The sequence below is a fragment of the Ostrinia nubilalis genome, chromosome 11 (genome assembly GCF_963855985.1).
Source record: "Ostrinia nubilalis chromosome 11, ilOstNubi1.1, whole genome shotgun sequence".
In the NCBI taxonomy this organism is placed as follows: domain Eukaryota; kingdom Metazoa; phylum Arthropoda; class Insecta; order Lepidoptera; family Crambidae; genus Ostrinia; species Ostrinia nubilalis.
The window spans coordinates 15,912,746-16,056,924 of NC_087098.1; the positions used below are offsets into that span (position 1 = coordinate 15,912,746).

Sequence of the window (144,179 nt, forward strand, 5' to 3'; positions counted from 1 at the left end):
TATTGTTATAGGTATCGATCTTGTATGTGCCTCAATTATTTCTAGAGATCAATCGAAATCTACACTGTGAGCATCACTGAGAAATATTAGTGACTTATAAAGAAAACTTATCAACGCCCACTGCTGGATACCTCATAAATCGTGCTTATGAGTAATGGTAAGGTCGTCCCCCAAAAGCTCATCATCCTTCCAACTAAGGTTATGAATTTACACATGTCAGAAAAAGAGGTTTATACGAGCTGAACTCATGAAAATAGAGGACTGTTTGTCGATTTAACGAATAAATTCCCAGAGTAGCTTTTACAATACTTTTACGTTTTATTACTATTACTTTTTATCTAGTCAAATACCTACATAGTTAGACTGGATAAGGTGCAACTAAAGTGCAGCTATTAATGACATAGTAACCGATATATTATTATACGCGAGTAGATCCGCGGGAAAAAGCTAGAGGTACCCATTATTTGGCGAAAGAAACGAGAAACAATTGTGTCTTAAGTGGAAAAAAGAATGTCCTTTGTAAGTTACTCGTCTGTTCATTCTTTCGTTATTTTGATATTTTCTGCCTCAATTGAACGCTGAAATTGACTGAAAACATCACATTTTACAACGAACGAAGAATGGGCGAACTGTCGACATTTTTTCTGAAGACTGCCAGATATTTTTCCAATCTCAGAATATTTCGTCTGAGATATCGACATTCCTATTGTGATAAAAATATCTTCGATAAAATTGGAATATGTATCTGGATACTTTTATGTGATAAGGTATTATCAGTAAAAAGTTTTTTTACACCTTTCAAGAAATGAAATAAAGGCAAAATCATTTTCAAGCTCTTGTAAGGGTTTCATTTTGCGTTGTGGGAACGAAAAAACACATTAGGCTGCTTTTCATCACAATCGTGACCTTTCTAAAAATACGGGCGATTCATTGACCACCGCTAATAGACATACAGTGTGAGTCACGTTAAAGTGTACATATGAAAATAGATGAAACAAGACCTATTTTTATCGACAAAAAAGAGGTCAAAAATTTTTTGAGATTTTTTTTTAATTTTTTATAGATTTTTTTTTCTTCCAATTACTTATTGTAAAGAAAACGTAATAACTTTTAAGCTAAAAGGTATATCTTGATAAAATAAAAACAGTAATAATGCTAAATAATAGACGATACTAAAAAAATACATAAAATATCCTGAATATGCCAACAAATAATAAAAAATAATACTTTTTGAAAAAAATCTGCTTTTAAATTCGTGTTTTTTTGGTTATTTGATAAATTTCTCCAAAAAATGCCCCTATAACAGGTGGTTTTTATTACTTTGTATTATTCTCTATCATATTACCTTCGTAAAACCAAAAATCGCATGTCTCTATCCCTATCACAACGTTTGCAATGATCGTTTGAACTAAGCCTCTCCGGGCGCGCCATTCAACGCTTCGTTAACAACGAAACTGAAAATGGCTCTAGATTTGTAATTTTGATAAAGACAAGTTAGATTTCAAATAAAAACAAAAGATTTCGAAGTAAAATAAGCATTTTAGTTAAAATTAAAATTGTCCCTACCTGTAGCGGAGAATAATGTTGTGGCAGGCCTTTGTTCAAACGATCATAGCAAACGTTGTGATAGAGATAGAGACATGCGATTTTTGGTTTTACAAAGGTAATACGATAGAGAATCATACAAAGTAATAAAAACCACCTGTTATAGGGGCATTTTTTGGAGAAATTTATCAAATAACCAAAAAAACACGAATTTAAAAGCAGATTTTTTTCAAAAAGTATTATTTTTTATTACTTGTTGGCATATTCAGGGTATTTTATGTATTTTTTTAGTATTGTCTATTATTTAGCATTATTACTGTTTTTATTTTATCAAGATATACCTTTTAGTTTAAAAGTTATTACGTTTTCTTTACAATAAGGAATTGGAAGAAAAAAAAATCTATAAAAAATTAAAAAAAAATCTCAAAAAATTTTTGACCTCTTTTTTGTCGATAAAAATAGGTCTAGTTTCATCTATTTTCATATGTACACTTTAACGTGACTCACACTGTATAATAGCCGACTGTAGAAATGTTTAGACATAGGTTTCAATGTGTAATAATAGATTCCATTAAACCATAATCAGTAAATCACATAGGTAATCTATGTAAGAGAACATTTTCATGGGATGCTTATTGTAATTGTCAACATCTTGTCCTAAAGTGCACTAAAAACAGGTTAAAATGGTCCATCTTGACCCATTCATAGAGGTTCACTCATCATTCCACTAAGACCCTGTTAAGGGCATAAATATCAACGCGGAACATAGGTCCAAGTATCTTACACAATAGGTCGGTGAAACGAGTCATGTCAATAGTACGGCATGTCCACGGTCTAAAAATGACGTCCATATCAAAGACCTTATTATGCTTTATGTGGACAGTGAATTTATGGGCATGAGTCACAGTGCACTGGAATAAGCAGTAGGTTTTCTCTCAGCGACAATTTCATCGTGTAAACGCGATTATATTAATGCTTATAAGTGGCTGTACGAAAAGAAACAAACAAGAGTAGTTTGACGCTTATAGAGGCTGATTTAATCTGACTAGTACATTCATATTTTAACTCTTATTGACGTTAAGGACTAGATTTGATTGGTCTAATAAACACTCAAATGATAAAAATAGTAAATACCTATTAAGGTTACTAGGAACTTTTAAGTTCCTAGTATTGCAAATAGCATGCATTTCCATGCTTCACGATCTAGACTTACTGCTTAGCCCTATACTAGAGCCTCAGGCGCAACTCAGTAATGCCGGCCTTCGTCAACAAGGGATAAGTTATAGTAAACAAGAGCCAAGTGTTGTGGCCCAGTTCTGTTGTTATAGTATAATATTTCATTTTAACGAATATTTTGGTCCAGTGTACTTAAGAGCGGAAAATTTTGGCGTGGTAGTATACAAAAAACTGTTTATGAATAATTGTTTTGAAGGATAAGAGTAGGTGTCTTCACTTCACATCACTTCAAATACGCCATTTGACCTTTACGCGCCATTATAAATTTATATGAAAACGCACTCGCCTACTACACGGAAACTCTGAAGAAAAACAAATTTAGAAAGCTATTTTCATTTCAGATCCGATCGGAGGCCATTTATATTTTGTCTATCTGTGGATTCAATCTAGAAAGTAATAAGTAATGCTGATTTCGGAGTTTTGGGCTGACACTGTGTAGGTTTGTTGTCGACACGAAAAGAAGAAGAAGAAGAAGTAATGCTGATGATTTGTGCAAAACTGTAGCTGTAAAAAGCAGGACACAAAATGGTACTAAAGCAAAATACTTTCCGCTTAATGACAATAATCTTTAGCGACGATTACAGCGTTCTTGAACATAGAGACCTCTTTGTCTGCGTTGTAATAAATGAGTGGAACAGAACGAAGTTTAGGCTGAGAAAAACAGGCTATACAGAGCTTACGGTAAGCTTTGGAGGGTAGAATTATTTAAGCTGGTCTGTTATTTATGGCTGAACAAGAAACTGTGGGATTAAAGAAAGATGTAGCATCAGAGCATCAGGTGATTGCTTTCACGTAGTGAGGTAACAGAAAAGTGGGCAAAATATCTCAGGGGTATAAGTGCTATATTTTTACTGCAAACCTTTTTTTGGCACATTTGATTTTCAAATCGTACATGATCTATGCGAATGAATGAGAATTCTAATGTCAATTGTTTCGATTGATTTGGTTATTGCGAATTCAAATGCTACGAAAATATGTTATCTTTTCAATATCTATGAGTATTACACGCGCAAATGCGCAATGACCGAGTATGATAGTCAAAAACTGTAATCATTGTAAGTGCTATTATTAATTTAATTGTTTAAGTGGTCGTTTGTTATGTGTATAATTTTTGTCTATTAAATTTTTTTAATAATTATAAATAGATTTACCTACCTTAAATATTAAGGCAAAGATGATCAATTACATTTATATGATTTGTATGGAAATCAAAAACCTATTAGGTATTCAGTGTTAACTTATTCATAGGTCTAAAGATAATAGAATGTGATTTGAGAAAGTGACAAAGATTTATGATGTACAAATAGTACCTATTATCCTGTCTTATGAAGAAAAATAAACTCTTTTCTTGCTAACACATTTAAACGACCTACAATAAAGGTAATGATCATAGCGGCTATAACACATAATGAACGAAAAAGACAGTAAACACACGAGAACCCAGCGATAAGGACTGAATCTCATAAATAATTCACATAAAATACATTTTCTACTGGAAGCAAGATTCAGAATAACGACTTCCAAGAAGTTACTTCTGAAACTGAATACCAATTTTCCATAAAATTTTAAACTTAAACTAGAGGTACAGTAAACAAAACAACTATGTTACACAGTTATTAAGAAAATGTACGTCACTTACCTCTATAATTGCCAGTATTATCATTAAAAGAGGTCAATAAAAAGTTCACATTCGAAAAAAAGCCGTTAAAAACGAATTTAAATGTCACATCACATCACCGGCCGGCGAGAATTTGGTGAGCAGTTCAAATGTTTGATCAAACGTTCGCACTGCATAGCCAACGAGCTTGCCTCGGCACAACGTATGCCACTCGATTGCTACTTCAATTTTCCCAGTAGCATTTTTCGGCGGTGTTTCGGGCGGGTATTCGTAGCGCCGTAGACGACCGTAGCGCGCGACGCCCGTAGCGGCACTGGCTCGTAGCTACGGCGTGAGTCTATCAGTACTTTTCATGGCGGCTTATCGGAAGGTTTTTTATAAACTTCTGCATTTTGATTGAAATGATAAACCACCTAAACATTTCAGTCATCTAGAACGGGTTCGCATTGACAATAATACGTAGTAACATCACCGTTATTACACCTAATATTTCACGACAAAATGATCACACAAATGGGTTTCTGTAACTCACCCATTGGCAATATCTGACATGACACAAACGATTACGAATTCAACCCAACCGCCTATTTTTAGCTTTGACATGAATAGAATAGTCCGTTATTATATCTAATAGGCTACTAAATATTAATCCGTTTGCGATGTCTTTTTGCGTCGTTTGAATGTTAGTTATGAGTTCGAGAAATGGCAGATGTATAATAGAAACTTATTTTTTGTTCATGGTAATAATTCAGTTAGCGTTTACTTACAATATGATAAAGTGGTGTACATTATCGGCTTCTAACTGATGCCCGCGCCCACGGCTGAAGGCTCAAGACAATTGGTTTTTATTGCCTCTTCAAGATAGCGACGTTTGATCCTATTACACTGCGTTTTAACTACAGCTGTGCTATGAGCTCATTTAGCTCATAGTAATTAAGAACAGAGGAAACTAGCAGGGTTACCCACTGGTAATATTAAATGCTAAATAGGCCATGGTATGTGCGTGGCGTATGACTTTTGGATATTGAAATGAAGACGTATTCCACTTTGAGCACCTGCGTAAATAGCACCTGCACGAATAGCACCTGGGCTATTCCACTTAGAGCACCTAAAGATGTTTTGGGCAGATGCTATTCATGGATTTTTTATATGGATAGGTGCTCTAAGTGGAATAGACCAGGTGCTATTCGAGCAGGTGCTATTTGGGCAGGTGCTCAAAGTGGAATACGTCAAAATGAAGCTTTCACCGGTTTATGTCTCATTTCAGACTCATGTGGAAATATCTAAACCGCTTTACGCCTAAAGGCTAATCAACCTTATTTTATAGCCCTGGCTTTCATGTGACCGAAGCTTTACAATGCATCGTGTGGACGCAGGTTAAGGAAATACATCGGTAGGTAGCGAATTCCACGTCCTTACTACATGTGAAAATAATTAGTTTCGCTTTACACATTGCCGGAATATCAACATACGGGAACATTGAGTGACAAATGGGGTCACGCATTCCCATCACATGTTTTCGTAAGTGATAAAACGGGAATTTATGTACGTTAAAATAGAATAACGGAGAGAAATAAAATAAGTATATTTTGAAAGCCATTATTGATGTTTATTCCACTTGCCTGGAGGAAGCGCCGATCCGTTTGAAATAGGAAATAGTGGGCGTTATTTCCTACTCGTTGACATTTAAGGTAAACATCCTATGGCATAACGGTAGTATAAACTTCCAATTTAAACGCTACTCACTTTAGAAATGCAATTAATTAAGAAAACAAATAGAAGCAACACAAAGATCACAATGTAGATACTGCATTAGTCTATTTGTATCATGTGATGTAACCAATTCAGTCGTAATAGATGTTACCTATTAGCCGTCATAGAAGCCAAACTGCTCCCTAAAGCTAGAAACGTTACGGACCCGCATTTTAGTAAAAGTACCCTACAATACCTAAAGTTAAAATATCCAATGATAAACGAGTGTGCATGATGGCTCTTAGCTACGTGCAGCTTCTACTTTCGTTTCATTTCTGCAACAATACGGGGAAAGCCATATATCTTGGCTAGTCTAGCACTAACCCCCAATGATAAGTGGCCGCCGTTTCTCCAAACTCCTGAGTTATTTGCAGTGAATTCACCTATTCCGTCGCCTTCTGAACCAACTCTCACATGTTCAGACTTTATACTGAATAGAGTCTATTAAGGTTCTATCCTCACCAATAGACTGAAGTAGTTTTATAAATAAAAATCTATGAAACAGACAGCTGTTTCCAGTGCGAAGATTTCGAATTATAGAGTGATTCCAATTCAATGATAATTCTTCCTATAAATCTTATAGATTGGTAAAGTACCTATAAATAAACCTTTCATCCACTAAGATAACTAAGTACTGACATTAGCTCGAATGAAATATTTTAATGAACAGGCTACAATAGGCTAGATGACAAGTTTTCAATGATTTGTCCGTCAGACAGATAATAAGAAAATATTAGACTCATGTTTTTTATTTTCTTTCATAATTAAATAATAATAGTGCTACATCGAGTTGAAATGGCGCGATACGTCACGCTTGAGTAGAATTTTTACTCAAAAGTTACGTCAGGCGACATTTCAACTCAATATACCTAATACTGTAATTATTCGATTATGGAAAAAACTAAAAAATATGAGTCTAATATTTTATAATTATCTGTCTGACGGACTTAATAGAATTTCGATTTTATTACCCAGTCATCATCCCTATTCACCAAAGATCTACAAAAGCTCCAACTCGGAACCAAGTTTACTCAAAGTTTACAATGCACATCATTACACCTAACTTTCAGAGCAAAAATATTTAAAATTAACTTATTTTTCCCAATCGCGGAGTTTCCAAATAATATTTTCGTTTATTTCACTGAACTTTGTAGAGCTCCGGTCTAGACGAGGTAATCTCTTATACAGTCAGCAACAATATTATTTGGATATCATTAAAACTTTTAAATCTTATCGGTGCGAGCTTTTCGCCAATTTATTGCCGTCTTCGGGCGATTTGGTAGCGTAAGTCAAAGTCAAATATTTCTTTACTTTTTTCGATTATTTTACGGCTAAGAAGTTGTATTGCCTTTAACCATTACGTGTCTCGGAAACTTTTTTCCTCAGCATTAAGCTGTCATTGCCTACTTATTACAAAGCTTTTTGTTTTAATCTGCCAATTTGTTATTAGTTTATTACACTGAAAGGGAGATATACCTAAGATAGATATTTGGTCTTGTTCTACCACAAAAAATAGAGATGTTATTAAAATTATGCTTAAGTTTTTTAATAGTTCAAAACTATTTTGCTGACTGTATTTAAATGTCGCAACAAAACTAACCATCTGCTCAGTTTAAAGGCTCATTCGTTGCAGTGACTAATTTAAAGCAGTATCGGAAATTGTATTTCAGACGAGATTTCAAACTTTAGCTATTTTAACTAAAGCTAGAATTGAATACTTAAAAGCAAAATAAGAAAACGATTTCTATTTAATTTCCCATAAATTTTTAGCGCAGTGCAGTGACGACTTTCGGAAATTCGCTGGTAGAAGTTGGATGTAACAAAGACGGGGTAAATATCGATATAAAATATTGGAGTAGACCTATGTCCAACAGTGATCTCTTATTGACCGATGATTATGATGATGATGATGATGATTTTATCTAGGTATTCAATTCCTATAGATATGAAAGCTGCGAGATAGGGCAGATTATTAATTATTAATTTGAAATGAATACCTACATAAAAATGTAATTTTAGGATATGGATGGTAGAAAATTTACAAAATAAAGCTGAGTTGCACCATCTTATTTTAACCGTAACAATTACAATAACCGGTGCTTTTTTATGAAGGTTGACTGATTTTTGACGCTTGTAAAAGTTAAAGTAAGATGGTGCAACCCAACCTAAGTATTTTGCGTCGAAAATAGATGTTCGCAATTGCCTACTAAGCAGTAAACTGAAAGTGTTTACGAAACAATATTTTAAATTAGCAACGCGTAAAGCCGCAGAAAGTAGCTCCCAACACGAAAATGATGTTTCCAAATCTATTTTGTATTCCTATCGCAAGACCCCCATTACGTTATCCTTGTACTTATAATAAGTACTTTCGTGCTGTGGATAAATTGGAAAAAAACCGTTTAAAAACATGAGAAGATGGATAGAGCTCCTCCAGGCCAATCCAAATTAATGTAGGTATAGTTTTACATTGAATTTACTTTTCCTATCCTGGAATAAAAAAGTAAAAGTGGAAGGTAGCACAATTTATTTAGAAAATGCTCGGCTAACCTCAACCAAACGCGCTCCACCAAAATCGAGGAGGCGTCAACTATTTATTTAAACACATGCCTTTGTGTGCTATTGAAAAACATTTTTAGAGAAAACACATACATTACACGAGAAAGGAATAGTATCGGCAAAAAGCGATGATCTTTCCCTTTTGATGTAAGATCCCGAGGTTTTCCCGGACATCGGTTCGAAATCCCGGCTTATCCTGTTTGATCCCGCGAATAGTAAGGCATATGGGAAAACATGAAGGAATTGCTTTTTTATCTGTTTTGCACATTATTATTGTGTGTATATTTTGTATCCCCTCAATATGCGCTTGGGAAATAAATTTGCCTAAACTGATGGCAGCGCTAAAACTTAGGTTGGTTTTACGATGGATTTTATGAGTTATAACAACCATTATCAAAACGTTCTCAACTCTGGTATCTGCCTTTAGGAAGCAGAAATGGCCCATACAGTAGGGTGTCCCGTCGTTGTATGGGAAAAAATTTTTTTTGAGCTACGGTTACGCAAGAGGTATCAAAAGTTGCGTTTTGACATATAGATTACGATTAACATTAAATTTTATTAGATATATGTCATCTTGAGGCCTCTACCTGTCCTTGAACAATTTTAAAATTGCTATTTTAGTAGTTCCTAACATAAACTATAAATAATACAAAAATAGCATTTTTATGAAATTTGAGGGTACACAATGAGTCACAGCAAGGTTTAAAATAGTTGAAAAACCAATAAATCCATAAATGCTTTAAAAACAGAATTGGCTTTTTGACCAGAATTAGGCATTTACGCGCAAGATTTTAATGTGTTCCTTATTAATCCATGGGTCCACCAAGATATCGATTTAATTTGGGGGTACTCAATTCCTTTCTCACAGCAGGTTAATAATTTTATCACGCTATTATAAAACAATGATTGGTATCTCTGAGTGGAAGCTAACAAAAATTGCAGTATATTTTAGAAAATCAACCATAACTTGAAAACCATTTGTCCGATTTGATTACTTTTTTATTTAAATCAAAGCTCTACGTGTGCGCTTGATATTTTGTGGTATGAATTGTATCGATAAATTCAACCTTTAGTTAGTAATTAAAGGAAAATTGATTTTTTTTACATTTTTGTGATACTACTTTTTAAATCATTTTTTTACAAAATGTCTTATATTCTACTAAAAGTTTTACACGAACCAAAGAAGTGTATTAAATTGCCTTTAATTTGGTATTTAACATGTATGCGTTTCATAACTAAAAATATATGTTTACTTCCGTTGAAGTTCACCATTGATAAAAAACTGCGTACAGAACAAAAACTTCAGCTAGAAAGTGTATGTAACGTTCTAAAATGTTATTTATATTTAATAGTATGCTAAAACTATTAAACATGTTAATTAGTATTCTGTTTAAATATAATATTTTAAAGATTTTTGGCTAGGTAGTTTTTACCTGAAAAAAATCAAAAAGTATATTACTACCATATATTTGGTAAATGTTTGTTAAATTTATGCTAAAAGTATGTAATATTATAACAAAAAAGTGCGGTGCAATACCTTACAGCAATAAAACCTCAACAGAAATAATACCAACAGCCTCGCCGAAGAAGTAGAAAATTTGAGAAAAACAAGTCAAAATATGAATTCTGCGAGTTCGAACCAAAGCTATTCCTCACTGGAAACAGTCTGTTATTGCCTGCAAATCATATCTTAGGGTTCCACTACCACTGTAATTACAAAATAAAATGAAATAATTGTGAAAAAAATATAATAGATGACAAACAGTGAAGGGCTGATTAAGTGATTTTTTTCAGACATAAAAATGCCGGTGGAGCCCTTGAGACATTATTTTATATTTTTTTAATTATTTTTACGCTAATTTACATCTTATTACGCAACTTTTGAGGGGTCTTGTGTAGCGAAAATATAAAAAAAGATATTTCGGGACACCCTACCGTACAGGCTTATCCTGAAAATGTTCTAACCAAACTTAAGTACACTAAAGTAGGTATCCAAATCCAAAATTGAAAATAATGTGGCAGGGCTGCCATGCCAAATATAAACTTCTGTTCCTGTCATGAGTGTCAAAACTTATACAAATCCAAAATAAACGCAACGTAACACTGGCGTGAATTAAGGAGAAATATTTTATCTCCTCGACTTAAGACTAAGTAAAGCAAGAAACTTAATAAAGGAAGATACCGGCACCTCGGCTCGTGAAATATGCAGACACATACGCCCCGAGCTTCTTATTTTATTTCTGCAAAATACATTTTGGATACGGGTTTCCGTAGGAAATGAAGCGACCGAAAGTTGTTTACACGGCTCCTTCTTGACGTATAATTATGAAAATGAATTTAAATGGGAACTGATCGATCACGCCTACATAAGCATTATCAGTAACTTAGCCTTAAAATATACAGAGCTTAGGGTAGAAGCACATTATTTTAGAACTACATAATTATATGTAAATGCTCATTCCTACTAATTACACTAGCACTTGCCCCCGACGGGACTCGAACTGACAAACACAACAGGGTAGAAATCCGTACGCATATTTTATACAGAACTCTACATATTTCAAAAATCTGGGATTGAGTTCCTTAAACAAAGCGAAATAAGGAAATAAGCAGATACAAATAAATAAACCAAAATAGCAAAAGATTATCTCTTTTCACACTGAACTCTTTTTTCATATTACATAATATTCAATTTGCTCGTTGCTTGCTCAAAGGCTTTATCAATAAATCAGGCCTTTAATACGCACGATTTTTATTTTATTACAAAAAATCGTTCTTTCGTTCACGAAAAGACTATTATAACTCAGATTATACGAAATGACAACGAAAATCGATCTAAGAATCAAATCAAATCTCGTTTCTTAGAAGGGGTTAAGAAGAGGATAATATTTGCGCAAACATTAACTAGAGGTCTAACCGAGATAATATAAGGATTTAGACTTCACTGGAGTTACTTAATAATAGAAAAACAACAAAAAGCTTTTCAAAACTCGTATAAACAAGACAAGTAGGTATTCTTAAAATCCGAAAATTGTTACGAATTTCAGAAATCACCATCGTTTATTCACGAAATGTGTCATAAGTAATACTAAGGGTCTTCCTAAATAAATTACTTAGGGTGTAGTACCTAGTCGACTGAAATATAAAGCAACTTCATGTTTCCCCAGTTTCAGAGAAATAGGGTAGCAATTACCATCTGCTGTGATTGGTCAAATTAAATGTTGACGGCCAATTCAAATTAAAAATCAACTCCAGCCTCGTTTTATTTACTTTACGACTGGGCTGTAACCATAGTACGGTCAACATCAAATGTTCATTAAAATGTTTAGTAGCCTTTACGCTGAAATACGCTTGCGCTTTAATTTAATGACTTAATTGAGTCTACGTACTTATACCTACATGAAAATAAAACTATTCTTGACTACGTTTTTGTTTAGAGAATTGAGTAGGTACACTAAACTCATATGGAAACCACAGTCTAAATACATTTCGTATAGTGAACTCGTTAGCTTGACAGAATCATTAATTACTGGATTTAATTGGCATAAAATATTGAAAACAGAATAAAGTTCGCGTAGGTATAGCTAAATTTATCAATTAAGTCTAATGGAAAGGTTAAGGGAATGATAAATTCATTCCCCTGGTTACATTGAACTTTTCGGTAACCTTGACTTTGCACGAATCCGTTTATTGTAACTCATTCTTAATTGGATCCGTGACTGAAAACCATATATTTTCGTAACTAATTAAAAGATTTAGTACTTAATATATTTATTTTATTGTTTTTATAACCTTTTTGTAAGGTTTTCTCAACCTTATAACATTTTACGAAAAAATATTTCGTCTTAAATATTGTACTTCTTCTAGCTAATGTATAAAACTAAGTCACTTTATCAATTTAACTTCAAATAGAATTATCAGTTTTATGAAAAAATAAGGCTGATTTAATTTGAATGTCTTTACATCACAAAGTCATACTCTACTGTTGATAGTTGGGTAGGTACGTCACAAAGATTATAAGTAATTTAGTCGTTCCTATCCTAAAATTATATAATTACTTTTCATTTATAATAAATAATAGGTAAATAATAGGTACAACAAAAACAATTGATACATTACGCCAAAAGTACTAATGAACTGTTTCTTACCAATAAATTCCAATGTTGAATGGTCCATAAAAAATACACAGTCAGAAAACTATGCAAGGTTTAGCTCCAGGTAGGTGCCACACTGTGCTATAAGTACATGGATCAAGCTAAATACAGTGGAATTATAGGGTAGTTGTAAATGTGCGCTTTTACAACGAAAGCGTATGTATTCTGTTGTGCTGTAGGTACTTACTTACCTACGGCTAAAGAAATTCTGCGGAAAGGACTCAATGAATTCGGGCAGAACTTTCAAGTGAATAAAGAAACTTCGCTTGTATTGTTTCGCCGGCCCGCGGCCTTTGATTCTTTTTGCTTTTAAACTAGTTGCCAAGTTGGACACAAACAGTCATGATCAGCCATATCAAAAGATACGAAACGTGAAGTAACAGAGGATTCTAAAAATAAGAAGAGCCAAACCGTCTATAATTCGAAAAAAAAATTAGGTTTCAGTATGCATGTAGCGTCATAAATGTCCCTTAATAACGATTGGTTTAAAGGAGTGTTTGGGTCGCGAGAGGTCATAAAAACTTCTTCAATAAAAAAAATCTTATAAAGACAGATAAATCCGAAATCTAATTATGCAAATGTTGTACGGATTGAAGTATTCGGTCCCTACAAACATCTTTGCAACATTATTAAATTCATGAAAAAAGCGAACGGTCGGGGGGTCGCCAAAATTTTTTTCATACTGTCGGGGGGTCGTGTCATGAAAAAGGTTGAAAACACTGGGAAACTCTTTAGTTTCCTAAGCATGCACTTCAAGGATGTACCTACTGTGTGAAATATCACCAACATTTGAGTGGAATAGACTGGCTGCTCTACCTGAACTGTGGCTCATACAAATTCAGCCCTGTCACGAGGGAAGCCGGAAAAAAATGCTTAGAAAACTTTCTTGCTTATTTCCTGGGTCCACTACGACCTTTGTCCTTAAAGAAATACCCACCTCCATTTGTGTAATGGAGGATTTCGAAATATTGTTCGAGTTTATACTCACAGAAATATCAAATTACTAACTGCTTACTATTCGCAACGCTTTCCTCGATAGAGAATACATTGCATTAGGCCTCCTTTTTGCATTAGGATTTACTTAATGCAATTTGTAATAATGGGCCGATGGGGCAGCGAGGTTCTGAAGTAGAGGCCTCTTACCGGAAAACGCAGCGTAGGACGTCCACCCACAAGGTGGACCGACGACCTCATAAAGGTAGCGGGAAGGCGCTGGATGCAGGCCATCAATCGGCCATTGTGGAAATCATTGGGGGAGGCCTATGTTCAGCTATGGACGTCCTATCGCTGAAAATGATGATGATGATGATGAATTTATAATACAATTATTGGCCAGGGTCAGTGAATGGGTTTGATTCGTAACGCGTATGTATATCTAACTTACAACATGATAGCTACTCGTAAGTAGCTGCATGTGTGCTAAATACCTACATGTTAATAACACGGTTCAATTACTTTTACACATCAAATTATAATTTGGACAGATTAAAATCTACTGACGGTAAGTACAAAATCATTTTGAATTAATATCAAACTAAAATCAAATTTCGGCATCGAAAAGCTTTTGAAAACGTGGCGAAATTGAATAAATCGAGGTAAACCCACATCACGCCTACAAGTATGATTGTGTTAGAATAAAGCAGCCAACGTGTTTAGGAGGGGTCTGGCAGGTTTACTACTTCTACTAAACTTATGATTTATTCTATTTGTTTGCTTTTGCTCTATCTGCTTTATTACTTAAATACCTACTGCAATCGTTTTTGGAGTTTCTAAAAATGTGTTCAGGTTTTCAATATTGGCACATTTATTTATTTGTCGGTGAAGTGTGTCATTTTAGGCCAGTAGAATTAAACACAAAAATTGATTAAATCGGAAATAATTCCTACAAAAGATTTTTTTGCTTTAATGGCTTCATTGGTTGCCCATTAAGACTCTCCTAAGTTTTCGACTTCGACGGAGTTGTGCTTAAGTGGTGGGGGCCCCCGAAAGGGGCGTTTTTTCGGTTTTCCTGTTATACCGCGTAAAGGACTTACCCTATCGAAAAGTGGTCTTCATGACGGTTAAAGGGCACTTAATCCTGCATTGAATAAGACCAAATTCATATGTTTTGGACAAACCGTTCTCGCGCTAAAGTTCGGCAACGTAGAAAATATACGTATAATTAATGACCCTCTCCACGTCCAATGGCTTGTTACCCACATGCTTCCAAGCCTTGTAAAGGGTCGCCTTAACCAGTGTAACCCTAACAAGGCTCACGAGTTTGATTCGCTTATCCTTGTTCGTCCCAGCCGTTCCTTAACTGCGGTTGCTGCACCTCTTCCTGGCACTCTCCTGAACGACTCTGTGTTACCTAATGTGGCTGCCCCTCTTCCTTGTACCCTCCTGTACGATTTCATTGCTTAGCCATATGCCTGGTCCAAGGTTCGACGCCACAAAATCAACTTCGTACGAGTGAAAATAGTTTAAATACTATTTCCCGTGCTTGCAACATTTTTCTTTACTGCTTCGCCTCTATTAGTCGTAGAGTGATTGTATATATCCTATAGCCTTCCTCAATGTATGAGCTATTCAACACAAAAATAATGATTTCAATCAAACTAGTAATTCTTAAGATTAGCGCGTTCAAACAAACAAACAAAAAACTCTTCAGCGTTTTAATATGAACTTGTTGTTGTTGATTTTTGGCGTCGAACCTTAGACCAGGCATACGGCTAGGCAGCGTAGTTATGCAGGAGGATTCAAGGAAGAGGGGCAGCCACAGTACGTAACACAGAGTCGTTCAGGTGAGTGCCAGGAAGAGGTGCAGCAACCGCAGTTAAGGAACGGCTGGGACGAACAAGGATAGGCGCATCAAGCTCGTAAGCCTTGATAGGGTTACACTGGTTGAGGTGGCCCTTTTCAAGACTTGGAAGCCTGTGGGTAACAAACCATTGGACGTGGAGAGGGTCATTAATTATACGTATATTTTCTACTTTGCCGAACTTTAGCGCGAGAACGGTTTGTCCAAAACATATGAATTTGGTCTTATTCAATGCAGGATTAAGTGCCCTTCAACCGTCATGAAGATCACTTTTTGATAGGGTAAGTCCTTTACGCGGTATAACCGGAAAACCGAAAAAATGCCCCTTTCGGGGGCCCCCACCACTTAAGCACAACTCCGTCAAAGTCGAAAACTTAGGAGAGTCTTAATGGGCAACGAATGAAGCCATTAAAACAATAAAATCTTTTGTAGGAATTATTTCCGATTTAAAAGCTAATTCTACTGGACTATTTAGTATGAATACAACTCACAAATATTAAAGAAACTTAAAATAATAGATGTGGACATCAAAAACATAACCCTCCTGGCGCAGTCGGGTAAAAAGAAATGTACCTACGTAAAGTATGTGAGTAGGTAGTATTTTACCATAATGTATTCAAATTAGGACGTGTTCCGTCTCACGTTTTCAGAAGTGGGTACAAAATGTCGCATTTGGAGTACAGTCGGTTTCAGTAATTTCACCTCACAGTTTGATCTCTAAGATTGAAGACGTAAGGTGAAAATTTACGTTTACTTTGTTGTAAATAGACGTTTAAAGTTTCAGGGTACCCTGAGGGGGGTACTTCGTCCCTAATTGGGATGATTATTGATAAGATTACGAAGTCTTCGCAATGTTGAAGTTAGAACAAGACTTAGGCCTCGTTAATTCGAGAGGGAATTGCAAGTTGCCTGTAAGGCGGCATTTACAGGGTACGTACAGGTACCTAGGTAGGTAGGTACTGTTTGTAAATCCATATGCACATAAGTAGGTATATCTTCAAATAACATTAAAATGTGTTGGTGGTAAAATTATTGTAATAAACTAAAATCAACTGCAGCGAAAATCTTTCAACCACTTACTAAACACTAAATATTTATTCAACGTTATAAAGTTAAAGCACTACTTAGTAGCAGCGTAGTACCTAGCTTATTAATAAAAGCCGTTCAATCGCCGGCCAATGTTGGGGCATTAATATCTGTTTTGATAATTAACGTGAGAAAACCATTTACTTGCACCAATACTTTTGTATTAAAGAAGGCAAAGCACATACACAATGTTATAGCTAATAATAAGTAAAACTTACCTGTGCTGCGATCGCCCCATGTAGAGTCCACTTCAGAAACCGAGTTACAGCAATTTGGCAAGTATACCCGTGGCTGCAGGCCCACGGGCGTATGATTAGTCCTGAAGACAATTGGATTACTTCATTTTAGTCAACCCGTGGGGACCACCATGACAAATTGGATCTATTCATGTCCTATTTATAACCAACTAGCGACCTGTCCCGGCTTTGCACGGGTGCTAATGCATAATAAACCTTCCTCTCGAATCACTCTATAAAAAAACGCATCAAAATCCGTTGCGTTAGTTTTAAAAGGGATAGACAGCGAAAAGTGACTTTGTTTCATACTAAGTATGTAATATAATAGTCATATTACGGAGGTTTTAATTAATAATTCATGCCGGGAACGTTGTTTAATTTTTTGAGGTTTAGTAAAAACAAGAAAAGGCAGGACGTGTGAAATAAATTAATCGATAACGTACCTGGAAAATCGACGTCCATTTCTCGATCACCGCTTAGCACTGTTTCAATCACCGTTGTGAAAAACATTTAAAAAATTTAAAGATGTAAAAAATTAACCTCTCACATGTTTGTAAAATAAACAAAAGAAAAGACTTTAAATAAAAAATATTATTCCCACCGCGCAAAGAGGCGCCAACAAATCCTATTGTTTTTTTTTGTGTTTTTTCCGGCTTTGAACATTCTATTATTTTGGAACGCAAGTTTTAAAACAATTTAGCTCACCAGATGTCGCTTTTGACTGGCAAGCAAAGATCATAAGCCATGCAGCCTATATGCTACTGACAGAAAAATGTTAAAATAAAGTAAAAATATGATTGACTAGCGGCCGCCCGCGACTTCGTACGCGTGGACCTCGTTTTACTCCATTAGGGGTGGAGTTTCGTAAAATCCGCTCTTAGCATCTATAGCGCATACATTTTAAATTTCAACTCTCTTACTTTAAACACATAGGATTTTCATAATATAAACTTCCAACCCTCCTGTTATCTCCAGTATATGTACCACCACCACCACCACCATTTCAGCCATAGGACGTCCACTGCTGAACATAGGCCTCCCCCAATGCTTTCCATGTTGATCGATTGGAAGCGGCTTGCGTCCAGCGCTTCCCTTTACGATGTCGTCGGTCCACCTTGTAGGTGGAAGTCCCACGCTACGTTTTCCGGTACGCGGCCTGGAGGAGGAATGGATTCCAGAACCATTCTGCGCCATCGGCCATCAGTTCTGCGTACTATGTGCCCTGCAAATTGCCACTTCAGCTTGCTAATCCGTCGGGCTATGTCAGCGACTTTGGTTCGTTTACGGATCTCCTCATTTCTGATTCGATCTCGCAAAGAAACACCAAGCATAGCCCTCTCCATAGCACGCTGTGCAGCTGAGCCTCTGTATAAGGCCTATAGTGAGAGGCCACGTTTCCGAGCCATAAGTTATCACTGGTAACACACATTGGTTATACACTCTAGTCTTCAGGAATTGAGGTATTTTGGACGAAAAGATGTTAAGTAGTTTCCCGAACGCTGCCCAGCCGAGTTGGATTCGACGATTGACCTTCTTCTCGAAATTGGACCTACCTAGCTGGATCGTTTGTCCGAGGTAAACATACCTACTTGTCGACAATCTCGAGAATTGAGTTTCCAACTGAAACTGGGTAGGGCACAACATGGATATTCGACATAAGCTTCGTTTTGTCCATGTTCATCCTTAAGCCTACCTGTTGGGAAAATCGATTAAGGTCTTCGAGCATTGTGCCAAGATCTACCAACGATTCTGGCATGACCACAATCGTCGGCAAACCGATGTGTACACAGTACCACAGTGTACTGAACAGTATATGTACACCTCCACAATATCTAGAGATCATAGTGAGCATACCTACATTTTAACTTTCAAGTCTCTTACTTTAAAAACCGAGGACTGCAATACAAACTTCTAACCCCCTTTTTAACTCCCATAAGGGTTGAATTTTGCAAAATTTCGTCTTATTGACTACCTACGTTCTAAAAGGAGGTGTATTCCACTTTGATCACCTGGCTGACCAAAGTGGACTTACAGCGACAATTTAGTGTCCTTTGAATTTGTTCTGTGCCTTTGATCACCCACGGATACGATGTCCTGGGTGTGCCAAGTAGACTCTAGTTAAATTATTATTTTAGTGTCCTTTGATCATCTACAAACAAATCACACCTCCTCTGAATAGTCACATGTCCCATTGTTGTACTACATAATATTTTGTTTTGTAACATTTTTGATATTTTTTAAAAACCGCAATAAACACGTATGTGACAAATCAGAGGTATGATTTATTTATAGGTGATCAAAGAACACTAAAAAAATCATTTAACTGGAGTCCACTTTGATCATCTTGGTGATCAAAGCCAAGTGATCAAAGTGGAATAGATAGACCATTAACCCCTATGAGAACTCTTTTGAGACTTGTAGTTTCCGAGACTTCGTGATGAGTGAGTGAGTCACTTAGTCATTCAATGACCTTTCTTTCTACTAAAATTATACGTACCTATAGTAATTATCATTAAAATCAAATAAGTAAGTACCTACCAACCTAAGTAATTAAAATAAAGACCCTATAAAAAAATTTACAAATTACATACAGAAAATAAAAACGAAGTAATTCTCAATCGCCCACGCGTCCATCCCATTTGTCCGCCGCTGAACCGTACCCTAATATTCATCTCGGTAGATGGCGGCACATAGTAAGAATTTGCAAGGAAGTTTGTAAAAAGTCACTAATTAACACTTTGATTTGCTCGTTTAAACACAGTGAATGATTCAAATAGGTACATACAGTGAATGGTTCAATTACATAAAATATCTTTATTTATTAAATTTTCTATATTATTTACGAACAGCGCTATTCATACATGTAATATTTAGTTACCAATTTACTAATGATGTCGATAGATGGCGTTTGACAGCTTTGCCTTCATGAATATTTACGTACCTCAAAAATTTTTGTCAGGCGCAAGAAGATTTTAACCAATGACGATAGATGGCGCTTTTCCACGTCCTATGAAAATCCTAAATATTTTACGGGACCCTATTTTTTTCCAAAATAAAATTTAGCCTATGTTACTCGTGAGTTATGTAGCTTTCGAATGGTGAAAGAATTTTTAAAATCGGTCCAGTAGTTTTTGAGCCTATCCATTACAACTAAACAAACAAACAAACAAACAAAGCTTTCCTCTTTATAATATTAGTGTAGATAATAGGTAATGATCCATCCGACCGATTTTGGCCATGGCGACCACTCCGACTCCTACTTAGCTGTCTTGGTGGCGCTGGTGTGATAAATAAAAATATAATGTGTATCGAATTCCAAACTCATGAATACCTAAATACCTTATTATATTCTACCTTACCGGAGGTACCTATTTACCTAATCTTTTTTGCACATTACTCAATATTAAGTTACACAATGTGTTTCTTTTGTTAAGGTTTTAAGGTTCAATTTTGAATGAATCATTCAGAATGATAGCCATTCAAATCGTAGGTATACTGTCAAGGGCTGACCCTCGTCAGATTTAACCAAGGTTCAGACGGCATGCTATCCGCCAAGGATTTACTCAATGTTTTATACGTTTGCACAGATTTGCACTATGGTTTGCACCTCCGATAAATGATACCTTTTTTATTCTTCTGCATCAACTTTGCGAGAGGTTTCTACGTTTTTAGTGACACTATGGTACTTATTTATAACTAGGTTTCCGCCCGCGTGGAATTTTGTCTGTCACAGAAAATCTTTATCGCGCGCGTCCCTGTTTCAAAAACCAGGATAAAAACTATCCTATGTCCTTTTCCGGGACTCAAACTATTTCTATGCCAAATTTCATGAAATTCGGTTCAGTGGTTTAGGTGTGCAAGCAAGACAGACAGACCGTTACTTTCGCATTTATAAATAGTATAGATAAACTTTTTCATAACACAAAACAGAAGCTAAACTTAGACTAAATTTAGGTGATATAAAAAGACACTAATTTTTATACGTTTTATTATACAAAAAATATTTACAAATGTATTTTGTATTCTAATTATAAATGTATATTTACAATTAATTGCCCGTAAATATAGTAATTATTGACGTTTTAAACTTTACTTGTGATTATAAAACTGTTTTTCAAACAACACTTATGTATAACTAGTTATAATCAGATTTTATTGTTAGGTAAATGGAAATTTGTATTGCATGTCGTTGCACTCAATTCCTTAAATTTTCAGTTTAACAATTTGCTTAAAATATTAACATGTTTAAATGCTTTAGCTATTACAAAATATATGGATGTTATTTTTAAATTAATAGACCTTAAGGTCACAAACAGCGTAAATGTTAATATTATGATTAATATAACATCACATCGGACATACAATGAGAAACATTTGTCACGCGCCATCTAGTACTAAATCAAGTATACTAATTTGCTTGAAATACTATAGCAACGCCATCTACATTTTAGCGCGTGACCTACAGCCAAAATTAAGTTTTTTTTAATAAAAATTCACTTCAGTCACATCAAGACACACCACGATACAAACAGTAAAAGTGGTTTGACCAGCCACTGTTACAAAAGCATGATGCATTCCAAGGCCCTAGTTCGGTATGGGCGAATATGAGTCGTCTGCTACATAGCATAAGCTTTACATTCCAAAGTAGCATGCAACTTCGTTTCTGTATTTACATTTCAACAGATTTCTAGCGAGTCCTATGCTAAGTTATAGTGATAAATATTGTATTGAATTATAAGAGGTTTTTAGTCCGAGTTGATCTCTTCGGCCACCTGCTGCCACTTGGCTACTAGGCTGGAGACCGATTTGTGCTTCATGCCGATGGATGACGATATCTTCACCTGCAATAAAGGAAAACATTTGTTATTAAATGAACTTAAACAGTGCAGGTCATTTTACTTATTACTTCTGTGACCAATTTATTCTTCCCATCTCTTCACTTCCCATCGTGACATTTATGCTGTACTGTACAGAATACTGTGTATTAAGATTTTCGCAAATAGTTTGTCAGGATAATTTAAAAATCAATACTCATAGCTCAACTCAGAGCAGCAAAATAACTTTGTCAAGTTAGTATTAGCAGGCCTGTTCATCTCCGCGAGTTTACATCGAAAACAAAACACGCACGATGGCCCACCTACAGGATACTATTCGACAAGGCCTCACATACGAGCGAGCATTGACTCACGCACGCGTATTCTTGTGTATGATGGAAGAAAATAAAGAAAATGGTGTACTAAATACTGTGCAGTATTTAACTGCCTAAATAATAATAAAAACACAGAATGTACTTTTTTAAGTTGCCTCAAGACACTGAGAGGTAAATAAGTAGTTAATACTATTCATGATAATTTATGCTAAATCATGTATTTCCTCCGCCATTTTCCGCAGTTTGGCACCTCACGTCACATCATTTTACGGAAGTAAGCCCTATAGCTTCGGCGCAGTGCCGATCACTGACGTTTGTCAACAAAATGGTGCTTGACTCTTGAGACAGGCTAAATTACACCATATTGTTAATGACATTGAGCATACATTTTTTTAAATACCTTCGCGAAGTAAAACTTCTGTACGTAGTACTTATTATTATTCTGTGGTATTAGTATAAGAATTATTATCAACATTCTATCTCTACTTCTCAATCGGTGAGGACTACAGCCACAACTCGGAATGATTGAAAAATACAAACGACATACCTTCGACTTTTTCTTCGTCTTGACTTCCTTTTCTTTCTCCTTCTCCTTCGGCTTTTCCGTTTCTCTCTTTCTCTCCTTGCCTTTTTCTCTATCCCTCTCTTTCTCCTTATGTTCTTTGGGCGGCGGCGGCGGGGAAGCGGGCGGCGAAGATTTTGGCGTGACGCTTTTCTCCAGCTCGGCGATATCCTTGTAGAAGGATTGAAGCTCATCGCCAATTTCGTGCTTCGGTGGTTCCTAATAAGACACAAAATGCTATTAGCTTTATACATTTACGGCAGGAATGTTTTCCACAACACCAAAGGTCTTTTTACAAAAAGTTAAGCACAGAATGGACACTGGTTTAAATGACATTTGTATACTACGGGACTATTCCCACCTCTCGTTCCCACCACTGCAACTCCTGTGTAGCCAGGATCTACAGCTTGACCGCCACAAAAACCCAACCAATGAAGGTCAAGTTTGTCCCGGGGGAAAGTTAAACTGTCATTGGACCCGCAACGAAATTAATCAGAAGAACATAGGAGGAGTTCGAAATTAAGGTTCGACTTCCCTCCATTGCAAAGCGGATGACAGGTGACAAACAAAGGTTTAAAACCTTTAAGAAAAGATTATGCACCACGTACAATAAATTAAATTAAGGGGGCCTATCTTATGAGCAATTAGCAACTACCTGCCAATAATATTTTTCACAAAATCGCTTAAAAGCACGGAAATTTTTCCTTGTCGCGACAAGATCGGTGTAATAAATTGCGGAAACAGATGTATGTTGTATTGAATTAAGCATTATATCACGTTCATGTTTCCAAAGATCACACTCCCACAAGATATGATGGGCAGACTGCTCATGACTGACATCATCAGTGGAACACTCGCAAAAAGAAGACGGAACTAGTTTGAATTCGTGAAGTTTATGTTTAAAGTTGCCATGTCCCGTGAGGAACTGCGACGAGCAATGGTCGATTTCTAACCATCGCCTAGTTAGACGTTCGCGTACATTCGGGAAGAATTTATATAAGTGACGTCCTTTGACTGACGTATCCCATCTTTTTTGCCATTCATTAAGTAAATCTTCTTCAACGACTTCTCGGGAATCAAATAATCGACTTATTATAGAACGATCGCTTATTATTATAGAAATCGGAGGTTATATTTTCCCTTGATGCGAAGTACATAGCCGCACGCTTTTGTACCTCTAAGTCGACCGGCAGTACACCAGCCAGGACTGGCAGAGCCTCCGTGCTCACAGTTCTGTAAGCTTTGCAAAGAAAAATCAATGCAAGGCGTTGACTTTGGAGTAGTTTCCGTCGAGCGGCTCCTATAGTAGCTCTGTCAGCCCAAACTGGTGCACCATAGCAAATGGAGCTTAAATAAGTGGCCGAATATATTACTCGGAGGATTTTAAACGTTAGACCCCACGTCGAGGTTGAAATGTGACTTAAGGCATAAAAGTTCTTTTGCCATATGACATTTGTATACTGTCAATTTAAACTAGAGTAACTAGAGTTTAACTTTTTGTAAAGACCATTGAACCAGTCCGCCTCAACGGGGACGTTTAAGAATCTTCAGTTCCGCGCCCTTTCTGCTGGACGATAATTTTCAGGGAGGCGTCATTCTGTCACTACGAGGTAGGTGCGGTCACATATTTATCAGAACTCAGTGCAGAAGACTTACTGGCGGCAGAGGCGGCAAAACCTGGTCGTAGTCCGGCGTCGTCAGGTCCAGCCACACCGGCGGCGGCGGCCGGCGTCAGGGTAACTAGACAATTCAACATTCGTTAATTGCCTCAACACGACTACGCAAATGCAAAATTCAGCACATGAAAATGCATGATACATAACGTCATCCAGTTTAGTAGATACATATACCTTGGAGCGTGGCGAGTAGATGAAGAGCTTTCAACGTAGTGATTGACAGCAGCAGGGGACTTACTTGTGGAATCAACTTACCAGATAACCTCATAACGGTTGCAGGAAGGCGCTGGATGCAGGCCCCTGCCAAACGGCCAATCAGGAAATCATTGGGGCTTATGTTCAGCAGTAGACTTCCTCTGGCTGAGATGATGATGTTGATGAAACTTACCAGAGTTAACGAAGACTTATGCCCACAGGCATGGCAGCGTAAGGCAGCAGGGTCTTGATCAGTAGAGTACATGCAGTCACTATCGCAGCGACAACAAACGCTCCCTATCTCCTGAAACGTCACTTATCGGTGGCGGCGTGTCGTCCTAGTTGGGGGAAGCCTATGTTCAGCAGTGGACGTACTCTAGCTGAGATGATGATAATGAAACTTACCAGAGTTAACGAAGACTTCTTGCCCACAGGCATGGCAGAGTAAGGCAGCAGGTCCTTGTTTCTGCTCTCAGGCATGGCAGCGGGGTTTTCAGCAGTAAAGAAGTAGAGTAGAGTCAAGTAGGGGTGAGAAACACAAACACTACCTATCTCCTGAAACGTCACATACCGGCGGCAGCGGCGGCGGGTCGTCCTAGTTGGGGGAATTCTATATTCAGCAGTCGACGTCCTCTGCCCAAGATGATGATGATGATGAAACTTACCAGAGTTAACGAAGACTTGTCCTCCCAAGCACTTCAGCAGAAAAAAGACCAGTAGAGGTACTGTTGCAACGATGACAAACACAAACGCTATCTATCCCCTGAAACATCACTTACCGACGGCAGCGGCGGCAGGTCGTCCCAGTTTGGAAAAGCCTATATATTCAACAGTAGACGTCCTCTGGCTGAGATGATGATGATAATGATGAAACTTACCAGAGTTCACGAAGACTTCTGCCTGCCTACCCTGCATTGCAGAGTAAGGCAGCAGGGTGTACCATGCCTGGGTAGTTTTGAGCAGTGGAGAAGAAAAAGTAGTCACGCAGGGATGAGAAACAAACGCTACCTATGAGAAACAAACGCTACCTAACCCCTGAAACGTCACTTACCGGCGGCAGCGGCGGCGCGATGTCGTCGCAGCCGGGCGGCGGCGGGTCGTCCCAGGCGGGCGGCGGCGGCGTGCGCGGCTTGGCCGGCGGCGGCGGCGGCGGCGGCGGCGCGGTCGGCGGCGATGGAGGCAGCGGTGGTAGGGTTTCCTCCTGTTGCACATAATGGAATTATTAACTCTACAACTTAATCCAATGAATTTGAATGTAATGGCAGGCCTGTTCATCTCCGCGAGTTTACATCGAAAACAAAACACGCATGATGGCCCACCTACAGGATACTATTCGACAAGGCCTCACATACGAGCGAACATTGACTCACGCACGCGTATTATTGTGTATAATGGAAGAAAATAAAGAAAATGGTGTACTAAATACTGTGCAGTATTTAACTGCCTAAATAATAATAAAAACACAGAATGTACTTTTTTAAGTTGCCTCAAGACACTGAGAGGTAAATAAGTAGTTAATATTATTCATGATAATTCATGCTAAATCATGTATTTCCTCCGCCATCTTCCGCAGTTTGGCACCTCACGTCACATCATTTTACCGAAGTCAGCCCTATAGCTTCGGCGCAGTGCCGATCACTGACGTTTGTCAACAAAATGGTGCTTGACTCTTGAGACAGGCTAAATTACACCATATTGTTAATGACATTGAGCATACATTTTTTTAAATACCTTCGCGAAGTAAAACTTCTGTGCGTAGTACTTATTATTATTCTGTGGTAATGGTGCGTCCACACTGGGCGAATGGGCTTGCGCGGCAAACTCGACATCTTGCTCACTCAAGAGCAGGGTGAGCAGGATGTCGAGTTTGCCGCGCGAGCCCGTTCGCCCAGTGTAGACGCACCATAAATTGTATCTTATTAATGTACATTAGTGTATATTAGTGCACAGTCATGTGCAAACGACTGGCTCTAAAAGTAAATTGCCACCTGAACGTGGCCTACTAAAGCAAATGACAGTAACTGCGGTACAACCTACGATTTCAAAGGTCGATCTTGGAAAGCACCTGGATGGGCAGGGAAAAAAACCAGGCCTTTGTCAAGCAGTGGACGGAATTATGTTAAAACCAACTACGTCGATTTTCAGTCTGATCCAAGCACTGGCATGTTGACAAAAGAACTGAACTGACCTTAGCTTCAACCCCAGGATGCGGCGGCGTCGTGCAGATGTCCATGTCGCAGTTGGTGGAAGCAGGATACTCCCACTGCATCAGGCCGTCTCTTAGACTTAGTCGTTTGGACCGAAGCTAGTTCGATCCTCGATAGATTTGGATTATTAAGCGCTTTGGAGGTTATTTCCACTAACCTTGGCTTCGACGCCAGGATGCGGTGGCGTCGTACAGATATCCATGTCGCAGTTGAAGCAGGATACTCCCACTGCATCAGCCCGTCGCTCTCTCGCTCGTAGAGCATACCAGATAAATCCTAAATCTGATATGTGATGGAAGTTGAGTATATCTAATCCAAGTGCCAAGTAGACCTATCACTGACCTTGGCTTCAACCCCAGGATGCGGCGGCGTCGTGCAGATATCCATGTCGCAGTTGAAGCAGGATACTCCCACTGCATCAGCCCGTACCTCTCTCGATCGTAGAGCATATCAGATAAATCCTAAATCTGATATGTGATGGAAGTTGAGTATATCTAATCCAAGTGCCAAGTAGACCTATCACTGACCTTGGCTTCAACCCCAGGATGCGGCGGCGTGGTACAGATATCCATGTCGCAGTTGAAGCAGGATACTCCCACTGCATCAGCCCGTCGCTCTCTCGCTCGTAGAGCAGATAAATCCTAAATCTGATATGTGATGGAAGTTGAGTATATCTAATCCAAGTGCCAAGTAGACCTATCACTGACCTTGGCTTCAACCCCAGGATGCGGTGGCGTAGTGCAGATATCCATGTCGCAGTTGGTAGAAGCAGGATACTCCCACTGCATCAGCCCGTCGCTCTCTCGCTCGTACCGGTAGCGCCCTTCCGACCTGCGGTACACAAAATCAACGGTTGAGGCACACGTAAGGAAGATACGTAGGGACGCCCGGTAGATTTAGATGTCGGGGAATCTTAAATCGGGGTATTTTATCAGTGTAGTTGGATGTTTCTTGGTAAGTTCGCATAAGCCTTGTTAATTTGTCATGTTTTCATAGAGCAATGGTTCCCAAACAACTGTAACCGAACAAATTCAACTTTGGTCAACGGCGCATTGTATGCGCGCCCGTAGTAAGGACGCGGAAAGTTATGGAGCACTTTGGTCGTTACTGAATAAAGGATTAAAAGCGGTAGAGGCTCTAAAAAGTTTGGGAGACACTGATCTAGATCTCAAATAGTTGACTGATGAAAAGTAAACAATTTTACAATATACTACAGATACTGCTCTAAGCAGTCACCTCAATTTGTAAGATAACGCTCACTCTGCGGCTAATTGAATAGATGTCTAGATGATCAAATAACAATTTAAAATTCCCATCAAACCATCTAAAGGTATAGGGCTGACTTACGTCACTAACTGAATTACATTTTATTGCATACTAAACCCTTTCTTATCCCTTTGTGTTTGCTTTCATTTTACTTTGAACGCAATTTACTAAGGACTTTTAAAACCAAACACAAACGTCGTCTCGAGCGATCAGTTTCATGCAGAATTGGAATTCTTTTGAAACCGATTCCATCTAAGTCTGGCCACCTGGAAAAGACCAAAGCGTATTATCTTGAAGTGTTAAAATTAAATGAATTGTGTTTTCTTACCAAATCCGCGGCGCGCAGAATCTTGTCCGGCTCGGCTGGTCGGCAGCTTTTTCTAATGTCTTCGTAGACTTCTCATTATAGTTAAATACCAAAATTATGCAATTAATTAATTACATTGCCAAAAATATTTCTATGGAATACGGATAGAGGTACTGGTAACAGAACTGTTTTTCATCGAAATTACTCTAATTATTCAACTGCAAATATATGAATGTTCAACGTGCAGAGAAAATAAGTATATCAAAAGCAACAGACAAATATTGTAGTAAGATTTTTTTCAATTACATATTACAGTAGAGACTCATATATTTGCTGTTGGATTTAAAATAATACCTAGCTAGGGCAATAATAACATAACAGTAAAAAACTCAATTAATTATGGCATTCTGTTTATTACGGTATGAAAATTGTGTAAATATAATTTCAATAAAAGTAACTTCATCACAGTTTTTCAGATCACAGATCAATCAGAAATATCACATGATATCAATATCAAGTGGGACAATATCATAAGCGAAAGAAGAAATCATAGAAACCACAACTAATTATTATTAAAAAAGACATAATTCAAATTCAAATTCAAAACGTTTATTGCATGTCACATTACAATTTCAACCGATGTCATAACATTTATTTATTATATTTCTTTAAGAAGCAACAAAATCGATTTCATAAATAACTAGCTGACCCGGCGAACTTTGTTCCGCCTTAATGGCAATAAATAAGCAGACTTTTTTTTTATTTCGAACGGGATAAAAAGTATCCTATGTCCTTCTCCTGGCTCTAAACTACCTCCCTGACAATTTTCAGCTAAATCGGTTCAGCCGTTCTTGAGTTATAAGTGGAGTAACTAACACGACTTTCTTTTATATATATAGATAACAAAATCATTTACTAAAACTTTTTAGCTAAATCTTCTAGTATTTTTTACTTTTTCTCAAAACCATAAATATGTCACTATTATAGGAACAAAGCCCGGTGATGCAAGTCAGTAATAGTCATTCTGGAGCATTCTTCTAGGATATTTTTTCATACTTCGCATCCTTGGTATCATATTTTGTATCCTCGTACATTTCCGTGTAATAAAGGCGATAGATTTTGTATTAGATTTTCAATCTCAACTGTCTCCAAGTCCGTTATTTTATCATTATCAACTGCCGCTTTTGGTTTGTACTAAACTGAACGGCTTGGACTGTTATTCGAGTTCAAGTGAAATAGTCAGCGTAAGTCTGACGAGGTCCACCCTTCCCATGTCAAATGTAACGACTTCTCATTTGAAAATAAAGTTTAACTCTTGGCACTTTCATTATCAAACTCGCGTTTCTATGTTTTTTTCGTTCACCGACAATGTAATTATATGTCACTTGATATTGAATTTAAAAACAGTCTTGTAACATTTGTAAATAAAATAACATTTACAATTTAAATAACAATCATAAAAAAATCCAAAATTCACAAATTAGATAACAATATAAATACCGACATGAATCACACAATAAATATCTGCCTCACAAGGAAATTATTCCTCTAAATACGAAAATAATAAAATAAACACGTTTTGTTACCTTGCTGTGAAACAAACACCCCAACAAGTATGACGATTGGTTAGAAACATGGCTTCGTGGTTAAAAGTCCAAATAAACTTTAGTGTCCAATAAAATGGTTTTTAACTCCCAAGCTTTCCTCGTGCCCCCACGGTTATGCTCCATTTTACGAGTCTAATATCTATGGTGAAATTTTGTAGAAATGATCAGTAAACTAATATTTTTTGCTTGACTCGGTTCAGTAAAAAAATATGATTGATGACGATAACGATTTGTAGTAAAGTTTTTCATGAGTGTAACGACTCTTTTGGTTTCAGGCGGGTAATGATAATGATTTTTAAAAATTATATGTCTATGCAATCGCGGGCTTATTTTTCACATTTAATTTTATGAATTACGCATCGCTGTGGATGCTTCTATCAAGTGAGTTTTCGTACGAGTTTACATGACTCCACAGGGAAGTGTACAATTCGTCAATTGACATACTTTTATGAGTTATCAAAACGCGATTTCCGATTATCCAACTGTCGCTAATCTATTCTGGCTGAAGTAGTAGGCTAGATGGCAAAATTTCAATTATTTGTCCGTAGACAGATAATTAGAAAATATTACTCATATTTTTTATTTTCTTTCATAATCAAATAATAACAGTGGTACATCGAGTTGAAATGGCGGGTTATGTCACGCTTGAGTAGATTTTTTACTCAAAAGTGACGTCACGCGACATTTCAACTCAATATAATGCTGTAATTATTCGATTATGAAAAAAAATCAAAAATATGTGTCCAAAATGTTTTTATCTGTCTGACGGGTTCAATACAGAGTAAATACAAATGAGTAGGTCATCTTCATAGAAACGCACTGAGCGCGGTTTGTATGTGAGCGCGCGCCAATACGTATGCGGCGCGCACGCACACACTGACAAAATTCAGCGCACCTTACCGCTAATCCACGCTAAATTTTTTCAGTGTGTGTGTGCGCGCCGCATACGTATACCTACTCCGCATACGTATACCTAGATGACCTACTCGTTTGTATTTACTCTGCTAAATAGAATTTCGATTTCAATAGCCAATCATCGCTATTCAAGGACACCGTTACATCGCTCAAGTGACGTGGCACAAGGGTGGGGGCAGCCCCGTGGCTGGCCGGCGCGCGTACCTCTGGAAGACGCAGCGCCAGCCCGGCGGCGCCGCGGCCGCCTCGTGCGTATGTGACGTCACAGTGAAGTGGTTAACGTTAAACGTGCCGCATGCGAGGTCTCATTTAAGCGGTCGTACTATAATAAACGTCGCGTTAAGACCGGTGTCTTACTACACTGGTCATCATAAAAATCGACCCACCCGCGACAAGCACTTTCAAACGTATGCATCCCCACTTCCCACCAATATTACTATACTATATTACCATTTAAAGGCTAGTTCTAAACTTCATTTCATTAAAGGAAAGGTTTTTACCCCAAAAATGTGTCTGTAGAAGAATCCAGAGTCACTTCTTCAAAAAATGGGTAGTTACGCTTGAGCCAACTTTTATGGCTATAAAACTGTTAAGTTGGGATTAATCGCTATCCATCTGTTAAAGAGGACACGTGAGATCATTATTTGGTTTTATAACCATAAAAATTGGTCTAATTGATCCCAGAGGTGAGTCCAAAGTGAGGTCTTTTTTCAAGTTTTTCAAGTCACATTTATTGTATATGTTAATCGTTTATTAGGAAACTAGCGGCCGCCCGCGACTTCGTACGCGTGGATGCCGTTTTACCCCCTTCATCTATCTTATGCGGTTTAGATTTTTTCATACAAAGGTTTTTTCCCGCTAAATTTTCATAATATCCTTTTGTAACTAAGCTTTAAGTTTACTAAGGTACCTGCATGCCAAATTTCAAGCGTCTAACTTAAGCGGTTTAGATTTTTCATACAAAAGGATTTTCCCACTAATTCCCGATCCCGTGGCAATTTCGGGAATTACTTGTTGTAACTAAGCTTTAAGTTTACTAAGGTACCTACATGCCAAATTTCAAGCGTCTAACTTAAGCGGTTTAGATTTTTCATACAAAAGGATTTTCCCGCTAATTCCTGTTCCCGTGGGAATTCCTAAGTATACTATAACCTGCCCAGGAGTATAAAGAATAATTGCACCAAGTTTCGTTAAAATCCGTCGAGTAGTTTTTGTTTCTATAAGGAACATACAGACGGACAGACAGACAGACAGACAGACAGACAGACAGACAGACAGACAGACAGACAGACAGACAAAAATTTTACTGATTGCATTTTTGGCATCAGTATCGATCACTAATCACCCCCTGATAGTTATTTTGAAAATATATTTCATGTACAGAATTGACCTCTCTACAGATTTATTATAAGTATAGATTAAATGTGTTTTTCTTAAAGGATATTTATTGGGCTTTCAAATAACACCAATATTGTTGGGGCACCATGATTGTGTCAGTAGAAACGAGTTTTCCTGTAAAACGTAGGTGGGCCGATTTTTGTGATGACCAGTGTATTTTAGTAGAAATCAGAAACCCTAGTCAAGTCGTTCAAGTGGGGTCGCACAACCGTGGGGGCAGCCCCGTGCGTGGCCGGCGCGCGTACCTCTGGAAGACGCAGCGCCAGCCCGGCGGCGCCGCGGCCGCCTCGTGAGCCGCCAGCGCCGCGCGCGCGCCGCTCACCCAGCGCCGCCAGTAACCGCCGCTTAATGCGCCCGCGCGGAATGCCAGCGCCAGCGTCTGATAACAAGATAAGGAATGGTTTAAGACATTTATGCCCGTTTTCACCATCAATCCCTAATTTTTAAGTGACCCCTATGGTGACAAATAACAGGCATTTTGTTTTCATTTCTTTCTTTCTTTTCAGCCAAATGACGTCCACTGCTGGACAAAGGCCTCCCCCAAGGTTTTCCACAATGAACGGTCCTGCGCAGCCCGCATCCAGGCTCTTCCCGCGACCTTTACCAGATCGTCGGTCCACCTAGTAGGCCTGCCCACGCTTCGTCTTCCAGCCCGTGGTCGCCACTCGAGAACTTTCCTGCCCCAACGGCCATCGTCTCTACGAGCTATGTGCCCCGCCCACTGCCACTTGATTTTAGCAATTCTGCAAGGATTCGATCACGCAGGGAAACTCCGAGCATAGCCCGCTCCATCGCCCTTTGGGTGACCTTGAGCCTTCTTATGAGGCGTGAGGCGTGATCGAATCAGAAATGAGGAGATCCGCAGGAGAACCAAAGTAACCGACATAGCTCGCAGAATTGCTAAAATCAAGTGGCAATGGGCGGGGCACATAGCTCGTAAAGACGTAAAAGAAATATAAAGTCAATTATATGTAGCACTTCTTTTCTCCAAAAACTGACTGTAATATGGAGAACAAACACTAAAAAATAATGCTTCAACCACACCAGTGCAGATCGCCATCGCCGGCGCGATTACGGCGCGATCATAGGGAAATGACAGGTCGCGTGAACTGGCTTACTCCACTATTCCCCATTGACAATCCCCGTCAACGGGGATTAGTGAACTTTTTGTTCACTATTCCCCGTTAACACCAATTGGAGTTTATAATGTTAAAAATAAAATCCTAATATAACGGGGAATAGTGAACAAAAAGTTCACTAATCCCCGTTGACGGGGATTGTCAACGGGGAATAGTGGAATAAGCCCCGTGAACTGTCATGGGTCGCGCGACCTTTCATTGACCCTTGATCGCGCCGGCATTGGCGATCTGCACGCGTTGATGTGGTTGAAGCTTTATAACTGTATGGAGAACAAACACTAAAAAGTAAGTAAGGGGTTCGGCTCAAATAAATGTACGTTCACCCAGGCCATAACAGCAAATTTATTGACTAATACCTTATTCATCAAGATCGTAGAATATTTAGCGATTTGTGCAGCGCAACAAGAATCTTTTGATTTTAGAATCATGCTAAATACATGATGATCTCTGCGCTAATTACATAATATTTCGGGAATTCTAAAATCAACTTTAGACATCCTGCAGACTATATAGACTTTTAGTCTAGTTTTAGTTTGACTCTCTCAATATTAAGAGTGAACCTTTGAAGGTTGAATTGAACTATCTGATATATAATATCTGACATACCTAAAGCCAACATCCATTATAAAGAAATAAACTGTGTCCTATTTCTTTATAATGGATATTTGACTTAACTTAAAACTATCAATAAATAATTCATACCTGCATCTGAATCATCATCTCTTGCACTGGAGACACGGGATTTGGCTGCAACTGATTCAAATATTTCAGCTTGGACTCCACCAGTTCCGACATGTCATCCAGATCTTCATCTTTCTTGTCCTCGTTCAAAATCTCTCCCTTCGTAAACATCAAACCATTGCCATAACTTATTGTGTTTGTTTTCTTTGTACTAGTATCAGCCTCAGTATCATCTTTACTGAAACCTAATCCGGTCCTTTCACTCGTGAAACCTTCAATAAACTGTGAATACTTCGTAGTATACGCTGGAGTCTCGACCTTCTTTGGTGGCAATACCGAATTCGATATTCTTAACTTCTTTCTGGAAGTATTTTCTATGTTTTCTCCAGCACCCATAAGGTACAAATTAGTACCTTTCTTTTCAGTGACAATTGGATTCTCTTTTACCTCTTTATCAATACCATTCTCTTGTATGTTTGCAGAGCTAGGAAATAATGAAGTTGTGGGCGCATCTACTATATTCTTACTACTAGGGAATAACGGTTTGATTTCATCTCCAGACGGTGACACATTTCCATTGCTACGAGGCGAATTTCTTGCACTATCACTTGTTTTAACTTCTTCACTGAATATGTCAATTTTATTTTTGACTTTAGGCAATTCTTTCTTTTCAATTTGTTCTAATAAATCATCAATATCTCCGATAGACCTGCTATCTGTTTCTGTATCATTTCCTTCATGAACTACTAGGGGAGAGGATGCTTTTGAATTTGTTTCCGATCGAATTATTTCTTGTAATTCTGCTGGTAGCTCACCACCAAGCTTTTCAAGGAGTTTAGCTTTGTCTTTCAGTTTTGTTAGCAATAACGATTCATCTTGACTGTCATCGTTTTCAGTCGGTGTTGGAGTGGATGTTGATGTCTGAAAGAATAAAAATAACATAATTTCTGCTGATAATTTCTTAAAGATCCTAAAATTCTAGTTCTATCAGATTGAAAACTTAACCATCACATTGCTAGATGACAAATCCAATAATTTTGAGAACAGTATTGATCTTACTAGGACTTCTGAAATAATTTGTTGTACAAATTATGGCAGAAATGCATGAATAAGATCACTAAGAAAGCCATGTGCAACCATTAGCATTTTGAGATAAATGAAATGATCACAAATGGTGGAGTAAATACTAAAGTAAATAAATCTTCACCTAGACACTCTCAAAAGAATTAGAATGTCATACTTTTAGCATTTTCAGGTGCAGAAACTCATCATAAGAAAGGAAACTTTAAAAAGAAAATAAATTAATCGTTAAAAAAATCTGAGTTATTTGTGCTACAAAAATCCAATTACCTCTTCTATAACGGGTGCAGGTGGCGTCTCTTTGACTTCTTTAGGTGTCTCTACTAAGAACTCAGGAGGAATCTCTGGTCCAATAGGGACTGTGTATTCCTGATTTGGTGGCAGAGCCGGTCCAAACTCTTTCGGTTGCGATTTGCTCTTTGACTTTTTAGTTTGAACCTTGGGCAGTTTAGGCGGCTTAGGAGTCGTAACCGGTGGTGGCTTGGGTGGAGATTTCACTGGACTCTCTTGCTCATCATTAGAATCAGAGTCCGAGTTGTGATATGATGTGATTAATTCTATTTTGCTGGAAATAAAATGGTTAAATATTAAAATTAATGTTAGAATATGAGGAAGTAGGTATAAAATAAACTGACGTAACATCGAAATTAATTACACATTCATTATCATTACTATTATAAACAACTGTATAAATATACTCACTCTTCATCCACATCACTAGCTCTCCGTTTGCTACCAGCTTTGGTAGGTTTGTCTGTGGGAGTAGTAGTTTTCTTAACAGGCTTGACAGCGGGAGGTTTCGATATCACTTTGGTCTGTGTATTCTGTTTCTCAGCTAAGGCTTGCTGGTACAACTGCCACTCTTCAGCTGATACTTCTGTAGCTCCTGAAATTATACAATAATGTGTGATAATTGTCTTAACAGTCACGCAAGATAAGCAGGCTAACAATTTAAAATTAGAAGCATTTCTTCAAAAGAATATTTATTGTGAAATAATCAATACCTAGAAACTAGAAGGAACTAATGGTTTGGGCTCGGTTTTGTTATTACCAACTTTCTCACTTATTTGATTGAGACCATATTGACACTGTGTGTGTATTTACTGCACCAAAACAAATGTATTCCAAAAATATCTTACCTGACGTATGTAACTGTTGCTGGGCCAGCTTCAAAGCTAGTAGATATTCAGGAGGAGCCTCCCAAGTCACTGCATTTGTAACTTGGTTCCAGTAATATGTGAAGCCACTGTTCTCATCATAGCATGCTGACCAGGCTGAAATTTGATAAGAATACATTAATTTCAAGTTCATTAGTTTAATAACTTGGCACAATAAATATAATTCAAAATACTACAGGCCCGTAGTCACAAATGTCTATAGAATCTTGAAGTGTCTGGCTAAGTTAGTATGCTTTGTTTTATTGTTAAATGAAAAATATAGACTTAAAAAAACAACACAACATACTCAAAAGTTTATTATTTGTATCAATGTGTCCACATTGTGGTATTATTAGCAGTCATGGTATTTTATTCTGTTGATGATCATTGAATAAAGCGAAATATTTATATTCACAAAGAAATACCAAAGGGGATTCCTACTAACATAGAATAATATTGTTATCAGTTATTAGAATCTGTTTACTAATCTGCATAATATTTATTCAATAATCAAAATATCAGATGCAACTTTGGAAGTTATTTCACAAACTTACGAAACAATGATTATAATGTGTCATTTATTAAAACGCATTTTGATGGTCATCTCGCGTTATTTGATGCGATTTAATCCTTGAAAACATTGAATAGTAACTTGCAATACATTTGTAGGTTATAATAATATGCAGTATTATTGACAAACAGAGATTTTACTCACGACAGTGTGGAATCGGAGCCGGATGGATAGCACCAGATTCTGCTGCGTATGCGGTCCCCGGGGGCGGTGGGCCAGCAAAGCATTGAGCACCAGGACCAGTTAAATTGCCTTTACTTTTCGTTTTTGAGTTATCTCCTCCGTCATCAGAATCATCATCTGAGTCACCGTAATTGCCAATTAAACCCGCTAGCGCATTAGCTTTACTCATTTTGTTAGATTCCAATCCAAAAAGATTATTAGGTCCGAGAACACAGCTCTAAAGCGACTTGACAAAAATAGCACAGTAGTTTAGGAATATTATCTTTAAAAAGTATTAAACGAACACTAGCACTTTTAATCAGTTGCACGACATTCTAGTTCTGGTTCTACTTTAAACACAGTTTCACTTCACTGTTGTTGCATTTTTGTCAAAATACTGAATGGTTTTTTGCTTTTTGGCATGAGTTCGCGTCAAAAACGTCGTGGTGATTGGTGAACCACAGACTAGATGACAGTGCGTGCTGTTTTTTTTAACATTATTATTACTCTGTAGTCTATGATTAATGGCCTATTCCCCTATTCCAAAGTCTTTGGCCAACCAACAACGAGTACGCAAACACGCCACGAGAGAGCGCTACTCGTATCAAAAGTAGAAGACGCGGGAACTACCAACGACATTCAAAGTAAATGGCGCGCGCGTGCGAGTGAAAAACCGCAACAATAGTGTCAAAACCCGTTGTTTTCACGAAAGATGTTGTGAATTGTGCAGCGTGTGTGCAACAAGATTCGTAAAGTCTATTGGATGTAAGTCCCGGCCGGACAAACTTCAAAACCAGGACTTGCAAATAAGTGTCGACCGGCAGCGTTGGCCAAGTAAGTTCCTCCAAAACTTCCTACCTGTAGCCATGCTCTATGCTTGTAGCGGGCCAGTCACCCCCCAGGTCCAACTTTCTTCAAATTAAAATACCTTTTACAGCCTTTTACTTATGTTAAAAGTTATCCGACGATGGTAAAATCAGCCCTAAAGCGTTCGTTCGTAGCGTTCTATTTCAAACAGCTTCATACCCTATTTAAATAAACACCTTGAACTTTAATATTTTGTACACAAATAAATAAGGTATTAAGTATTAACATTAAGTAGTTAAATAAAGAATAAAAATGCGATTTATTTTGTAAGTTTTATTATTATTATTATAGGCACATCGCAATGTAAACATATAAAATTTAATTAAGTACCTAATACATTGTTAAATATAATCTGAAGATAAATCTTTTACAAATAAGTAAGCATATTATTTTAATATTGTCTTACTTATTTCAATTCAAAATAATAATTACATTATATCACTTCTGTGATCAAATAAATTGCAGGTAAGTAAATACAGACACTTTTAATTCAGTAATTTTTATTCAAAAGGTAACTTTATTGAAAATGGCAAACTAATTTAATTGTTACATAAATATTAATGTATAATAAAGCTTGCCAGAGTTTGATGAAGCAGTGGAAGCTTTAAGGTTACATGGCATGTGCCCGGATGAGAGCTTACATTGATTTTTCAAATATAAATCTATAAAATAATCAGATAAAAACATGTAAATGGTACAAAATGCATTACAATTAAATAATCTTAATTAATCTATCATTTTAAAATTATTATACACATTTTGTTTCTATCGTATACTTAAAACTATCATTTTGTTGGTAGGTTACTTACATTTACTAAGCAACAACAGCTTTAGTTACTTTGTAAATTATGACTTATTTAAAAAATATGATATTTATGTTGCGTAGTACAGAAATGATGCTCTGACCGCTAAAATACAAAATGACTGAAGCATTTCTTACTGTGGCTTATGCTTACTTACGGTCTTATTCATAATAAAATGCTAATATAGGTTTAAAACCTACATTAGCTAAAACGTTTGATAGGCTTAAAACACTCTTATAAACCTCTGATAAAAAACGTTATTCATAATCGTTTATAAACCTTTGATAGCTAAAACAGAGTTTAATATTTTCTTTCCACAGACTATACAAAAAGAATGAACGAAAACAGCTTTTTTGGTGATTTAACTTGGTGGACCATGTAAAATCATAGACAAATCGCAGAAAAAAAAAACAAAAAATTGGCAGCTGTGACGTTTTACTTACTGACATTGACATTTGGCACGAAAATTTAATAAAGTTTTCGGTGAAAAAGCGCGGGAAACGGCGAACTGAGTAGGCGTCTTTTTTTGGCTTTTGTAAAATTAATTTGAATTAAGGATCAAATAAGTGGTGTATTGTATATATTTTGTTACTTTTTATCTGTATTTACGTAGTTTTTGTGTAATTTCATCAGTTATTCGGTAAGTCATTGCATTTTGATTTTTTCGTGATGTGTGAACCTGACGACCCTGGGGGAGGCGTAGTCCCCCAGGCGTCCAATTTTGTTACGATTTCTAATAATTTAACCGATATGGAAACCGATGGATCATTATTTGACACGGATGGGTCTGGAAAGAATGTAAATTCAAAGAATAAACGTAAACGTTCCTCTGTGCAAAAAGTTTGTAAACACTGCAACAAAAAACGGAGAAGGAATCGAAAATCTAATTTAGGCGGCACTGCTAGTGAATTTGAATGCCAATGTATTAATGAACTTACTACTCTAACGCAAACCGCTTCAACTCCTATTGATTCTTCACAAGTAGGTGATACACTTGTACCAGGTCAAAAGACTAGTGAAATTTTAGGTGCTAGTGAAACACGTACTCCTGTAGGAAGAGACCTTTATGTAGCTACTGACTTAGCCCCTTACACAGTTCATGTGCAAAAAGAACAATCCTCTCCAAACGAAAATTGCACCTTACACCCCGTATCATTTGGGCATTTTCTCAAAAGAAACAATATTAAAAACATTGTCAATGGCAGTCTTAAAAGGATAGGTAGGAACAGAATTTCAATTGCATTCTCTAAATTTGAGGATGCCAACGCTTTCCTTAACAGTAACTTGCTGAAATCAAATACTTACAAAGCATTCATACCCACATTTAATGTGACACGGATGGGAGTCATCAGAGGTGTACCTGTTAGCTGGAGTGATGAGGATATTATGAATAATATTAGTGTTCCTACAGGATGTGGAAATATAATCAAGGTAAGGCGCTTAAAGAAAAAGACAACTTCTATTGGCAAAACTGAATTTTTGCCAATTGAAACTGTCGTAGTGACATTTGATGGACAAATTTTGCCAAAAAGAATATTCCTTTGCTACAACTCTCTTCCTGTGGACCTGTATATTTACCCCACAATACAATGTTTTCAGTGCTGCCGATATGGACATGTTAGGAGTCAATGCCGTTCGTTAGCGAGGTGTTTTAAATGCGGAATGGGACACACTGGTGACACTTGTGATGTTGACGAAGAAAACATAACCTGCTTCTTGTGCTCTGGTCTTCATATGGCCACGAGCAGGAAATGTCCTGAATATGTTAGGCAAAGAAGTATCAAAGAATCCATGGCTAAAAGCTGCATAACTTATTCAGAGGCACTAAAATTACATCCTCCGATATCAAAGTCATTTGCTGATGTTTTGGTATCGGGGCGTTCTGGCCAACAAAATTCCTTGATTCCTCTCAGCCCACAGCAACCGCATACTAATAAACAAAACACTTTAAACTCCTCATATAAAAAAACAGTTCTCATAAAGCCTAGAACACCGCATAGGCCTGGTAAAGGTTATGATCGTCATGAACACGAAACACTAACTAAAGACTACAGTACTCCTATCTCCCCCAGTAGAAGCATTCTTAATAATGATAATGATTCAACTCATGATTCAAATAGTTCACTTTCTAACCTCTCTATTCGAGACCTTATCATTGCGCTTATCACATCTTTGACACATAACAACAACATATTACCGTCCAACGGTGCCATACCGAAAAACAACCGACCATCCCAATTAAACCGTGGTTTTTCAAATCCTATTTACCTAAAATTTCTACTACGATTCTTATTCGTATGAGACTGGGACATGTGTGTACACCTCAACATTTGGCACGAATTCACATTATCTCTGATGATACTTGTGAATGTGGAGATGAAGTGGGCGATCTAAATCATATCTTCTTTGCCTGCCAAAAATATGATTCCTCTTCCTTTATCCAGTCATTAATATCCCTCCGTGTCCAACTACCTACATCCATAATTTGTCTGTTATCCTCTAATGATGTAAATATATATAAATGTATTTCTATGTTTATTATTACTTATGATATTAAAATATAGCCTGATACGGCTATATTTTATCCTTTTTATGTCATAAACATATTTTCTGTCTAATGTACATAGTAATATGATTAGTTATTAAATATTATTATCCTGTAAACAATAACACCATTCCTGCCTGATCCTTCAAAATTTTCTCTCTTCCCGGGTATTTTCCTATAAAATCCGTTTCCCAACCTTTACACCTCGTCATTGGCAAATGCACAAGCCGTGCGTGCCAGAAAAAAAAAAAAAAAAAAAAAAAAAAAAAAAAAGTTTTCGGTTTTTTCGATCAACTCCCAAGTTTTATCAAACTTTTATAAAACTTGGGATTGTATGTTCTGGATTCTGTACCTCTTACCCTGTACTCTGCAATAAGCTCTTACGACGACCCGGCTAGTTACATCGGATACTAATTATGTCCATGACGAAGGAGAACAGACCGCCTAAAAGGCAACGATCAGAAAACTGGTTGGAGGAAGATAAGGTAGTACTTATTTTTAGCCTGATAAAGTGCCTACTAATTTTTGTAGCATGGTTTTATTTATGTTTGACGCCTAGTGTTTGCTTTTCAGTATTTGCTGAAAGAGTTGGTGAAAGAAAGAGTAAATGCAATCGAAAATAAAAATACAGACACTAACACGAATAAACGGAAGGTTGCGGCTTGGGCTGATTTACAAACAACGTTGGTACATCTTTTGATTTCTGCCTTCAATATAAAATTTTGCCTTTACCTGTAATTCAAAATCCTGTCATTTCTTTTTCAGGTTTAATTCAATGTGCGCTGGTATGAACCGCTCCATTACCCAGTTAAAATCGCAATGGAGCCTCATAAAAATCAGTGCGAAGAAAGACAAGACCATTGCTAGGCAGGCTCAAATTAAAACTGGCGGTGGTCCACCATTATCAGTGCCTGACGATAGGGCTGATGATATAGCATCTTGGTTGCCCAATGAATTTGTAGTCGATGTTAACAGATTTGACTCGGACTCAAATAAAAGTGAATTAATTAACATTCAAGAGGAGGAATCAACTCAAAATACGCAAGATCAGGAATTGATAAATAATGAAGAAATCCAATATGAATTGGTGGTACTTGATGAAGAAATAGAAGATACACATGCTTGTACTACTAGAGGCATATTGGAAGATAAAGAAAATAAAAAAGTAGAGGCAAAAGAAAATAAAGCAAAACCTAATTTTAAAGCACCAGCAATCAAAAAAAAAAGGAAACTGTTAAACAAAGAAGGCTTAATTGATTTAAGCAAAGTTAGGATTTCCGAAATTGCAGAAACAGAATCAAAATGCCGGATTGAACTGCATGAAGTTCAAATGGAAAACGAACGGAAGAAAGGGAGAAACTTGGATCTTGAGCATCAATTATTACAGGAAAAACTTAAATATTACACTCACATTAATAAAGAATAATAAGTCTTTTGATGTTAAAGTTTTTCAAGTACTAACAGATTCTAAATAATAAGTTAGTTCCTCCCTTACTTCTGTTTGTTTTTAATTTGTATTTTATGCAGTTCCAATCCGCATTTTGATTGTGTTTCTGCAATATATTTAGACGGCTATGAATATGTTTACTAGTCATAACTTAATAAGAGTTTGAGATTACTATTAACTAGCTGTTGCCCACGACTCCGCCTGCGTAGACTACTATTTCTGTAACCTACAGGATCTGTGCATTTTTCCAGGATAAAAAGAAGCCTATATGTTATTCGAGACTATATAATCTATCTGTTTTAGCAATTTATTTGTTTATAAGAATTGAACTGTGATTTTTAGTAAGTAAGTTTAATAATTGTACTTAAATTAGTGATATAAAGTAAATACACATATGCCTAGTCACAAACATTCGCCTTTATAATAATAGTGTAAATTATGGTTATTTTGTTTTAAATGTAGAAGGTTGATAACCTCCGAATAGAAACGTTTATACTTAAGCAATTTCTTTGTTTTAAAGAATTGAACTGTGATTTTTAATAAGTAAGTTTGTTGAAACTAATTGTACTTAAATTAGTGATATAAAGTAATTTGTTTTGAATTTTTGCAGAATAATTGCTTTTTTAAAGAGAACTACAGGTTTTGTTTTTGTGATAGTAACAAATTGGACTGAAAATTGAAATACAGGTATTTTTCAATCAAATATTCTTTTTATTTTCATTAAGATGCCAGGAACAGTATCTGAAAAATTAAAATACAACATTTTCATGAACTCAAATGACATTACATAAAAGTAAATCGTTGGAATTTATCAAAATGTATTTTAGTACCATTCAAAAATGTTGATTTATAAAATTTTGTAGTATCAACTGCGACCTACGCCTCAACAATGAAGGTCGGTTGTCGTGAACACTGTTCTCCGTCGAAAGTTGCGGAGTTACAGGGACCTGCTCCATATGTTGTTCTGAAAAATATTATGAATTTGTCAACATTTTGTCATAAAGATTTGTATTCCTTATGTACAGTCAAATTGATAACATTTACCTAACAATGTGTCATTCATATCAATGGCTATATTATGTAATACAGCCAATGCTATGATCACAGCTTTTCCATTTTGGAGGCTTACTGGTAAGCCATGGAGTAGGCATTGGAACCGCTGCTTCCACACCCCAAAACACCTTTCAACAGTGTTCCTAGTTGAGATGTGAGCATTATTGTATGCTTCTTCTTCTGGACGACTAGGCCTTAAAATAGGTGTAAATAGATATGGCAGAAGAGGGTAGCCCGAATCGCCAATAAGGCGTCCTCTAAACTGCCTATCCTCAAATCGTTGTTTTATATTGCTCTCCATAAAAATTCGACTGTCATGTGTACTGCCTCGCCATCTAGCCACTATATCCATTATTTTGAGGTCAGCATCACAGACAACCTAAAATAAAAAAAACAGTATCCTGTAGGTAATCCATCCAATAATATAGTGTTGAATGTTGCTAAAATTTAGATCATACAAAGTAAAAATTATAGACATTATTAAAACAAATCTTTCTCTGTTGTAAACTGTATAAAATCAAAATATATTTTACCTGAACATTCAGGGAATAATAGCCTTTTCTATTAATATAGTACTGGGCCATGTCACCTCCGGTTTTTTTAATTTTAATGTGGGTGCAATCTATGGCTCCTATCACCCCAGGAAAATTTTTAATTGCTCTAAATTTGGCACTAATTCTTTCCTGCTCTCCTATAGTGATAGGCATTTTGATGAAGGAATTTGCCTTATTCGCGATTGCATGCGCGACTCTGGCGCATATCCGGCTCACTGTCGGCTGACTTAGGCCATGGAGGTCACCAGCATCATCTTGTACCTGAAAATGTATGAAAATAATTATAGCAGCCACGACAAAGGGATAAAATAAAACACTTTTTTGTGCTTACCTCACGACGTCCCCAACATCTTATGGCCACTAAAACTTGCAGTTCAGGACACGTGCCACCACCTCTAGCGCTCTGAACCAGATCATCTTCCACCAAATCTATGATGGTGCGCACTGTGTCCTTATTGAACCTATATTTTATTTTAAAATTTAGGTCCCGCAAATCGAATGGGTTGCTTCGTTGGCGGTAGAGCTTTCTACGTCGCGCTGGGTCGGCATTATTGGCTAAATGCACAATTGCATTTATAGCATTCATTTTCACAAGCAAGGATAAGGATCACAGCAAGGATATTTTGAATAAATAAACCAACGAAGTGACATTCATATGAAATGACATTTATAAAAGTTAGGTTAAAATAGGTTTATTAGAGCTTTAAACAAGGCCCGAGCTCTCGATAACTTATCACACAGATAAAAGAGGATTTTAGCGCTAAATGACGATTATGAATAACAATTTTTATCAAACGTTTTATAAACCTCTAATAAGCATTTGATAAAATGTGAAAAATGATTATGAATAAGACCGTTAGTCTCTAGGTAGAGTCTGTGGATAAAGTGAGAAAAACAACGCTTTACCTAAGGAAGGGTTTAAAATAAATACTTAGTAAAAATCAACTATGCGTTAGCTAGTTAATACAGCATTATTTTTCCCTTTATCCACTGACTTTATTAGACTATTAATATTAACTTAATGTGTTTGGTAACTCATTATTAACTCATCAAAAGTCATGATCTTAAATATTATTTGTAAAGGTGGAACATTATCTATCATTCATTCTGGTTTTGGGAATAATTAAATAATTATTGTACTAATGAATTATGTAAATATTGTCCCTACTTACATACACGACATACATAAACCTATGGCTTTTGTGTTTGGATAAATAAAATTACATCTGCAAAAGCTTAGAAATAACTTACGTTAGAGTTGATATTCACAAGCTTATGATTTACTTATGTACAAAATAATAGAATTTGAAGTATATGGAAACAAAATAAATCACAAAGTACATAAGGATCGACGGTGACATTTAAATTTTTAATCCTGATGACGACAATTATGATAATTATCTAAGTAACAAATTAATTTATACCAATGAAAGTTAAATATACTTATCTAAATAGCCCCATATTTAGTCGGCATCACATTAACTTTAAATTAGTGGTTTTTCAGTGGGTTACCGATTCACAATGCAGGGTTCGCAGGTCCCAGGTTCCAAGTAGGCTGGGTGGCACTGGGGGCAAGCGGGGTTCTCCCCGTAGCTGGAGCGACCAGTCCTCGCAATTTTCACTTGGAAAGACGTCTGTGCATTCTCATCTTCATAACCTGGGTGCGGCTTATCAAGAGGAAACACGTAGTCGGGGACGAAATACGAACTTATGTTGTACTCCGTGTTGATGTTACTCGGAGTGGGGTCCACCGTGACCGGAGTAGGCCTAGTCACGTCGCTGAAAGGACTACGCCCTCTTACAGTCTTTCCTTGGACCTGTGTGTTGTTGACCGTAACGTTACTTTCTTTGGGCGGTTCCAGATCAAATGCGGGGACAGCCCATTTCCACTCGTAGTACACGGGTGGTCCCATAGTAGTCGACGGCTGCTCTGAAAAGTCTAACTTAGGCGGCAGTAGTATTCTATTTGGAGTAGGCACCGCCGGATTGTCTCGTACACTAACAGTCGGTTCCGTCGGCGTCGGCTTGGAATTAATGCTATCGAATCTAGTTCCTTCTGTCACACCTTTATCGTTATCCTTGTCTAATTTATTGAAGTTGCCAACGTCCTTATTCTTCCGCGGCGTTCTGTCTTCCTCCGAGCTGACTTGCCCTTCGGGAAGGTGCTTATTCAGATCGATGATTTCAGATCTAGACATGGCGGTCTTGATGGAGTCGGGCGAGCTCGGGTCGAATCGTTTGATGAAGTTGTAGACTGGATCGTCGGATTTGGTTCTAATGTCTATATCGGGGAATTCTGTTGTGGTGGTGTCTGGGATAGGAGGCTGGAAGTATTTTGAAGGGGTGGGGATTTTGTTGTTTTGGTTGTCGTCTTGTACTTCTGGGGTGGGTTGGAAGGTGGGGGTGAGTTCCTGGGAGGCGGCGCCCGCCAAGTGGTCCTGGTCGGTGGGGTCTCTCTTGAGCCCGAACTGGACGCCGGTGCCGGTGGACCAGCCGGTGGGCGGGCGGTAGTTCTGCTTGGCGCTGTCCAGCCCGTTGTTGTTGGAGCTCGAGATCGAGTCTGCAATGCCTACGATACTGTTGCCGGGATGTACGGGGTACTGTAACATTGAATTAACCATAATTAATATGACTATTATAAACGATACTATGATTAAGTTTCAATTTATCACTGGGTAGGCTTTGTATCAGACGTTCTTACCCTAGTTTCAGCTTCCCTGAGCCCGTCGTAGTAGTTGGCGTTGGGCGGCACGGACAGGATGTCGGGGCGCGGGGTCCTCTGCTTCATATCCTCTTCTGACACGAACGGCTTGTCTCTCTGACCTGAAACATTACGCAATATTCTGAATCTTTGTTCATTTATATTAAGTTCAATGTCAATCCATCGAAAACGAGGCTTTGGGATTAATAAGACCTCAGAAAAAGACGGTGAATTTCAAGAAAATCCCAACTAATATTATAAATGCGAAAGTAACTCTGTCTGTCTGTCTGTCTGTTACGCTTTCCCGCTTAAACCTCGCAACCGATTTTGATGAAATTTGGCATAGAGATAGTTTGAGTCCCGGGAAAGAACATAGGATAGTTTTTATCCCGGTTTTTGAAACAGGGACGCGCGCGATAAAGTTTTTCTGTGACAGACAAAATTCCACGCGGGCGAAGCCGCGGGCGGAAAGCTAGTCTTACATAAATAGAGAAAAGCATCTAGAAAAAAAAAGTGTTTAGAGTCGCATCTTGAACAAAATTTTAAATAAATTGATTTTACTAAGTTATTTTTTTAAACACTCAACATAATCAAGAATCTAAAATCTCTATCTATCTAAAGTCAGATTGTATCTTTAATTTTTAACAAATCTATCTCTTTGTCTGCAGAACAAAACTTGCAAACAAACGCATACATTTACTTACTTAACTGACCTGCCACAACACTAGATTTGCCTCGCTAGAATCACACGCATGACAAGAGACTGTATCGAATATCAATAATCGCACAGAGGCGTTACCGTGATCCTGTGGTTAAGGCACATTGTAACATTAGGCACACGCGTCGTGTTACATTTCTCACCTTGCTGTTACACGATACCTCATTACCAATGACAAGCTCTTGACCGTGAGGTGTAACAATAACATTATCAAACGGTGCATGAAATCATATGCATGCTATTATCTTTCTGGTTCCATTGACGCCTACTTGCTGTATAACTAATTTCAATAACCTTTATGTATATGAGACGAATATGATCAAATTTTGACTTGGCCATCGCATGAAAACACGTGTAAATTAAATTATTTAGTGCGATGGCCAAGTCAATAATTTATGTAAAACGTTAAAGATTTCCTGGCCTGGACTTGGTATTACATGGATCTCACAACTTTTCACCGTAGAACAACTGAGTTGCGAGACTTGGTTTTTTTGACAAGTATTGTTTTTGATGGGATCTCATTTCTTTTTGTATTTTGTAAACAGTTCTACTTTTTTCCTTTTCGGTACCTTCTACTTATTGTATGTATACCTATCTAACCAGCAACGAATTTTCTTAAAGTCGGACTCTCTCTGACTTATGAAATTTTCTTATTTTTGTAGGTAGCCTTCCGTTTTCTCTTTTCCGGTTGTACTTCTTGAGCTGAAAACTGGACGGAAATTAAAAAATGTTACTCGACTTGGCGGGGACACTACCGTGTGCCTTTATATTTAATTTTATATGATATTACAAACTTATTTAGGTAAGTAGTTAAATATTTATAAAACTGGACCGAAATTGAAAAATTTTGCTAGACTTAGCGGTTGCACTACCGTGCCCCCAAATATTTTAGTTTTTCCTTGATTCATACACCAAACACTACTTATATTCCAAATTTGAAGCTTCTAGGTCTGCTAGAAGTGCCTTAGAATTTTGATGATCGGTGAGTCAGTCAGTCAGTCAGGGAGTGACAAAATTAAGAAACTTTGACCCGTTATAATTCTTAAACTACTGGTTCAAATTGAATGAAATTTGAAATATACCGTGTCTTTACAATGCCTGCATGGATACTGAAAATTCAGTCTTCTAGTTTTATCCACAACGATGATACAGGGGATCGAAAATGGCCTGAATTGCTTCGAGAAAAGGATGATACGGCCGTGCCGCTTTTTTGCTCGACTTGGTGGGGGCACTGCCGTGCCCCCAGATAACCTTTATGTATATGAGACGAATATGATCTTTGCTTTATCATACTTTTTTGCAAGTATTTTTTGTATGTCAGTTTAATACATTTCCGTATTTCATAAGTTAGGTATTACTAGATTAGAATGTACGAAATAAAATTAGTAAAGTTCCTGTAAAGCTATACCAAAACCTAGTTACCTACATTTTCAAAATTATGTCAATTATTATTTCAGTGTGATGATCTTACCAGAAACTTCATCAGCAGTTGTAGTAGATATTGTTGTCCCACTCTCAGCTTTCGTAAATAAGAGTGTCATTTCTTCAATTTATTTGTTCCTCTATTTTGGTTTCAGCAAACGTGCCCCGGCTGAACTGACGCATCAAAACATAATGCTTCATGATTAAAAAAATATTACGTCAGTTACTGTTATTACACTGATTGTTATGGTTAATCGATTTGAAAAGGATTTTGTCGAATATTTAACTTTATCACGAAGTTTTTAGATGAACTCATCGAACTCACGAATTATGCTGTCATAACCTTCTTTGATTGAAAGGTTCGACAACACAAGGTAAGTTGAAAAAACCTTTAGGTAACCTATACAAAAATGTTGTAAAAAATGTAAAGCCTAAGCTGAGAGCCTAAGATAGATCTCAGAGCAGACTTTGTGTGGAGTAATTCCTAAAGCTCTATTAGATCTGTTTCATAATATGTAATGATGTTTTGTCATGTTTTCATTTCTGGAGGTAGGAAGTAAAGGAGTAGGAAGCGTTTATTAAAATATTAATTACAAACGCATGAAATAGTTTCAACTACCTAACTCTGATGTCTTTCGAAGACCAGCATTATGGATCACTTCAGACTTCTAGATAGAAATTCGATGTAGATCTGTCTCATGACTCTGAGGAGTAGGAAACCCTCAGCAGATTACCTCAATGTACGATACTACAAAACTATTTATTTTATCTTATCTGAAGCACCTTCGTTTAGCATCAAATCAATGTTCTGTTGCTCAGTCTTTGCTTGTTTTGTGCTGATCTGATGCGACTCAACGGTTACCGCATACTTACAAGTTCCAAAGTTTCAGCAGCGGACGCTTGTAATGTCTTGTAAGAACTATAAAATCATTTGCGAAACGTTTATAGGTCGTTCGTGCTTATGTCAACGGGTACGTGAGTGTCCATTATCAATTTCAAGCTTATCAAAATTTTGTGGCTACCGCGGAAGTTGGGCAAGTGGGTTGACGGCGTAACCTCACCTTTCACCGGCGTTAGTATGCGGCATATGCAATTACAGACCACAGATTTGTTTTACAAGTACACACACGATGGTGGAATAAAATAATTTGTTGTTTCTTCACGGAGGCACAGTTCCCATCTCGTGCTCCCACAATACTGCATGTGCACTCAGTAATGCTTATTTTGATTGCCAATTCAAATTGGTCTCGAAATAAAATAAATTAGAAGAAAATAGAAGCAGTTACGAATCACAGGAAAATAAATTATCTAATTGTCTGGTCAAGTGGCTCGCACTTCAACTTAAACGATGACTGGTCAAAGGGAAAATGTATAAATATTGTGATGACGAGTAATTGTACTTTGAATCATAATAATTATGCTTAATAATAATTTATCTGCATAATTTTGCATGTTTGTCCATAATCTAGTCGGCAAAATTCTCGTACTTATTTACGAACATATTTTAACTCGTAAATACTTACTTGCATGCATTTAATATTTAACTATAAAGTTAAAACATATTAACAACAATATTGAAAAGAGCTTTAAAAGTAAGGGTGCTGTAGTAAAATGGGCCCACACACAGTTGACAATCGCAAAGGTACTTCCACTAATAACCAATGAAACTGGATCTAGAGATTAGCAGAAATAGAACTCAGGTGTTTATGAAGCCCCGTCCTAAAATCCTCATAAGCCTGTAAAATCTTCATGTCCATTTGTTGACGTGCTGTGATCAATTACTCGTGCGCCTCGGAATCGCGGGCGCAGTCAAGGGCGTTCACCTAACATTGACATACGTTGCGCCTATCCACGTAACGCACTTGCGTAATTCGAATATTCATTACCAATTTTGATCGCGACTTTGTCTGTACCAACCGATCCCAACTAATATTATAAATGCGAAAGTAACTCTGTCTGTCTGTCTGTCTGTTACGCTTTCCCGCTTAAACCTCGCAACCGATTTTGATGAAATTTGGCATAGAGATAGTTTGAGTCCCGGGAAAGAACATAGGATAGTTTTTATCCCGGTTTTTGAAACAGGGACGCGCGCGATAAAGTTTTTCTGTGACAGACAAAATTCCACGCGGGCGAAGCCGCGGGCGGAAAGCTAGTAAGAAATAAAATGATGTTAACAAATTTTTCTCCAAATCTAGATTCTTTTAGATCAAAAAGTTTAGGTTTTTTAGATAAAAAAATACTTATAATCATAAATTAGGTGTGTAACACACTGAGACATTACGGACAGCCAGGCTTACCATCTGTGACTTTGGATAATGTTGACAGTATAGAGCCTTATTAGGCTTATCTTGCTAATTTAATCATAAAAGAGTTGATGAAGTTGAAGCTCTATGCGATTAAAATCAGTTCAACTCTATAGCCTCGATTACATAACCAATGGACACGAAGTTATATCAGACAAAAGACTGCGGAATTTGTATTCACCTGCCAAGTGAATACAGCTATCAAACACAAAATCCTACCATTAACTCCTCGGATAGTCTTGAATAGGCTTTGATGAGGCTGAGGCCTCGCTAGTGTGAACAGTAAAATGTATTATGAGTATTAAAGATTATTAATAAATAATGGGAGGACGGTCGATCATAAATAAACGACTACAAAGAAAATTGGATGCTAAATTGCTAAGTGATCAATGACTTTTTAATGAAGGATCTAAGTCCTATGAACAGCCAAGACTAGTGAATCTAAATACCTACTGTATTACTTTAAGTTTTTTGGAATTAACCTTATGTTCTTATGTAGATAGAGACAAAAAGCTAGTTCTAACAATACCTCCATACATCCTGAGCACGCAAAGCTGCGAGCATAAACTATCTGTAGTAAGTAGGTATTTATCGTTAACTACAATCTTGTTATTTAAATCATTATGATAAAGAGAGGTTGCCTAAAAATAACCTGTTTACAAGTTCAAAGTCTTCCGCATATAAAATTACATGCTGGTACACTTATCGTTGTTATCTGCACATCATTCTGACTGAAGTGACAGTCCATTCATTCCCACAATACTCAATGAAACTCGTTTAGAAATGATTCAGAGCTCGTGAGCAAACGCTTCTGGTATATTCCACGTCTCAGCATAATGCACCAAATTACAGCAAGGTTAACGAACCATTCAGGTTGCAACGGTTTCAAGTGGCTACAGATAATCAAACCAGTGTATAATACAATTATTAAGCAGATAATGCTTCGACCTTAGTTTGTAATACACTTATTATTAGATAATGTTAAAATTACTATAGATAGTTCTTCCGTTTGTTATTTTGGGTCTTCCGTGCAATGAGTTGGAAGGTTGTTATTAAAATTTGCATCTAGCTGTTTAGTACAGGCACTAGCCTGTAAGCATTAGCTTTAATTTTTTTTTCTCAAAGAAGAATAAATGCGTTCAACTGCCTTACATAGACAGGCAAGGAGATTTATACCTGCTTACATAGATGACGTAGCGATTGAACGACTAAAACTGACTTCCCACTGGCCTATCTATGAGTTTCGTAACTTGTATTAAAACGAATCAGAACACCAGAGATTTTTAGGTTTGCGCTTCAAGTTACTTATTATAATTTTCTGTAGAACTATTGTTAAATAAGTACGAAACGGTACCTGAATTCCGCGTTGACCTGCGTACGCGCGTTACATGTGAACATAGCCTTATAGTGCCGTCTTTTTTTATTGCGCTGATTCTGCTCCTCACTGATGGCTGGAGCCTTTAATGGATGGTATTGTTTGATTATACATACAATGTCACTATTTTGTTGCAATTTCTTACAAAACTTGCGCGCAAAAAGCAATTCTAGTATGTAAATCATCAAACTTCTAATGTTCGTAACTCAGTTCAGACTGAGTTTAGAGGTATACATGTCATAGTAAGTTTGGTTTATTACATTATATTGTAATAAAAAAAAACATTTTGTCGAACACGGTTTGGTCGATGGCCGCGTGAAAAAAAAAGACGCCAATTTCTGGCATTGTCTTTTGGGTACCACTTAAACCAATGAACAGGTTGGCGCTATAGTCGCTCTCGCTCTTGGAGCAGTTGACCATGTACCAGTGTTCGCAGATGAGCATACGCTACTGGAACAGCGTCGTGTTGGGGCACGAGTAGCTGAACTGTCGCCCGAGGCCGTCCCACATGTGGAACATATAATATAAGACAACTCTAACGCCATAGCCAGTGACCCTTACCGATGAGCAGGTTGGCGCTGTAGTCGCTCTCGCTCTTGGAGCAGTTGACCATGTACCAGTGGTCGCAGATGAGCATGCGCTGCTGGAACAGCGTCGTGTTGGGGCACGAGTAGCTAAACTGACGCCTGAGACCGTCCCACATGTGGTACACATCGTTCGTTCGTCGTTTTCAGCCAAATGACGTCCACTGCTGGACAAAGGCCTCCCCCAAGGTTTTCCACAATGAACGGTCCTGCGCTGCCCGCATCCAGGCTCTTCCCGCGACCTTCACCAGATCGTCGGTCCACCTAGTAGGAGGCCTGCCCACGCTACGTCTTCCAGCCCGTGGTCGCCACTCGAGAACTTTCCTGCCCCAACGGCCATCGTCTCTACGAGCTATGTGCCCCGCCCACTGCCACTTGATTTTGGCAATTCTGCGAGCTATGTCGGTTACTTTGGTTCTCCTGCGGTACCGGTGCGTCCCACATGTGGTACACATAATACAAGACAACTCTTACGCCATAGCCAGTGACCCTTACCAATGAGCAGGTTGGCGCTGTAGTCGCTCTCGCTCTTGGAGCAGTTGACCATGTACCAGTGGTCGCAGATGAGCATGCGCTGCTGGAACAGCGTCGTGTTGGGGCACAAGTAGCTGAACTGCCGCCCGAGACCGTCCCACATGTGGTACACATAAGACAACCCTAACACCATAGCCAGTGACCCTTACCGATGAGCAGGTTGGCGCTGTAGTCGCTCTCGCTCTTGGAGCAGTTGACCATGTACCAGTGGTCGCAGATGAGCATGCGCTGCTGGAATAGCGTCGTGTTGGGGCACGAGTAGCTGAACTGCCGCCCGAGATCGTCCCACATGTGGAACATAATATAAGACAATTCTAACGCCATAGCCAGTGACCCTTACCGATGAGCAGGTTGGCGCTGTAGTCGCTCTCGCTCTTGGAGCAGTTGACCATGTACCAGTGGTCGCAGATGAGCATGCGCTGCTGGAATAGCGTCGTGTTGGGGCACGAGTAGCTGAACTGCCGCCCGAGATCGTCCCACATGTGGAACATAATATAAGACAATTCTAACGCCATAGCCAGTGACCCTTACCAATGAGCAGGTTGGCGCTGTAGTCGCTCTCGCTCTTGGAGCAGTTGACCATGTACCAGTGGTCGCAGATGAGCATGCGCTGCTGGAACAGCGTCGTGTTGGGGCACGAGTAGCTGAACTGTCGCCCGAGATCGTCCCACATGTGGTACACATAAGACAACCCTAACACCATAGCCAGTGACCCTTACCAATGAGCAGGTTGGCGCTGTAGTCGCTCTCGCTCTTGGAGCAGTTGACCATGTACCAGTGGTCGCAGATGAGCATGCTTTTGAAACAGCGTCGTGTTGGGGCAAGAGTAGCTGAACTGTCGCCCGAGACCGTCCCACATGTGGTACACATAATATAAGACAACTCTAACGCCATAGCCAGTGACCCTTACCGATGAGCAGGTTGGCGCTGTAGTCGCTCTCGCTCTTCGAGCAGTTGACCATGTACCAGTGGTCGCAGATGAGCATACGCTGCTGGAACAGCGTTGTGTTGGGGCACGAGTAGCTGAACTGTCGCCCGAGGCCGTCGCACATGTGGTACACCTGGAAAAGAAAAAAAGGTCGTTGAGACAGGGCATTTGCTTCAGTCACGTACTAGTACCACATTTGGTACACGTGGAAAAGAGAACGTAATTGGGAAAAGGGATTAACGTCAGTGACCAGTCGCTCATTTGGTACACCTGCAAAAGGGAGTAGTCATCATCTTAGGTCTTACAGTGATAATCTTCATAAATCGAACTTTAACTTTTACTATAGTTTTGACAAACGTATTACAATAATTGAAACCGCGATTCCTTCTTTCCTTCTGCTCAACATCTACAGTAACAAATACTCGTATTTATAAAGAGCTAGTTTGTGACTTTGTTTGTAAGATCTCTAGAACTACAAAATCAACTATAAAAATTCTTTCAGCAGTAGAAAACTACATCATTCCGAATGGCTGAAATTCACTTAGGTACGATAACATGGAGGGTAGATAGAAGACCATCATTAACATTATTTCAGGAAAATAATAATTACCTCTTATAAAACACATTTGGGTTTACGTAACTATCAAAGAGAACACAATAAATCATTGTGGGTGTAGGCTCTACCAATAATAATTAATCCACAACCATGAAATAGGAAGCGTAAAATAATTTGAGGATTAATAATTATGATGTAGCAATTACTTCCGACTGATGAACCAGGAAGTAAATGCTCGAATTATTCAAGAATTACCAAAGTTTTGATTGTGCCAATTATTCTGAGCCGTTTGTTAAACTATCATGATTGTTGTCAGTAAAAAATATAAATAAACTATAGTGAACTCTTAATATAAACGGTTGTAAAAAAGTATCTTGCAAATGTAATAAATCAATTAATAGCAAACGGTAATTTGTGTACAATTAATTTATTGCTTAGCTTTTTGCTATAATTTGTGCATAAATTAAGTAGACACTGTAGCAGTTACTTCAATGAAATAGTATTCTACGGGTTACTTTTACGAGTACTATGCTTAAATTAAACACATTGAAAGTCAAACAAAAGTTTAAAAAAAATATTGCAATTCTACTAAACTGAAAAGTGTTAATTTTAACATAAGACAGTTGTAAAGTTAATTTGATTTATTGTAAACATTTTTTAATGATTGATAAAATTAATAAAACACCTAATACCTACATGACGTTGTTTACTTAAATATAGAGTCAGATAATTCTTAACTATACAGAACTATGTAAACATAACTTCTATCTAACTAAACGAGTAAAATATTACGGTCGTTACTGTAACTGCATATAAATAATAACCTAATGACGGTCGTTCATGCTAAGATTGCCGTACAAACCGCAAAGCCGTTTGGAACAAAACGCACAATTATACCTTTATTATAGCAAAAACTTTTTTAAACGTTGTTAGAGTTAATTTTAGAATGAGTGTACGAGTAAATACGCAGTAGACGAATGATATAATTTTCCACTTACTACATTTCTGCTTGCATTGGCGTAAAGAGTGGTAGAAACTATAGTATACTTATACCATCGACGATGTGTGTTGTTGATTATTCTTAAAAGTTGATGAACAATTTAGAAAAAAAACCGACAAAATTATTGGTGTAGTAAGTATTAATCGATTACGATTAGATGTGAATAATAATTATGCACAATATAAAACCGTATTTTTTTCTATTTACATAAATATGGATCTACCTTGTTAGCTGCAAAACAAGATATTAAAATAAATTGAGAGCATAGTCCGCTGCAATTAACAAAAAAAAAAGTCTTCTTTAGTTCCTGGATGAATCAATTTGCGTTTCCACAAAGCAGAAGCCATACCAATAAATAACGAACGAAACAATTACCATGCGTGATCGACACAAATTATCTTCACACATGATTGACATCGCAATAGCACCTCGTCTACGACCTTTAATACCATATATTTACGGTTTAAATTGATTTAAATTTGAATCAAGATAATGTGAGCCACGAGGAATCCGTTTAAGTGTGGTCTCATCAGATCTTCGCTTCCTCATTCCGAGCAGAGCCGGGTCAAATGCATAGTCACGATCCGTGAAATAATGAGTTATGGACTATTGTCTGAAATTGGGGTGATTTTTGAACTATTTTTTCAGTTGCGTTTTTCGATGTTACCTATATTGTTTGTAAACAAAAATGCTACAAATTGAGGGTAGGTATTTTTAACACTACGTATTTTTCAATATTTTTAAATACTTCAGTGTCGTTTCAGAATACAATCTTAATATCATAAATATTCGCGATTAAACATTCGATTTCAATTGCCGAGAAAAACTCGAAACAAAAACTCATCTTTACCAGTTCTGGTTTTCGGATCCGCATTTTTTAAAGAACTGGATCAGGTGACATAAATAAAACCATCCATAAATTAAGATCAGATATCTCGAAAAACCGATTTCCGTATTCGTACACTTTTTACGAGATCCACATGGATCTTCGTTTGAAAAAAATTGTAAGATGGTGAATTCATATTCATTAAAACAATGCTAATATTATGCTTGTTATATTCTACTAGTGGGGATTTTTATTGACCGTTGAGAATCAACGATGTCGTAAAATTTTGTTTAAATGATGATTCCTTACTAGTCACGAAAATAATAATATGCTAAACTCTGACATACGATCTAGTTTCATTTACGATGATATTTTAATAAAATGAAGGTAGTTAACCTTGGGCATAGTTTCCAGCTCATTTTGGCTTAGAGCTACCACATAACTGCCATTTTTGGTACCTAAAAGGTATAAAAAATGATTTAGGAAGGACTTAGTGTTAAAAGATAGATAATCTTAATTATGAAAGAAATTAATGGGTCTTTTCATGACACTTAATTAACTTAAATTAGTTAATTTATTCATAGATATGAACATTTTTAGGTTTCCATTAGGTACATTATTTCAACTCAAGCTACTGTTTTAGGTAAGTTACCGTTTTTGTAAATTAATATTTAATAACTTACCATGCAGTTATTTATTTGTAATTACGTATAGTATAAAATGCACAATAATTCTGTTAATGTTAAAATTCACATTTTAAGACTCCGACTACCAAATAAAAATACCTACTAGGAACTTTGTTACTACCTAAAACTGCGACTTGGTCTAAAATTTCTTTAGTGACTGTCTAAAAACTTTTAATCCTTCCTAAGCTAAGTTCCATTTTACTTCAATCTGTAGAGATTCATCAGCAGCTCTAGAAATTTCCCTTTGCAAATAATTATGTAACTACAAGAAATAACCTTGAAGATTTTAAATTTTTGGGCATAATGAGTGTATAAATAAACCTGGTGATAATTAATTTTTTGTGGGCGGCTGTAAACGTCCGATGGGACAATACTGGTTATAAACACATTCGGCCTATCAAGCACGTGGCGACTTTTGCTGACAGATGGCTGGATTTTGTATAATGTAGATATAAAGGTGAATCAGTAGGCTCTAATTAAATTTTAAAATTGACCCCCCACAGTTCCTATTCCTACACAGTCATGATCATCATAATTCTCATCAGGTCATTTACATTGGTCCACTGCAGAAGCACGATTCCTCCTTAAAATTCGTATCTAATTTACTAAAGGCAAATGGAGCTAATCAGGTTGATTTATGCCCGTTTTCACCATCAATCCCTAATTTTTAAGTGACCCCTATGGTAACACATTCCTAACAGGAATTTTGTTTTCATAGGGGTCACTTAAAAATTAGGGAGAGATGGTGAAAACGGGCATTAGTCCCTGTCTCGCTTTTTACGAAATCCTCGAAAAAAGTGGAAATGGTTCAATTATTCTCAGCTAAAACCATTGACTCCATCTATCTACATATTCTCACTATAAGTTTGTTTGTAAGCCGTTATGTAAATTCAACTTATGAAGTTGCTCCGCACACAATCAAGTAGGTACTTACTTCAACCATCCTAGACTGCATCACTTAACATTAGGTGCGATCGTGGTCAAACAACTGCCTTGTTATGCATAAAAAAACCTGACCCTTCTGTTTTTAACTCTATTATACTTTTACGAAGGTGGTTAACACTCACGTGAATCTCAATAAATTATAATGTTAACTTCATTATTCCGAGTGTTTAGTTTTTGCAAAAAACGCCCACAAAGACCTGATTTATGGTAGGACACTTTTAGTAGGCATTACTTTGAAAATTGATAGCACCGATTAAATTAAACAGGATCTTTGAAATTTTGACAAAATGTCCCCATGAGTAGGTAGCAACTAGCAAGTAACTAAACATATTGTAGAACTTCTTTAAAATGCTGTACCTAATAGAAACACTCTGTTTAGCAAGAGAAACACTCTGTAATATTTTATAGAATTTTCTGATGTGCTGTACGACCAATATAAATCATTTGATAGAAACGTTTCAATGACACGTTATTCTGTAGCGTTCGTTCGTATTCGTTTCAGCCAAATGACATGCTGGCTGGACAAAATCTTCCCCCAAGGATTTTCACAACGACCTGTCCTGTGCTGCCCGCATCCAGATACTTCCCGCGACCTTCACCAGATCATCGGTCCACCTAGTGGAAGGCCTGCCCACACTTAAAATAATGTCTTCCTAATATGTCATTGTTATGTAGGAAGGATACAATAAATCTCCTAGTAACAAAGAAGTTAAAAGACTCAATTTTTTCAAAAAAGTAAATGACATAAGCACGGGCAACAACTTTTCATTCAACAAGGTATTCGATTAAGATGCGAACATTAGAGACATGAACATAGTAACCGCGATTAGCGGAAACAGAAAAAGTTAAAATTAAGAAATTCCAGCAACATCTTAAATAGGCTTGAGATGGAAAAAATAGATTTTTGGTCCCCACAAAACACTCAATAAAGAAAAAATAACTTTAAAATACTAACCAAACAGTCTTATGCTTACAATCTTACATTAATTAACTCCATAAATTAAACGTTTTTGTATTAAGGTATAATTCGTATTAGGTAACATGTATTTATTTATTTTATTTTATAAAACATGACAAATTAAAAATTTTAAAAAAGTATTTTAACAAAATTATCAGCTCATTAGTTTATTAATACGCTAAGTTAAACCTTATGTTATGTAATTGTCTTAGGCAATACAATTAATATAACTATTTCAACACTTTTCATCATAATGTAGGAACCAAATAAGATAAATCAAAGGACTTCCTAAATAGTACATTACAAGTTAATTCCCGCCCGCCCCCGCTTCCGCCTATGCGCGCGTCGCAGCCGCTATTACGAAAGCACGAAAGGTCAAGGCGCCGCAACTGGTTCACTGGAACGGCGCGCGATGAAAACGCGAGTGATGCTACATCGATACGATAATACAGAATCAATCGCTACGGAAACGTTTGCAGCAAAAAAGGGTTACTTGTGCAACTGCTTATTACAGTAATTATAAAATGTAAACCACTAACTCGGCTCACGTAGAGTCGTTATATAAAATCCACCTATCGCGGAAATTATAGTTCTAGAGAAAAAGTTATGACAAAAAGCAACGCTTATAATCATAATGCCTGCTTGTACTGAACAATTAAATAGAGTAACTAAAAAGGACATCAACCACCACTTATCACCCCGAAAAAATCGTGAAAATATATTTTATTTATAAATTATAAATATTAAAACACGAACACAGATTTATTTGTATTTCTAAAAGTACTTACTGTTACTTCTCAATTACAACATCATCCTACAAGGGTCAAATGTTTACTATAATCTTTAGAATAAATTCCTTATATTCGTATATGCACACATAACAAATACATGCTCTACATTTGAAATGAATAATTAACTTTTTCAGAAATCTTGCAAGAAAATTTACCTAGTGTCATGCTCGACTCTATCTATTTGAAATATCGAGTGCGAAAACGCGGAAAAACTCACTCTCACGCGCAGCCGCAACTTAATGGTACAAGTTACGTACGAGTAACCATTCGAATAAATGTAAAATTGAAAGAAAGGAAAACATATTTGTAATCTATACTTATAATAAATCTGTAGAGAGGTCAATTCTGTACATGAAATATATTTTCAGAATAACTATCAGGGGGTGATTAGTGATCGATATTGATGCCAACAATGCAATCAGTAAAATTTTTGTCTGTCTGTCTGTATGTTCCTTATAGAAACAAAAACTACTAGACGGATTTTAACGAAACTTGGTAAAATTATTCTTCATACTCCTGGGCAGGTTATAGTATACTTAGGAATTCCCACGGGAACGGGAATTAGCGGGAAAATCCTTTTGTATGAAAAATCTAAACCGCTTAAGTTAGATGAAGGTGGTTAAACGGGATCAACGCGTACGAAGTCGCGGGCGGCCGCTAGTATTTAATAATGTTGATGATAAATATGAATGTTAATTGGAGTTCAAGCGATAAATATCCTGTCATCTGCGAGTAACAGATTAAAAATAATACAAATCTTCGATCTGTTCACTATGGTGTCGGGACTTAATTTGACGCCATGAACATCTAGCTAAAATTGACGACGTGTAAACAAACCATTGAGAACAAAATTTGTTTGAATTGTTTTACATATAAATGTTCATAAATAAATCTTACTTTATAGCTCACAACAGTGCAACAGGTCACAAGTTTGCAACCAACAAATTCTTCGCGCACGCAAATCTTGCGCTTGCTCATAACATAATTTATTTCACCGCATTGTTAAAGCTATTCTCAGCACAATCACTTCATAAACCCTTATTTGTAAAAGTATAAAGTCTATATTGGTTAGATTGGTATTTTTGTTTTATGGTAGAGCCTACACGACAATATAATGTGATCAGGCTTAGACAATAGTAGGCGCTCGCGCTAGTGAGACGGTTAATGGCAGTTTAAATATCGGCTTGACAGAGGATAATTATAGTCTTCCCAAGGTCATGTTAATGGTATTCTAATGATTTTACACTTGCGCATCTCGACTACCTTCGAAGTGTGTGGCGTGGGTGGAAGTGTGATATTGGAGAAGTCAGAACGAGACTTATCAAGGACTGGCAGATATCAAATTTTGCCGTTTATTCAGGTTTCATCTATCGATTCTTTTTCTTGTGTCGACAAAAAGCCTACACAGTGTCAGCCCAAAACTCCACTACAACAGTGGCGATGTCAGTAGCCTTCATTAATCCTTCCTCCAGTTGTTTGGGCACGCAGGGCACGCCATCATGTGCTTCGTCGACTGGAGAACAAAACCACACTTGCACTCCAAGTTTGAGCCATCCAAGAATCCCCACTTGAACAGATCTGGGGGCACGGCAGTGCCCCCACCAAGTCGAGCAAAAAGCGGCACGGCCGTACCATCCTTTTCTCGAAGCAATTCAGGCCATTTTCGACTGCCTGTAACTTCGTTGTGGATAAAACTAGAAGGCTGAATTTTCATTAGCTATGCAGGCATTGTAAAGACACGGTATATTTAAAATTTCATTCAATTTGAACCAGTAGTTTAAGAATTATAACGGGTCAAAGTTACTTAATTTTGTCACTCACTGACTCACTGACTCACTGACTCACTGACTCACCGATCATCAAAACTCTAAGGCACTTCTAGCAGACCTAGAAGCTTCAAATTTGGAATATAAGTAGTGTTTGGTGTATGAATCAAGGAAAAACTAAAATATTTGGGGGCACGGCAGTGCAACCGCCAAGTCGAGTAAAATTTTTCAATTTCGGTCCAGTTTTCTAGATACATAACTGCTGTCTACAAAATACAAAAAGAAATGAGATCCCATCAAAAACAAAACTTGTCAAAAAAACCAAGTCTCGCAACTCAGTTGTTCTACGGTAAAAAGTTGTGAGATCCATGTAATACCAAGTCCAGGCCAGGAAATCTTTAACGTTTTACATAAATATATTGACTTGGTCATCGCATGAAAACACGTGTAAATATAATTATTTAGTGCGATGGCCAAGTCAATAATTTATGTAAAACGTTAAAGATTTCCTGGCCTGGACTTGGTATTACATGGATCTCACAACTTTTTACCGTAGAACAACTGAGTTGCGAGACTTGGTTTTTTTGACAAGTTTTGTTTTTGATGGGATTCTCCTTACTACGACCGAACCAACCTACGTCCGAAGTCTATTGAATTTAATAGATCGATAAAATATTACTTATTCAATTCTGGACCCTGATTTAACTTTCACTACGTAAAATTTTGCCGTACGTTACTAGAAGAGAAGGCTTTACCCTCTGAATTGTCAAACTTATGGGTACGTTGGCCAAGATATCATCCGGTCTCGTTATGATATTTATTCATTGTATGTGAATTTCCCGAGTCGAATTACTTCTTTGCTACATAAACACGCAGTTTCTAATCATACTTGTAAGTGAACATTGGTATTTTAATTATCCTTTTATTGGCACCTTCCGTAATCTTTGTTTAATTACCCCTTTTATGACTAATAGTAAGTAGCAGTATACATGTGATGCGTGCAAACGATACGTAACTTTAATAATTTAAACATCATCTATTGAAGCATTCAGGAACCAGTGTCTTCCCCTCAGATCATAGAAAGGGGTCTTCCCAGTAAATGAATACGTCTATTTATATATTTACTCATCTTAAAGTCCAGAACCTTTTTTGCCACAGTTTTTAGGCTACAGTTAGGAGAGTTAATTTCCAAATGTTACTGAGGCACCAGTTTGATAGAGATTACGCACGTATTTCGACTGAAATCTAGACTTTAGGAAAAAGGAAGCGTGGGTGTATTAACCAGCCAGATAATACAGGATTAAAGCCCTTCGGTCCACCGAGACAAAGCACAGAGTATGGGTCAGGGTTGCGGAGTCGTGTGAGTCTTTGTTTTGATCTAGCATTTGCGACACCGTGCGAACTTGCCGCCCTCGCGTTTACAACATTGTGAAAGAAATAAGGTGCTCTTAAAGTGCGCTTACAAAGGCAATCAAATTACTCAATTTAGGGAAATTTAGGCAAATATGGCGGGACCGCAATATGGAGCAATTTGAGAAAACTTGGCTTCCCCTTCCACCTACTGACCACGTTTTAACGTCATTGTAACACGTAGAAACTAAATACATATTATTTTGATGGGACCGTTCTGCACTGCCTAACATTTAACAAATTTTATTCTTAGATATGTATCTCGTATTGACAAAAACTGGAATGTTTATCGATCAACTATGTCCCGGAAGAGTATTTATATTGGACTTGAACATTACAATTATAATTTTATCGATTCAATCCCCGATTTTAATTGTTCTCAATTAAGCAAATCGACACATTGGTGGCCTTCGGATGAGTATGAGTGAGGCACTGTACTGTTGCTGTTTTTCCCTATTTATATCCCAAAAAAACCTAAATTTATAATACATACTTGTGTAAGTAAAACAAATGATTGGCGATTTGATTAAGTAGTTTCTACATGTGGTCCCTTGATACATAGAAGCGAAAAAAATCTCTACCTCTTATGTACAAATAATGAATATATCTGGTTTTATCCAATTAACGTTGATAAAATTGATTTTTATGGGCCAAAGCTAAGCATAATAGTTTCCACAATGACTTGTCTGCATTTACATTTTTAGTTGATTTATTGGCTGACGTCGAATTGTATTATTCATTGTATGAATATCTAAAAATGCCACAACATTTTATTATTACACACGTCACAAGATCCGCATGTCGTCACAAATGTCAATCAATATTATATAATATTATAAAGACAATAATAAAAGAGCTTGATTTGAAGGAAATGCCAATAATATTATATAATTCCGATTGCTATATTAATTTATTTATTAAATATTTTGTGGAATACCAGAATTTAAATGGCTTTTTTTTGTAAAATCGTAGGAACTTATTTAAATTAGCTAAAAAATCTTATAATAAAAACAAATAAATACGACACATTAAAAATTAATACCTATAATAGTGATAATTTTGCATAGCTTATACTCGTATAGCAAACCCAACTTCTATACTACAATGTTTTAACCAAAAATCAGGTGAAGTATTAAATTAAGAATTTAATCTGGTTCAATGTATCTGGCCGAACTATAATTAAAATTAAAAGCCTATTTTAACTATCATTAAAGAACCCGTATCAAAGTGATCGCCATACGCACGGTCCTTGACCGTAGCCAATTGCAACGGGCGGTCAAATCAAATAACTATTGCATGCTTTTTACTACGATTTTGAAGGTTAACTAACTGAGAAATAAACAAATTAATGGAAAACTGATACTTAAAATGTATGACTCTACACTTTAAGTATGTCTACAGTAACTCATGAATGCGGTGCATTAGGATCTAATAGGTATTATTTTCATTTAGATTACTAACATATTTGCAATATTAATTTTGTCGAGATAAATAACATTCCTTTTTGCATTAAAACATAGGAATAGTTTGTAAGATAGTTATTTGTTGCTTTCATAAACTACGTGCATTTCAGGCACAGATTTTAGTTCAACGCAACCCCTAAAAACTGCGTACAGTTAAAATACTTACGTACGTTAATTTCACTCACCAGTGGACATATTTTTCATCAGTGAAAAATTACCAGTTAATCTATAAATAAATACACGGAATCCAACAGCTTACAGTCATCTGCATTAGTTACGGTATATCAAATCCAAATTTAACGGTTTCGTAAAGGCCTGAAACTCATTAAGGTAATAAGTTGAACTTTCGGCGCTATAGATCAATAACTAATATTATTACTACTACTACTAAACTAGCTAATATTATTTAGATAGAGATCGTGTCATGTCTTACTGTAATATTACCTACTCTTGGAGCCAATTAGATGCGCGCGCGCTGATGTACGCATAACTTATTAAAGCTAGGGCTACGCATACATTAGTTTTACACATTTTTTTAGTTAAAATCTACAAACTCTCACTTTTTGACCAATGACTCTATTATTTAATTCAGAGCATGTGGGTTCAATAAAAACTTATTACATTTATGTCGAAATCTACATTTATAGTCATTTAGTAATTTAAAGTGGGCTTTTAAAAAGATTTTTAATGTCTCAATTTATCATTTTAAAAATGCCACTGTTTCTGTTTCTGTAATATACTATACATAGATAAATAATCACAAATCTTGTTTTATTGGCAACCCTGCGACATTGCGTAGGTATTCGTAGGTAAGGAAATAAGTGAAATTGGAACCTTCATAGACGCAACTTTGCTCGGGATTACGAAAATTAGTTTTTTGTGCGTTTTACAACTAATGTTTAGCTCTAGATTCGGGGAAAACCGCACTTTTTTCCCGAATCGGTATCAAATGGGCCTTGACTACGTTTTTGGTCATTATCTACTCTTTAGGTCTGATTCTGTTATATGCCTATCTCTATACTAATATTCAATTTCACTTTATATTGCTTTCTTCAGTACTAATAAATAAGAAAGAAGCACATGCATTGAACAGTGCAGTGCACATAATAATTAGTGTAACGACTAAATCGAATGTTTGATGTGGCTCATGTCAATCGACTGTGGTGGTTTTCACCACACTCACTTTATAATATAAATTACCTATTAACCTTTCCTGTTTCTCAATAAATTAAGTTGGATGAAAATCCATTCCTGGAAAAATGCAAATTTTTAGTTATAACGATATCGCACGTTCTCAGAATCACACCCGTCATTTCTCGAGCTCACGTAATATTGTATTTTATGCAATTTTTCAGTATTGTTAACAATTCAGATTTCAGACCACAAAGGCAACAAAAACCTTTGCAAAAGTTTCTTGACTGATTCTGAGAGTAACAGGAAATCTGAGAATAGAACACTATAATTGGCAGGTCATGGACTCTATCATAATGATTTGATGGATTGATTTGGGGTAATGATGATGAGTTCAATCCACCAGTAAGCTTAGCCAGTTACTGTGACCTTTGAACTGTTACAGATACAGTTGGCTGCATTTCCACTGTTAGTCTTTTACAGTGGGGTTAATGGTTATGGATTATTTATGCCATTAATTTAAAAAAAAAGGAACTATGAACCTTTAAAATGGCAAGCCCCAAGTAACGGCTCGATACAGAATTATCTACGTACCCGAATGTGTCAGTAATAAATAAACGAACACGTGTATCGTTTACACTCATGATCAAAGTGCCCCCTACTTACTTACAATGTTGCAAAATAATTTCACAACTTGACATTTTATCATTCTTCAAGCGAAGCTTTAAGATCCATAAATCAGCTCATTTTTCAAAATGAACCTCATTATGGTGTAAGTAACTGAATTGCGCATACGCATCTTAATCGACCGTGACAAACAAATTGATTGTGCCATACCATACTAATACCCACCATTTTATATAGGTAAGACTCGTATAATATTCTATTGAAACGTTCGTTCATATCATAGATTGTACCCTTGCAATTAGCTGCTAGGAAATAATAAATATAATAGAAATAAAGCTCTTTCTAGACGAAAAAAAACTACATAGTTACTTAACTTCGCAAGCACATAATTGATCCGAGAATAAAATAAGTACATCATAATTTTTGCAATAATTAGCAGTAGGCAGTCCATCATGGCACCAATACTTTTACACCTTTTATGTTATTCATGTGATACAAAATACCTATATGGATCCATGCCATAACAAAAATAATGATTGACTGTATACGCTTATTTTTTAACTATGTGACACTTGCTCTATTAACTGGTGCTTTAAATAGCAGAAATGAATGGAAATTCGATTTGCCCGCCTCCGTTGTTTATGATTAGTGCTCAATGCGTGGTCATAGGGTAACCATAATTTGCAATTCAAAACTTTAAATCGTTGAAAAGCTTAAAGCAGGGCTCTCAGTATGTAACTTAAATGTTAGTTTCGGCAATTAATCTTTTAATGATCGTGTGGATTAACTTAAAGGTAAACAAGTTTTTGAATGAAAGCGTATTAACACACAGGATACTATAAACTATTTATAATAGTTTGGACAGTTAAATCAATTCGGTTGTCAGTCACATCACCTGACAGTGCAGATCATTAGTAGTAAGAGCTACCATATTTACATTCACCAGATTACAGGACCTTGCTCGCCAGTGGCGCTTGCTAGCGAACGCAAATACAGTAAGTAGTACGTTGCAATAAATAGGTGTAACACGGAATCATGACTTGAGGTCAAACGCAAGTCATAATGTGACCGCATAATTTCATATTCTACAGATAGGATTAAAAAATGCGCTATGTTACTTACACAAGAATTGGAAGTCTCAAATAACTCCCTCGCTGTTGCAACTCCTTGGAAAGTATGTGTTATAAGATTACGGACAAAAACTATCAGAAGCCTCCTAACTAAATTGGGCAAGATCGTGTCTCCCGAACTAATCTGTCGCCGATCGTCGCCGTTCAAAGCGGGCACCCTACCGCGTGTGGGCACGTCCATATTCGGGCACACTCACCGCTCACCTTCGTTGCGGCGCCTGCGCATCTGTTGCGTGAACTACAGTACAGTCGACAACAAACTTAAAGCTTCCTTAAAAAACCTTAATATTTAACCATAAATTGCATTGCTAACATATTGTGAAACTCTATAAATCCAAGTGTAAGGGCTCCTTCCCACGAAAATCCAGGTAAGTATGCATCATCCCGCAGAACTGGACTGTCGTGTGAACACATAATGTGTGTTTGAAATTCTGATAGCAAATTCAAATGGAGCTTTTTTTTGCGGGACTCTGCAAACGGAATTAAAAGGTAGTATAGTACTCGTAAGAGACGACATAGACTCTGTATCCTGCTCAAAATCCAAAGACATTCTCCACCAGACTGTACGTACTTGCAATCCCTGCTGTTGATACTGAGTTACAGCCAGTTAGTGTCAACAATGTCCATTATTTACGCCAATTGAACACGGAAAATAGCCTGAGAATTCGTTAAATTATAGTATACTTGATTTTGATTGATTTTTGTAGAGTGCGGCTTCATTAAGTAATTATGTAATCATACCACTTCTGTAACATTATGGATGCAATAAATAATTGAGTATTGAGTACCTATCATACTCTTACCAAAAACAAAAATATAGTACTGTGCCTTTTTAATTTCTTCCAAATCTTTCTCAATTAGTCATGGTACAAGTAGATTCAAAGTTGTTTATAACTTTTACATTAAAATACCTGAGACTGTCAACAACTAATAACATAGTAATAATTAATATATGATTTTCATACAGTTAGGTATTGCTTGTTTATGCTGAGATAATCGCAGCCACTTATTAAAATATGTATTAATTTATTTAATAGAGAACACTTGACGTACGTGATTATGGTGTTATTATTATAATCTTCCTTATAATGAGGTATGCTCACGTTTAAATTCATATGCATTTGTAGGTAATAGGTATTTAAATCTAAGAACTCTTGATAGTTTTTAACTGAACAATTGATTTTCTTTTTTTTTTCTTTTTTTCAGCCAAATGACGTCCACTGCTGGACAAAGGCCTCCCCCAAGGTTTTCCACAATTGATTATTCCTTAAAAATAGGGAAATTAAATTTTGTACAGAACTTGGTCGATTTTCAAGCTAGAAGCAAAAAATCTACAACAAGTAACTTACATTACATTACAATAGCAAAAATAATAGGGGGACCGAAAAGTAATGTCGTTTTTACGCATGTCGATATTTGACTGTCGATTGTCAGTTCATTCATTGTGCATCTCGAATATATGCCAAAGTACAGTAAGTAAGTAAAATAAAGCCATTGTTTGCACTGCAAAAGATTACCAGAGTCAAGCTCCTAACTCTGCACGCCGACACCTAAAGCTCCCTGACTCTCTTAACACCTACCAAAAAAACTGATCGGCTGCTCGAGTTCGTTACTCAAGTACCTACCTAGTATTATTGTCACAAAATTAATAGTTTTATGTCACTAGTTTATTGTATACCTACTTGATTAGAAGAATAACAGCAGACATGTCAAAAAAATTGTATTACAAAATGCAAATGTCAGTCTTACGTAAATGTGTATAACGTCAAGTAAAAGTGTTTTTAGATGTTTGTGATTATATTATTATATAATATTTCATATTATTAAATAATATTTTATAATATTTCATATCATTAAATAATATTTTATAAATAATGGTTGTGATAAACATAAATAACACATATACCTACCTATCTATTGATAATGGCCTAATGACTTTGACCTACCAAGAACTTTTATGCGGTGTGAATTGAATAAGATTTATTGTGTCGTTTGACTTTTTATGGTATTTATAATGAAGCTAATGAATGTCAATCTTATGATAACCCACAAAATAAAGTACCCAAATAATCCTTTCATGAGTATAGTGAACTGCAATAAAATAAGCAATAAAACTGACTCGCACGACCTTCACCAAATAATATCTATTTTGACAATGGCTTCTAAAGTAAAAATGGCGGGCTGTGGTCACATGTGCACTTATTGTGCCCACACTGGCAAATTAAGGTCAGTGCCGTGATGGCACTCGCCATGTGAGATAATTATGCAGGTTGAATGTCACATATCATTGACATAAGATACAACTGACTCTGTGATGTTTGACTCCAATACATAGTGGCCTTTGGTTCCATCTGGTAACATATTATGGAAATCTACACTACAGTTAAATTTTATTTTTCGACGTTCAAAAGGGCCTAATCTTGGTAAATTGTTATTATTGTTCCTTCAGATATAAGACGATTAATGAAAAATTTCATGTATAAATACCGGGCCTCGCCACATTCTCTGTCTTGTCCCTTTGCCTTTTAGGCACTTTTAGCATATCCAAGGGAATAGTGGGAATAGACCTATTTTACTTATTGCCGGAACCACACAACAAACAGTGTTAAGGTATAATTTGCTATGTCCACCAGTTACCAAATAGGGTCAGTTCAGTCAGAAACTGACCCTTATTGTTAGTTAAAATGGAGTGTGCAATTGAAAAGGTAGTACAAGTATTTAAGTCAAGTGTTTCGTAGTTTCAAAACAATGTCTATAGCAGCGCAGCCTTAAACCCATGTCAAATGTCAATGAGATGCGCGAGCGCAACGGCTGCGACGCTGCGACTGTCTCTCGTGACAGTTAAAGGATCTAGAGAAATAGAATCATTTGGTATTTTTCCTTAAAATATGCATTAGTTTTAATAAGTAGTTCATATGTATCAATAATATTATTTCTCCAACTCTTTCAACGTTATCAATACTTAATGATGATTAAAAATATTAATTGGAAAAAATGTATTAATTTATTTACACTAGCTTTACTCAAGGCAGACTTAATGCTGATTGGGATTCTGTATGTAACCATTGTTCACATAGAAGAAGTGAGGCTGTTGGAGTTGAATGCAGTTGGACATAGTGAAGAGTATGCAGAATGAAATTGATATCTTTAGCATCCTTTTAATAAGACTCTACCCACGATACATAGTACAAACCCCAAATATAATAAGTCTTATTTTATTTGCATACAAATCATTTAGGTACAAACATTCACATAGATGATGCCAACGATTTTTTCGCCCTGTATAGTACGACAAAAATAAGTAGGTAAAGTATTTTTTAATAAAAATATAGTATAATGTGCCATCTTGTACAAGAAGCTTACAAGAACATAAAGTACATATTACTGGCTATTTATGTTCGGATGAGTGCAATTAATTAACTTGCTCATCGTGCAACAATTTCTTACAACGTTCGTGTCTGTTACAAACAAATATACACAAACACATCCTTATATCGAAGTAATAAGGTTGGAAAATGGACACCATTCAAATAGATTTTCGTGGTGAATTGTACATCAACTTAATAGCATAGTAATTATTTCACTACAGCTATTGATATTGATTGTAGGCTTCCTGATTTGCTTATGTAACTATTATCGTCTATAATAATCTCGTCATGCTCATTTCAATTAATAAGATTTGAATATTATTATGTTCTTTAACGTCATCAATATAAATTAATTCATCTCAACGGCTCTACATTTTTATGAAGCTTCAAAATAAGCACCATAAAACCTATAAATTGTCTTGGGGTATTGTGGACTAATCATCTGCTGCGGCACTATGAAATTGATTGACGTAATTTATTCAATTTTATTTAAATAAATATCTATTACTTGGCATTTGCAAAAATCTTTGAATAATTTAAAATGATTGTATGTTATTCGATTGTTATATAATACAATATTTCTCACATGAATCATTATCTGCTAAAAAAATTATATTTGTATAAAAATAAAACGATGACTTGATGACGATGAATTCGTTGGTTGGCTTATTAAAATGTTAGTTCCGTTTTTTTCTTTAAGGCTAAGGAAACCTAAAAAGAGCCCGTTATGCAATGCATATGCATAATCAGTACGCAGCACTTAGCCTGTTTTATTGCAGAACGATGCAGGCATTGCAATCAAATATTGCAATCGCACCTAAAGTTAAGTGTAATGCAGCCACAGTGTAGGATGGTACGCATCTGCCCTCTAAACTCCTCCTCCTCCTCTCGCCTTGAAGAGGCCCGGATTACAATTATGTGCTCGGGAAAGACTGAGTGAGTCCCTAGCTGTTCGCATTTTAAACAGTTAGAACGCTTAGCTGTGTGGTTTAAGCCGAATCGAACAGATCTAAGTGAAACACACACACTTCACAGCTTCTTACGTATTCTCGCGTAGCTCATTTTCATCGCACGTCCCTTGCGGAAACTTATGCCCGTTTTCATTATCAATCCCTAATTAATTTTAAGTCTATGACAACAAAATTCATACTTATGTGTTACCATAGGGGTGACTTAAAAATAAGGGATTGATGGTGAAAACGGGCATTTCATTCCGTCAAGGGGTAAAAACGGCGGTAACCACGAAGTTTTAGTTCGAAAATTTAGATATACGTTACGATACTATTAACTAATTATAATTTATTATCCTGCTCACCTGACAGCCAGTTTCGACGTCGGCGTAGTATCCCGACGCTCGCCCCTGGCATGTGAACCTGGTTCGTGGCGCGTTTGTTTCTTTAACTCCCTGGAAAGAAACAAAAATAAGTTAATGAAAAGCCTGTTTAAGTTTTTCGAACTTGATTGTTGATTCTACATTTTATCATCATCATGTCAGTCAGATGACGTCCTTTTTCAGCAGTGGCCTCCTCCAATGATTTCTATAATTATCGGTTGGTACATTCTACATTTACTTATTTAGTATTAAAAGCCAGAAGGCAAAAAATATGCTATATCTGTGTTTTTAAGTCCATTCAATATACTCGGTAGCTTAATAAGTACCTTTTAGTAAGTTATGTATCTACTAACGTACTTTTTCCTTGCAGGCGTTCAATGTTGGCTGTCGTAGGTGGATGGTTACACTAAAATATTTTTTTGCTCGAACAAATCAAATCGTGAAAATACACTTGCTCTATACATTAAATTTAAAATGTATAGTTGTTGCAATTCACGAAGTCGAGTGAGCTTTACACGTGTGGTGGCTCGCTACTGTTCGTTTTTGAAAAGTTTGGATAGACATTACTTACACTATCGTTATACACGTACACAGCAAAGCTCACTTGCCTCGTGAGTTGCAAGAACTACGAGTATACTTGATTACAAATTGTCATTATTATGTCTTTAATCAGGCATTAGTAATCACGATACATACGGAGACCGAATGCCTCAGGGTGAAAGGCCAATTTGGACGTAAATCAAGACTCGCAAGAATGATACAATTTGATTGATCATGATATGTACTAGGTACTTAGGGCTGCTACCAATCAAAATGAAAAGAAGAAAGAAGTCAAATTCATATTGTCAATTATGAAAAGGGCCGGTGAAGTAGGAGTCTAGAGGCATAAGGACGACTTAAATTCAGGGCTTCAAGTAGAGACACATCATAAATATCTTACAGGCCCCTTGATAAGTAATAAGGTTTGAAGTTTAAAAGTCTCCCCAGCCCGCTGTCCAGCCAAGGGAATGATAGCCAATCCTTTCAGCCTATGGTAAATGAGAGAGGGTCATATCATACTCTTGCAATTGAGACTTAGTGGATGATAATAAGTGATCCAGGGTAATAATTTTGCCTAATTATTTACAATATGTTTCAAGAGTTGACAGCCCTGCGCTGTCCCACTGCGCCGGCGCATCCACAAACGGTAAGCGCTTGTAATTCAAGCGAATTAGTCGCCCATCCATCAGCCGGACCGTTGCGACATTGGAGCGTGCTCGCACAATCAGCACAAGAATACGTACATTAATCATTTAAATTGTTTGTATGGACTAGAACTATTCATGTACTTTGACTGTTAAAGATCTAAATTAAAGTCAGTCGGTATTCAAATCAGATTTACGCATGAGCACAGTTATTTAACGAAGAAGTAAATTAACATTTGAGCCAAAGGTCTCACTGCTGGACAAAGGTTTCTCACAATGACGCGCTACCCGCATCCAGATTACTAGATCGTTGGTCTAGGCAACTAAATGTAGTTTAATCTTGTTTCAATAAACGGAACTCAGAAATGTATTACGTAACGAATGAATGAGGGATATCTCCCAAATAAGTACCTACTCCGAATGTATTGAGCACTTCAATTTAAAGCAATAATCATGAAACTAACACGACTTATAAACTTTGAGAAGCAAATTATTTAATCAGAAGTTAGTATTTTTTTAAATATGTACCTACTTTGTTGAAATAATATCTTACCACAGTATAATAGTTTTATAGGCTCAGTTTACACGGTCGGCGCACACTTAAATGTTGTAATCAAAAGAAAAGCTTGAGAACACTCTCACGGCGGTTTCAAGATCACTGGCACGTGAAATTAATTATCTTGTCAAGAAAAACATTCTCATACAACAGAACCGTCAATGAGTTTAATTTAAACATTTTGTGCTCAAATGTAATAACTATGTGTTTGAAATAATTAATCAACTTCATTAAAAGTTATTGAGTACTGCACTTTTAGAGGTCGTGGAAGAACCTAGCACATCCGAGCGGAGACTCTTGAGAGTCCGATTTTAGCAAACACACTGCCGATTGATTTGATCTTCGCGATGCAAATCTATTTTTGATTTTAAATATTACATAATATTAATATTCAGCGGAAAATTATATAACTTTTAATAATATTCTGAGGAACCGATGACATAACAAAAAGGCAATAACATTTAAATCCGGTGAAATAATATATTTTAGCCAAAAGATTATAAAGAAATACCCACAAAAAATTTTTGAAAGGTCATTTATAAAATATTCTACAAATAGTGATTGAATAATTTATTTTATTGTTTTAATAAGAAAACAAAATTGCATGTTAACAAATCTTACCACCACAAATCACCTGGACCAGATATAATAATCAGTAATACTTTACGATTAAGTACAAACAAAGACCTCAAGAAGGTTGTTCAAGTAGGTGAGCTCGGACGGATGATGATCCATCAAGCCTGACTTGCTCAAGGTCCGAAGGAAAAAATCCTCGCAGGCATACCTACTTAGGCGATATGATCTATAGCATTGAAATAAATGGATCATGTTCTAATTCAGGTCAATATGACTGTATAGGTTTAGTTCTGCCAGCTGCTAATAGATGACGCTGTCCCGTTTTACATCGCGGTGTTGTTGTAGTGGATTTTTTAATCAGTCACTTGAAGCACCTGAATAACATGGATTATTTATTTTCGTCAATGTATTTTTATCACGTCTTATCGTTAAATTAAAAATACATGCTAAACAAATGTGACGCATAATTATTTTCATAATAAAAGTTATGCAAAAAAATTTGACATTTCCTACGTCTGTCTGAAATTAAAATACTTTAAAGACATTTTGAATATTCGGTCTCGGTATTGTTCTCGTAGCAAGTTATAATGTGAGTCACATGATCGAATCCTTCTAGAAGTAATTATTATGTAACTAATAATCTAAAAAAGTGGCTAAAAACTCATGCACTAACGGCCAACCTTTGACCGTCATTTGACTGCGGGCACTTCGCGCATTTGCCATCGCAATAAGAGGCTTAGCTGCTTCTGCATAAGGTTGACTTCTTGACCTAGTTGATCACTACGATCTGTTTAGCGACAAGAGGCATGCATAGCCATTGTTTTCGGATTTACGTGAAAGAACACGTCGGGTTATGTAACTGGCAACCGCTTTGGGTTGAGATTAGTACCTGCAAGACTTAAAATAGTTTGTCGATTGCCAAACTTCTCACGGGCTACCATGTCCATATCTTCAAAACAATTGTTACTATAGGTTTGTAGTAAACGCTGGTATCAATAAACCAGAGATAATTCTGTCTTACAACCCACATAATGGAGAAATAATGGCTTTAAATTTTATTCAAGTACATGCTCGTAATTTTACTTCTGGATGCAGGCCGACCAACCGGTCAATATGAGTCATTGGGGGAAGCCTAAGTTAAGCAGTGGACGTCCTACGGCTGAAATGATGATGATGATGAAGTCTTTAATGGGTCTTTAACAATTCATAATTATACAAAGTTTTCAAAATTGTTTATATCTTCTTTATGAGCGAATATAATCGAATAAAATAAATAATAGTCCCATATATGGAAAGTTACAAAAGCGCGTATTAATAATTATCATTCTAATGGAAAGCATACGCGCAACTTCGAAAATAAGTACTTTTCTTAATACATATTTAGATTAGACAGGATGACGCCGATCATTCCAACGCATGCTGTGGCAACAACCTATAAGTATAACTAATCTAGAAACTAGGTCAATCTAGTTTTTATAGCAACAGCTTTTTAAGTGATTACATCTCTATTCATACCAATTTACGATTCATTCGTAATATGCAAATTGCTTCGTTAAGGCAGGTGGGCTCTGCATTATAAATAATACTGGTATTGCAAGGTCAACCCGATAATACGTATGATTATCGGAGTCGATATCTAATCAACGTAATGTGTGACATCCCTAATTTGTTTAAACAAGTAATTTAATTAACGTGGAACCCGTTGTCTCTACAGGTACAACATTTATACACAAAAAGAACTCGAATACACCAGAAGTATGTATCAGTAAATGTAGTAGTTCCAGAGATTACCATAAACATATTTACATACAATCAACTAAGAACCTCTTCAAATATTTGTACAGATAACCATTGAGGATAACTAATCTGTTGTTTAGCAATCAGACAAGAACAAATCTTGCGGTCTAATTTAGGTCCATTCACAGCACTTATTAGTTGCTATTGTGTATTAGATAGAGATCTGATCTAGTGCTTTGAAAGTGGCACTGGCTATTATGTAACACGGAAGGGAGAAAGGTCCCATGTAATAGTGGTAATAAACGGTTACCTAGACCAGCGGTTTTTTCCCTTTCTCTGTTTCTAGAGCATTGTTATCAGTAAATGTTAATTCATATTCTAGCGTGTCCATTGCATTGTTGAAGAGGCTGGGCAAATTGTGGTTTAATTTAAATTGTGAGTCCTATAATTTCCTTCTGGAATTTACAACCTAGTCTTTAACAGGTTATGTAATGAGAAAGATAATTAAATCTCTGTAGTTAAGTTTAACTTTTCAAGTTGAAGAAAACTCTCAATTCAAATATTTTTATATTTGGGAGGCCTATGTTTAGCAATGGACGCCCTATAGAGCCTGTAACATAAAACGACATTCAAATTAGATTCAAACTAATCGCTTTGGTCTAGTTTTGCTTAGCATCGATTTGTACCATTAATTGGCACTGGGCTAGATAGGTCAAGCCTAGAGCCTGGACAATCAGCCTATTTTCTCAACCATTCATAACATGGACACGATTTATATGATTCAGACCAAAGGCACAGGACGTAGGCCGAACAAGTTTCACAATGCCATGATTCATGTCTGATATAATTTTAACCAATTTGAATAGGTTCAACCAAACGACTTGTAGAGTGTTAAGAAGTACAGTCAACATCGAAGGTAACTGAAAGTTTTCAAAACGATGTCAGATTTTTACAAAAATAATTAATTTTACAAAAAGACCTTTATAAGTTCATTCTTTATGGTCTATTCACACAATACCAGTTCCGTCATAGTCATAATCATTTATTCCAGTATCAGCACAGTGCGAAATTATCTTTTCATTACATACTTACCCTATGAATGAACGCATTATGTGTGAATCCACTATTACTCGTCGCCAGTTAAAAAAAATCGTCAAAACGTAATACTACTGACTATACAGGATGATTCACAGTCAATGATTCTGCCTAAAATGTAGCGATACACGAGTGTCATATCATGTGGCCAGCCATACATGGTCGCGAAGACAAGCCGATTTCAAGGTCAGACACGCAGTTCAAGTGTAAATATTAATCTCACCTAAAGTTACGTGATTGGGCATAAATTAAACATGTCTCGTTTTGATGACGCAGAAAAGACATAGAAGCAACCTACTTCAGGCTCATCACCACTATGTAGCAAGTGTGTATTTGTTAAAGAGAGAGTTTGTAGTAGGAGAGTATTATTTTTAAGCCTCTCTACTAATAACGTTCGAATCTCTACTCATTTTCAAATATAGATTCAAGCCTAGATATTTTATTCAGCTGTTGATTTTCGATAGCTGATTTTTGTGAAGAGGTACTTCTATGCAACTTTCTTTAGCTTTAACATGTTAATGTTAAAATATACTTAATTAATTTTTAAAATACAAGATTTTCGTCAGGCACATGACTTCAATGAATATACATAGGTATTTAAATAAGATTTTATAATAAGCGTTTATTATGTAGGACTTATAAGAGCTGAATTCCACATTATCGCATAGTACATAACTATCCAATGTTATTAGCCCAAAACTAACTACCCAAAATTGATAGTCTGCGGTACCAATTATACATCCAGTAAAGTATAAAATGCAGTTTTAAAACATTTCAGTCGAAGTAAGCTGTCAACAGCAATTAATTACTATGATTTTTGATAAACGGATTAAGTTAAAGTTAATTGATCGCACCCATGTGAAAGACATTACCATGATTTGAAACATAACATTGCAAATCATAATCTGGGTTTTCACACTGTCTGTTACATTTTCGTATGACATTCAAAATCGACTGAGCGGCTTACAGCACAAGACGCGCGCCGATGTACAAAGGTCAAGTAAAATGGCGACCTTTTCAGACCTCGCCCTGTCAAGGTGAGCTAAACTTAAGTAGGTACCCAATAATCGGATGATTTTAAATTTTAAAGAAACATGTAAAATAAACGTTTAGCTTAATATCAATCTGTGTGTACAGATTTATGCTAAAAACTTGAACTTTGGAAAGCGAATCTAATTCACCAAGTACAATCAGGTATAGACTATGGTATACAATTTCAACTCAAGATGAATAAAGATTAATAAAACCGCAAGCAATTTAAGTTAAAAGCAATCTAAGTAGTAAGTTTAAATGATAATTAATCAATTAAGTTTTAGGCAAACTTTACGCCAACTTCATGCCAGCTAACCATACCATAGGGTATAAACTTGACCTATATTACTCGCCCATTTGGAGATACAATATGTATTTTCCTATGAATAAAGATTTTGAACTTTGAATTTACCACTATAATTTATTTCCTGTATTGATTTGCTGTTTTGTTCTGTATTTTTTGCTGATATAGATATTTCATTTAATTGTCTCTTAAACTTGCTACACTGCTCCTCATTTTTTGCACAACACTATATCTGATGATATTTACAGAGGTATCGATTACGCATCGATTCTCGTCACGACTCGACACTGGTGACGAATGATCATGAGATAGCCTGAAAGCCTCCATCAATGATGTCTGTCATTTTGTAACTCGAGGGTTGACCGAGATGCGATAAATGATTCAGAATTCCTGAGATTGCGAAAAGTGTGATTTAAACTCTTTGTCAAAATGATAAAAGTTGTTTCATCGTATTTATTAAACTGATGACTAAAAAAGTAGAGCTCCTATCAGCTAACCTCCATTTATAGGTAACCCACTTTAGCTAATCATTGCAATGGCCACATATTTTTATTTAGTACTTTTTGAAAAATAAATAGTTTTTGCTAATGGAATTCCGTCAAAGCCTGCATTTTTTCCCTCACCGCTCGCAATCCGTGCCGGACCGGATATTGTAGGTACTTACTATTGTTTTAGCTAAAGTGATCATGAACCATAAGCCTTATTTAACTTCACCATAAGATTCAATTTCTTTGGTTTTATAACTTAGTCTTATATCATAATATACTCAACGTCAAATAAACCGCACCTTCCGCGACGCGAACTTTAACGATTTTCTTCTGACACAATCATGGTACCCCAACAATATTGGTGTTATTTGAAAGCCCAATAAATATCCTTAAAGAAAAACACATTTAATTTCTTAATAAATGATTAACATATACCATAAATGTGACTTGAAAAAATACCTCACTTTGGGCCCACCTATGGGATCAATTAGACCAATTTTTATGGTTATAAAACCAAATAATGATTTCACGTGTCCTCTTTAACAGATGGATAGCAATTAAACCCAACTTAACAGTTTTATAGCCATAAAAGTTGGCTCTAGCGTAACTACCTATTTTTTGAAGAAGTGACTCTGGATCCTTCTTAAGACACATTTTTGGGGTAAAAACCTTTCCTTTAATGAAATGAAGGTTAGAACTAGGCTTTTAAATGGTACCAATATTGGTGGGAAGTGGGGATGCATACGTTTGAAAATGCTTGTCGCGGGAGGTGCGATTTATTTGACGTCGAGTGTAGTTAGGAACTCGAGCATCGTATCAATCAGTCCATTATTTGCAAAACCTGCGCAAGAGTGTCATTATGTTCTAAAGACTCTCTTTTGTGCTCTATGGGAACTTGTGATGGTCATTAAGAGTCTTTGTCTCTGCTCTCTGTTCTCATGGCGTCGAATTAGGGCCTTATTGTTTGATGAGTGTTGCGTATTGAGTTACAAACTACAACAAAGAAGGGTCTTGCAAACAATATTAATCTATTAGTATGTGAACAAAAAGACACAAAATTGCATTCGTTTCGATTATGTAATTGATTTTATTGATAGAGCGTATCCACTGTGTTTACAAAAAAACGATAATTTAAGTTTGTTTGTGTGAGTTGCTCTTGAAAATGCAAAGTTTTCAGATTTCGTTACATAAAGGTTCGGCCAAACCAACGGGATCACACGCGATCAACAGGCGTGCAGCGATGGCGACCATACTTAAATGCATTGATCGCCATCGCTGCACGCCGGCTGATCGCGTGTGATCGCGTTGGTTTGGCCGAAACTTTACGCGTTACGCAGTTAGCCTTATCTTTTACCAATCGGATATTGAGTCGTTAATTGCATTTCCTAGACGTCAAAGCAGAGGTCCTTTTTGTGCTGAAGTCGTACTTATTGGCGGAGCCGTGGGTAACTCGTATTTTCCGGGCCTTACTTTAGGTGAAGAAAGTGTCAAGAATAATTGCTTTCCGCCTTTTGACCCAAAACAGTATATATTGACTTATGTTTGATAAAAAGTACAATGTTTAGATTAAAAATAATTTAATTAGCTAATACGCTTATTTTCTTTTGAAAAGTATGTCTTGAGCCTCAACTAAGCAAAAATAAAAGTGCACTTATTTGATGTGCTTAGTTGTTTTCTGTTTTAGTAGGTTTTGCATAAAAATAAGTAGGTAGTTACCATAATTACTATTATTATGTTTGTCTGTAGGCACACAAGTATCGTTCTTAAGTCCCTACTTTAAATTAATTCCACTTAATGTTCACTGCTTCTTGGCTAGTATTTAACGAACTTACAAATAACTATTCGTACTGTATCAATACCCATTTGTATGCAGAATTTTTAGTAAAAATAAACGTTTCATATTTGCAGAGAATACAAACAAACCAGAATAGAAACAATTATTTGAATGTGCACAATGTATTTAAAGTACCCTGTCCACTTAAGATGTTTGTAAATTTTATTCAATACTCGTACCTAGGTTCCTATGTGGAAAAGTATATTATTTCTTCTTCTTCTTTGTCACTACACTCTCTCACGTCTGGCAAGCAGAGTGGTCGTGGTCGTCACACCCGGTCCGGTGGCAAGCCTCACAATCCGTCGCCATTCCTCCCCAACTGCAGCCTATCTTGTTCACTCGTGGAGTGGACCATTGAGTGCGGTTTTGACCTGGTCAGTCCAGCGCATGGGCGACCTGCCGCGCGCTCTTGTGCCGTCAACCTCCATATTATTTCTAGACGCCGATTAACTATTTCTAAGAGTTTTCGAAGATTTTTTGCCTTTAGTAGACACCTGATTCAAACATTTTGGCTAGTAACACAGTTCACTGTGCGACGCTGTTTCCCGTGGTGTACTATCACCTTTAGGAGTAGGTACTAGCAACTAGCAAAAGTATCTGACGTAAAGTGTTGGCCTTCACAGCATTGTTATTTGGTTTCGCGAATCAATAAAACAATAGGATTTCGGCTATTATCTCATTATGCGCGGTTTTGGATTGCTGATATGAATGACGTAGATTGAGTAGGTTCACACACCTCGTATACTAATTGTAAGACATGGGTTTACAAATTGATACATTATGTATGTGTAGATAGAGCAATTTTTAACGACTGTTATTTTGTCGGAAAACGAGCCCAATAAAACCAAATTAAACAGTACATTCCACACAATTTTAACTTTACGTGGTCTTTATCGAACGAATAAGAAATAGCGATTGCCATTTTGTCTGTGAGCCAATTTCTCCGTATCCATATCACCCAGCAATTTTTTTTTTAATGATGGGGGATTTAATGGAAGAGCCGAACTTCCCAGAAGAACTGGTATTCTTATAACAAATACAATAGAATAAAAGGGTCCTACTCTAAACATATTCATTGTAGAGCCGATCCGATGTGGGCGCAGTTCATCGTGCGCGCATCTAACGCCGCATCACGCTGGTGTCGAAATATTCTCCGAGGGCTTTTGATCTATTTTCGATGATCAAAAACCAATTTGAGGCTACAGTGCGCTATTATTATGTAAATGTACTTGTAAATGTAACGCAATTATTTGTGTTTAAGATTGCAGCTAGATAAAACAAAGTAGATGCGATGTGAACCTTTGTGATCTACACACAAAACTGAAGTATTTTTTCTATCTGCGAAAATGTAGCGCAGCAATACACTGTTCAATTATTGTGTCTTACTAAAATTTCCCTCCACGTCATTCAAATCCACAAAGGCTGAAACATAATTTATTATAGTACGAATAATTAACTGTATAACACCTTGGGACACGTGAAACACAAGTTTCAGTCATTATAAACAGTTGTTATCAAATATGCTGTTATTTTAATAGATGGCTGCTCTTTTAATTGATACAGGCTGTTGCGAAATCATGATGCAGTTTAAACCGAGGAGCCGCATGTATAATGAAATGACCCATCTTTCGTCAAACGCTGCGTTCAGTGACCTTTGTTAAAAGGCCACCTTCGAGTCGTTAGCCGTTCAATTTCCATTTATCTTATTGGTTATGTATCAATGAAGGACTGCATCAGTTGGTTGTAGAGAAAGTTATGGAAGCTGTTTACCGTTTCAATTCAAAAACGAATAATGAGAAAGACTCTATATTATGTTAAATAATTGGATTGCAATGTAAAGATTAATGCCAACACTTTATTCTTGACGTGATTTTTTTGTAATAAAGTTCAACCGAAAACTGTAGCGTAGTATTTGTATCCTCTTATGCGTTTAAAAGTGTGCTATGATATGAGTTATGACACAGTCGTTGGTAATTAAAAGTAAAAGTTTTGACGCTTTTCATCGCAGTGTAATAAACATGAGACATAGTATCAAAGCATTTATTAGCTAAAACTAAGTTATATCATCGTTATAGTTTATGACTAAGAAGGCGAGTAATTGCTCTGTATAAACGTGCGTGAGCTCCAACACTACCTAAACAGAGGGCACGGGTTACTATCCCACAAGGGTCAATGCATTAAAATCTAATATGCAGGTCAATGATGTCTTTTGTTTAATATTTAGACCCAGATTCATAAATGTTATGTTCGGGCAACTTGTTCATTATCACCAGGCGACACCAGCAAAAAATAAATGAAATTTTTCCGATTATAATTTCTTTTTAAAGATGATTAAAAATAAGAAACACTATAAAACTCGCATTTAAACATGTTGTAATCCGGAAACAGTGTCAAGACAGCCTTAAAAAAATTTTGAAAGTTGCACATACGTAACCAATACTTTTTAATAAAATAAAAAATATAATCTACAAAGCTGTGATAGTAATTCCGCTACTGAACTCTACAAGGATTTTGCTTTCCATTCACATTCATATTTTGCAAATACCTTCCTTTTCAAATCAATCCATAAAAGCAAATGTTAAGAATAAAGTTAATTGTTAAAATAAAACATGCGTGGCATGTCCATTTAAAAATGACAGACAAATAAACACGCTATTGGCCGCGTCAAGACCATCACTTCAATGTCCATTTTTGTGGCATTTGACTCGTTTTGAAACATTATTTATTGGTACATTGCTCGAGCATCCAAGTTGTTTATATGTTGTAAACTATAACCTATCAAGTGAGCGCAATCATCTGAAGTAGTAGATGCTAATATTTACTAATAGATCAATGGTTCTGTCATCGAAAATTGGTAGCGATAAATGTTTGTTGCAAATTGTGGCATATTTATTTCAATTCATTTGAAATTTGTTAAATCGTTAGCAACACTACGACAGATACGACTCTTTGCCACTAGTAGTATCTTCAATTGATTGGAAAACGAAAAACGTTTTTCTGTTGTAAAAAACGAAGTGGTCGAATCTGCAATTACTTGTGATCTCTATAAATCTAAAAACTAATTAACATACTCTCAAAGTCGAATCGAAATGCCAATAACAAATCCAAATTAACCTTTAGTTAAAGGGAATATAGTAGCAGTCTTCCAATTCTAATGAAACATCCAATTACATACTTCATTTAATTTATTGAACATAATAATTTGATTGGAGTAGCAAATCAAACAAAATAATGCTCACAAACAAAGTTTAATAATATCATCGACAAGACAAATGATTTAGCCATTTTATGTTTTAGCAAAATAAAAAATAGAGTTGATTTAGTGGTTTTTCGGAAAACTTAAAACAGTCCATTCTTAAAAAGAGTTCGTGAATTAAATTTTCAGGAATCTCTTATTAATTTTGTCTTTAGGTAATAAATAATACAACATATTTTGAATGTAATAAAATATATTGCATTTATTTTATTGAATAAAGCTGCTACTGGTTTAAGTTATTTCTAGCAATAACTATACTTGCTACTAAATGAATGTTGAATTATAGCTGACATTAATGACCCGTGGTCATTGTAGGTGGGTCTTTACATCTCTTGACATCAGTGAACAGTGTACAAAAGTATACTCGTAAATGACACAAATCACTTATGAGTAGGTTTCATTGAGCAATCGCCTAATAAGGGTCTTCGGAATGAAGTTTTTGTGTTGATAACGCCCACTGTCAAAGGATTTAGTAATCATACTTAGGCTGAGTTGCACCACCAAACTTTGACCGTAAATATAATGTTAACCGGTGTTTTTTGTATGTAGATTGACAGATTTTTGACGTTTGTCAAAGTTAAAGTAAGATGGTGCAACCCAGCCTTAAAGTGTTTGCATGTCAAAGGTGAAGAATCAATAGGCCAGTAGAATTAAACACAAAAATTGATTAAATCGGAAATAATTCCTACAAAAGATTTTTTTGCTTTAATGTCTTCATTGGTTGCCCATTAAGACTCTCCTAAGTTTTCGACTTCGACGGAGTTGTGCTTAAGTGGTGGGGGCCCCCGAAAGCGGCGTTTTTTCGGTTTTCCGGTTATACCGCGTAAAGGACTTACCCTATCGAAAAGTGGTCTTCATGACGGTTAAAGGGCACTTAATCCTGCATTGAATAAGACCAAATTCATATGTTTTGGACAAACCGTTCTCGCGCTAATGTTCGGCAAAGTAGAAAATATACGTATAATTAATGACCCTCTCCACGTCCAATGGTTTGTTACTCACAGGCTTCCAAGTCTTGAAAAGGGCCACCTCAACCAGTGTAACCCTATCAAGGCTTACGAGCTTGATGCGCCTATCCTTGTTCGTCCCAGCCGTTCCTTAACTGCGGTTGCTGCACCTCTTCCTGACACTCTCCTGAACGACTCTGTGTTACCTAATGTGGCTGCCTCTCTTCCTTGTACCCTCCTGTACGATTGCATTGCTTAGCGATATGCCTGGTCCAAGGTTCGACGCCACAAAATCAACTTTGTACGCGTGAAAATAGTTTAAATACTGTTTTCCGTGCTTGCAACATTTTTCTTTACTGCTTCGCCTCTATTAGTCGTAGAGTGATTGTATATATCCTATAGCCTTCCTCAATGTATGAGCTATTCAACACAAAAATAATGATTTCAATCAAACTAGTAATTCTTAAGATTAGCGCGTTCAAACAAACAAACAAAAAACTCTTCAGCGTTTTAATATGAACTTGTTGTTGTTGATTTTTGGCGTCGAACCTTAGACCAGGCATACGGCTAGGCAACGTAGTCATGCAGGAGGATACAAGGAAGAGGGGCAGCCACAGTAGGTAACACAGAGTCGTTCAGGTGAGTGCCAGGAAGAGGTGCAGCAACCGCAGTTAAGGAACGGCTGGGACGAACAAGGATAGGCGCATCAAGCTCGTAAGCCTTGATAGGGTTACACTGGTTGAGGTGGCCCTTTTCAAGACTTGGAAGCCTGTGGGTAACAAACCATTGGACGTGGAGAGGGTCATTAATTATACGTATATTTTCTACTTTGCCGAACATTAGCGCGAGAACGGTTTGTCCAAAACATATGAATTTGGTCTTATTCAATGCAGGATTAAGTGCCCTTCAACCGTCATGAAGACCACTTTTTGATAGGGTAAGTCCTTTACGCGATATAACCGAAAAACCGAAAAAATGCCTCTTTCGGGGGCCCCCACCATTTAAGCACAACTCCGTCGAAGTCGAAAACTTAGGAGAGTCTTAATGGGCAACCAATGAAGCCATTAAAACAATAAAATCTTTTGTAGGAATTATTTCCGATTTAAAAGCTAATTGAGAATGTTACTAGGTATGCAAAATCACTTGAAACCTATGTTACAGTTAAGCTTTTACATTTACAAATACATTAGTTTTTATTTCATTCAAAAATACCCAGTAGTTATGATTTTATAGGCATTCAAAGTTCGCTTAAATATTGAGTCCCGCCGACGGTCACGTGACCCCGTGTGACGTACATTCACAGCGTCCGCTCACTAGAAAACGGATATAAACATACTTAAATATTTTTTTTTTGTAAATACAAACTTATTATACATATTAACACCCAGACCCATCACAGAAATTAAAATTGAACCAAACCCAAACTTGATGCGATTGTGTCGTTTTATTGCGAATTACCTTCCAGCTCCATCATTAGACCCCGATTACTATATACAGGGTGTTAGGTAAATGGGTATATGAGCCGACACTAGCCCATGTTAACATGGGCATATAAATGGTATGGTGAAGTCAGAAAGTTGATATCATCATTTAATTTTTTTAAATTTTCATACAAAATAAATTTTATAAAATCCAATTTGTATGAAAATTAAAATAATTAAATTTAAGATATCAATTTTCTGACTTCACCATACCATTTATATGCCCATGTTAACATGAACTAGTGTCGGCTCATATACCCAATTACCAAACACCCTGTAGAATTAAAATACTCATCAATACAAAACGAACGAGCCCAAACTCGATGCATTTAAGTCGTTTTATTATAGAGTTCCTATGGCCACCTTCCAGCTCCATCATCAGATCAGCTCCATGTCATCATAATATTGCATGGTCATCCAAATCACATGTGTTTGCGAAATTTCAGCTTAATCGGTTGCCTGGAAGTGGGTCTTAATTCAGTTTGCAAGATTCCACCCATACAAATATGAGCCAGTCGTTGTAATATGACGTCACGCGCATAAAATGGCTGGCCGGCCGCCGCCCGCACTTTTAAAATTCAATATCTTGGAAACTAATTGACGTATCGAAATAATTCTTTCACGTGTATTTTTTATTTTTAACAGAGAATACAGAAAGCTAAAAAACAAAATTAGTGAACATTCTTCATTCTACTGGACTACAATAACAGATACAAGATTGAAAATAAGCTTCATTACAATAGCAACAAACCCACGGCAAAAAATCAAGTGTTTTAAATAGACATGTAGAGCTTATTTTGGAGGTTTAAATCATATTTTGTTATTGATTCGTCTATTCTATTCTATTGCTACTTAATTCGTTAAAAGTGTTGTATATAAATAGTAATTTAGCCGAATTACAATAAGTAAATAATTAAGCCATTAAGTGCATTTACAAGTAAGTATTTCGCAATAAGAACTCCAGCTAAACTTATTGAAAAATTCAAAATGATTAATTGAATTAGCTGTGAACAATAAAGAGATTGATGACTGTTACGTACGTATCATTTTGTCATTTATTATAAAAACGAACTGCTGCATTTCGCTCGTCGTTGCATTTTGTATTGTGTGATTTATAACAACAGATATTACAGCGCCGGTGTCAGACTTTACTCACAATTTACATAAGTTCTGACATCGATCTAGTAATTGAGTTCTGACAGGTTAAAGTCTGCAATAACTTGATAAAAGGAGGAACTTACTCAGTGATTTTTCAATATGAGATTTTGTCGAGAGAAAAATCAGGAAAAGAGTGCTTACCATGAGTTTACGTTAGGTGTGCTATCGAGTGCGTCAAAAAATTATATGAAGATTTTAGTTCTTGAAAGTAGCCGCAGGGCTAGGGGCTATTTTTTTATACTTAACGTAAAGTCATGATAAGCAAACTGAAGTCTCTAATCACCAGACTACGGACACACAGAGATCTATTAATCTTATTTATAACAACAGTTACATCGTAAACGATAGTTCCCGCGTCTATTACTCAATCGCAAACAATACCCCATCAGTTCCGATCCGATCTCTGTCCACGGTCCAGATCTAGATTTCTAGATTTAGCCTGTGTGTTTATTGCCGGAATGCCATTATCGTTTCTATGTCAAAGCTTACGTTACACAACGGTTAGGTAACATTACCTAGCTCGCCTTAGAACAATACATTGTAGCCAGCGCCAACTGCTTTGTTCAAACAAATAGTAGCAAATAAAACTATTTTTATCGATATTACAATTTTTCATTATTAAATTCGTTTAATTAATGAAATAAATTTTAAACAAAATAGAGACTACCATTTTTGGTCAAAAAAATTAAGGGGGGTTGATAGTTTTTATACAGAAGTTTTACTTGTCATTTTGGTCCAAATAATTATAAAAACATTCTGTGATAGATCGAGATACACACGGCAGAAGCATAATACACTCAACATCAAATAAACCGCAACTTCCGCGACGCGAACTTTAGAGATTTTCTTCTGACACAATCATGGTACCCCAACAATATTGGTGTTATTTGAAAGCCCAATAAATATCCTTAAAAAAAATACATTTCATTTCTAAATAAATGATTAACATATACCATAAATGTGACTTGAAAATAGACCTCACTTTGGGCTCACCTCTGGGATCAATTAGACCAATTTTTATGGTTATAAAACCAAATAAAGATCTCACGTGTCCTCTTTAAGAGATGGATAGCGATTAATCCCAACTTAACAGTTTTATAGTCATAAAAAATGGCTATAGCGTAACTACCTATTTTTTGAAGAAGTGACTCTGGATCCTTGTAAAGACACATTTTTGGGGTAAAAACCTTTGCTTTAATGAAATGAAGTTTAGAACTAGGCTTTCAAATGGTACCAATGTTGGTGGGAAGTGAGGATGCATACGTTTGATAAGTGCTTGTCGCGGGGGGTGCGATTTATTTGATGCCGAGTGTATCAAAAATGCGTTGTTGAAAAAAACTTCAGGGCTAGCCGTCAACGCTTGACCATTTATAAAAATAATTATTTTCTAAAGACAAGTTAATTCGAATCAAGGTAGTTACGTTTGTATGGAGATTCCATTTGTTAGTTAAGACAGTTACCTATTAAAATAAAGGCCAAAACAAAAGTAAAGGCATTAGGTAATAAAACAAAATGTCAGATCGCTCTTACGAGTACTAACTTAATCAATCATGCACTGGACCATAAATAAGTACGAGTACATTAAATAATTTGCTGTAAACTGATACCTACTTATCAGATCAAAAGTCCGTTTCAAAATCAATAACAATAAATGCATCGGCGGTTTTGAAATCGATTATTAGGTATTTGGCAATCGCAATCGTTCGCATAGTTCCGTATGAAATTGCACTATCCGACAATATTGTAAGAGATGGGAAAGTTAAAAATGATGAAAGGAATTGTATCACAAACTTAAACATCTCCGGCGACAGACGAGAGAAATCGGAAAAACTATTTAACTTTAAATTAAAACCTTACTGTTCAATACAGTGAAATCAAAGATAGAATTTATGTAAAACATTTAAAATAACATCACTACTTATGAACTGACTACATAAAGAATAGGTTAGTTCTGTAGGCCTAGGATGCGCGCCATTTTATCGATTTTACGCGATAAGCCCATACGTTTGTCGTCTAAAATCATCGATAAGATTTTATCACGGCGCGCATCCTAGCCCGGCTGGTTTATTTTGAGCATTATTTTAGTTCCTCACCAATATCGCCTTGTAAACGGGCCATTATCAGAGTGTAAAGTGCGTCGTTTAAGCCATTTGATCGACTGCGTACGCGATGATTTGCCACACTGCACGTTGCAAAACAAAAAACTTTGTGATGCAAATTTTGAAGATGTCTATTGTTTTGCTAAGACGAGTGGTTTTCCAGATGAATGTAAATGCATTCATAGATTCATCAATGAATTTGCTATTGTTTTATGCTATCAGAGAGTGCAAAATACCGCTAATAGCTACTACTAGTTATTGTACTGTTTTGGAAGAGTAGTTTCTAAAGAAGGCTGCAGTGAAGCACTTGCACATTGTAGAGCGAAATAAATATAAATAAATATCGTTGAACATTATACACTACGCTTCTAGTCCCAAACTAAGCAAAACTTGTACTATGGGTACTAGACAACGATTAGAAATTCTACATTAGATTCGACTTGCTGGCTTATTACAAAATTACCGGCTTATTTTATTTAGGAGCTCTTATTTATGTATTTACAATAGAAAAAATTATGTACCATTTCAATTAATTAGATCAGCCCATATTTATATTGTAACTAGCTGACCCGGCGAACTTCGTAACCCCTTAGCGTAGAGATTTTCTTAATATTTTTTTCCGTAAGAACCATCCTTGGACTTCCACAAACATTTAAAAAAAAGAATTATCGAAATCGGTTCAGCCGTTCACACGTGATGCCGTGACAACGCGAAACGGGTTTCATTTTTATATATATAGATAATGGGAATCGACCTAACTATGCAGCATCCACTTAAAAATGAATAATCATACTTTGAAATCAATCAAATTAGGAAGCATTATAATTTGTAAAACCAAATACTCTAGCGTAAAAATTTAGAACACCAAATATGGGTACGAACATAATTGGGATCTATAGATCGTCGATGAACAACTATGATTACAACAGTGATTTAGGCCGTGACATAACAGATGCGCGGCTAGGGCTGACACCTATTATAGTCTTATGAATATCATTCCATTTTGTTTGACCCCATGTCATTTGCCTTTCCATTGGTTTGTGAGTTCTTTTTTTAATAAATTATGTTTCTCTACATCTCATTTTTATCAGTTTTAAATTCAATGTGTACCTACTCGGAAATGTTTGTTGTTTTGGTGTTTGGATAATATTTTAATGGACTTAAGAAAAAAAGAAACAACGCAGAACGTTGCGAATTAAAATCTATTTTTTTCGAATCAAGATGAAATTAATTACAATAGTATTTGAAAGAAGACCAAAAAGTATTTGACTGAAAGCCCTGTATTCTACAGTCACGACCAAATGTCAATCGTCCTTTCTCCCGTCATTAGTCATGTCTCAGCGGTGACCACCGGTGATCTATGGGTAAAGAGTACATTCATAGCCTAGGCATAGACCACGCCCATGGAGTTAGGCAATCGTGTGGATAAAAAACGTTTAAACTTTCAACATTATTTACTTTTACACCTTACAAGTACCTACTCAATAATTTATGTTACATGTAATGATGGGGATTTATATCACCTGAGTGAACAAAGTAGATTTTTTAATGTCCTCATTTCACCTCGGAACCATTTCACCCAGGTGAACAAAGTACAATAAACCGTGAAATCAAGTCACAAGCTGATATTTAAAGGTGAATAGAAATGATGACAGTTGTTTCTTTTTATTACAGATTCTAAAAATAGATGGCACAAAAAGGTAAAGTTCAAATGCAGCAGCGATTCCTACGTAATAAATGACTAAAAACATCTGCAATATTTAAACAAAAATAGCATATCAAATCAATTCAGATATTGAAACGTAAATGACGCATGAAGGCGATGTTTACTGATAATTTTTTTATCTTTTACATAAAGCATTATTGCATTTTAGCAATTAAAATATTTAATTTAAATTAAGCCTCAAACTACGTGTGAGGCCAGGAATGCTCTCATTGTCTATACAAAAGTATGTTACCGAGCTCCGATCTTTAAACCTTCGTGACATACGATATCGTGTCTGCAAATTCGCTATGCTACCTCTACACGAATGCCGCCAATATTTATGCTAATCATTAATGTCTCTATCAACAATAAATAAATATGATCTCGTATAATCGAAAAAATTCGATATCATCATTGGTTTTCAATTAACTACTGATCACAACAAGCTATTCAATCGATTGCCCAATCAATTTGGAATAAATCTATGCAAAATGTCACCCGATGTAAAAGTTAATGGAATAATCGTGAATGGAATTCGCTAGGTTATAAACCCGGCTGCGGTTGTTTGAATAGGTAATCTTATTTTGGTAGAGTATTCAAAATGACACAACGATCCATTCAGAATGTCAGAATTGCATTGGCAAATGTACAATCGATAGCACATCTGACTATACAATTTAGTTGCAAAATTTCACCAATACAACTACGTAAGATGTCCCAGGGTTCAGGTCAACATGCTTTCGTCTGTGACTGACTACCATCTGCACCAATCACGATCGGTAAAAATATTAGTATGATGATCACAACTATTTGCCCCTCAGTAGAGGTGGTAGAAGACTGAAACAGATGATAAACTTCGTGATTCTCTTCGCGAAGTCGCTTACGTGAAACTCGTGAAAGCCGTGTAAGTGTCCTCATCAAGAATTAAGGTGCATGCGGATACTCTGCCACCTTTGAAAGAAGCTGATGGTCTTGCGAGAATTCACGCGGTAGAAAATGTGGCTATCTCTAACTTTTGACATAATTTGTATAGTGACGGTTTTCTATTGGATGTGCGCTATGTAGACACAAGATCAGAACTTTTGGAAATAACGTTCTTAAACAAATTAAACACACAAACATGCTATCTTTTTCACAGATTTGTAGACTGCATCGGATCTACAAGCACAAGGTCGGTCTGTTATCAATTCGGCACAATGCCACCGATACTCGTCCGATCCCTAGAATGCCATAGGTCAGCCGATTGATCAATTACTTTAATTGCGCCGACAATTCTGGAAACAAAACCTAATAATTTAATTGTTATGACGTTTATATGCAAATTATTTTGATCATGTTAAAAAAAATTACGTTATAGTACGTTAATTAAAGTATTTTTTGGTTTCCCGATAATTAAAAAACCAAAATGTCTCGTAATGTATTTTTGTGGGCTAGTCAACGAGCATTTACTCATGTTTCAAGACTTTTTTGCCTTGCATTCAACATTTGGCAAGTGCTGAGAAGAAGCGCGCCGACAATTAGTCGCCTTAATAAAACATATTTATACAATATTACTAATAAAGCATAAACATAATACATACGTATAATGACGTTTTTTGCAAAAAGATTCACGTGCATAAAACTTGTTGCTCTATTTTTAGTATTTTGTCTATAAAAACACTAAATACAAGTTTTACGAAACAAAATAAAAGTGTGTTGAATGCACGATTTATCGGAAAAACGAGCAAAGCGTAAGTTGTTGCCATTTTTTACACACAAATGAGGTTATCGGACTTAAGAGGAAAAAAACATTTGACATGATTCTCGACAATTTATTAGCAATTAAGTTTACTCACACAACGAATGATATTTTTGAACATTTTTGTAAAAAAAAAGACCTTAGCAGTTTTTGGTCAATCAACTACCTATACCGTGTTTCGTATGTATGTATACCTCTTATTAAAAAGTAAAAGTCACTTAAAAAGTAACTGGATGGGTACCAATACCTGTAAAAGTAGGTTTTTCTGAAAATATTTGTACGATACAACCTTTTGAGTACGTCCAACTTAGTGATAGAAGTCCGATGTCAAAACTAAAAAGAGTAAAGTTTTCAACTTCGCAACAGAACTACCCAATTTGTGAAACGACTTCCGCGCATAATTTCAGCCTGTAAATATAAGTACACGCGCTAATGCATTGTTTTGGACTACTCAGGTGTACTGAAATACGTTGAGTAATGTGTTATGTAAAATACAATTTACATATTTTAAAGGCCTGACTATGTTTTTTACGATGTTGGAATCGGTATAGAAAACAACTTCATATAATTTGTAGCAGTGTCTCTTCCACTGACATTTCAGTGTCTGTTTTTGATCTGTGTGCCTACCATGAGTTTACGTTAGGTGAGCTCGCTAGCGAATACGTCAAAAAATTCTATGAAGATTTTATTTCTTGAAAGTAGCCGCTAGGGGCGCTGCACAATATGTCATACATTTAAATGTCATTTTTTTACGCAGTCGCTAGCGAGCACACCTAACGTAAACTCATGGTAGGCACACTGAGACATAATTATTTATGCCAATTTTAAAAGAGGCAAAAATTGCTAATAATATTGTAAATGTAAAAATAGAACTAAATATTTTTGCGCGTTAGTATTATTTCTTGAACAGAGAACAAAACTCTGGCAAACGAAGTATAAATTTTAGCTCAAATTGGAAACTTGATATTTTGTTAATCAAATTAATCGCATAAATTCACAGTTTATTGTTGCACCTGACCAAAACACAATGTCAACCTTGCATTAAGGCTGTGACCGATCGGACGCCGTAGAATATTGGGCCGGTGACGAAAACTAAGCAAGAAAAATTAAAAATCGTTTGTTTGAAAGACGTGGTTGTTATAAAAATTAAAATACCTATTTGTTTTGCTTGTTACCTACCTAAATAAATGCATTTCAATATGCAATTTATGTGAGAGATACATAATTATCAACAAACAACGAGAATTTTATATTGCGTGTCTAGAATACCTACAAAATGTTGTCCTTCTATCAATATTTTGCTCTATCTATTTTTAACCTAATTTTTTCACCTTTGCCCGCAGTGACCTATCTTGTTCATATTAAAGACCCCAAAAAGACCATCATAAGTACTCGTAAATAACTAAAAAAATCATACTAACCTGCGTAATAGCCACTGCCAGATGCAGGCAGGCCACCGCCGCACACAACCACAAAAACTGCACTCGAGACATGTTCATGTTCTGTTCGTTTTGTCACTCACTGTGCGGTCACCGACTCGTGCGCATCGCGCGTGCCTGCGGAAAAAGAACGACTTTAACGCGCAGTCAATGACACAAAAATTGGTAAAAAGACAAAACTGCAAAACATATTGGAGCCTAGTGACACACATTCGAGTATTTTTTGTTAGTAGAGCAAAAAGAGGATAAGTTGCTCATGAATATTTATTTTTAATGTGCCAAAAGAGCAAGGTCGTTGCAGTTTAGCCTATAATTAATATATGAATAGGACTAGGTATTTGGTTTTTAATCTATGAAAGGACTATTCTGTTCCCACTCCTCATTCCTACCATAGCCGGGATCTACAGCTTTGTCACTAAAATACACCTAGTGAAAGCTAAGAAAGTCCCAGGGGAAAGTTAAATAGAAACTTTTTTTGGTCCTGCTAATAAATTATTCAGATATCTTTTTCCTCTTGCAAGAGGGAGGAAAATGAATGTAATATATATATATAATGATAAATTATACATAATATAATATCTGATTGGACTGAAATTGGAACAGTTCCAATTTACTACAACAAATGTTTCAACTTTTATAAATTGTGGTTTTCTAACTTTCAATAAAAACTATTCTCTAAATATATTTTCACTAGAAGATAGATGTAAAAATATCGGAACTGACACAGTTTCTGAACAATATCGCAACAGCGACAACTTTACAACTTTAGTCAACACGAGTGCCGTGGGCAGAGGCTATATGTTACGTTATTATGGTTATCAAGTAACTGATGCTTGCCATCAGTCATCATGTCAAGGTGTTGACAACGGCGGGATAATAATTATTTATCTGTTAGAAAACAACTGTAATCGACTCTATTTTGTAGTAATTTAGTAATAAATAACTTGTTTGCAGCACAGCTCTGTTTTCAGATAATTACTGTCTTTAGTTGCCACAATATAAAAATCAATTGTCTTATGATACACGTGCGTGTTTACGTTAAAGCCTACATAGGCTTTTAACAAATTACATCTTAATCATTTTAATTGTTTTATTGTTCCTATCGCACAAAAGCTTTATGATATTTTTATTTCTGACACTCGGTGATTAAACGTGTGCGTGTCAGGATAAAACCTATAATAATAAACACAAAAACTTATCTGTTGGATTATTTCCTGAGGAAGCCTTAAATAAACAATACGCCTCGTAATTAGTCGGTGATCGGCGCGTGGATAGACGCTAATTAGCAAAAGAAATTAATCAGCTGCACAATGATGCAAAAACATCTCCATTGAGAACTTGCATCGGAGTTGCATTCCAGCTGTGTGGGAAAATAGGTTTATTTTGTCAATTTTAAATTACTATTGAAGAATTTTTATGTAATGTGTTTCTTTTTTGAGGAAGAAAGTTGTAACTATGTGACTACAATATCAATAATATTCCCAGTCTAAAGTTTTGTAAATTAATGAGTATTTTTACTCTGTAATGAAGGTAACGTATTTGAATAATTATGTATTTATTTTAAATACAGTTCACAATTATTTTTTATTATTTTCTTTATGTCATATTACAAGCTTTTTAGGTGTAAACAAATGTTATATTTACATGAAATAAATATAATAATTCATTTTATGTTTATGTAATATTCGATTTATTAGTGAAATTTGAATTTAATATCGATTTCAATAGATTTGGGAGTAAAAGACTTCAACGCATTAGACACCTTAATATTATTCCGACAGTAAAAATTAACTTGAGTTTAAATATTTACTAATATTTAGTATTGATTCTTATATTCAGTGTAAGTATAGGTATTTGTGTTTTTAATAAACGAGTACGTATTTTGAACATAATTGCCTACCATTTAGTGACTGTTTACTTACTGAAAGGTCATAGTAGTCTCCCAACAGTTATTGTTTGGGTGTTCTACTTATCAATATCTTATTTTGACTTATAAAAGATAGTGTTGTTAAGAATTTAATGTTCATAGTGAGGGGCCATCGGGACATTGATCTTTGGTTCGAATTCGTTCAGTATGTGACGCGCCCCGCGACGCATCGACAGCCCTAGCACCGTGCACGGAGATTTTGACAACCCTACGGCTGCGCGGCCGCACGCCGCACGGACCGAGCTAATATAAGAGACGGCGGCGACCGCGGGCGCCTAGCATTCGCTCGGGAGCCATTGTAACAGCCAGACGTTCGCGCGCGCGTCTATCATTCCCTCGGCTGCATTGCAAAGAGTCCCTAGCGAATAGCTATCCACACTGTTCCTTACTAACCCTAACTGTTCGACTTTGGCTTGATCCGATACCTCGTCATTAATCCGCGGCTTGCCATAAAGCGTCGTGTCGAGACGTTCTATCGTTGATAGCCAACCGGTTCTCGTCCTTACCGAGTAGTGCATGAGATACTCATCCCGAACCTGCGGTAGCAATCCTGCTGCCACCCTTCCTGAACTTCACACCCCCTCGCCCCGTAGGTCCAACGCCTTTCCCCAGTGGTCGCGCTCACTATTGAGGCTTCGGTCTCTGGCTCGAGCTAATCGGACCACATCCTACCCCCCTAGTTATAAGTATCCAGACTAACACTCGATAAACCTCGCACAGGGCGCCGCCCCTCTCGCGGATACGAAAGCTAGCTAACGGGACGCGAACCGGGCGCGTCGTTATTCCTCTTGTTGTAATTAGTAAATTGTGATATAACTTGTAAAGTACTTGTAAACTTGCTCACTATTAAACGATAGCGATTTAGAGTCAGTGAAACTAGAATAAGTGAACTATTGTGGAACCTAGATTATAAAGTGCCATTGTGTTATTGATTGTGCGTTTCCTTGGTCAAATATCCCTGTAGGCATCCTAGATAGGTACACATCCCTCATCGCAGAAGGCGAACTGGGACTTAGTACTAAACAGCGGGGTGTCAGACTGAGCTAGCTAAGACGCCCCGTTGCAATGGCGCCCAACTAAATAACCCACGGAACCTACAGGGAACACCAGATCGCTAGAGAAGCGAAAGACCACAAGGAACGCAAAACTTCGTAATAATCACACATGTCAGAACCGACATCTTGGATATACAAACTCAAGAAGACAGAACTTGAGAACGAGTGCAAAAGAAGAAACATAAAAACGGAGAACAGAACCGTACAAGAACTGAGACAGAACCTCACAGAAGTACTCAGAACCAAGCAATCCCGTCAACCTATCCAGTCCGCCAGTAAATCCACCGAAAACAGTGAGTCAGAAACCGATTTCGAAGACACAGAGATGCACCAAGAACCAAACATGTCGTACACCATAGATCAGACTGAAAGCATAACGGCAAGATGGAACATAAGTTTTGACACATGCAACGACCCAGTGGAGTTTTTAGAGCAACTGGACGAACTAATGTCATCGGGCGAGGTCAAGCCAGATAAAGTCCTCAAAGTGCTACCCAGATTCCTGAAAGGTAAAGCTGTGCTGTGGTATAGAAATAATAAAAACTCGTTTACTACATGGAACGAATTCATAGAGCTCTTCAAGTTGACATTTGTGAGCCGTGACAGTGACCTGTTAGCTAAAATAGTGAACTATAGGCAACATTACCGACAAAAATTCACAGACTACCTGATTGAAATTCAAACACTCATGCGCAGATACGCAAAAATGTCAAAAGAAGAAGAACTAAATAGAATCTACGAAAACATGAACACAAAATACAAGTTTTATATCAAGAAATCAGAAGTCGACTCGATAAGCAAATTAATACAACTGGCAAACGACTATGAAAATGTCACAGCAGACCGTCAAACTAGCTTCATACAAAGAGAACCACGAAATGACTACCACGAAACAAGCACAAATTTTAATCAAGAACACAAGGAGACGGCATCATACATACACAGTTACAACACAAATACTTGCTGCTGGAGCTGTGGAAAACACGGACACTCGATGAAAGATTGCAGAAGTAAGAAAATACTATTTTGTAACGGTTGTGGCAAGATCGGCAAAATGAGTAAACAGTGTTGTAAGAAAACAAGTGAGTACACACAATCCATGACAATAAACACAAGTCCACAAATTAAAGATAACCGTCCCTTCGTAGATGTATCGATACTAGGCGAAAAATATCAAGCACTCGTAGACACCGGCGCCACAAGATCATACATCAACGACCAAGTGTACAATACATTCGTGACAAGAAACCTGAAACCGAAAACAGTAAGCATAACAGCTAGCATGACAGATGGGCACACAACTCGAATTAAAGAAGCACTAGACTTGCAAATTAATATAAAAGGAAAAACAATTAACCACCAAGTGTTATATCATCCACAAATCACGAGTATACTGATCGGCATGGACATATTAAATAGAATGGGAGCCAAAATAGAATGGCCCAAAAATAGTACCAAGCAAGGGGAACAAGTGGGAACAACGTCAAGAAAAACTACAGAAGCCAACATCGTACCTACATACGAAATGGCCGAAACACTAACAAGCAAGAAAAAACACAAGATCAAAATCGCACACGAAAAACCAATCAAGAAAATAGACTATTCACGGAACCCTAAAAATCAAGAAGTAATAAATAAACACGTATCACGCTTAAAACAAGAAACAAAAGAAGACTGGATCCAAAAGAAAATTCAAGAAATACAAAAAACCGGAAACAAGGACTATAAAATGTCAAACAGCAAATTATACAAGAAAATAATAAATCACGCATACGGACCAAGAACAGAAACATCATCAGACTGGAAATTATGCATAAACAACAATGAAAAAAACCAGATTCTGAAAGAAAACCACGATACACCAACCGCAGGCCATTTAGGAACAGCGAAAACACTGAACGAAATATCACAGAGATATTATTGGCCCGGTATGTACAGAGATGTGTCAACGTACGTCAAGAACTGCAAAATCTGCCAAGTTAGCAACGCACGCAAACCCTGGAGCGCAGCGTCTACACACCCGAGTAGACCACTACCCAGATCATCGAACCGGTCCACAGACTGGACCGAAATCCTCGATGTCGACACCGTCGACCACCCACAAGACCTGGACTGGCGCGAGTCCGGCCCTGGAGAGGAGCCGACCCGAGCTGAGGACCAGACCAGGAGGCGGCCGGGGAGAAAGAAGAGGCGCGGCCAAATCCAGGACCAGCTAAACAAGGCCAGTAACATTTACTCGTAGCTTAACTTTATACCTAAGTTAGGTTTCTAATAGATAGATTCTATACAAAACACATAGTAATTGTCTAGTCAGTTCTCGTTAAAGTAAATTCATCAATATTAAAAACAAGTCAATAATGTAAAAGTATTAATTAACATTACAAAGCAACCCTGTATAACCTAGATCATTCAGTTCTTGAATTTAATCTCGTTAAATACCACATAATAACCTATAAGTATTAATTATCATTAGAAAGTAACCCTGTATAATTTAAATCGTTCAATTGTTCTATTTAATCTCGTTAAATAACTATTGACGCAAATCGCATTGTTATTTACTCGTAACTCGCAACCTAAACTCACATAAATAACAAACCGGTTTGCTACGCGCCAATAGTACTACCAGTTTCTCGATAACTTTTAAATAGTAAACAAACATTCCATGAACGATTCACCGAGCGAGCTCATTTGCATATTATCAGTGAGACGCATTTTTTCTATTCGCCACGGCCGGCACTCGCTCACTAGATGATTCATAACTAGATTTTACCTGCCTAATGTTTGCGCGCCGCGCGCCAAGCTGCATTCCATTTACATTAGGAAATATTGTTTATTGTAACTAAAACTTAACCCCTTAACTGCCATTGTCTTGTATAACTTTTAATAATTGTAAAAATTATTAACATTATTCAGATACCTATTCTGAGTATGCTAATTTAAATAATCAAACTAGTAAACAAGAAATAATAATAATAAGTGCCATGCATACTATTGCTGTATTAAAGAAATATTTCAAATAATAATTGAATACTCGTAATAACAAAGTCAACAACTTGTTTAATTAGTTCATTGGTTAATTGTAAACAAAAGGTCAAAGGTATCTTACAACATTGTTTCAAAACTAAGTTAGCTAAAATTAGCGCCTAATTAGTTCATTGTAAGCAAAAAAAATTAAAGGTATTTTAATAACATTGTTTCAAAACTAAGTTAACTAAAATTAGCGGTTAATTAGTTCATTGTAAGCAAAAAAAAAAAAATTAAAGGTATCTTAATAATATTGTTTCAAAACTAAGTTAGCTAAAATTAGCGCTTAATTAGTTCATTGTAAGCAAAAAAAAAAAAAATTAAGGGTACCTTAATATCATTGTTTCAAGACCAAATTAGCTAATATTATTATAAGTAAATAAATGTACTGTCATGTTTTAAGTAAAGAGTTATTATTGGGCTAACGATTAAATACAAGTTCAGTCATGTTTTATTATTTTAATTTTTACTCGTTATGAAGTTACCCAAAAATAACTTATTATTAACATGAATTATAGTTGTTCATGTAGAACCTTTATGTACCAGACTTGTGATTTTTCCAGGTAAAAATCTCCAAAACAAGGGAGGATGTGACGCGCCCCGCGACGCATCGACAGCCCTAGCACCGTGCACGGAGATTTTGACAACCCTACGGCTGCGCGGCCGCACGCCGCACGGACCGAGCTAATATAAGAGACGGCGGCGACCGCGGGCGCCTAGCATTCGCTCGGGAGCCATTGTAACAGCCAGACGTTCGCGCGCGCGTCTATCATTCCCTCGGCTGCATTGCAAAGAGTCCCTAGCGAATAGCTATCCACACTGTTCCTTACTAACCCTAACTGTTCGACTTTGGCTTGATCCGATACCTCGTCATTAATCCGCGGCTTGCCATAAAGCGTCGTGTCGAGACGTTCTATCGTTGATAGCCAACCGGTTCTCGTCCTTACCGAGTAGTGCATGAGATACTCATCCCGAACCTGCGGTAGCAATCCTGCTGCCACCCTTCCTGAACTTCACACCCCCTCGCCCCGTAGGTCCAACGCCTTTCCCCAGTGGTCGCGCTCACTATTGAGGCTTCGGTCTCTGGCTCGAGCTAATCGGACCACATCCTACCCCCCTAGTTATAAGTATCCAGACTAACACTCGATAAACCTCGCACAGGGCGCCGCCCCTCTCGCGGATACGAAAGCTAGCTAACGGGACGCGAACCGGGCGCGTCGTTATTCCTCTTGTTGTAATTAGTAAATTGTGATATAACTTGTAAAGTACTTGTAAACTTGCTCATTATTAAACGATAGCGATTTAGAGTCAGTGAAACTAGAATAAGTGAACTATTGTGGAACCTAGATTATAAAGTGCCATTGTGTTATTGATTGTGCGTTTCCTTGGTCAAATATCCCTGTAGGCATCCTAGATAGGTACACATCCCTCATCGCAGAAGGCGAACTGGGACTTAGTACTAAACAGCGGGGTGTCAGACTGAGCTAGCTAAGACGCCCCGTTGCAAGTATAACCGCGCCGATAGCAAAGTTAAAGGGTCAGGCGATAACACAGCGTAAACATTTTCTGTTAGACTTTTTGACAGGGTTACTAAGAACAATAAATATTTTTCAAATGGATAATTAATGTAAAATTTTATGAATATTTAAACATTTAAACACCTTTTTCAACAGTAAAGCAATCGTCGCGTTGGTTTAAAAAAAATACATTCTGTCCCTATTATTTTTATTCTCGGCCGTTTGGTGTAGTGGTTCGAAACGGACTACTATTCCGGAGGTAGCGGGTTCGATTCCCGCACAGTACAAACATTTGTGTGCATGAACATATTTGTTTGTATTGGACTGGGTGTTTTCTATGTATAATAAGTATGTATTTACAAAAAAAAAGTATTTAAGTATGTTTATATCCGTTGTCTAGTACCCATAGTACAAGCTTTGCTTACTTTGGGACTAGAAGCACAGTGTAAAATGTCTAAGGATATTAATTTATAAGGATATTTATTATTTAACCTAATAAGACAGGCGACTGAAAATAGCCTGCTAAATGAATTTTGTGTGCTTATACCATAAATTATGTTTTTTTTTTTTCTTTTTTTTTATGTGATAGGAGGCAAACGAGCAGACGGATCACCTGATGGTAAGTGATTACCGTCGCCCATAGACACCCGCAGACCCTTATGTAATACATAATGTTAAAAGTTAATTTATGGGTGGAATAATTCAGGTTATTTTAATTTCTTACAACAATACAGCTTTGACTTCGTTTGACATAATATGTAGCATATATTCAAAATCATAATATCACGGCATTATTATACTATGTATTAGCAAACTAGATTTGCATCGATAAACTTGCATTCACTTACTCGATTCACCTTTTCCGAGCAATTGGCAACAAGTAAAAACGTTCACTGAATCGGTTTTCGGAAAAGAACAAACAGCACTATTTTGCGGTTAGTTATCAAAAAGCATTCCAAGTTCGAATTTTGGTTTTCGTTAGCGCGCATGCGCTCGTTTGTAACGCGCGTGCGTTTCGTTCGGCGGGCGGCGCGGCACTGGTTGGTATTTGGCGGCGCTTGTGGAGATGTGCACTGGATCTGGTCCTGCGTCCTTGGGCCACAGTGGAGATAGAGCCAGTAAGATGAGCCTTAGATGCCTCAGTAGCGTCGGTTTATAGTACATACCTACACTGTGGTACATAACTTGATTTGTTGGGTGGCATTTAGCAGATCTAGACGGATTTTTTTGAACTGATGTATGGGAACTGACCAACCTTCATAGTTTTGTTTAAAAATAATTTTGATAGTACGCTTTGTTAATTCGATTTTGATAACTTTATTTTATGACTGAAAATAATTCAGATTTTGTTTTCCTATACTATTCAACGAACATGATGCAAACTCCTATGTGCTCATCATCCTGCACTATTGATTTAAAATCGATAAAGTTTCTTGGAGTTCGTACGCAAACTTTTTAAAGGATCATCTAAATATTTAGATGATCCTTTAAAAAGTTAGATTTCAGGTTTCATCATCATCATCATCAACAGCCCTTTAAAGTCCACTGCTGGACTATGAGCCTCCTCCAATATAGTGGAGGGTTTTGCTATAATCCCCACGCTTGGCAGGCGGGTTGGAGATCGCAGTTTAAAAGATTAATGTTTTTCAGAGAGCGCTGCTGCCAGATTTCAGGTTTACATAATTATAATTATATTCTAATAAGTTTGTTTTCAATAACTACCTGATTGATGATTCCAGTCAAATCGTCATATGATTTACAAAGTCAATATGTTAAATGTATACGGAACTGTAATATACGTTTTAAAATATAACACACCCTGATAAACATAAAGATAGGCCAAATATTATTTGTAAACCTTTTTTGTGTATGATGGCTGCTCGTTATCCATTGCCATCGGTAGTGTTATAATGGAATAAATAAAACAAAAACAATGTTTTGAAAACAACAAAACGTATCACGATAGGATGAGGAACTAGGAAGTCAATAAAAGCAGTGCTTTTGTTGACTTCCTAGTTCCTCATCCTATATAGGACTTCCAAAGCAAAATGATTCTTACAATTAATACTCCTGAAATCGTGTCAATGGTAATCGAACCTGGGTTTGAAGCAGGTGGTCTTACCACTAGACCACAGAGGTGGCTAAAATGGTCATGAATTAATCCTACGTATTTTAATCCTCCTCAAATAATTTCAAAGTACCGCCACTGAGCAAGAAGTGTCTATAAAAACGCAATATACCATCATCTTGACCGATTTTCCCACATGCGCCGTCAGTTGTCAATCGACACCCACCTGAGGCACATATATGGCGATGTCAACTTGGCCCCAGCGGAATGCCATGAGAACATTATTTATTATTAAAATAGCGTAAACTAATAGATGTGCGCGAGAGCACATCCTGGTCGTCATTGAAATGTCAGAAAAATTACTTGTGTCAACTTAATCGACCAAGTTATAGGGTAGCACGGGGTAAAACTAACCTCATTTCCAGACAATCATCTCTTACGTCTCAAGAGAGCGGTGATTTGTTGTATAAATAGCAAAATAAATCGAACAATGTAATTACTGCAAGTAACTTAAGGTTATGTTAATCCAATACCTAACTTGGCAAAGAGAAAATACGTGGAAATTATCACAATATATTTTGGTTTTCTGATTTTTATCAATGGTAGAGTCAGTTTATCCAAAAAAATCTAGCCACTCGTACCTCGAAAGACTTAAAGGAAATTAACTTTAAAATATTACATGAATAAATAAAATTATATGATTTAAAATACCTATTGCTCGATTAGGGTTGCCAACTTTTCTTTCAAAATATAAAGTATATTAGAGGTCGGAGAAGGAAAACAGACAGTATTAAAAAAAAACAAACAGTATAGCTCTACAACGCGTACTTAAATGTGGTGTTGGGCATTTACTTTTAAAAATATCTATGGATACTAGTGATGCTAGCTGAAAACAGTATTTTGTATACTTTATTTTTGTTCAACAGTTAAAAGTATAATTTAGTGAAAAACAGTATAATACTGTTCAAAACAGTATAGTTGGCAACCCTATGCTCGATTCACTCTCATATTTCCTGCCGAGACAAGCATGCGACACTTTATAATGCCAACCAGTTAACTGCTCCAAATATGAAACGATGAATCAAAGTAAACAGGTAAATAGTCTAGTCTTTAAATCACAAGGATTATTACTATATGGATGTATATTTACTACTCATTCAAGTCATATCTTTATTTGTGGATATAGAAACGCTTATAACTCCTTTATTAATAACCTTATCCATACTATTTCCTCCCACATTGACCTAATTAGGTATGTGACCAGTACCGACATCATTGAGTGAATCATTGTGTCATCCATCATATTCCATGGCATAAATTCATTAATAAAACCTTCAGTACAATATCGAACCAGCAAAACTAATGATGTTTACTTAATTACCAATCAAATACCTAAGCCCATGGGTCAAAAGAAACCTTCTGTCAGTGTCTTTTGTACAGCCGTTAATTGAATAACACAAGTTCCAATGAACATCAGTTATTTAACAACGAAAAACGAAATTAAACTTAAGTCTGACTACAAATACGATTGACCTTGCAACGGTAGAACAGTGCGGTATTTGCAGGGTTAATTATACATCAATCAAAACTTATGTCACAGCTTAAATAGTTAAGCCATGTCAGAAATCCTTCTTTTGAATTTTAAGATGAAAAAGTAAATGTATGATATGCACCACAGTTCGAAATTAAATATTTAGCAAGTAGAGCTTCGGAATTTATTGGTATGTTAAATATTATACAACAATACTTTATTATGATTATACACAAACTTATATCAATTAAATTGATTTTAAGTTGAATTAAAAAATACGGCTATTGGGTTGGAAAAAAAGAAACTCTATTTCGGTCGGATACGATTCCTACCAAATGTACAATCTGTTTTCTCTGAAACTGTTGCAATTTGTTGACATCAAGCAAATTAATATCCGATATTAAATAGCCCTTATCCGACTAATGACTCGGTTGTCATTGTCACACAGGGCCTTGACATGGGCGCGTTTTATTTGACATTTGACAGTTTCTTGCGCAGTGACATCAGTGACATATGCGGGTATGGGACCGTTTGAGGAATTCACGTTTACTGCAGTTAGTGACTCAGAGAGATAATTAGTTGTTGGTATTCTGTGACATGTAAACAACAAAGTCATTAGTTTAATACAGTACCGTAAATTAAATTAATTTTCTAATTTAATAAACATCATCAGTCAATCTTTCTTAGATGGTGGAGACCAACCAGTTAGTTCGTGACACTTTTTATTAGTTGACAAAATGTAACTCTTCTTTTTATATAGCAAAGCTATGCTATGACTATAATAGTTCGTTTCGTTTCAGCCAAATGACGTCCACTGCTGGACAAAGGCCTCCCCCAAGGTTTTCCACAATATAAATATAAATATAATAATAGTACTCAAACTCAATTGACTTTCTTTTAATCCAATGCTGGAGTGAAAACCTAACTTTTATTTTTGTAAATTGACTAACTTCTTTCGGGGCTAGAACAAAAAGTTTTTTCTGAGTCTTGTAATTATTGGATAATATTGTCAAACAGTGTCAACTACCCAACCGTCATGGGAAATGTCGGCCCTTTCACATGTTCCATCAAACAGTCATCTAGCCATAGTTTTATAACGTGGCTACGCCATCGGCGCGTGGCGGCCTTCCGTTTCAGCTTCCTAACGCGTAACGTGCGTGCGCGCATAGGAAATGACAATTATGCGCTATGAAACTGCACTGTATGTTATTAATTTGTCTCTATCTCTATCTCCTTAAATTCGATTAAAACTATTGTCTATTGTATTGATCTTACATGACTGTGTGGAATGTTGTCATAGCAGGCCTTTTACGTTAATAATAATTTTGAAACAAAACGGAAAACTTCAAAATACTTATAGAGTTAAGTTTAAAATACTTTCAAAATTGTCAACGTCATAATGATTTGTTTGAACCGACTTCAAAAAAGGAGGAGGTTCTTTTTCATTTAAGTACTAATTCAACGTTTTGTTGAAATTAAGACATTTAGAAAGTAGGTAGGTACATTTATTTCTTTTCCCTGTTATCACATGGATTTTTTTTTATGTGACAGGAGGCAAACGAGCAGACGGATCACTTGATGGTAAGTGATTACCGTCGCCCATATTGAATCCTTATAAATATTCTATAAATAAATACTCAACTACAAGATATTTATGTATAAGATATTTAACCTACCTAAGGAACCCCACTTCATTCTAGTGCCGTTGGCGCCTTAAATCAAGATAGCATCAGTCCACCCGTAATCGGCTGCATCGATTCGCATTTATTATCGAGTCATCGGGTATTGAGATATTCAAATCGATTGTTGACTGCTCTTGGTTAGCTCAACAAATGGTGATTGATTGCGATGGTCAGAAGATAACGTTGTGGCCTAATTATTCAAGTTCTTATTTCAGTGTGGACTGTTTTGTTAGTTACAACAATTTAACTTGTGAACATTGGGAATTTCATCATCATCATCATCATTTCAGCCACAGGACGTCCACTGCTGAACATAGGCCTCCCCAATGATTTTCAGACTAACCTGTTGGTAGCGGCCTGCATCCAGTACCTTGCTGCTACCTTTATGAAGTCATATGTCCATCTTGCGGGTGAACATCTCACGCTGCGCTTTCCGGTACGTTGCTTCCACTCCAGAATCTTGCTGCCCCATTGGCTGTTGGGAATTTAAATATTAAAAATGTATAGTGTGGCGACACATAGCCCCTCTCAACATATACCTCCTTACTAATAAAAAGTTACACAGTTGTTGAAGACTGTTTAAAATGACATTTCCATACTAAATGTCACTTTAAAACACTGTTCAACGAGCGTGTAAGTTTTATTAGTAAGTAGGTTAGCATATATATAACTCTACATAACACCTACTTACTCAAGACCATAAAATTATCTTTTTGATTTATCTACACATCGCATCGTACTGAATGAGTATATAAAATCAGATTTAAATTGATTTCATTTTGTCATTATTGTTGCCTTTATTTCTTCGCATCGCAAGCCATAAATTACGCAATCTGGGCTCTAAATTAACTAGGTACATTGTAACTAAAATGTCACTTCGATACGCATCGAGAATCTAACGACATTTTGTTTGACGAAGCTAGAAGTTTAATAGAAATGGCTATTTTTATATTCAAGTAGACATGTAGAAATACTTTGCAATTCGCACTTCATTATGCTCACTCCATACTTTACTTACCTGTAATGTGAAATTACGATTTTATTTTATTTTCTTTATTAGGAACACATACAGCTGTCATTAAAACACAGGTAGCATACAAAAAATAAGTCTTACACTTTGTCTTAGGTTTTAAGTGTTACTTTATAAACATTTCAAATGCATCTCAAATTAAAACTTAATAAAATTTATTGACTCCACCTCCGTATGCCTCAGAGTCTATCAGAGAACTAGTAGCGCTGAGATTATTAAAATTATAATAACTCAAATGGAAAATAACTTAAATGGGAAGCGCATTTCTAGTCATATCTTTATCTTTGATCGGCGTAGTACTTACATGTACGCCTCCGCCTTGTTTGAGTATTTAAATGTGGAAATGTCAACAATAATGTACTTAGAAGGAGCAGAGGCTGGCTGTGGGGCCTGCTCGAGGTAGGCCAACGATAATACTGTAAGTATTTGAATGTTTAGTCTTACTGCTGGAAATATGGATCCATGAAACGTTACAGCAAGCGGCATTGGCAACATCCTAAGCCCCAGAAACTATTACAAACAAAAATAACCGGTGAAACAAACTACTGACCTACAGCTGCGTAATCTCACGAATGTTTCAAATTAATAATTACACATCAAATCCTCAGAACAATGCTAAAAACCATATCAAATTCCACTAAACAGCTTAATATTACTTAGCGGCTTTACAAACAACACGGAAACATTGCTCTCAATTATTTACAGATAATGTTCCTCAAATGTAACTAGTTGTGCGCCGACATTATGGCATAACTACCACTCTAGCATGTTATTAATTAGAACGATCACAACGTGGGCACCAGGAAGCAAAGTTTAAATGATTGACCAATAAAACTGTATCAACGACCGTCCAATTTGTATCAAATATAAGTTACGCAAATAGCTAACCTTTAAAAGAAGTATAATGATAATACTAAGATCGCTCGAGTCCGTAATGATACCTCCAGGCGAACATAATTAGAAGAAGTGGTTCTTCGACGCATTAATTGCCTAGGATAGCATCTAAGTAGGCTAGTTAAGAAAGAGTTCTGTATTTAACTCAGCCAGTTAAGTTCTTGACTCCCACTGACCCGGTAGTGGGTCATCAAACTGATGTTTATTGTGTCTTGTTTGACAGGCTAAGCTAATCGTAGTATTTAGATCGCTGAAGTACATACCGATTTTCTAGTTGTACTGTAACATAGATACGTTAATTTACAATAACATTGCACTTGTTGTGAAGGAAAAGTCCTTAAAATACCCACTTATTTAAAAAATCTATCTCCATGCTCTACATAATATAAAAGAAAGAAAAAAATCATCCAATTCTATGAGTAATTAATGTAACAGACAGATTGCGATTTCAGATTTGTTCTCCGGCGGAGATCGTTATAACTTAAACCTTTATTTCATTACATTAACACGGGTAAGTTAATTACATTCCTATTTATCACTTTCACTATATCTGCCTCTCACAATCAAGCCAGCTTCACAGGGTGAGAGAGAGATAAATAAAGTCATACTTGAAAATGTTGTTTAAAAAAATATGCCCATTAACTGGCACCATATTACTTACATGTTTCCTATCGTTACCTTTCTATATCGAACAGCATGTTCGTTATAATATTTTTTTGTAATAGCTAATTGTTTTGCAATGTAACCTATTTCAACAATTTAACTAAGTAGTTTCATAAACTGTGTACAGTAACATCCGTTTTGATATTTTGGTAACAGGAAATCTTAGATCAATATTAATTGAGCGACTCAGAGTTGAGTTAACGTCAATATTTTCAATGAGTCAATCTCAGGCTTTGGGATTCTCCCAAAGTTTAAATGAATCATTAAAACCACCATATGTAATTATTCAATTAAACCCCTTAACTTACCGGGTTTTAAGAATTTTGTCAGGGTAATTTACTCAATGAATGAGTCATTAAGAGTACGAGGAATATAATAGTAGACTTTTTGTAAAAAGTGCCCAATGGGATGTTGGGTTTTGCTTTTGATGATCCTAAAGTTATGAAAACATTCCTTGAATCAGCTTGAATACTTATCTGTCTGCTCCTGCGTTTTCAAATAACGATCAAACACGTAGAAGCTACACTACTACAACACCAACGCTAAGCTTATTTTTACGATGGAACACTATACGATAAAAGGGAGGTTACAAACTGGTAATTTGCCGAAGCCCTTAAGCCATAACATAATTATGAACTCACCTAAAAGGGTTATAGGTTACGCATGCTTTCAAAACGGAGTCCGTGAACTCCCGAATGAAACCGTTACTTACCGAATCTCACGATTTTTTTATTTCACTCAGTGTTTACGAAATTGCTTTTAATTACCTATGAGCATGCCGTAATTAGATTGAAGAGTTCAAAAGTAAGGATCAGAACGAACTACAAAACGATCATTAAAAATTATGCAATTATCGCAAGCGCAATGCAATTAGTCAATAATAAACTATCCGAAGTTGTAATTTACATCTTTAGTTTGCCAGTTAATAAACATTTGGTAACTTTTATACCAACCATTATTTATTTAATGTTCTGTCGGATACTCTATTTCCACCCACCTGTCTCTCACTCATCTTGCCATAATTATTGCGCTATACTTTTCTTTTTAATTAGAGGCAGAAAACTATAACAGTTCCACGATTGTCGCGTTTCTTTAAATATTATTTAATAATGTCTCGTACGTAACGAAAGAGTTAAATTAAGACAAATAATTATTATCAAATAAACAAAAGCATCGCAATCAATTCTTTCGAAGCGCGGCCTACGCGATTTCTGTCACATGCCAATTTCTTCTTATTTATTTTTCTTAGCTGCCAGTGAATTAAGTTTTTAACAGCGATTCTTTTTGACTGTTTCAAAATTATTACTTTTGTCTATGATTCAGATGTCACTTTACTGACGTAAATCTGTAGGATGAAAAAAGAGCTATTGCAAGGCTTTTTCAGGTCATTAGCTTTATTGACCTTACAAGCCTAGCTGCAGCAGTAGCATCGGTTTTGTAAGGTAAGATCTTGAAATTATTGTTACTAACATCATTGAGTGTTGTAGTTTTTGTTTTAATTCTGTGTTCGTTAAATTATCAACAAGTTTATTTGCATAAAGATGTAAATTAACTGATTCAATATAATCTCAGTGTTTATAATAAGTCTGTTCCAATAAACTTTGGCGTCAATAAATCGATACGCAATTAAAATCTCGATTGATTTGGGTCAAGTGTCATAGACAACAGAACAGTGTCAGCCGCATCAATGCGTTAGTTGTTGGCAGACATATCCTCGGGCACAGCCAAAGTTAAGTATAATACCAATAAAGTAACAATTGACGGACGTTGACACTTCTAAACAAAAGCTGTTAAAATAACTTTACTTTTTCCTTGACATTATTAAGTTATACTTAGTACGTACTTTATTGTAGGTACTATTGGCCGTTATTATAAGGCATTGTAGATATTAATAGCCAGTGTTGTAATAAAACCTAATTGATTGCTATATCTCGGTAAAATTTTATAACTTTTATAAAGGTTTTGATCATAAAATGCCTATACACCCAATAAGTTAGAAAATAAAGATCATAAGTCGTGAATATGTTGGCATCAAGCGTGTTATTATTGCAATTTACAAACTAAATTCAATAGATTCGGTGCACGAACTAAACACAAATTGTTACAAAATCACATCCATTAGAGGTTATATTTTATATTTATTAATAGGGTGTTAAGTAATTGAAGCGATCACAATCGAATTATTTTCATGCTCATAATATTTTATGAGCATTGTGCAAATAAACTCATGAATATTTATATCATTTTGCAATGGCGTGCGAAATGGAGAGCCTTTACTTTCAGGTTTAATTCAGTCAAAAAAATGCATTTTAGGAGTTTTTTTGGAGTCAGTTTTTGATTCATAAGAGATTTGATCTAAACTAAGCTACTTTTTACTACACAACACAACACAAGCATTAAGTTGCTTACTTTGGGTCTAGCTGGCACTGTGTGAAATTGTCCAAAGATTTATTTATTTATTTACTACTTTTTCACACTTAGAAGTTTCCTACTCTATGGTAAAAGCGTTATAAACCTGCAAAACATAAATTAAAGTCAATATGATGTAGAGCGGAAAGCTTTTAATAGACGCAACTTTTTACAACAATCAAACAAGAATACGACGTGTTAACTAACATCAAAGCCTTTTTTGGCTTCAAATTGACTTCACATCCTACCCAATGACTGATAAAGGTCTGTTATTAAACAGGCGTGACCGCCAGTGATAGACCCGTCACCCGCTGCGCCCGTGTCACTTCAAACGCCCACGCTGCGCGGGCGCCGGCGCCGGCGGTAATAGCTTATTGTAGTACACTTGACGAGGAGAGCCGTTGAATTACTTTTAATAATAAACACGATTTTACAGATATGTCAATTTCGAATTATGTCACCTTCATGAAATCTTAACGGGATGGTGACCCCAATGATTACAAACCACTCGATGAAAGAACCGAGGGTCGATTATTTCAGCAGAGCAGCAGCAGATTTCCTAGAGTTGCTACTTTTTACCCTGAGATTCATACTAATTCTACAAGATTAATACCTACAGGATGAAATGTATGAGATTTGAAATGTGTGCAAGTGTACTTTGATGACTTGAGAGTGTTCCTGTCAACTAAAGTTACTTAATGCTCTTCAATATTGTGACAATCAACTGTAGAAGTAATTTGCAAATCCCTGTTTCATTTACGATAACGATTGAACTTTATTGAGATTAAGACACTGAGATTTTATTAACAATTAGCTTGTGTGATGAAGGATGACAAATAACGAAAATAGCTACTGAATGTTTATAAAAAATATTATTATACGTTCATGAATCATGAGTCAATAGTCATAAGCTTATACATATTTCATTGTTACTAACCCATGTTCCAACTATAGTCTGTGTAATAAAGTTTGAATTTGAATTATTAATAGATTTATTAATCAACACTAAAAATATTTTCTTTATTGCTTATCGCAGCGACTGTGTTTATTTATCGTTGAACCGTCGGATTGAGAGAGACTGTCGCGTTTATTGACCGTCAGAGTTATGAGGCTATTGTGCTTTGAAGTAGTAATAAATGCAGCTAATTGAAATTTACATCTTCGTAGTGCAGTTGACGGAATTGCCTCTCTATTAATAGAGACATCTGAGTCACAGATATGGTATTTTTAATTAATCAATGGACTTAAAAACTAAGACTTTTTTGATAGATGTTTTCAGCATATACATGGGATATATTTTCTTCGGGGTGAATTGTGTAAGTCCTGAAAACTAGCTTAACCCGCTCCTCATTTAGGTACTCTAAAAATCGCGCTTACGAAGTTGCGTGCTCAATAACTAAAAACATCAATCATTTCGCCTCAAAAATGCTACATACCGTAGTATGATTAATATTATGTATTTATATGTATCTAATGAAACTGAACACAATCATCTAAGTCAGAAAAGCGTTCAGCAACCCCGAGCCTGAAGCGATATTGCTCAATCACCTGCGCACGCGTCACTCTACACGCTATAATTTACGAACAAAGCGCATAGTTATATAAACTGAGTAATTGAGACGAAACGCAACGGCTATTACCCGTCTGGCTAAGAGCTAAAGGTCAATATTTTAATTGTAATTAACACTTAATTGTAACTCAATAATGGTGGTCGCTTCGGTAGTTACTGCCAAGGTTAAGTAACCCATGCCATGGATAGCAGAAGATGGGTAACTTGGCTTTGTTCTATCATATACCTTGAGGCAGTTTAATTTTGCTGGTATTAGTTGCATAACCACACATTATGAAAACTTAAGAAGATGCTAAATGCACTAGCGTCTATAAAAATAAAATACATTTCCTGAAAGTCTTTCAATTCGTAACAAAAGTCACAGAGGACTTTTATAAAATAAGCACTTTCGCTTTTCACCGGCATCACGACTTGCCCAAACTTATAATAAAACTGAAACGATGTGAAGAACGATCATTATTTATGTTAGGTATGTTTTACATAAGCAGCAGTATATTTCATGCTAGACCAAGGATGCACAGACTTACTAGGACCAGGGGCCACTCGGGCAAATTTTGAGCTAAAAAAGGGCCACGGAAATTAAAAACCACTGAAAAGATTCAGGTTGTTGTATTATAATTTCGCTTTTTGTTAGGTCGCGGGCGGGCCGCACGTATATGTACAAGAGGGGCCGCATGGGTGGGGTGCGGTTTGTGCATCCTTGTGTTTAAAAAAGACATGTAAAATGTGGCCAAGATAACGTCACGCTGTCAAAAAGTTATCAGATCTCATGCGGAGCCAAACTTCTAACTCTACATGCCCTCTCTACAAGCCAAAACTTCACAAACTACACCTTACTCAAACTTTGTGGCTTGGCAATTTCGTTGGACGGTGATAAAACGATGTTAATAATCATTCCTAGTAGGTAATGTGTGGCGAGCCTAACGCCATAGGCAGGATACAAAGAAGACTTTCCACACCGCCATGCATCATCCGCGCATCCGCCGCTCCATTCATACAGCCAGCTGTATAAGGTGGGCATTCACTTCTAGTTCTATAGTGGATTTTACGCCCCATACGTTATGGAAGGACTTTTACTAGAGTGCCAATCTGTATGAAACTCGAGTTTCATTTTGAAGCTTGTTAAATAGAAGGTTATTATTATTATCGCGAAAATATTGATAGATCGACTTACATAACTCTCTGCCTTAGTTATCCCAACAAGATAGAGCATAAAGGAGAAGTGTCTAGCATACACTCGTAGATTAGATAGAAATATTGAATACTGATGACGATATTGGTGTCTAAAAAAGACTTGTCTATGTTTTACGGCCTTTTTTGGGACTTACATCATAACCATTTCAGCCTTCGACTGTACCCTACTACAAAGCTCCTTACCTCTTATCTCCACCCAGCCACTGTCAGCTTTCACTATGTCGGTAAAGTAAAGTAAAGGGGTAAGTCGGTTTATCAAATAGGGGAATTCTATACGACGAGATAATTATTTATTTAATAACTTAATTTCAATTTCTTAATTTCACTCGGTGCAGAGTGTGTGAGCGCCTTAACACTTGCGCAAGAGTCCGTCTGAGGAAACTCTGCCTTTGTTTGTGAACGTTTGACAGACGTGTTTGCTTATCGAACTCCGTTGCGATATTGATTGGAATTGCCTGTATTTTGTACGAAATGTAGATTTAAGTTTTGCATCAATTCTCGAAATAATTACTCGACGAAATTGCGCTGAAATGGTATGTTGCTTAAGCTTGCATTTTATTATACTTTTGCAATGAACATTTTCTGATATGGTTGTCAAAAAGTAGCTACCCATCATCATCATTTCAGCCACAGGACGTCCACTGCTGAACATAGGCCTCCCCCAATGACTTCCACATCGCACGGTTGGTAGTGGACTGCATCCAGCGCCTTCCTCCTACCTTTATCAGGTAGTCGGTCTACCTTGTGGGTGGACGACACACACCCATAGGCTGAAGTATTGCCAACTTACGAAATCTAATCAATAATTAAAGGCATTGATGTGATAGTGTGATATGTCTAAGCCCAAAAATAAACATGGCTACCAAGATTTTGTTTACTGACATACAGTAACAAACAGACGTGTTTCGATATTGTCAAAATGATCGCTAGGTGTCGATCGATAATCGATCCAATTGATTTGCCAGCCAATCGATGCGATCGCATCGGACAGCGCCCAAACGATTGTACTAATTGATAGTGAAGCTGTTTCGTTAATTTTGTAATCAAATGTCAGTTGTCGTGATCAATATAGACATTCAAATGATAATATTGAAATAAAACCAGCTTTTGCTCACGTGATTTTATGTTTGCAGTGGAATAACTAAAAATATTCCAATATATTTTCCCGTTGCAAGTTTGTAACTCTCTCTCTGTTTGTACTTATGGAAGACATTTTCAGTGTGAAAGCTTATTTTTAGAGATTCTTGATGGGCAGCTCTACCTTTGAAACAAATCACAATTCCCACATACGATTACATGTAACTCAGCAAAGTTAAACCCCTGGACAGCCAGCTCGATAGCCACATAAAAGGCGACGTAAATTGTTTCATTTCTTTCTTTTGAATTTTATAGGCATATTAGAGGAATCTATGAAAAATTTCGCACCAGTGTGCCATAGCAGGTACTCAATACAAATCAAGCACCACTGAGTCATCCCCCAAAGTCTAGGTGACCGCACAATGGGTCCCACATCGATTAGTCAAGTGCTTTGCACAACCGTGTGAATTTGAGCGCTCCACAATGCATCGTAAATCTGTGGAGCGCCCGCATTCATATACCGCTCGTTACATTCTTTTAGGCACGTGCTTAAATGATTTGAGAAATGTTTCGTTCGTTTCAGCCAAATGACGTCCACCGCTGGACAGAGACCTAACCCAAGGATTTCCACCACGACCGGGCCTTTCGGCCTGTTGCCATTCGAGTATATCGTGTAATGCATAATGAGAACACTATTTATAGGATGTTAAATTCTATAACATTTTGTGCGCCAAATGTGTGATGCGTTTGCTAATATTAAAGCACACGCACGATTTAAACAATTCGCACTTCTAATGTTATCTCATACAACCTTTTTTGGCTATAAATGTTTAGAGCTTTATTTAGCGTCTATAGTGGTTTCTAATGAGGCCTGTTCATTACGTGGAAAAAACACTTCCGTTCTAAATTAAAATATTTTTTTGATTCAACAACTGAAGTGAAAATCTTCTGTAGTTATGAACCGCTTTCTATGGTCATAGCTCAAAAGTACAGCGGCTTATCATACTACCTACACCTCAAGAAAGACAAAACCTATTTATTTTCAGACAGTCGCGTCCTGAAACTTAATACACCTAAGATTTTTACTTCTAAATCCTTTAAAGAAAACAATTGATTCGCTCCTACTCATCTTAATTCTCGTGTCAATTAATTAACACAGCAATCAAAGAACAAAGCGTTATAAGTAGGGTGTCTGCGCTCGCCCGGCCGCGGCGGACGCTTGCCCAACGTCCGTCCCCGTCAATGGAACAATTAAGTTGCACAAGTGCATAGAGATAGACGTACGGTCACCACACGTTGTGAAAATGGGAGATATTACACAATCAAAACGATGAAAGGTGACATATGGACTGAAAGGTCATTGAATTGCCAAATGTCAATGTGTTTGCTACCTTGCTTTAATCGAAAGATTATCGTATTTTAATAGTGGTGACAAGCCAAATAGTTTAGACTCTCTTTGATTAAGATCTTGTATGTTGATAAATTGATGCAGATTTTTTTAATTAATTACAGTTTTGCTAATATTCGTTTAATATTTATTCCGATAACACACGCAGTTCATTTATTGACGATGCATAAACTAATTACAATTTAATATCGTAATTAAATATCAACTGTCAATATCAAACTGAATTATTAACATAAACACGACTTTAAATAACTGTTACGTGCAAGTATTTAGGTAGCAATATTGGTATTGAATATTCAATATCTTATTAATTAATGTAGAGGCTTACTGGAAATCCAACTCAGTTCTTGCTGATGTGATCAGTGGCAATATTTTGTACAGTAATTCGCAGGCAGGTAGTAAACGCATTTTTAAACTTACTTGTTTTATATTTCTTATCTAAAATTAATTATGAATAAAATATCGTGCAATATTTTTACCAAGGAGAAGCAGCAAAATAAAGCGTGCATTAATTGATCAGCATCTAGAAGTCCGCAGCTGGACTATTGGACAAAAAAATGTTATCCTTGCAGTCCTGTTTGTCTTTAGCCTTATGGTCACCCTCCGCTGTCATGTTCAGGTGTCCAGTATACAACTACATCCGACTTTTGTTGTACCCTACTAATTGTGTTAACACTAGCCAGTTAACAGCACAACGAATGGAAGGTCTACACGACCCCTAAATTGACAGCGAGAACATCTGCAAACATTGATAAATAAAATCGTAAATAAGTAAATATCATCATAAACCATGTGATTTTGTAAACTTTCTTAGCCTAGAAATCTAAAGTAACTTATCCAATCAACTCGCAACGCCACATGCCATTGTTTGAAAAAGAAAGAAAATTATGCGCATCAAATAAGTGTAACTCTGATAGCTAAAGATGCCTTACCCCGCCGGCACACTTCGAGTATAATAATGCTTTAAAATATATTTCGAAACCCTAATAAAGGGCAGTAAAAACAATATCCCATAGATAGCCTTCGCAAAAACAGTGTTAAGGTATCTTTGATCACTGCACGCGTCGAGCCGCGAACAATGGGACGATATTCGATTCCCGGTCAAGGCAAACCAAGTGAGGATTATGACAAAGTTAAACTTGAGATTTACGCAGGATTTTTTTACAGGATTGTATGTATCATTGATGGGGTTTGGATGGGATTCATCCCACGCATTTATTAGCTTTATTAGCTTATTGAAAAATATTCGTTTTGAAGAAAAGGAGCTCTATTTTGAAGCTACATTTATGTAGTATCCTGCGGTTCCTATGGTCTTGTACACGGCCGTTATTATAGACATAGAAATACACTCTCATAATCCCCATTATTAAAGAAAAACAAAGAAATAAAGCCTGCCCAAGCGGAGTCCGATTGATCACGATCATTTATCACCCGAAGTACGAACTGCTTAGACAAATTCACAATAAATTATGTTAATTAAGCTTTTGTACCCTAAAAACCTTGGGTCAGACAAACGCATATACCACAGGCAAGGCTAACCTCAGCAGTTGATGTACTTGTTTACGACCACAAAACACTTCAACAATAAACAATGAATGAGCAAACTGCCAGCTGAAACAAAGTGGATGCATCCATTCTGTCCGACGGCTAAGGTCCTATTGAAAGCATCCTTCTTGTAAGGCTAAGGATGAAATAAAAATTGATGTTTCTATGTACATACGCTAGAGCCTAAGTAAATAATTGCCTACGCAATCTTTTTTTTCGTATTCATTAAATCATATCGACTTGTGCCATTAATTTATTAGGTACTATATTAATTTGGTTGATTAATTTGCAAGATGACGTAGATGTAGTCTTGAGTTATATCAATTTCCACTTGACATGGGCACAAAATAAACCTCTAAAAAGGTTTCATTACCACTAAAGAAAATAAGAAGAGTCTGACACTGGTGTCCCTGGTGATATGACCTCAGTGTTAAAGCCCACACGAAAGATTTAGAGAAAGGATTACCTAAGTGCGTGTCTTTAAATTATGTACCTACTTAGTCTAATTTGTGTTTCTTTTTCACTTTGTAGTCAGACTGTAAAATTGATTCGAAGCCTGAAGCGATTTAAAATGTTGTTTAAATGAGATTAAACCTAGTGTTTAAATATTAAACCGGACTTCCTTGATGATCATTAAAATCGTATCAGATTCAGTGGTTGTGAAATTATTTAGGTTAATACTCTTGTAATAGCGGCGGTTCCGTTCGGTCAACTTATTTTGGTAACCTCGTCCTTGCTTTGGTAGACTTGGAATTAAATGCATAATAATAAAATTGTTTTAGCTTCACAACAATTATCTAGCCCCAAACTAAAAAGTGCTAAATCTATGGCGACTAGTAACAAATAAGCTTAAGTACTCGTAGTTACAAACGACCAAACCACATGGCCGTGATTCAAGTGTGTGCTCATCACACTACATTTTCCTTCAGCGGAATTCGAACATAAATAAAGATTTAAACACGGCCCTTCAGACCAGGCGGATTAAAATCAATTCTAAAAATTTGTGTTCGTTTTATCATGTAATAAATACCTTTCAAGAAGAATCTACATAATCTAGATTGCCTTCTGTCCCATAAAAAAATCATCATTTCTATTAAAATAAGATAAAACATTATCACGCAATTGCAAAAAAGGCACCGGACTTGAAATGTACATATTGGAGGCGCCGGGTATCGATCCCGGTACCTCTCGCACGCTAAGCGAGCGCTCTACCATCTGAGCTACGCCCCCGGTAACAGTTGGCGCGAAATTAAGCATCATACTACGGATGTTGATATTTGGTAAGTCAATTTCTATCATTATTTTTTCATTTTTAAGGGAAAAATGAATTATCCTGCCTGCCTAGATTAATGAATTAGCCTGTCATAATCCTCAAAACCGTTTTTATAATGCATACCCACAAAATATAAATGTGATCCATAACTATAATTTCTGAATAACAACAAAATATAAGGAACCACACATTGGGCAGCACTTAGCATCTTCAAACATAAACACAATAATATAACGCGTAAAAGAATTAATCATCCTAACCTTCCCAAGAGGCTGCCAACCGCACGCACGGAGGCTCTACGAGTATACATCTTAAACACCAAACATCATGACTCCACGGTGTTTCCTACAATTCTAGCCATTACACATTTAAGTAACCGCTAATTAAACCCGTTTAACATTTAAAAAATACCAAAAAGGCCGCTGTTAATCACGATTTAGATTAAAACTTATACACCTTAACCCATGAAGACGTAGCTACCTAAATTGCGGTGCTAATTGCACTTAATCCCTCTCATTTGCCACTAACAAGTAAAAACATTAGTTTAAAAGCTTTGTCCCTCACGAAGTTAATATGAGTCATAAATAAATAACTTAATTTGTCGGAAAAACCACAGATTAAATATTGTAAAACATATAAAATATGTATAAACCTAATTGTGAGTACACGCAAGTACCATCGTCCAAGCAAATGAGACTTTTGCCTCCTTTGACTTTTCAAAAAACTTTCCATTTACTTCAGTGAAAGAAAGTGCAGCGTGGTCTTAGATAAAAAGCACCTGACTAATATTTCATGAGCAATCAAGAGCCTGAACTTAACTAACTAACAATGCTTTACATTGAGTCATTTGGCCCACATTCAACTGTCTGATAACACACTAACTGCAAGATAACTGTGGTGATCCGGCTCGAAGGACCAGGAAAATGTGGTGATCCGGCTCGAAGGACCAGGAAAATGTGATGGACTGCAGTGGACTGTATGCGTTTGTGTGTGTTCGAGAGCGCTGACCGGACGATGATGACTGCCGTTGAGAGCTTGCCCTTACTATGTCAGGCGTAGTAGGTGCTACTTGCAGGAATAAAACCACTATTTCACTTGCTGAGACTTCTCGCGTTTATTATTCGCTTCCTTTTCTCAGTTCTTGCTTCTTCAGATCACTTGTTGCTTGCTCAACAACTTAAACTTTAAATAAACTTAACTACCGGTTTTTTTTTTTTTTTTTTTTTTTTTTTTTTTTTTTTTTTTTTTTGAAGGGACGCGCGCTGGTAGCTTGAGGAGCTTTTCCAGCTTCACCGGGCAGAGTGGCGAGTACAGAAGGTACTCTAGCCGTTTGGCGATCGTCGGTGCGCGTGCCGACGAGGCCGAGTGTGGGCTTCGCGTAGCGAAGCCCAGGCTCGTCCGCGTCGGTCGCAGATCGACGTTCGCGATCGGGCCGTATCGAGCGCATAAGGCGCCCGATCAGTGGCGAACCCAACTAGAGGGTTGCCCACCGCGGTGTTGGACCAAAGTCCAGCCTACGGCGGGCTCACTCTAGTGGGCCCGATCGAGGGGACTACGGACGCGGCCTGAGGGCGCCACGGTAGGCTCGGACCTCGGCTCAGGCCGTGTCCGGGGGACGGATAGGGGAGAACCGGCCCGGTACATGTCTGTACCGTCCGAAATGGAAAGCAGGGCCTCGTACTCGCCGGCGAGTACGGTGTAACGAGCTACTGTGTTGTGGAGTAGTTGGCGTGCTTAAGGCAGTGATGTCTGTGTTCAGAAATTCGGTAATAGGATCGTCCGGGTCGTCTAGGACATGCCTAGGTCGTCGGTATTGGGCAGCGACATCTTTCTGGGGTGTATACGTGGCGGCGCTAACGATAAGAGGGTTCTTGTGGTTGATCGCTTTATCAAAGTAGCGGCGAGAGGCTTCTTTCATAAAGTGATCAATCGATGGGATCTCGAAATCTCTATGGAGATTCGTATTACGCACGAACCACGGGGCATCCGCGGCTCGGCGTAAGAATTTGTTTTGGAGGGTCTGGAATTTCTTAAGGTCTGTGCAGGAAGTGTGAGCAAACACCGGACTGGCGTAAGTCAACACTGGACGGATGCAGGTTTTGTAAATTGTCAACTTATTTCTAAGTGACAATTTACTTTTCCTTCCAACTAGGTGGTAGAGTCGGTGGATGTAGTGGTTCGCACGGCTCAAGACGCGTCTGAGGTGCGGAGCGAACGATAATCTCTGGTCGAGAGTGACACCTAAGTACTTGGCCTCACTTTTCCAAGGAATAGTTTGGTCAAATAAGGTGAGATGGGTGGGGACATTAGGACGAGTGCGAACCGGAGGACGTTTCGCAGACAAAGCCCTAGAAAAGTACACTGCTGCACTTTTTTCGGGATTTACCTCGATACGCCACTTCCTGAACCATTCGCCTAATTGTGTGACTGCGCGTTGGAGCGCCAAGATGACGTAATTCCGATTACGTCCGGACTTGTAGAGTGCGGTGTCGTCCGCAAAGAGGGCTAAATCCGTATTCGGATATTTGGGGATGTCATTGACGTACAATGAAAAGAGGATGGGCGAGAGCACGGAGCCCTGGGGGACTCCGGCTCTTATGGGGCGGGGGGAGGAGAGGGAGCCATCTACTCGGTAACGAAAGGTGCGATTCGATAAAAAGTCACGTAAGATGTGCACGAGACTGTCCGGCACACCGAGTTCGTAAAGCTTGTAAATCAAGCCATTGTGCCAGACTTTATCGAATGCCTTCGCTACGTCGAAGAATAGCACTCCTGTCCCTACGGGTGGCTTAGCAGTGAGGCCGCTAAGTATGTGCTCCGTTAAGCGGTGCACCTGTTGTACGCAGGAATGTGAGGCGCGGAAGCCAAACTGTTCGTTTATTAAGAGATTATTAGAAAAAACATAATCTCTTAATCGAGAGACAATTATACGTTCGTATAACTTACCCATGGTCTTTAAGAGACTGATGGGTCTGTAGCTTGTGGGGTCGGCCAGTTTCTTACCGGGCTTCGGGATGCCAATGACTTCTGCCTCTTTCCACGCGTCGGGAAAGATGCAGTGAGACATGGCCGCGTTGAATATAGCAACCAAGAGGTATACTAGGGGGGCGGGCAGGGCGCGTAAGACTCTATTAGAGATACGGTCCGGGCCGGGGGCTTTGTTGGGACGGAAACCTTTGATTATCGTTCGCACCTCGTCGACGTTGGTCGGGTCTAGGGTTGTGGTCGGAGGGAGGGCGGCTCTACGTTCGACTTCGCTGTCCACCATGCGGAGGTGGGCAGAGTCTACTGGGAGGGTACTGGGGGAGCACTGTGCTTCTAGACTGTCGGCTAGACATTCGGCTTTGGCGTCGTCGTCAAACGCAAGCGTTTGATCGGGACGTAAAAGCGGTGGCGTGGACGCTACGGTGTCAGACTTAAAGGCTCTCGTCAACTTCCAATAGGCTTGGTGAGATGGCGAGATTTCTTTAAGTAGATCATCCCACTGATTGTTACGGAGTTCCGCGATACGAGCCTTGACAGCGCGCTGTAAGGAACGTAGGCGGACTCTGTTTTCCTCGGTTGGATAAGCGTCATAATCGCGAGTGGCTGCGTTCTTTGCCCTCAATAGTTCTCGCGCGTCGTCCGGCAACCTGAGACGGTGGTTAGCCATCGCAGGCACTTGCCGAGACGAGTCGCCGATGGCGACCGAGATGTGACTAGTGAGCGCATCGATCGCGTGAATAGTTTCGTGAGGCGAAACTATATCGTCGGGGATTGAGGACAGTTGTGGGCTCTGACAGTTCCCAAGTTTTACCTTGAGTTTGTCCCAGTCCACAATTGTCTTCATAGTGGGTGTAGACTCAGGAGAGCCTAGTTGTAGTACGACCGGGCGATGGTCAGAAGTGAGCGCGTGCATGGTTTCTATAGAGTGTAGGCGGAGGCCTATATTCTTTAGAATTGCCATGTCCAGAATGTCGGGCCGATGCTCGACATTGTAAGGATAGTGAGTGGGCGTCATAGGGACTAAGATGTCAAAGATGAGTTCCTCAGAGAGTTCGCTTAACATGTTGCCATTGGCAGTGGATGTTACGCAACCCCAATGAGTGTGTTTGCTATTAAAGTCGCCGCCAAGAATGACTGCACTATTCATAGCAAAGAGGGCCTGAAAGTCGCTCCTTAAGGGAGTCTTGTTCGGGGAGAGGTAAACCGAGCCGATGAGGATGGGACTTAACTACCGGAGCGCCTCGCTCCGTATTTATAGGGCCCCGGGCTATATCCATCCCTTTCTCTCCCCATATTCCTGTCTCTGTCTCTCATGTTCTGGAACATAGTTCTGGAATGTTCGAAGCGAGAGGTCCGATGTTGCCATCCCGTTTCTTTTTCTCTCGAATATTCCAGAAGTGTGTGGAAGAGTATTTGATGTGCAAGCGAGATGAGAGATAATGTGAGAAAGAGATGGAATGTTATTTATACCTAATCGACTCTAATTGATTATTTTACAACATTTTCTGACTGTTAACGTTGCTAATCAATTCGAATTAATGAATTAGCGTATTTCTTTGGTCGACGTCGCTAACAATCTCCCCCGCAGTGCGAAGCACTCCCTCTTCCGGATGCGACGTCTTGGCAGGAACCAGGACTACCACTCGTCGCGTTGGTCGCCGTAGCACTCCTCCGAGTGTTCGCACGTCGAGGACTCGTTCTCTTCTGTCCGGACCAAGGTATACCCGCTGTACTTTCCCTCGTGGCCAAGAGTTTCTTGGTGGCGTTGCGTCGAATCTCAAGGCGACGTCGCCGACTTGAGGGTCTTCTGTCTCCCGGCCGGCTATCTTCCTCGGCATCAAAGTTGGCAGGTACTCTTTTTGCCATCTTTGCCAGAAGCGCTGCGCTGTCTTCCAGTTCGCCTTCCCGATGAGGTCGCGGTCCTTGAACACGCCCGGCGCCATCGCTCCGCAGGATCTTCCGTTCGGGAAGTGGTTCGGCGTGAGTCTTTCTTCGTCGTTGGGATCCGCGCTGATACAGGTAAGTGGACGCGAACTCACAATGTGTTCCGCTTCGAGGAGGATCGTGTGCAGGACTTCTTCCGGTGATGTCTTTTCTTTCAGGACGGCCATTAGTGTCGTCTTCACCGTGCGGACCCTTCTCTCCTAGGCGCCTCCCATGTTGAAACGTCCTGGTGGGATGATCATCCAACTTCTTCTTGATGGGACGCTGATGTGGCTGATGCCCTCTGCTGGTCTTCTTCAGGACACTTCGAGCCCGTTTGTTGGCGTCTTTGCAAGGCCGACGTGGTTCCACTCCGATGTACTCTTTCTCGAAGTGTCGGCGAACCAGGGCTTCTGTCCCATCTTCCACTAATCTGCTGTGGTGCTCTAATTTCACTGGATCTCTTCTTCCAGTGTTGGATCCATGCAGGACCCATCCAAGGTTGGTCAAAGAGGCAACTGGTTCGGAGGCCTTCCCTCTGCGTAGTCTCCGTGTGACTATCAGCCCCCAATTGTCTTGCCCAATCAGAAGTCTAGGTACTTCTTTGTCGTAGACCAGCTGCTTCTTGATTTTCTTCAGGTGTTTCCAGTTCTGAAGCATTCTTTCTTCGACACCTTGCTTCGTCAGCTTCAAGTTGTCGATAGTTCTCGCTTCCATGTTGAGTTTATTTCTACAATGGACCCCCTTGATCTTTATGTTGATCTTTTGGGAGTTGCTCTTCACCATTCCGTTCCCCCCGACCATCTCGATGGTGATGGCTTCCGGCTTCCCTTGCGCCCCAATCTTCTTTGCTACTGATGAGTCCAGCAGCGTGACGGTGGATCCTTCGTCCAGGAGCGCAAGCACTCTTGCTGTCCCCTTGGGCCCGTAAAGGTTTACCGGCGTCATTTTGAGGTAGGTCCTTCCGCAGCTCGTGGCGCGCACCGACGACACAACTCCTTTGGCGGGCTTCTCTTGAGTCTTCGTTGCTGCGGACTTCTCCGAGTGAAGACTGATGTGATGCCACCTCGTGCACTTCTTGCACGGCTGTGCCCGGCATGTGTTCCTAGAGTGCTTGAAGTGCAAGCATTTGAAACACATTCTTGCCTTCTTTGCCATTTCCCATTTTCCGTCTACACTGGATTCCCTGTACCTCTTGCACTCGTACAGCCAGTGATCTTCTCGGCATTCTGGGCACTTCTTCACGTCGGTCTTCTGATCTTCGTAGTATCCCTCCGCTTGTGGGACGTGGTGGATCGGCCTCTTGAACGTGTTCCTCTTCTGGTCCCAGGACACTTCTGGGGGAGCGTAGTCGCTGTTCATATCTGCTTCAACTTCCATGAAGTCATACATAAGTTCGAGCGCTGGTTTTCCTTCTGCCCGGCGCTCACGTTGATACATCAGCCACCGAGACTTCATTGTCGGCGGCATCCTGTCGATGAGACACTCCACGGCCCCTGGTGCGCACAAATATTCCGTCTTGCCGAGTGCCCTGATGGTGGCCACGGCATTGCGGACTCGGCTGGCAAACATGCAGATCTCCCCTGATGACTCGTTGACCCTTGGCAGCCTTTCCATCTTCTTTAACTCCGCCAGGGCTATCGCTCCAGGTCTGCCGAAACGGACCTCCAGGCTCTTGATCAGCTCTTCCGGATCCTCGGCGGTGAACAGGAGGCTCTTGACTGCCTCCCTCGCGTGCCCCTGGAGACACCTTCGTAGTCGCGCCAAATTCTGTGCCGGCGTGAAGGAGCGCGCGGTGTCTTCATACGACCTTCTGAATGCGAGCCATTCTTCACATGCGCCGTTGAAACTTGGGAGGTCGACCAGTTGCATTGTGAGGCCACCTTCTGCCCTCTGTGACAGCTTGGTGATGGTCATGGCCAATTCTTGAATATCGGTCCTCCCTTCCGAAGTTAGTGGCTGCGGCGGCGGCGTCGGCGGCAACACTTGCGGCGGCAACGGCGGCAACACTTGCGGCGGCGACGGCGACGACGGCAGCGGTAGAACTTGCGGCGGCGGCGGTAGAACTTTCGGCGGCGGCGGTAGAACTTGCGGCGGCGGCGGCAGCGGCGCGGCGGTCAGCGGCGGCGGTAGCGGCTGTGGTTTCGGCGGTACCTTCTCGGCGATGATGCTCGAGTGGTCCGACCAATCTTCGATCTGCATTTGCCTGTATTGCACTTCTTCTGGATCCTCTTCCAATTCTTCGGAATCCAATTGGGCCAACTCCAATTCCGCTTTGGCAACTTCCAGTTCCTGGCGGGCCACTCTTAATTTGGCCTCTAATTCTGCCCTTCTTCTTGATGAGCGGACGGAGCGCGTGTCTTGATTCACCCTTGACAGTTGCGGCGTTTGTCTATGCACTTGCGGCGTGGGCGGCGCGTACTGTCCTTCAACATTCACCGTAGTCGCGGGAGTCGCAGCAGCGGCGGCGGCGGCGACGGGGGCGGCGGCAACATTGGCCGCAGCGGGCATGGAGGCGGCGGCGGCGGCTGCGGCGGCGGCGGCGGCGGCACGTCTCTTCTCTGCTTCCGCGATACGGGCCCTTAGTGCTTCGTGTGGCTTCGTGACGTCGGCGGTTATCTCCTCTGTGTAGGAGCGCGGTGCTGGTTCCCCTCTTCCCAAATGCACGCCGGGCTCTCCCATAACCCGGGTGCTAACAGCCGGCGCGGCGTGGTCCCTGGCGATGCGCGGTGAGGACGCGCCCCCGGCGGGATACGGGGTCAGCGTTGATGAAGTATCCGTGGTTTCCGTCGGAGTACTTCCTCCATGAACCGGCGGCGACGTAATTCTCCCTGCGGCGGCGGCGTTAGCCGCGGCGGCGGCACCTCGTAGCTTCTCCGACCTGGTGACAGGCATCTTCGCTATTCCCGTAATCCGGCTACTCGAAGGACCAGGAAAATGTGGTAATCCGGCTCGAAGGACCAGGAAAATGTGGTGGACTGCAGTGGACTGTATGCGTTTGTGTGTGTTCGAGAGCGCTGACCGGACGATGATGACTGCCGTTGAGAGCTTGCCCTTACTATGTCAGGCGTAGTAGGTGCTACTTGCAGGAATAAAACCACTATTTCACTTGCTGAGACTTCTCGCGTTTATTATTCGCTTCCTTTTCTCAGTTCTTGCTTCTTCAGATCACTTGTTGCTTGCTCAACAACTTAAACTTTAAATAAACTTAACTACCGGAGCGCCTCGCTCCGTATTTATAGGGCCCCGGGCTATATCCATCCCTTTCTCTCCCCATATTCCTGTCTCTGTCTCTCATGTTCTGGAACATAGTTCTGGAATGTTCGAAGCGAGAGGTCCGATGTTGCCGTCCCGTTTCTTTTTCTCTCGAATATTCCAGAAGTGTGTGGAAGAGTATTTGATGTGCAAGCGAGATGAGAGATAATGTGAGAAAGAGATGGAATGTTATTTATACCTAATCGACTCTAATTGATTATTTTACAACATTTTCTGACTGTTAACGTTGCTAATCAATTCGAATTAATGAATTAGCGTATTTCTTTGGTCGACGTCGCTAACAATAACTTTGACTTAAACTTAAATACCGCCCAGTAACCATTTAGCCGCGCCATAAACGATACAAATGCGAGCGATTCTATCTTTTATTGCGGCCATGTATGAAATGTGGCGCCATCTTTAGTCCAAAATGGTTTAAAATGTTGCGAAGTAGTTAAAAGTCCTGCTGGTTCTTCGACTGCAAGTTTTGGTCAAACTTTTAATTGTTTGTGTAATAGGTAAGGTTAAAGAATAAAGACCCTTTGCCTATTTGGAACAAGTTTTGTTTAAGGCCGAGTTTCACCACCTAACTTTGACAGTAAATATAACGATAACCGATGCATTTTGTATGGAGTTTGACGGATTTGTGACGTTTGTCAAAGTTACAGTAAGATGGTGCAACCCAGCCTAAATCTTGTTACTTCTAACTAATGGAACTAAAAAAAGTTAAAATAAAAATTAAAAATGTTCAAGTTCCATTGAAAATAATCATACAATCCATCTAGCCGAGAAACCTTAAAATAAATCGAGTAACGCAACAGCTACCGTTTCGTTTTGCGTAGACTACGCGTTCAAATTGTATTATCTACGCAGACAAAAACCCATGATATTGCAATTTAGACAAAATAGTGCTATTTCTATATTACACATTAGACAAGTACCTAACAATGTGAAATAGTCATAAAGGCTAGTTTACATTGCCTTGGGTAAAGTATAGATAATTTTTCCAACCAATTTTAATGTCATTAAGTAATTTAGTTGTACAGAAATCAGCTCTTTACAAAAATTCACCAACAACTCACTTGGGCTTACGCTCTTTCCAATAGTATAGTTTCCATAGAATATCAGCCTTTTAACATGACACATACCAAGTTGCCATTTTGGGTATGAAAAAACTATTGAACCAAAATTGTCTTTCTAACTGCATAATATGCTTTAGTGTTTATTTAGTTGTAGGTAATCCTCCCCACCTCTAGACCACCCTATTAGACCTTTTTTTCGACTGGAAAATGCATCTCCCAATGATGAGGTCTATGCCTTTATGGCCAAGCATCGTGTGGTCGCAGCCTAACACGGTTGTTGGTCGCACGCGCAAGCCGCAACGTAAACACTGTCAGGTCCTCACCCCGGGTCATTGCCGCAACATTACGTGCAAAATCGGCATAATCGATTCGTTTCGACTCGAGAACTCGATGCATTACTTACCTTATCGATACCAGACGCAAATATTTCCTGATAAAATATAATCTAGTTGATAGCTGACGAATTCTTGTCATTATTGTACATACCACAATGATAAGAGGACGCAACGTAGATGACTCTACACACGTAGGTATCTAGGTACATAATTCTGGTTACGACCAGAAAAGACTTCGCATATTTTCAAGTATCAGGTAATTCCAAATTATTTATTTGTCAAATAAATAAATACAAAGGCTCAAGTTACAATAATTATCGTCTCTACCCTTGCTAGCACAACATACAAAACGTGTATTCCAGAATAAAACATAATCTTCTGAAATGTAACGATGAAAATAAACAACTTATCATTAACTAATTAATTCCTAGTGAAAATCAATTTCTCAATTGTTTCGTTGATCTCACAGCGAGATACTATGTTGGTGCCGACTCTATCTTACAGCTCTAATTAGTTAACGGCTTCATAGTTCTAAAGTAATAAATAACAATCGTAAGATTTAGTTTAAGAGATAAATGACAAAATCGGGACAATTTCTTTGTTATATAACCCTATTTAAGACATTTCAGTAACCTCTGAGCATCATGCGACACAGTTTGTTCGATGCATTAAATCTCCCTTAAATAGCGAGTGCACGACTAAAAAGTCATTATAATGGCACTGGCATTATCGTCGATCACAAGCAATTTCCATAATACGTACAATGCGGCCGATGCGCACAGAAACTGTAGTCGTTTACTATGATTTACTGATCCTACTTAGAGCGGGTTTCCATTGCATTATTTACGACATTTTAATCTGAACCACAGACAACATAATACTAGTTGGAACTATGATTCTGCAACGCTTTTTCCGTATTCGTCTACGTCATGTTCTTAATACTTATGAAAGAATCATAAAACTCATAAAAACTCATAAAACTCATTTATTTCTGTAAATAGGCTTAAAAAAAGCACTTTTACACGTCCCAGTGTTAACCCTACCACTGCTTCAGGACAATAAATGGGCCAGTGCTGAGAAGAAGCAGCGCGAGAAACTTAGTCACTACTGTCAGCCTCTTTTTCGAAGGTTTACATGCTTTAAAATGTACAAAGTTATAAATATTTATGCTTATGCGAGCTAGGCAGTAACGCATCCCAAACATTTTTATCTTTTAAATAATCATCGACTTTATATAGTAGCCCTTTTTCATTGAGGTACTTTTAATATGTGCTTTGAATTTATGAATGGGTAGTTCTACAACAGTTTGTGGTAATTTATTAAAGAATTTAATACATTTTCCCATAAATGAATTCAATACTCAATACTCAAATCTTTATTGCATTTCACAGTGTACATTAGGTCTTAAATTACCAATCTTATGCAATCTGAAATTTGGAACGGCAAGTTTATTTTTGTTTCTTGTATTAAAGTTATGCAAATCGCTCTTTTTCGTGAATTGCTCTATATTTTGGCGGACATATAAAAGGTTTTCATAAATGAACTGTAAAGCTACTGTCAGTATGTTAATTTCCTTAAAAAAATCTTTCAAGGAAAATCGGGGTCCACGGTTATAAGAGACTGTTGAAGGCTTCAGCAGCCCCGTAACACAGAATAATTTTAAAAAGTAGTAAATAAGAAGTAAGAAATATTTTTACAGCATTTGCGTAACTAAGTACTAAGTACGTTTGTAAGTTGCGACTAGTTAACTATGTTAACACTAAACCAGCATTTTAACGGATGAATCCTGCGAATGGAAACACGCGACCAAACCACAAATCTACGTAAGCACCTCTTGATTCAATTATATCATTTTTTATCTTGAACCGTCATTATAGTAATAATGTGGGTTTTTGCAAACAAAATTAGTGTGATTGGGCAAAGAGTGCGGTCTTCATGATTGAACTTTTTGCAACAGCTTACGAAAATCTTAATCGTGAGAGTTCGTATTTTTAGAGCTGCGCTAACATAACACACAAATTATACGTTTTAGTGTTAGATCCACATCTTTAAACTTAAACGCAACAAACTTTTAACTAGTTTTCGCAAAGATACGATTAAGATTGTTTAAGGAATAGTTTATTACATCTTATATTATTGTATTTGACAATATTATCCCATGGAAACCTAAGCTGTCGCATGAGATTTTCTATTATGCCTCGATTCACTGGTATTTGAAGGGCTACAAGTATTTTGTAACTTAATAAATAATAAATATCCTTAGACATTTTACACTGCGCTTCTAGTCCTAAACTAAGCAAAGCTTGTACTATGGGTACTAGACAACGGATATAAACATACTTATATTTTTTTTTTTTGTAAATACATAGTTATTATACATAGAAAACACCCAGTCCAATACAAACAAATATGTTCATGCACACCAATGTTTGTACTGTGCGGGAATCGAACCCGCTACCTCCGGTAACTAAACAGACATCGAGCTCAATATCATCGAGAACAAAATTTATGAACCTATTTCAATTAGGTATAATTAGATTAGATAATGTTTGTTACATCAGAAGTTTAATCTTCTATAAATAGATACAAAATACAATAAGAATTCATGGTTGAGTAGTCTGAAAGTTGACTGAAAATGTACTTGCACAAAGTTTCATACTTAATATTATTTTATTATTTTAATAATTCATCTTAAAATATCAGAAAAAAGTTGGAACACGTTTTGTTTAGCGAGCAGCTAGGTGAATAACAAAAATGCTACTTTTTAGGGTTTCGTAGCAAAATGGCAAAAAACGGAACCCTTATAGATTCGTCATGTCTGTCTGTCCGTCTGTCCGTCCGTATGTCACAGCCATTTTTTTCCGAAACTATAAAAGCTAAACTTGGTAGGTAGATGTATTCTGTGAACCGCATTAAGATTTTGATGCAAAAATAAAAAAATATTAATAAATATTGGGGGCTCCCCATACTTAGAACTGAATCTCAAAATTTTTTTTTCATCAAACACATACGTTTGGATCTATGGATAGGTCTTCAAAAATGAAATGATATCGAGGTTTCTAAAATATTTTTTTTCTAAACCGAATAGTTTGCGTGACAGACGCTTCCAAAGTGAAAAAAGTTGGTCAAACCCCCCCCCCCCCCTCTTCTTCATACAAATAACTTAAATTAAAAAAATAATAATTTTAATTTCATAAATCAATGGTAGGTACGGAACCCTTTGTGCGTGAGTCCGACACGCACTTGGCCGGTTTTTCTTTAAGCTACTTACTAAGTAAATAAATTGTTGAATTTTCTTGACAAGTTTCACGATAGTTGAGCAAGTCAAATTGCCTACGAATAGACACAGAACTCATTCTTTTTATTTTCTATACAATGTTTACATACGGTTCCCACGAGTAATGGCGGCCCATCGCCATCTGATAAGCCATTATTTACACTTCAGGCTCTTGAGATTCAATGGAGATAAAGTATCCTATGTTGTTCTCAAATGTTCATGTAAACTTAGGATGCATTTGATGGACTCTACCAAAACAAAACGTCAGGAACCATTATCATTAAAAGTTTTTCTAATTAGACTACTTGGATTGTTGATAAAAACACTAATCATTTTGTCAGTTTCTTAATTAAATTATCCTATTTGTAGACACAAGCGCTTTGGCAGGCGTGCAGGAGGACTTGTTGATCGTTCTCAGAAAAGCTAAATAATATGGTGAGTTATTATTAAAATAGTGAGGGGATAAACAGATACCTGACAGTGCCATGGCCACATGTGTTAAAATCCCTGTAAAACACACCACCCACGCATTCCCAATTATAGGTAACGCAGCGAGAGGTTCAAAGAATACAATTGCAAAGATGGGCATTATGTACTTGCTAAAAAAACGTTCTAAACTATTAGGTACACAAGTGACTCCAAAATGACATTCCATCAATAGTTATAACTACATTGAAAACCCACTAACCTGCGAAACAGATCCGGATCATCTTCAGCTAGATCTTGCACGGCACCAAGAATGAGGAACGAGGATGAACCCGCAGAGTATCCTTAAGAGAAAAGTTCTTCAAGAGTACTAATAAAGTTCTCACAATACGGTTATCACTTCAGTGTGTGAAATTGTAGTCATAACATTTTTGAAAATCGTGACATAAAGTTATGAGATACAGGTGCAAATATTTTCACAATGATTTGATTGGTTCGTCGCATGGAGACAGAACTTTCTATTGACCAATCAAATTGCTCTGAAATAACTACTGGTGCAATGTGTGACTTCGTTCCAGCCAATTCCGAATTCAAATATTAAATCGGCGGGAAAGCAAAAAATTGTACCAGCAAATAACACGTCATTTAGAAGTCAATACAAAATCTTTTTATGAAGATTACTTTAATACATTAAAAAAATATTAACACTGTCTGAGGATTACTTAGGTTAGCTATACAATATTATGTTACAAACTTACTAAGCGGTGACAGGGTGGTTGTATTGTATTTCATCGCATCGTGCAGTTTGCAATCGTGTAGCACAAGTAGCACTTGTCAACACCATCACAAATGGTCCAGCAATTACTTTACAACCGTCACAAAACTAGCTCGTCACGCGAACAAGCACACGTTTCCCAAACTCCTGCGCATCTCAGCTCAATAACCGCGTAACACTTAATTGCGGCAACTTACAAAAGAGCATGGGAATTCACAACAATACTTAAAACTGACACGTCTATTACCACAGTGACGTCAGTTGTCGCAACTTTTCCAAGTGTGGCGAATGTCGGGAAAAATCTGTACCTATGTATTAAACTAATTGGAAAGTAATAAATACTCATTAGATAAACGAAATATAACAAAGTCAATTACGAGGTCAAGCCTCTTTTATGATGATAATGATGTGAACACTTCATACTACCTATTCGTATATTACATACATGTATTTTGTTTATTTATTGTCGTTAATAGTAAATAGGTAGGTATTAATGATATTTTCAAAAATATTCTAAAAAGTGGTACAGAATGGTTTTTTGTGTTTCCAACCTTAGCATTTAGGCTTCGGTACATTGCTGAAAATAGGTTCTATTAATATTAATACCTACTGCTGGAATATGCAATCTATCTCCAACTGAAAAGTGTTTTCAAGGCATTCATTGCTCTGAAACGAACACTTTTTTTCTCATAAATACTCAATGTGGCCTCTAAATCTGCATTCCATTCAGAGTCCGTAAATACTTCAATCAATCTCTTCAATGCACACCTGAATGCTAATCTCCAATTATCAATCCTTAATCATTGATAATGTTAATAAATCTAATAAAAAAACTATACGTGCCAAACTAAAGAGGACTTAGGTCAACAATGTTTGTTAACCGGTTCAAATGAGTTGCAAGCGCGACCTTGGGGAACAAATTAACTTGTAAGTGACGCTAATTACAAAATGATTCAGTCAGTGACACTCACCTGTGACACCATCCCTGCACCCATCACGAAGATGGACAGACGGATTTTGCCATAGACGAATTATGGCGAAACTCTTGCAGAGTTTCAAGTTATTACTAATATTACAGTCTACCAAAATCTTGGCATTACTAATAAAGCTTTTTACTCGTATTGTACACTTGTACACAGGTAGATGAATATAATCTGAACAAGCAAGTATAAAATATATTTGTAAAGGTAATTTAGAAAGGGAAATTAAATGAGAAAGAGGCGTCAGCGACAGCGAGAAAAAAACCGGCCAAGTGCGAGTCGGACTTTTTCATTTTCTTATTTTAGAAGTTAGAGGGGGGGGACCAACTTTTTTCCACTTTGGAAGCGTCTGTCACGCAAACTATTCGGTTTAGAAAAAAAAATGTTTTAGAAACCTCGATATCATTTTTGAAGACCTATTCATAAATACGTATGTGTTTGATGAAAAAAATTTTTTTTAGTTTCAGTTCTAAGTATGGGGGGGAGCCCCCAATTTTTTTTTTATTATTATTTTTGCATCAAAATCTTAATGCGGTTCACAGAATACATCTACTTACCAAGTTTTTTCAACAGTATAGCTCTTATAGTTTCGGAAATAAATGGCTGTGACATACGGACGGACAGACGGACGGACGGACGGACAGACAGACAGACAGACATGACGAATCTATAAGGGTTCCGTTTTTTGCCATTTGGCTACGGAACCCTAAAAAGCTGATAATAAGTACACAGAAACTGCATTAGGAAGAAGCTCCTAGTTAGAGAATTTTCATGCAGTGAACATAGCATTACAAAATATATTGCATGTTAATAGTCTCAAAATTATTATATAAAATTATATAACCTATTAAATAATTGTTCAAAAGTACACCAGCTCATAATAACCACTTGTCCATAGACACCTGACAGGTTAAGCACTTGCATCTCTTGTTCCCACAGCTAATAACATAGGTTACTCATACTCGTATGGTATCATTAGTTAAATCATTATCATGGTCATGGATTTACCAATTGCTATGTCAAATTAGTTTTTTGTATGTAACTAGAAGAGGTATAATAAAAGCCAAATGCAGTGGGTTAACTACATTCTCAATAAAAGTATCGTCAAATAATGACACAGAAGAATAAAATTTTGAAAAAGAAAAAAGAGAGTGACATTAAAATAGTTACTTGAATTTCATTATTTATTGTCCCATTAGCCATTAATGATAGGGTTTTAAGTAACGTGACGGATGTGTAACCTCTTTTTGAAAATGTCCTAATATATGACTTTTACAACCAGTCATCAGTCGGGAGTTAGTTTACAGAACTGATTAGTGTCATAGATTAAAGATGTTTTCTTCTGTATAACTATCCCACTTTAATTGTGTCTCGTGTATTAACAACCGAATTTAATAGCAGCACCGATCGCCGGTAGGTATGCGTGGCATTTAGTGCCGGTATTATTCTAACTTGATCATACAGTCGAATCGCTATTAAGGTTAACACCATACGGTTCATTATCTAACATTGTCTTAGCTGCTTAAACGCAGTCTTTCCTTGTAACCGACCGCGCCTTCTCTTTACTTTGGAATTTGAAACTACTTACACGGAACAATTTAATTGTGTACGCGATTGACGCAGATTTATTAACTGGGTTGAAACATATTGAAAGTTTGTGGGTTATTATTTAACCCTGCACGTCTCATTTCCATTCAACAATCGATTGTCCCAGAAAATACGACATTCTTCAAGTCATCGCAAAATGTAACTACTTAATAACAATGCTGAGGTCGCTGTTACACTGAACTACTGATCGAGAGCAGAGGAATGCGCGAGCATCCCACCAAAGGTCACGTCACATGATTTGGAGTCCTATTCAGGAATCGCTCGATAAAGTTTGGCTAATGTTTTTTTTATACTTCAATAGAAAACATGCATTACTTAATTAAGGCGTTGGATGCAGGCCGCTACCAACCGTGCGATGTGGAAGTCATTAGGGGAGGCCTATGTTCAGCAGTGGACGTCCTGTGGCTGAAATGATGATGATGATGATTACTTAATTGCGACAAAAGCTACCGCCAGATGACGATATAAAACTCACAATAAATAATATCTTACGACTCACGACTTTTGGCATGACAGCGACTGAAAGCTGTAAAAAGCTTGGTTCTACGAGATTTTCAAAACAAGATAATTTTTCATTTCAATACAAACAAAGATAAATAAATTATACTTTATACCTACTAAAATACTCTTCTAGGTGTCAACAAAACGTTGTGTATAAATTTACTAGGGATTTATAATCATCTATCACGGATTTTCGAATAAGCACTAGCAAAAGTCGAACGATTCTCCCGTAAGATCTTTAGTTGCGTGGGCGTACAGACTGCTATTTATTTTTACGTACAAATCTATTCAAATATTCAATGAATAAATTTGTAAACCATAACGTGGTAGCATTTTCAAACAAAGGCCACCGATAGAGGATTGCGTAAAACTTGGACATTTTGTTTACATTCACTAGTCTTTCGGGCTAACTAATCAGCCGTCTGCAGAAAGGAGGTGAATGTTTTTTTAAACTTCTACTGCCAATTTACAGTCTTTAGATTAGCTTACGTGTCAAGAGTGAAATTCTGAAAAACATGTTTTCCCTGCATGAAATTTAAAAAAACAGATTTTATGACGCTAATCAATGTAATTTTCCATTTGTTTGTGTATAATATAGTAAACAAACACTAATATTATACTCGTAAAATAAAGGCAAAGAAGTTATCAGCACTATTTACCATTTACCGCAATAGTTATTGTTTATTAAGTCTAAGACTTTGATAAAAGCCATACAAATTAATTAACGTTATTGCTATTCTGAACAGCAATAATTAACATTATTATCATTATTTTATTAATATTTACGAGTTCGTTCGTTCGTTTCAGCCAAATGACGTCCACTGCTGGACAAAGGCCTCCCCCAAGGTTTTCCACAATGAACGGTCCTGCGCTGCCCGCATCCAGGCTCCTCCCGCGACCTTTACCAGATCGTCGGTCCACCTAGTAGGAGGCCTGCCCACGCTACGTTTTCCAGCCCGTGGTCGCCACTCGAGAACTTTCCTGCCCCAACGGCCATCGTCTCTACGAGCTATGTGCCCCGCCCATTGCCACTTGATTTTAGCAATTCTGCGAGCTATGTCGGTTACTTTGGTTCTCCTACGGATCTCCTCATTTCTGATTCGATCACGCAGGGAAACTCCGAGCATAGCCCGCTCCATCGCCCTAATATTTACGAGTATTATACCTAAAACCTTATCTTTACTTAATGTCATCAATGGTCATGTAACGTCATGTAAAGGCTACTAGACCACAAAATAACATAATGATAGTTAGTAGACCCCAAGGCAACGACTAAAGTATCCAAAATACATTTCAAATTAGTCCCTCACGTGTCATGAATGGTCCTTTGATGTATTGGACCTGGATTTTATTGCTATGATAAATGGATGTATGGCAATTGGCAATAGTCGGACAATGGCGGTGGTGATTGACGCTAATGTGGTGTTGATGTGAATCCGCATAATATAATAAAAGGATTACGAAAGCTGTGAAACGGACCTAACTAAATATATCAAGCTGATATTATCTTTGTAGTTTTCCTACGTTGCTTATAAAAATTGATGCATCAAAATCAAGTAGTTCTAAACTTATTTTTCACGGAAAATGAACGCTTTTGGCATTGCATGTATCTTTAAAACATATTCAACATTACCAAGAAGAAACCGTTCTCCAACCCGTTTGGCCAGCGTGGGGAGTGTAGGCCAAAAGTCAAAACCTCCATTTTCATGTCGTGCTGACTCGTGCTCCTGCAGTGGAGACTAAATGACCTGATGATGGATCTATAACCAAGACTCCAAGGGCATAATATTAAGAAGAATCAAATATTTTATTATTATGTATATCATCCATGATATGACACATATGATTCATAGCAAAACAATTCAAAGGTGGCCTTATCACGTTTGATTAAGAGTTGACTACCAGCGCACGCTCCGACCCGACCCGTCGGCAGCAGACAATGCCAGCGTTTGTTGTACTTCTGGTTCTGACGGGACCATGATCGAATCGTGCTTCGCCCCAATCCGTTGACCGATATGACATGAGAATGCCAGCATTCTTCTGTAGGGCTGCCACCCATGATCTACATTTAAACTTCGTACCGCTTATGTTCATCAGAAATAATGTAGAATTCTAATTGTAAAAGAATTTTCCAAATCGGTCCAGTAGTTTCAAAATCAAAATCAAAATCAAAATCAAAAATATTTATTCAGTTTAGACCACAAGTGGCACTTATGAACGTCAATAGAAAATAATAAAAAAAAGAAAAAGGTAGCCCTTATGGGGCACTTTACATGTCTCCTTATCTTTTGGGCCCTACCAGCGCTTCGAGACAAACATATGGCAAGTGCTGAGAAGAAACGCCGGAACAAACTCAGTCACCACTTATTGCCAGGAATTATCTAACGGTAAGAATAGTCAAATTTAAGTACATCAAATATGTGCAGACTGAACTGACCACGCATCCTTGTCATCAATATAGTCTCGAACCTTGTAGTACCCTTTGGACATAAGGGTATTTTTTATATGTATCTTAAATTTGTTTATTGGCAATTCGACAAGGTTGTGTGGTATTTTGTTAAATATGGTAATACATTTCCCCAAGAATGAATTACCTATCTTATGCAACCTAAATGATGGAACAGCAAGTTTATTCTTATGTCTCGTGTTAAATGAGTGGACGTCACTTTTCTTAGTAAATAAATGTATATGTTTACGGACATACATAATGTTATCAAATATGTATTGCGAAGCCACAGTCAATATATTGATTTCTTTAAAAACTTCTCTAAGCGAGTCACGTGGTTTAAGACCGTATATTGCCCGAACAGCTCTTTTCTGTAAAATGAAAATTGATTCTATGTCTGCTGCTGAGCCCCACAGTAAAAGACCATAAGACATAATACTATGAAAATAACTAAAATATACAAGCCTTGCTGTTTCAACATCAGTCAAGTTTCTGATCTTTCTCACCGCAAAGGCAGCTGAACTAAGTCTTCCCGCCAAGGCAGCAATATGGGGGCCCCATTGTAATTTACAGTCTAGGGTAATACCTAGAAAGACAGTAGAGTTTATCAGTTCAATGCGTTCATTATTTACTGTAATATTAGTATTAACTTGTTTGACATTAGGCATAGTGAATTTTAAACATTTGGTTTTTTTTGCGTTTAATAGCAAATTATTAGTTGTAAACCAGTCTAATACTTTGGAAAGAGCATTATTCACGTCGTCAAATATTTCCTGACGCCTGTCAGTTTTAAAAATTAAAGAAGTGTCATCAGCAAATAATACTATCTCACAAAGGTCCTTTGAATAAAAAGGTAGATCATTTATATAAATCAGAAAGAGCAATGGTCCCAGTATTGAGCCTTGGGGCACTCCCATTTTTAGGGGGGCGCCCGAAGAGTTAGTTCCGTGAATATTTACTTTTTGTAATCTGTCTGAGAGGTAAGAGTGTAATAGGCTTAAGGCCTTGCCTGATACGCCATAATGTTCTAGCTTAAAAATGCTTAAACCAGATAGTACTCCGGGACTCGACAATATAAATCACAAAATTATCAAAGCAACTGCACATGTAATAGCTGAGCCACTGGCTGTTGTTTTTAACAGGAGTATTGAAGAGGGTACTTTCCCGAAAGTTTGGAAAATTGCAGCCGTAGTTCCTATATACAAGGATGGACCTAAAGATAGCCCTGGTAACTACCGTCCTATATCGCTGCTCGGAAGTATCTCTAAGCTGCTCGAAAAATTAATAAATAAACGTCTTGTTTCTTTCATTGAGACTAATGGCATGCTCTCGAGTCAGCAGTTTGGTTTTCGCCAGGGTAAATCCACAGAGGATGCTGTTACTCTCTTAACAAATATTGTTTCCTCTCACCTTGATTCTGGGCAGAGTTGCATCGGTGTCTTCCTCGATTTGTCAAAAGCTTTTGACTCGGTTTCCATTCCCATCCTTCTTAAGAAACTTGAGTCTTACGGAATTCGTGGTAACGCTCTAAAATGGTTCACCAGTTACTTGACGGACCGTCAGCAATGCATCAAGATTGGCGAACATACTAGTGAGTTGAAAGCGATAACTTTTGGTGTTCCGCAAGGCAGCATTCTTGGCCCCACCCTTTTTCTTCTTTATATGAATGATATTACCTCTCTCCAACTGAAAAATGCTGACATCTTGTGCTACGCTGATGACACAGCACTTATCTTTTATGACAAGTCTTGGCAAAAGGCCCACATGAGAGCCGAGGATGGTATGATGGTGGTGGCGGACTGGCTTAGCTCTAACCTGCTTTCTCTCAATACTAAAAAAACAAAGTTTCTCCGCTTTCATAAAACTGCTGCATCGGCACCCTTGGAAGGGCAATCTTTGAAACTTCACTCAATCTGCTGCCCATCTCTTTCTCACAGTGGCACCTGCAAATGCGAACAAATCGAACAATCGGAGACTATCAGGTATCTGGGGGTGATATTGGATGATAAGCTTACGTTCAGAGATCACATCGGTGCTATGTCAAGGAGAGTTAGGAAACTAATCTACGTAATGAGAAATCTTCGGGACTCAATTGATGGTACAACCCTGAAATCTGTATACATGGCTTTGGGTCAGTCTGTCCTGGGTTACTGTATTCGAGCCTGGGGTGGAGCGGCATCTACTACTCTTATATCTCTCGAAAGAGCTCAAAGAGCAGTTTTAAAAGTGGCGCTAAAGAAACCTATCCGATACTCGACAGTAGCCTTATACAGGGATGCCGAGGTTCTCAGCGTCAGAAGACTCTTTTACTTAAGGGTTGCTGTGTCCATGCACAAATCTGTTCTGAACTCTGATTGTTACTGCGAATTGCTCGAAAAGCGTGTTTTTAGAGTTCCCTGTCCCGCTGTAAAAACTTCATTTGCTCGGCGTTTTGGTAACTTCCTCTTCCCACACATCTACAATAAACTTGTCAGGTTGTGTGATTATAAATACTGCACGGTCAGAGAAGCAAAGGTTCTCGTCTCACGGACCCTGATGAACTGGACATATGATGAGTCTGAAGAATTTATTAGAATAAATAATTGAAGAAGAAAACACCCCCCCCCCCCCCCCCACACACACACACTAATACACAACACATCTACACTTTTACACACAACAGCACACACCCTACATCCATCCCTGATGCCTTTTCGTCTTCTGTGTACTTTTCATATTTCGATTTATTGGTTCCTTAAATAACGCTTCAGCTTAGCCGTACTTAATTCTACCTGTTAATCGTTATTCTTTCCTCCACAGGACAGGCAATGCCTAGTGTGGAGGTCTGTCTTTTAGTTATTGTATTGTTTGATTCTGGCAATAAATATATTTTCATTTTCATTTTCATTTTCATTTTCATTTTCATTTTCATTTTCATTTTCAAATAACAGAGTTTGATGATCAACACAGTCAAACGCCTTCGATAAGTCACAAAATACACCAATAGCATCTTTTTTCTCCTGCCAAGCATCGAAAATGTGTTTTCGAAACCTAATCATCGTCACTGATGAAGCAACCTTTTCTCAGTTCAGGCCCATTTCTTATCCCGAAGCAGTGATAGGGTTAAATTAAAGTATAAATAAATAAATAAATAAATCTTTATGTCATAAGTATAAAACAGGTAATACAGGATCGTGTAAAAGCGCTTTCTAAAAGCTTTGAAAATGAAAAT

The 144,179-nt window shown here is 37.4% G+C and overlaps 3 protein-coding genes and 1 non-coding gene across 4 annotated transcripts; all 4 read right to left on the reverse strand.

Annotated features, from left to right (window-relative positions):
• Positions 1–20,954: 20,954 nt before the first annotated feature.
• LOC135076000 (formin-binding protein 4-like) lies at positions 20,955–37,508 on the reverse strand. The gene is made up of 10 exons (XM_063970446.1): positions 37,038–37,508; positions 36,305–36,439; positions 35,868–36,051; positions 35,436–35,730; positions 34,107–35,006; positions 32,511–32,644; positions 27,480–27,603; positions 25,617–25,766; positions 22,680–22,913; positions 20,955–21,824 (listed from the first exon to the last, which is right to left on the reverse strand). The coding sequence occupies exons 1-10, from the start codon at positions 37,243–37,245 to the stop codon at positions 21,729–21,731; spliced, it is 2,460 nt and encodes an 819-aa protein (XP_063826516.1). The 5' UTR covers positions 37,246–37,508; the 3' UTR covers positions 20,955–21,728.
• Positions 37,509–43,443: 5,935 nt separating this feature from the next.
• LOC135076349 (putative nuclease HARBI1) lies at positions 43,444–44,920 on the reverse strand. The gene is made up of 5 exons (XM_063970842.1): positions 44,656–44,920; positions 44,304–44,585; positions 43,762–44,149; positions 43,548–43,681; positions 43,444–43,458 (listed from the first exon to the last, which is right to left on the reverse strand). Exons 1-4 carry the CDS (start codon positions 44,908–44,910, stop codon positions 43,551–43,553), a joined length of 1,056 nt encoding a protein of 351 aa, XP_063826912.1. The 5' UTR covers positions 44,911–44,920; the 3' UTR covers positions 43,444–43,458; positions 43,548–43,550.
• Positions 44,921–45,186: 266 nt separating this feature from the next.
• Positions 45,187–104,057, reverse strand: LOC135076364 (uncharacterized). The gene is made up of 6 exons (XM_063970862.1): positions 103,880–104,057; positions 95,491–95,625; positions 72,862–72,951; positions 54,872–55,022; positions 47,026–47,147; positions 45,187–46,924 (listed from the first exon to the last, which is right to left on the reverse strand). The coding sequence occupies exons 2-6, from the start codon at positions 95,566–95,568 to the stop codon at positions 45,833–45,835; spliced, it is 1,533 nt and encodes a 510-aa protein (XP_063826932.1). The 5' UTR covers positions 95,569–95,625; positions 103,880–104,057; the 3' UTR covers positions 45,187–45,832.
• A 17,202-nt stretch (positions 104,058–121,259) lies between these two features.
• Trnaa-agc (transfer RNA alanine (anticodon AGC)) lies at positions 121,260–121,332 on the reverse strand. The gene has a single exon. It is a non-coding gene; the product is annotated as a tRNA-Ala (tRNA).
• Between the last annotated feature and the right edge of the window lie 22,847 nt (positions 121,333–144,179).

Coding starts and splice junctions, on each gene's coding strand:
- LOC135076000 (XM_063970446.1), bottom strand. CDS start 37,245: ATGAGTAAAGCTAATGCGCTAGCGGGTTTAATTGGCAATTACGGTGAC. Junction 35,731..35,867: donor GCTAGTGATGTGGATGAAGA/GTGAGTATATTT, acceptor TTTTATTTCCAG/CAAAATAGAATTAATCACAT. Junction 22,914..25,616: donor TCGCGCCGCCGCTGCCGCCG/GTAAGTGACGTT, acceptor GTGTCTTATTAG/GAACCACCGAAGCACGAAAT.
- LOC135076349 (XM_063970842.1), bottom strand. CDS start 44,910: ATGAATGCTATAAATGCAATTGTGCATTTAGCCAATAATGCCGACCCA. Junction 44,586..44,655: donor GATGTTGGGGACGTCGTGAG/GTAAGCACAAAA, acceptor ATACATTTTCAG/GTACAAGATGATGCTGGTGA. Junction 44,150..44,303: donor ATTATTCCCTGAATGTTCAG/GTAAAATATATT, acceptor TTTTTATTTTAG/GTTGTCTGTGATGCTGACCT.
- LOC135076364 (XM_063970862.1), bottom strand. CDS start 95,568: ATGAACATGTCTCGAGTGCAGTTTTTGTGGTTGTGTGCGGCGGTGGCC. Junction 72,952..95,490: donor TGGCAGTGGCTATTACGCAG/GTTAGTATGATT, acceptor GTTTCTTTCCAG/GGAGTTAAAGAAACAAACGC. Junction 55,023..72,861: donor ACGTCGAAACTGGCTGTCAG/GTGAGCAGGATA, acceptor TTTCTTTTCCAG/GTGTACCACATGTGCGACGG.